This window comes from Grus americana, chromosome 38 (assembly GCF_028858705.1).
Source record: "Grus americana isolate bGruAme1 chromosome 38, bGruAme1.mat, whole genome shotgun sequence".
In the NCBI taxonomy this organism is placed as follows: domain Eukaryota; kingdom Metazoa; phylum Chordata; class Aves; order Gruiformes; family Gruidae; genus Grus; species Grus americana.
In genome coordinates, this window is record NC_072889.1 from 432,497 (window position 1) to 565,897 (window position 133,401).

The 133,401-nt window shown below is 58.5% G+C and overlaps 8 protein-coding genes and 1 long non-coding RNA gene across 16 annotated transcripts in view; 6 read left to right on the forward strand and 3 right to left on the reverse strand.

Moving 5' to 3' along the window:
* The window catches only part of UBA1 (ubiquitin like modifier activating enzyme 1), a 20,988-nt gene extending 18,549 nt beyond the window's left edge, over nucleotides 1–2,439 (reverse strand). Inside the window, exons 1-4 of the mRNA XM_054808570.1 lie at nucleotides 2,308–2,439; nucleotides 1,499–1,609; nucleotides 1,262–1,320; nucleotides 317–485 (exon numbers count right to left, since the gene is read on the reverse strand). Coding sequence (XP_054664545.1) covers nucleotides 317–485; nucleotides 1,262–1,320; nucleotides 1,499–1,609 — 339 coding nt within the window. The 5' untranslated portion in view covers nucleotides 2,308–2,439. The remainder of the gene's footprint in view (nucleotides 1–316; nucleotides 486–1,261; nucleotides 1,321–1,498; nucleotides 1,610–2,307) is intronic.
* A 967-nt stretch (nucleotides 2,440–3,406) lies between these two features.
* NDUFB11 (NADH:ubiquinone oxidoreductase subunit B11) lies at nucleotides 3,407–5,650 on the reverse strand. Its single transcript, XM_054808639.1, has 3 exons — nucleotides 5,463–5,650; nucleotides 4,852–4,982; nucleotides 3,407–3,657 (listed from the first exon to the last, which is right to left on the reverse strand). The coding sequence occupies exons 1-3, from the start codon at nucleotides 5,622–5,624 to the stop codon at nucleotides 3,534–3,536; spliced, it is 417 nt and encodes a 138-aa protein (XP_054664614.1). The 5' UTR covers nucleotides 5,625–5,650; the 3' UTR covers nucleotides 3,407–3,533.
* A 56-nt stretch (nucleotides 5,651–5,706) lies between these two features.
* Nucleotides 5,707–35,427, forward strand: RBM10 (RNA binding motif protein 10). The gene is given in 25 exon segments (XM_054808634.1): nucleotides 5,707–6,044; nucleotides 6,685–6,749; nucleotides 6,966–7,122; nucleotides 7,197–7,382; nucleotides 7,965–8,034; nucleotides 9,931–10,004; nucleotides 12,524–12,610; nucleotides 13,962–14,022; nucleotides 15,541–15,699; nucleotides 15,842–16,002; nucleotides 16,114–16,211; nucleotides 16,781–16,880; nucleotides 17,083–17,284; nucleotides 24,415–24,557; nucleotides 25,804–25,900; nucleotides 26,376–26,467; nucleotides 27,862–28,029; nucleotides 29,101–29,183; nucleotides 29,185–29,248; nucleotides 30,733–30,798; nucleotides 32,220–32,408; nucleotides 33,205–33,273; nucleotides 34,126–34,229; nucleotides 34,471–34,567; nucleotides 35,306–35,427. Coding segments are annotated over 25 exon segments (2,793 nt in total). The 5' UTR covers nucleotides 5,707–5,897; the 3' UTR covers nucleotides 35,360–35,427.
* A 297-nt stretch (nucleotides 35,428–35,724) lies between these two features.
* On the forward strand, nucleotides 35,725–43,545 carry CFP (complement factor properdin). Of its 3 annotated transcripts, XM_054808636.1 has the most exons (10): nucleotides 35,725–35,857; nucleotides 37,584–37,743; nucleotides 38,757–38,908; nucleotides 39,424–39,600; nucleotides 39,682–39,873; nucleotides 39,958–40,131; nucleotides 40,619–40,822; nucleotides 41,306–41,417; nucleotides 42,536–42,687; nucleotides 43,420–43,545. In XM_054808636.1, exons 1-10 carry the CDS (start codon nucleotides 35,800–35,802, stop codon nucleotides 43,425–43,427), a joined length of 1,389 nt encoding a protein of 462 aa, XP_054664611.1. In that variant the 5' UTR covers nucleotides 35,725–35,799; the 3' UTR covers nucleotides 43,428–43,545. The 3 variants fall into 3 exon arrangements, with proteins under 3 accessions (XP_054664611.1, XP_054664612.1, XP_054664613.1); XM_054808637.1 differs by lacking the exon at nucleotides 39,958–40,131; XM_054808638.1 differs by lacking the exon at nucleotides 43,420–43,545 and having other exon boundaries at nucleotides 39,958–40,060; nucleotides 42,536–42,676.
* A 2,418-nt stretch (nucleotides 43,546–45,963) lies between these two features.
* On the forward strand, nucleotides 45,964–53,396 carry SYN1 (synapsin I). Its single transcript, XM_054808560.1, has 11 exons — nucleotides 45,964–46,009; nucleotides 46,848–46,930; nucleotides 49,082–49,171; nucleotides 49,720–49,782; nucleotides 50,085–50,227; nucleotides 50,819–50,887; nucleotides 51,178–51,280; nucleotides 51,371–51,508; nucleotides 51,609–51,672; nucleotides 52,143–52,874; nucleotides 52,972–53,396. Exons 4-11 carry the CDS (start codon nucleotides 49,741–49,743, stop codon nucleotides 53,394–53,396), a joined length of 1,716 nt encoding a protein of 571 aa, XP_054664535.1. The 5' UTR covers nucleotides 45,964–46,009; nucleotides 46,848–46,930; nucleotides 49,082–49,171; nucleotides 49,720–49,740.
* Nucleotides 53,397–55,029: 1,633 nt separating this feature from the next.
* On the forward strand, nucleotides 55,030–57,960 carry UXT (ubiquitously expressed prefoldin like chaperone). Of its 2 annotated transcripts, XM_054808601.1 has the most exons (6): nucleotides 55,030–55,154; nucleotides 55,468–55,549; nucleotides 56,354–56,418; nucleotides 56,885–56,992; nucleotides 57,564–57,627; nucleotides 57,722–57,960. In XM_054808601.1, the coding sequence occupies exons 1-6, from the start codon at nucleotides 55,078–55,080 to the stop codon at nucleotides 57,773–57,775; spliced, it is 450 nt and encodes a 149-aa protein (XP_054664576.1). In that variant the 5' UTR covers nucleotides 55,030–55,077; the 3' UTR covers nucleotides 57,776–57,960. The 2 variants fall into 2 exon arrangements, with proteins under 2 accessions (XP_054664576.1, XP_054664577.1); XM_054808602.1 differs by lacking the exon at nucleotides 57,564–57,627.
* Nucleotides 57,961–59,065: 1,105 nt separating this feature from the next.
* Nucleotides 59,066–80,548, forward strand: CDK16 (cyclin dependent kinase 16). 4 transcript variants are annotated; one of them, XM_054808564.1, is made up of 17 exons: nucleotides 59,066–59,217; nucleotides 59,519–59,636; nucleotides 60,602–60,735; nucleotides 61,282–61,377; nucleotides 61,681–61,737; nucleotides 62,175–62,289; nucleotides 62,573–62,667; nucleotides 63,180–63,242; nucleotides 63,821–63,944; nucleotides 65,830–65,950; nucleotides 67,321–67,418; nucleotides 68,900–69,005; nucleotides 69,101–69,143; nucleotides 69,389–69,479; nucleotides 69,825–69,902; nucleotides 69,998–70,045; nucleotides 70,342–71,287. In XM_054808564.1, the coding sequence occupies exons 2-16, from the start codon at nucleotides 59,528–59,530 to the stop codon at nucleotides 70,033–70,035; spliced, it is 1,368 nt and encodes a 455-aa protein (XP_054664539.1). In that variant the 5' UTR covers nucleotides 59,066–59,217; nucleotides 59,519–59,527; the 3' UTR covers nucleotides 70,036–70,045; nucleotides 70,342–71,287. The 4 variants fall into 4 exon arrangements, with proteins under 4 accessions (XP_054664539.1, XP_054664541.1, XP_054664540.1 ...); XM_054808566.1 differs by lacking the exon at nucleotides 59,066–59,217 and having other exon boundaries at nucleotides 59,265–59,636; nucleotides 63,836–63,944; XM_054808565.1 differs by lacking the exons at nucleotides 59,066–59,217; nucleotides 70,342–71,287 and adding an exon at nucleotides 80,462–80,548 and having other exon boundaries at nucleotides 59,266–59,636.
* Nucleotides 73,623–84,848, forward strand: RBM3 (RNA binding motif protein 3). Of its 2 annotated transcripts, none has more exons than XM_054808568.1 (7): nucleotides 73,623–73,650; nucleotides 80,462–80,566; nucleotides 81,673–81,779; nucleotides 82,591–82,696; nucleotides 83,081–83,162; nucleotides 83,563–83,627; nucleotides 84,831–84,848. In XM_054808568.1, the coding sequence occupies exons 2-6, from the start codon at nucleotides 80,464–80,466 to the stop codon at nucleotides 83,624–83,626; spliced, it is 462 nt and encodes a 153-aa protein (XP_054664543.1). In that variant the 5' UTR covers nucleotides 73,623–73,650; nucleotides 80,462–80,463; the 3' UTR covers nucleotide 83,627; nucleotides 84,831–84,848. The 2 variants fall into 2 exon arrangements, with proteins under 2 accessions (XP_054664543.1, XP_054664542.1); XM_054808567.1 differs by lacking the exon at nucleotides 84,831–84,848 and adding an exon at nucleotides 83,901–84,115.
* An 8,760-nt stretch (nucleotides 84,849–93,608) lies between these two features.
* LOC129198924 (uncharacterized) lies at nucleotides 93,609–118,450 on the reverse strand. The gene is made up of 3 exons (XR_008574554.1): nucleotides 118,271–118,450; nucleotides 116,520–116,754; nucleotides 93,609–93,744 (listed from the first exon to the last, which is right to left on the reverse strand). It is a non-coding gene; the product is annotated as an uncharacterized LOC129198924 (long non-coding RNA).
* Between the last annotated feature and the right edge of the window lie 14,951 nt (nucleotides 118,451–133,401).

Genomic DNA, 133,401 nt, shown 5'->3' on the forward strand with positions numbered 1-133,401 from the left:
AGCAGCCCGCAAAACACACGTGGGCGGTATTTACCCTCCCCATAAATTAATTGTTGCCATAGTAGTGGTTACCTGTCCCCGGCACCACAATCACCCCAAAAACAACCCCTCGTGGGGGCTAATTACTTCTCAAGTTAATTAATTACCCTGGGGGGGCAGTTAAATCCCCTAATGAGTGGATTAATTACCCCGGGGGACACATTTAACCCACCCCAAACACCCCCCACCCCCCCCCCCACCAAAGAGATCTAACACCCAGTGAGGGTGTTAATTAACCCCGACAGATTAATTAATCCCGACAGGTTAATTAACTCACCTGGGAAGACAGGTCGGGCCAGGCGGCGGGTTGGGGGTCGTGGAGGGTGACGGATTTGACCCCCCCCAGGACGAGGTTTTTGGCCACCTCCACCCCCAACCCCCGGAGCCCCGACACCAGGACGTTGGACGTTTGCATCCTCTTCATCGCCTCATGGCCCAGCACGTACCTGGGGGGGGAAAGGGGGGGGTCAGGGGGTCCCCCAAATCCTTCCGGGGTCCCCCCAGGGCTGGGGAAATGACTGAGGGACCCAGGTATTTAGGGAGCCCTCCCCAGTCTGTAAGGATCCCCATAAATCCATGGGGATCCCCCTCACCCTGACACCCCCAGGAAGGATCCAGGCATCCGGGGAGCCCCCCAAATCCATAGTGACCCCCCCAGTTTCATGGGGAGCCCCCTCCAATTGCACAGGGACCCCTAAAACCCCCAGGAAGGATCCAGGTGTCCCCCAAATCCATAGTGACCCTCCCAAGTCCATGGGAACCCCCCAAAACCCCAAGGCAGGCATCCATGGAGCCCCCCTTCCTAATCCATAGGGACTCCTCCAAACCCCTATGGAGCCCCCCAAATCCATAGCGATCCACCAAAGCACATATGGAGCCCCCCAAATCCATGGGGATCCCCCCAACAACCCTGGGAAGGACCCAGGCATCCATGGAGCCCCCTCCCCCCAAAATCCATAGGGACCCCCCCAAGTACCTATGGAACTCCCCAAGTCCACAGGGATCCACCCAAGCACCTATAGAGCCCCCCAAGTCCATAGGGACCCCCCCAAATCCATAGGGACCCCCAGGAAGCACCCAGGCATCCACAGAGCGCCCCCTTCCAAATCTATAGGGACCCCCCCAAACCCCCAGGAGGGACCCAGGCACCCATGGAGCCCCCCCCAAAGTCCATAGGGAGCCCCCCAAATAGGAGGGGGGTCCCAGGCACCCCGGTACTCACAGCTGGCGGGAGTAGAGCCCCTCATCGATCTCGGCCTCGCCCCCGTTCTTCGCCATGCCCTAGGGGGACACACACACACGGGGTGACAAGGGTGTCACCAGGGGGGTCAGGGGGGGTGACACCGGGTGCTGCGTCACCCTGAGACGGGGAGAGGTGAAAGGTGAGGGATGGGTGACAGCGGAGGTGATAAAACGGGTGACGCCCCGGCGGGGGGGGGGGGACGACACACACACTCACGTTGGCGGGGGTGACGCTGGGGGACACGGCGGGGGCGGGGGCACGGCTGGAGCCCGTCGGCGGCTCGGACCCGGAGACGCGGCGCTTCTTCGACAGCGGGGAGCTGGACATCTGCGGGGGGGGGGGACACAGAGAGCAGAGGTCAGCTGGGGTGACACTGCGGGGGGGTGGGGTGGGTGATGGCCCCTGTCCTCCCCCCTCCCCCCAAAAAAAGGGGACCCAGGCAGCCAGCAAAGCCCTGCCCCCTGTTACGTCCTTTGGGGGTGGGCGGGGCTTTCCCAGGGGGTCTCATTAATGAAGTTCTTATTAATGAGGGTCGGGGGGGGGGGGGGGTGTCCCATTAACGAGGGACTTGAGGGGGGTGTTCTCACGAATGAAAGGTTCCTATCAATGAGGGTCCCGGGAAGGGACTCATCCCGTTAATGAAAAAAGTTCTTTTTAAGAATAATTCTCATTAGTGAGAAAGCTTTTTATTAATGAAAGTCTCATTAAAGGGTTTCTATTACCGGGAAGGAGTTCTCACTACCGAGGCTGGGTTCATATTACCCGGGCTCGGGTTCCCACTACCGGGGTTCCCCGGAAAGGGGGGGTTTTGCCTCTCCCAGCCCCCCCCCCCCCCCCCCCCCCCCGCTTTCCCCTCCCCACAGGCCCAGACCGGGGGTTCCCACTAACCGAGGCGCGGTTCCCATTAACCGGGGCGGGGTTCCCACTACCCGGGGCGGGGTTCCCCACCCCCCCCCTCAAACTTCCCCCCAGCCCTTCCCCGTGCCCCCCCCCACCCCGGTACCCGGTACCCCCCCTCCCCGCACCAATGATGCTGTCCAGGCCCCGCCGCCGGGTCCCGCCCGCTCCGCTCGGCTCCTCCGCGACAAGATGGCGGCGGCGGCGGTTGCTCCTCGCCGCCCCCTCCCTCCTCACACGAGGCCCCGCCTCCCGACCTTTCCCCATTGGTTCCCGACTCTCGGCGACGCGTTCTCATTGGTTGGCGCCTCCCGCCACCGCCCGCCTCCTCCTCTCTCTCCCCACGCCCTCTTCGCCACAGCCGACGCGCTGATTGGGGGGAAAGAGGAGGGGAGGGGGGTCTGGCCACGCCCCCTTCTCCCGCCGCGGCCCGGATGGGGCGGCCCCGCCCTCTCCGCGCATACGAAATGAGGTGGGCGGGGCCTCGTGACACAGCACCGCGCGCGCGGCCCCGACGGCGGCCGGGAGGGGACACGAAGCCTACGGGGACCTATAGGAGACCTATAGGAAACCTATGGGGGGAAGATATAGGGGTCTATAGAGGCATATGGGGGGCTATGGGGAGCGTATGGGGGGGTTAGGAGGGGAGATAGGGCCCATAGGGGGCTATGGGGAGCCTATGGGGGATATAGGAGCCTATAGCAGGGCTATAATGGGCTATGAGGGGGCCTATAGGGGCCCTGTGGGAGCCTACGGGGGAGTATAGGGAGCTACGGGTGCCTATAGTGGGCTATAGAGGGTTATGGGGGAGCTATAGGGGGGTGCTATAGGGACATATAGGGGATTATGGATAGCCAGGGAGGGTAGGGGGTCTTGAGGGGGGTATAGGGGACATATGGGGGACATATAGGGGCTGGGGGGGGGGCTATAACAGGCTATAGGGGGATATAGAGAGCCTATAGGGCCCATTGGGGAGGTATGGGGGGCCCTATGGGGGCTATAGGGTGCCAAGGGGGATTGGGGGGGGGGGGTGTTGCAGCACCCTATAGGGGCTCGGGGGGAGGGCATAGGAGCCTATGGGGAAGCTATAGGGACCCTATGGGGGGGGGGAGGGAAGGGCTTCAGACCTCGTGGTGTCGCCGCCTAGTGACGTCATACCGCCTCGGGGGCTGCTGGGAGTTGTAGTGACATCACCCCCCCCAATACAAACAGAGGGGGACCCAGGTGTCCGGCCGAGCACCCATCACTTTATTAACGAACAGGGGGTGGGGGGGTTGTGTGCGTGTCCCCCACCCAAAGGGGTCCTGGGTGACCCCCAAGGGCCCCCCCCCCCCCCCCCCAGCACCCCGAGGTGTCACTCCGGGGGGGGCAGGGCGAGGCGGGCGGGGTCGTAGTAGTTGGGGTCCAGCAGCGGCAGCCCCCGACTCTCCCGCTCCCGGATCCGCATCTCGGCCTCGCGCCGGGCCCACTGCCGCAGCCTGCGGGGAAAGGCAAGGCGGTGCCTATAGCCCCCCCTATAGCCCCCCCTATAGCCCCTATACAGGGTCCCTACATCCCCTCGCAGGCTCCTATAGAACTCTTAGGGAGCCCCTATAGCTCTTTGTTTTCCTCTATAAGTTTCTATAGGGTCTAATGGGCTCCCTAGGATCCCCCTATAGATCCCCACAGGTCCCCTATAGGCCCCTAGATCCCCTCATAAATTTATATAGATGCTTAAAAGCTCCCAGAGCTCCCCTATATCCCCTATAGGGACCCCCTAGATCCCCTCATAGGCCCCTATAGACCCCCTAGATCCCCTCAGAGACCCCTATAGACCCTTATAAAGCTCCCAAGGGCCCTCTATATCTCTTCATAGGCCCCTATAGGTCTCCTATAGACATCCTATATCCTCTCATTAGCCTCCACAAGCTCTTCAGAGCACCGCTACATCTTTCTATAAATCCTTATAGAACCCATAGGCACTCTCCACAAATTTCTAAATTCTCTCATAGACTCCTACAGTTCCTTGTAAAACTCCTAAGAATCCCTTATAGGCTCCTATAGACCCCCTCGTAGGCCCCTATAGACCCCCATAGTTCCCTAGGGGCCCCCTAAAGACCCCTATATCCCCCATAGGCCCCTATAGGCCCTCTAGGGACCCTCTATATGCTCTCATAGGCCCATATAGGCCTTCTAGGGCCCCCTAGAATCCCCTCACAGACACCTATAGACCTCTGTAAGGCTCCCAGGGGCCCCCTAGATCCCCTCATAGGCCCCTATAGATCCCCACAGGCCTCCTATATCCCTCGTAGGCCCCTATAGACCCCCTATGGGCCCCCTATAGGCCCCTATATCCCTTTATAGGCCCCTATAGACTCCCTCCAGGCCCCCTATATGCCCTCATAGGCCCCTATAGGCCCCCTATATCCCCTCCGAGGCCCCTACAGACCCCTATATCCCTTCATAGGCCCCTATAGACCCCCTACAGACCCCTATATCCCCTCCGAGGCCCCTATAGACCCCCACAGGCCCCCTATATCCCCTCATAAGCCCCTATCGACCCCCTAGAACCCTCATAGGTCCCTATAGACCCCCTAGGGGCCCCCTATATCCCCTCACAGACCCCTATAGCCTCCCCATGTCCCCTCCGAGGCCCCCATAGGCTCCCTACAGCCCCCCCGGTGCCCCCTCACCCGTAGTCGGGCAGGTAATGGAGGAAGACGGTGCCGAGGACGATGGCGACGGAGATGCCGGCGAAGAAAACCGCCCGCATGTTGATGACGTCGGCGTCCGGCTCCGCCGAGAAGCCGTGGTAATCGGGGTTCTGCTGGCACCGGGGCGCCTGGGTCACCCGAAATCCCCCCCCCCGGGGTGCCTTCCCCTCCCCGCCCCCCCTTACCTGTGGTAGGCCACGCCCCCTCGCCCCAAGGCCACGCCCCCTCGCCCCCAAGGCCACGCCCCCAGGCTTGGCCACACCCACAAAGGCCCCACCCCAGATCCCACTAAGCCCCGCCCCTGATTACCAAGCCCCGCCCCCCGCACAAGCCCCTCCCACCCCCAAGCCCCCTCAAAGCCCCGCCCCCACCCGGCTAAGCCCCGCCCCTCCCGGGCCACGCCCCTTACTCTGCCCCAATGCCCCACCCCTTTCCCTTAAGCCCCGCCCCATTGTCAATGTCTTCAGCTTCCCCAGGCCACGCCCCTTTCCCAAAGCCCCGCCCCCCAGCCATTCCCGCTCGCCCTTGACCTCCCTGCCCCACGGCTCCGCTCCTTCAAGCCCCGCCCCCCCCGCGCAGGCCACGCCCACCTTCCTCTGGGCCACCATCATTGGCTCCTCCTCGTGGGGGTCCGCCCCCAGCGGCGCTCGCGGCAGCACCACGGCCCCGGGCGGCCCCGCCGAGCGGCCCCGGGCCCCGGCCCGTAACGCGCCGGCCTTCAGCGCCCGCAGCGCCCTCCCCAGCGCCGCCATCTTCCCGACGGAAGTCCCGCCCCGCCGCTTCCGTCTTTTTCCTCCCGCCCGTCCGGCCAATCAGAGAAGGCAGCCGCCGCGCTCTAACCAACCACGAGAAAGCGCTTGAGCAGCGTCCCGCCCCCGCCGTTCTCTTCGAGGGTGGCTCCGCCTCTCCGCGCGCCGCGACCAATCAGAAGCCACGGCCGGCGCTCTCGCGGGGCGCCCCGCCCCCTAGCTTCTCCCTCCAAAGAAGGCCCCGCCCCCCGGCGGGGCGCGCGGGGGCGCTGGCCAATGGAGCGTGCAGACGAGCGGACGGACGGGCGGAACGACCAATGGAAGCCTGGCGGGGGCGGGCGTGGGAGCTCGGGGCGGGCCGAGCGCGGAGCGGCGCCGCCATTTTGCTGCTCGGGAGCGGCGGCGGCGGAGCGGCGGGGACAGGTCGGGGCCTACCGGGGAGGGGCGGGGCCTACACGGGAGGGGCGGGGCTTACCGGGCTGGGGCGGGGCTTACCGGGGAGGGGAGGGGGTTGCCGGACACCCCCCCCCCCCCATCCCGGCACCGGCGGGGATTGGCTAGAAGGGGGTGAGGGGGCGGGGCCCGGCGCTGGAGCTCGCTGGAGGGGGCGGGGCTGTGTATGCTAATGAGGGGGCGGGGCCTGGCGGGGGGTCCGCGTTTGACCTTTGCCCTCCCCTGGGGCAGGTCCCAGTGGCCGCCAGTTCATCCCAGTTCCCTCCCAGTGCCACCCCAGTTCCCTCCCAGCCCCTTCCAGCCCCCCCCAGTCCCCCCCCAGTCCCTTCCAGTGGCCCCCCCAGCTCATCCCAGTCCCTCGCAGGTCCACCCAGTGCCTCCCAGTACCCCCCAGTTCATCCCAGTGGTCTGTAGTGCTTGTTATCACCCCATCGCTGCATCTCAGTGTTCCCCACTACCCCACAGTTCACCCCAGTGTTTCCCGGTTCATCCCAGTTGCCCCCACAGGTCATCCCAATCCCTCCCAGTGCTGCCCAGTTGCCCCCCAATACCTCCCAGTCCCCACCTAGTTCCTCCCACTACCCTCCAGTTTCTCTCTACCCCCTCCCAGTTCCTCCCAGTCCTCCCAGTCACGCTGTCCCCCACAGGTACCAGCACCATGGAGTACGAACGCAGGTAAGGGGGACCTGGGGGGGACCCTGAAACTGGAGACCTGGTGGGGGGGTGGTGACATTTGGGGACCCCATGGGGAGGAGAAGACATTTGGGGACCCCCTAAGGGGGGAGGGGACATTTGGGGACCCCTCGGGGGGGGCATTTTGGGGACCCCTCGGGGGGGAGGGGACGCTGGGGATGCCTGGGGACCCCCACTGACACCCACCCCCTCCCCCAGGGGGGGTCGCGGGGACCGGACGGGACGCTACGGGGGCGCCCCAGCCCCCCCCGAAGAAGGCTCCCGTACCCAACGGGATCACGACTATCGCGACATGGACTATCGCGGCTACGGGGGTCCTCCGGAGGGCCCCCCCGCCCCTGGGACCCCCCCTCAGGTGGGTGCCGGTCACTTGGGTCCCCTCCCCACACACCTGGGGTCCCCCCGCACCCACTTTCCCCCCCCCCCCAGGCCTCCTACGAGGGTTCGGAGCCCCCCCGGAAGCGGGATCCCGCCCCGACCCCCCCGACGTTGCCGTTCGGTGCCGACGGTGACTACCGGGACCAGGATTACCGGCCCGAAGCGACCGAGGAGGAGCCGCGGGCCAGCACCATCGTCATGCTCCGCATGCTGCCCCAGGCCGCCACCGAGAACGACGTAAGCCCAACCCCTTCGGCGGGACGCTGGCCCTTTAAATCCCCGCTCTGTTTGCCGGCAGGCTGCCTTATAAGGAATTAGCCACGCCCCCTGTGCTTGGCCACACCCTCTCGGATAAGCCCCGCCTCTCTAGGGGTGGCACCGCCCTTTAAAGATGACCACGCCCCCCCCAGCTGTAGCAGCTCGGTCTCTACCAATCACCTTGGGGACCATTGGCCACGCCCCTTAGCTCGACCACACCCCCTCCCTTAAGCACCGCCCATTGGGCGGGGCCACTGCCCCTTTAAATCCCACCAGAGAGGGCGGGGCCAAGGCTTTCTAGAGCATCCCTATGGGGTGGGCTAGCCACGCCCCCTCCCTCTGACCACGCCCCCTTTTGGCCACGCCCCCTTTGCCTTCGCCCCTTTAACGCCATTGAGCTGCTCCCCTCAGGCCACGCCCCCTCCCCTCAGGCCACGCCCCCTCCAGGGTGCCCTCATTCCAGCTGCCGGGACCCCTGGGTGCCCCCAAACCCCTGGGTGCCCCCCCCAGACCCCAGGGTCCCCCTGACGCCGAGTGTCCCATGTTGCCCCCCCCCCCCAGATCCGGGCGCAGCTGCAGGCGCAGGGGGTGCAGCCCCGCGAGGTGCGACTGATGCGCAACAAGTCCTCAGGTGAGCCCCGACAGATGGGTGCCCTTCAGGGTGAGGGTGGGGGGCACCCGGAGGCCCAGATCCCTTTTTGGGGGTACCCACCCGCCTGGGTCTCTTGGGAAGGGGGGCGGGGGTGGGTGGGCGCAACCCTATTCATGTCGAGGGGCACCCTTGGGTGCTGGTCCCATCCCCAAGGGGCACCCAAGGGTGGTGGTTCCATCTCTAGGGGCACCCAGGGGTGCTTGTGCTAGATTTGGGGGGCACCCAGGGGTGCCTGCTATTCCCAAGGAGCACCCAGGGGTGCTGGGTCAGATTTGGGGGGCACCCAGGGGTGCCAGTCTTGTCCCTAGGGAGCACCCAGGGGTGCTGCGCCGGACTTAGGGGGCACCCAGGGGTGCCTGTCCCATCTCTAGGAGCACCCAGGGGTGCTGGTCCTGCTTCCCCAGGGGCACCCAGGGGTGCCAGTCCCCTCCCCAGGAGCACCCAGGGGTGCTGACCCATCCCCAGGGGCACCCAGGGGTGCCAGTCCCAGCTCTAGGAGCACCCAGGGGTGCTGGTCCTGTTTCTCGGGGGCACCCAGGGGTGCCCGTCCCCTCCCCAGGAGCACCCAGGGGTGCTGGTCCCAGCTCTAGGGGCACCCAGGGGTGCTGGTCCTGTTTCCTGGGGGCACCCAGGGGTGCCCGTCCCCTCCCCAGGAGCACCCAGGGGTGCTGCTCCCACACCTTGGGGGCACCCAGGGGTGCCCGGCGCAGACCCAAGGGGCACCCAGGGGTGCCAGACCCATAGCTGGGGGCACCCAGGGGTGCCCATCTCCTGCCCAAGGGGCACCCAGGGGTGCCAGTCCCTTCCTCAGGAGCACCCAGGGGTGCTGATCCCATCCCCAGGAGCACCCAGGGGTGCTGATCCCATTGTCTGGGGGCACCCAGGGGTGCCTGTCTTCTGCCCAAGGGGCACCCAGGGGTGCCAGTCCCTTCCTCAGGCAGCACCCAGGGGTGCTGGTCCCATCCCCAGGAGCACCCAGGGGTGCTGTTCCCTCCCCAGGGGGCACCCAGGGGTGCCCGTACAGTATCTAGGGGGTCCCGGAAGCACCTATAAGAGCTCGTAGCATATTTAGGGGGTCCCAGAGGGGTCCTAGGAGCACCCATGGGTGCCCACACCCAACCCAGGAGGTCCCAGAGGGGTCCTAAGAGCGCCCGTGGGTGCCCATACCCAAACTACAGAGATCCCAGGAGCACCCATGGGTGCTCATTCCCACTCCCAAGTGTCCCAGGGGGGTCCTAGGAGCACCCATGGGTGCTCATATCCTACCCAGGGGCTCCAACGGGTGCCCATATCCACCCCAAAAGGCCTCAGAGGGGTCCCAGGAGCACCCATGGGTGCCCATACCCAACCTAGGAAGGTCCCAGGAACACCCATGGGTGCCCATCCCCGCAGAGAGGCTCCCAGGGAGCACCCACACCCTACCCGGGGATCCCGGGGAGGGGGGGTGTTCCAGTAGCACCCAAGGGTGCCCATCCCCACTCCAGGTGATTCCTGGGGGGTCCCAGGGGCACCCAAGGGTGCCCATACCTCACCCAAGGGGTCTCAGGGGTGCCCATAGCCAAGACAGGGCATCCCAGGAGCACCCATGGGTGCCCACCCCCACTCCAGGTGATCCCTGGGGCATCCCAGGAGCACCCATGGGTGCCCACCCCCACCCTAGGTGATCCCAGAAGCACCCACGGGTGCCCGCCCCGCCCCCAAAATACCCAACGTGGGGAGGAGCACCCATGGGTGCTTATACCCGACCCGAGAAGGGGGGCGGTGGCGGGGGCGGGGGGTGTCCTTAGCGGGTAACCCAGGCTAGGGCGGGGGCACCCATGGGTGCTCTCCCTGACGGTTTCGCCCCCCCCCCCCCACCCCGTCGGGTCCTTCCAGGTCAGAGCCGCGGCTTCGCCTTCGTGGAGTTTAACCACGTCCAGGACGCGGCGCGGTGGATGGACGCCAACCAGGTCGCTCCCCTCCCCCGAAACGGGTGCTGGGTCCTTCCCCGGGCCCCACCCCCACCCCGCGGTGGGTGCTGGGTGACGCCTGGGCCCCCCCGCCCCCACCCCCACCCCCCCACCCCGCGGTGGGTGCTGGGTGACGCCTGGGCCCCCCCGCCCCCACCCCCACCCCCCCACCCCGCGGTGGGTGCTGGGTGACGCCTGGGCCGCCGCCTTTGCGGCCGTGGGGCGATGGTGTGAGACGCTCGTGCGAGACCCTCGTGCGAAACTCTTGGCGCCCTCGTGCAAGACCCTCGTGCAAAACCCCCCTGTGCAAAACCCTCGGGCACCCTCGCACGAGACCTTTGGGCACCCTCGTGCGAGACCCTCGTGCAAACCCCTTGGGCACCCTCGTGCGAGACCCTTGTGCGAGACCCTCGTGAAACTCTTGTGTGCCCTTGCGCGAGACTCTCGGGCAAAACCCCCGTGCAAACCCCTTGGGCACCCTTGTGCAAGACCCTTGTGCGAGACCCTCGTGTGAGACCTTTGGGCACCCTCGTGCGAGACCCTTGTGTGAGGCCCTCGTGCAAAACCCTTGGGCACCCTCGTGTGAGACTTTTGGGCGCCCTCGTGCGAGACCCTTGTGTAAAACCCTCGTGCAAGCGCCACGCATGGCCCTCATGCGCCCTCGTGCGAGACCCTCGTGCAGGACCCTTGTTTAAAACCCTTGTGCACCCTGTGCCAGACCCTTGTGCAAACTTGCGCGAAAGCCTCGTGCCCCTTGTGCGAGCCCTTGCACGCGCCTGCGCGAGACCCTTGTGCGCCCTCGTGTGAGACCCCTGCGCGAGTCTTGTGTGATCTTTGTGTGCGACTCTCGTGCGCCCTCGTGCAAGACGTTTGCGCGGCTCTTGCGCAAGCCCTCGCGCGCTGTCGCGAAACCCTTGTGCGCCCTCGTGCGAGACTCTTGTGTGACCCCGGTGCGAGCCTTCACGCGCTCCCGTGCAAGATCGTTGCGTGGTCCTTGTGCGAGACCCTTGTGCCAGCCTCGTGCGAGCCCTCGTGCAAGCGCTGTGCGAGACCCTTGTGCTTCCTCGTGCGAGACCTTCGCGTGACCCTCGTGCAAGCCCTTGTGCGCCCTCGCGCAAGTGCCCTGCGAGACGTTGGTGCGCTCTCGTGCGAGACCCTCGTGCACCCTGGTGTGAGCCCCTGCTGCGAGCTACGGGAGGGCCTTGGGAGACCCTTGTGCAAGCCCTTGTGCGCTCTCATGCGAGCCCTGGTGCGAGGCCCTATTGCCCTCCTGTGCGAGCCCTGGTGCGAGCCCTCGTGAGCCCTGGTGCCCGCTGATGCGCTCTTGTGCGAGGGCGGGTGCGAGCCCTCGTGCGAGCCCTGGCGTGAGTCTCTGTGGCCTTGTGCGAGCCCTCGTTCCTGCTGGTGCCAGCCCTCGTGCGAGCCCTTGTGCCCTCTGGTGTGAGCTCTGGTGCGAGCCTTTGTGCCCCCTCGTGCAAGCCTTGGTGCGAGGGTTACGCGAGGGTGGGCGGAAGCCCTGGTGCCCCCTCGTACGAACCCTTGTGTAAGCCCTGGTGTGAGCTCTGGTGCAAGGACCATGCGAGCTCTCGTGCGAGCACTCGTGCCCGTCTGGCGCGAGCCCTGGTGCAAGCCGTCGTGCGAGCCCTTGTGCCCCTTCGTGCGAGCCCTCCTGCGAGTCCTGGTGCCATCTGTTGTGCCACCCTTGTGCAAGCCCTCGTGCAAGGGTGGGTGCCAGGGTGGGTGCGAGCCCCAGTGCGAGTCCTTGTGCCCCCTCGTGCGAGCCCTCGTGCGAGCCCTCGTGCTCCCTGGTATGAACCCTGGCTTAGCCCCTGGTGCGAGCCCTTGTGCGAGCCTTGGTGCGCCACAGTGTGAACCCTGGTGCAAGCCCTTGTGCCTCCTCGTGCAAGCTCTGGTGTAAGCCTTCACGCGCCTTCGTGCGAGCCCTGGTGCCCCCCTCGTGCGAGGCCTCAGGCGAGCCCTTGTACCCCCTGGTACGAACCCTGGTGCGAGCCCTGGTGCCCCCTCATGCAAGCCTTCACACGAGGGCCAAGCGAGCGTATGCGCGAGCCCTCATGCCCCCCGTCGTGCGAGCCCTCGTCCCCTCTGGTTCAAGTTGCGGCGCGAGCCCTTGTGCCCCCTGGTTCAAGCCCTGGTGCCCCCCTCGTGCGAGGCCTCCTACGTGCCACCCGGTATCATCTCTGGTGCGCCCCCTCATGCGAGCCCTCGTGCGAGGCCTCCCGCGAACCCCGGCGCCCCGCTGTCTCGATCTCTCATGCGAGCCCTCGTGCCCCCCCCCCCGGTGCAAACCCCACCGTGACCCTTCCCTCCCCCGTCCCTCGTGCGAGCCCCGGTGCGACCCCTCGTGCGAGCCCCAGCACCATCCCCGATCCCCCTCCCTTCCCCCCAAAACGAACCCTCGCGCCCCCCTCCCGCCGTCCCTCGCGCGAAGGCCGTGGCGGGGGCGGGCACGAGCCCTCGTGCGAGCCCTCGTGCGAGCGCGTGTGTCCCCCCCCTTGCAGCAGGGGCTGAGCCTGCTGGGGCAGCGCGTCTCCCTGCACTACAGCGACCCCAAGCCCAAGATCAACGAGGACTGGCTCTGCGCTAAGGTGGGGGTTTGGGGGGGCCCTGGGGGATTTGGGGGGGCCCTGAGGGGTCCCTGGGGGGTTTTTTGGGGGGTCCTGGGGGGTTTTTTGGGGGGTCCTTAGGGGTTTGGGGGGGGCCCTGAGGGGTCCCTGGGGGGTTTTGGGGGGGCCCTGGGGGGTTTTGGGGGGCCCTGGGGGATTTGGGGGGATCGTGGGGGGTTTTTTTGGGGGGTCCTGGGGGGTTCAGGGGGGTCCTTAGGGGTTTTGGGGGGGTCCTGGGGGGTTTTGGGGGGGGCCCTGAGGGGTCCCCGGGGGGTTTTGGGGGGTCTTGGGGGGGCCCTGAGGGGTCCCTGGGGCAGTTTGGGGGGATCGGGGGGGTTTTTGGGGGGGTCCTGGGGGGTTCAGGGGGGTCCTTAGGGGTTTTGGGGGGGCCCTGAGGGGTCCCTGGGGGGTTCTGAGGGGTCCCTGGGGGGTTTTGGGGGGGTCCTTAGGGGTTTTGGGGGGGCCCTGGGGGGTTTTGGGGGGTCTTGGGGGGGCCCTGAGGGGTCCCTGGGGCAGTTTGGGGGGATCGTGGGGGTTTTTTGGGGGGGTCCTGGGGGGTTCAGGGGGGTCCTTAGGGGTTTTTTGGGGGGTCCTGGGGGGTCCCTGGGGGTTCTGAGGGGTCCCTGGGGGGTTTTGGGGGGGTCCTTAGGGGTTTTGGGGGGGGCCCTGGGGGGTTTTGGGGGGGCCCTGGGGGATTTGGGGGGATCGTGGGGGGTTTTTGGGGGGTCCTGGGGGGTTCAGGGGGGTCCTTAGGGGTTTTGGGGGGTCCCTGGGGGGTTTTGGGGGGGCCCTGAGGGGTCCCTGGGGGGTTTTGGGGGGGTCCTGGGGGGGCCCTGAGGGGTCCCTGGGGGGTCCCTGAGGGGTTTTGGGGGGGTCCTGGGGTGTTTGGGGGGGTTCTGAGGGGTCCTGGGGCATTTTGGGGGGTCCTTAGGGGTTCTGGGGGGGTCCTGGGGGGTTTGGGAGGTTCTGGGGGGGTCCCTGGGGGGGTTCTGAGGGGTCCCTGGGGGGTTTTGGGGGGTCCTTAGGGGTTTTGGGGGGTTCCTGGGGGTTTTGGGGGGGTCCTGGGGGATTTGGGGGGGGGGCTTAAGGTGTTTGGGGGGTTCGTGGGGGATTTTGGGGGGTCCTGAAGGGTTTTGGGGGGGTCCCTGGGGGGGTCCTGGGGGATTTGGGGGGGGGGGGGGCTTAAGGGATTTGGGGGTTCCCTGGGGGATTTTGGGGGGGTCCTGAAGGATCTTGGGGGGGTCCCTGGGGTTTATGGGGGTTTGGGGGGGGTAACGTGTGGTGCGGTGCAGGATTTTGGGGTGCAGCGGGGGGGTTTTGGGGTGCCCGGCAGTGCGGGGTGCAGAACTTCAAGCGGCGGGAGAAGTGCTTCAAGTGCGGCGTCCCCAAAGCCGGTGAGTCACCCCCAAACCCCCTGATTTCACCCCAAAAATATTGGGGTGTCCCCCCCCCAACACCCAAGGCGTCCCCAAAGTTAACGTAGGGGTCCCCCCAAAATTGTCCTGGAGGGTCCTTAAAGCCGCTGGGGGGGAACCCCAAAATGCTGGGGGGGAGGAGGAGGGGAGGAATTTTGGGGTTCAGCCACCAGATTTGGGGTTCAAATACCAGATTTGGGGGTTAAACAGCAAAATTTTGGGGTTCAGCCCCCCAATTTTGGGGTTCAGCCCCCAGATTTTGGGGTCCAACCGCCAGATTTTGGGGTCCAGCCACCAAATTTGGGGTTCAACCCCCAGATTTTGGGGTTCAACCCCAGATTTTGGGGTTCAACCATTAAATTTAGGGTTTAAACACCAAGTTTTAGGGTTCCATCGCCAAATATGGGGTTCATCCTCCAGATCTTGGGGTTCAACCCCCAGATTTGGGGGTTGAGCCACCAGATTTTGGGGTCCAGCCACCAAACTGGGGGTTCAACTACTCAATTTTGGGGTTCCGCCACCAAATTTTGGCATTAAGCCCCCAGATTTTGGGGTCCAACCACCGAATTTTGGGGTTTAGCTGTCAGATTTTGGGGTTCCATCCCCAAATATGGGGCTCAGCCCCCAGATTTTGGGGTTCCATCACCAAATTTTGGCGTCCAACCACCAAATTTTGGGGTTCAGCCGTCAGATTTTGGGGTTCCATCACTTAATATGGGGTTCAGCCCCCCGATTTTGGGGTTCACTCACTAAATTGGGGGTTCCACCACCAAATTATGGGGTCCAGCCCCCAGATTTTGGGGTTCAACCACCAAATTTTGGGGTTCCATCACCCAATGTGGGGTTCAGCCCCCAGATTTTGGGGGATTGGGGGGGGGGGCTTAAGGGTGGGGTTCCACCACCAAATTTTGGGGTTCCATCACCCAATGTGGGGTTCAGCCCCCAGATTTTGGGGTCCAACCACCAAATTTTGGGGTTCAGCCGTCAGATTTTGGGGTTCCACCACCAAATTTTGGGGTTCCATCCCCAAATATGGGGCTCAGCCCCCAGATTTTGGGGTTCCATCACCAAATTTTGGCGTCCAACCACCAAATTTTGGGGTTCAGCCATCAGATTTTGGGGTTCCATCACTTAATATGGGGTTCAGCCCCCAGATTTTGGGGTTCACTCACTGAATTGGGGGTTCCACCACCAAATTTTGGCATTAAACCACCAGATTTTTGGGTCCAGCCCCCAGATTTTGGGGTTCAACCACCAGATTTTGGGGTTCAACCACCAAATATGGGGTTCAGCCCCCAGATTTTGGGGTCCACCCACTAAATTGGGGGTTCAACCACCAAATTTTGGGGTTCAGCCATCAGCTTTTGGGGTTCCATCACCCAATATGGGGCTCAGGCCCCGGATTTTGGCGTCGCCCCCCCCCCCCCCCCCCCCCCCCCCCCCCCGATTCGGGGCCTCTCCCTCTGACCGCGGGCCTCTCTCTGTTTCGGGGCGCAGAAGCGGAGCAGCGAGGGCCTGGGGGACCCCGCCCCGAATTGGTGCCCGGCGGGGGGGCGGGGCTTCTGCCCCTCCCCCAGCCCTACGGCCCCGCCCTGGGGGGGACCCCGGGCGCACCCCAAAGCGGGACGGAGCCGGGAGCCGATAACGCCAACGACAGTGAGTTTGGGGGGGCAGGGGGTGGAGCCTGTTGCCAGGGGGCGGGGCTTGTTGCCAGGGGGCGGGGCTTACGGTGCTTCCAGCTCCCATAAAAGTCCCTTAAATCTCGGGGTTCCCCCCCCCCCCCCCCCCCTTTTTCCAGCCATCATCCTCCGTAACCTGCACCCCCAAAGCAGCCTGGAGTCCATCCTGGCCGCCCTCGCCCCCTTCGCCGCGCTCTCGGCCGCCAACGTCCGCGTCATCAAGGACCGGCAGACCCAGCTCAACCGCGGCTTCGCCTTCGTCCAGCTCGCCACCATCGTGGTGGGTTCTCCCCCCCGTATTTCCGCCCCCCGATTTGGGGTTTTTTGGGGGGGGGGGGGGTGGGGGACACCCCCCGCTCACCCTGGGTGCCCCCTTCCCCCCCCCCCCCAGGAAGCCTCCCAGCTGTTACAGATGTTGCAGGCCCTGCACCCCCCCCTCCACATCGACGGCAAAAGCATCAACGTCGAGTTCGCCAAAGGCTCCAAGCGGTGAGGCCCCGCCCACCGGCCCCAGGCCCCGCCCACCGGCCCCAGGCCCCGCCCACAACCCTCAGACCCCGCCCACCAACCCCCAGGCCCCGCCCACAACCCCCTGCCCCCACCCACTGGCTTCAGGTTCTGCTCATCAACCCCAGGCCCCGCCCACTGGCCCCCAGGCCCCGCCCACCAACCCAGGCCCCACCCACTGGATCTCAGGCCCTACCCACTGGCTTCAGGTTCTGCTCATCAACCCCCAGGCCCCGCCCACCGGCCCCAGACCCCGCCCACCAACCCTCAGGCCCCACCTACCGGCTCTCAGGCCCCGCCCACCAGCCCCAGGCCCCGCCCCAGGTCCCACCCAGCCTATAGGGGTGATGTAGAGCCCTGCCCCCCCACTAAGCCCCGCCCACCCGGCCCAAGCCCCACCCCCACTGTTGAAGCCCCACCCCCTCAGCCCACCCCGAAGCCCTTAAGCCCCACCCAGTATAAGCCCCGCCCACTGCTCATAAGCCACACCCACCTGGTGGCCTGGCCCCGCCCCCGTGGCGAGGCCCCGCCCCCTAACCCCACCCTCCCAGCGAGGTGCAGGGGGCGGGGCCAGGCGAGGGCCCGCCCCGCGCCAGCGCCGCCTCCGTGGCCTCCACCGCCATCGCTGCCGCCCAATGGGCGCTCTCCCAGGTGGGCGGGGCTTCAGGGGTGGGCGGGGCTTCGGGGGTGGGCGGGCGTGGGGGCGGGGCTTAGGCTGAGTGGGTGGGGCTTGGGCCGGGTGGGCGGGGCTTCTGGGAGAGGGTGGGGGCATTGGGAGGGGGCGGGGTTTTGCAGTGGGTGGGCGGGGCTTGCACCCGGGGGGGCGTGTCCTGACTCTGGCCACGCCCCCCAGGCTGCCCCGGGTGGAGAAACCACGTGGGCCGGGGGGGAGGAGCCTCCCAGTGACTTCACCGGCTTCTACCAATCGGAGGAGAGCTTCGCCACGCCCACCCCCGCCCTCTATGGCTCCGCCTACCTCAAGGCCCCCGGGGCCCCGCCCCCTGCTCCCGCCCTCTCTGGCTCCGCCCCTGCCAAGGCCGATGGCCCCGCCCCCGGTGAGTGCCCCGCCCCCCCGGGACACCCTATGGAATGGCCCAGACACCCTATAGAACCCCCCCGGCACCCTATAGAAACCCCCAGACACCCTATAGAAACCCCCCGGCACCCTATAGAATGGCCCAGCCCTCCTATAGAAACCCCTGGCACCCTATGGAAACCCCAGGACACCCTATAGAAACCCCCAGACACCCTATAGAAACCCCCCGGCACCCTATAGAAACCCCCCGGCACCCTATAGAATGGCCCAGCCCTCCTATAGAAACCCCTGGCACCCTATGGAAACCCCCAGACATCCTATAGAAACCCCTGGGCACCCTATAGAAACCCCAGGCACCCTATAGAATGTCCCAGCCCTCCTATAGAAACCCCCCGGCACCCTATAGAAACCCCCAGGCACCCTATAGAATGGCCCAGCCCTCCTATAGAAACCCCAGGCACCCTATAGAAACCCCCAGGCACCCTATAGAATGGCCCAGCCCTCCTATAGAAACCCCAGGCACCCTATAGAAACCCCCAGGCACCCTATAGAATGGCCCAGCCCTCCTATAGAAACCCCAGGCACCCTATGGAAACCCCCAGACATCCTATAGAAACCTCTGGGCACCCTATAGAAACCCCAGGCACCCTATAGAATGGCCCAGCCCTCCTATAGAAACCCCCCGGCACCCTATAGAAACCCCCAGGCACCCTATAGAAACCCCCGGCACCCTATGGAAGTGCTGCACACCTATAGAAGCCCCCAGGCACCTATAGAAGGCGGAGGACAGCCTACAGAAAGCCCCAGAACACCTATAGAATCTCCTGGACAGGCTATAGAATGCTCTGGATGCTCTATAGAAGCCTTAGAATGCTCTATAGGGGCTGCAGGGCACCTGTAGAGAGGCCAGGACACCCTATAGAAACCCCAGGACACCCTATGGAGAGCCCAGGATACCTATAGGAGCCCCAGAACACCCTATAGCAGCTCCCAGACACCTATAGAGAGCTCAGGCTACCCTATAGAGAACCCAGAACACCCTATAGGAGCCCCAGGGCACCCTATAGCTGCTCCCAGACACCTATAGAACCCCCAGGCCACCCTATAGGAGCCCCAGAACACCCTATAGCAGCTCCCAGACACCTATAGAGAGCTCAGGCTACCCTATAGAGAACCCAGAACACCCTATAGGAGCCCCAGGAAACCCTATAGAGAGCCCAGGATATGTATAGAACCCCCAGGGCACCGTATGGAACCCCCAGGGCACCCTATAGCAGCTCCCAGGCACCTATGGATCCCCCAGGCACCTATAGAACCCCCAGGCACCTATGGATCCCCCAGGCACCTATGGATCCCTCCCCAGACACCTATAGATCCCCCAGACACCTATAGATCCCCACACACCTATAGATCCCCCCCAGACACCTATAGATCCCCCAGACACCTATAGATCCCCAGACACCTATGGATCCCCCCCCAGACACCTATAGATCCCCCCCAGACACCTATGGATCCCCCCCCAGACACCTATAGATCCCCCCCAGACACCTATAGATCCCCCAGACACCTATAGATCCCCAGACACCTATGGATCCCCCCCCAGACACCTATGGATCCCCCCCCCAGACACCTATGGATCCCCCAGACACCTATGGATCCCTCCCCAGACACCTATGGATCCCTCCCCAGACACCTATAGATCCCCCCCCCCACACCTATGGATCCCCCCCCGACACCTATAGATCCCCCCCACACCTATAGATCTCCCCCAGACACCTATAGATCCCCCCCACACCTATGGATCCCCCCCCAGACACCTATAGATCCCCCCCACACCTATAGATCCCCCCACACACCTATAGATCCCCCCACACACACCTATGGATCCCCCCCAGACACCTATAGATCCCCCCCAGACACCTATGGATCCCCCCAGACACCTGTAGATCCCCCCACACCTATAGATCCCCACACACACACACCTATAGATCCCCCCCCAGACACCTATAGATCCCCCCCACACCTATAGATCCCCACACACACCTATAGATCCCCCCCCAGACACCTATAGATCCCACACACACCTATAGATCCCCCCCCACACCTATAGATCCCCCCCAGACACCTATAGATCCCCCCACACCTATAGATCCCCCCCCACACCTATAGATCCCCCCCCACACCTATAGATCCCCCCCCACACCTATGGATCCCCCCCACACCTATAGATCCCCCCAGACACCTATAGATCCCCCCAAACCTATAGATCCCCCCCACACCTATAGATCCCCCCACACACCTATAGATCCCCCCCCCACACCTATGGATCCCCCCCCCACCTATAGATCCCCCCCACACCTATGGATCCCCCCCACACACCTATAGATCCCCCCCCAGACACCTATAGATCCCCCACACACACCTATAGATCCCCCCCAGACACCTATAGATCCCCCACACACACCTATAGATCCCCCCCACACACCTATAGATCCCCCCCACACCTATAGAACCCCCCCCACCTATGGATCCCCCCCACACCTATAGATCCCGCCCAGACACCTATAGATCCCCCCCACAGCTATAGATCCCCCCCCAGACACCTATAGATCCCCCCCACCTATAGATCCCCCCCCACACCTATAGATCCCCCCCGACATCTATAGATCCCCCACACACCTATAGATCCCCCCCACCTATAGATCCCCCCCCAGACACCTATAGATCCCCCACACCTATAGATCCTCCACACACTTATAGATCTCCCCCAGACACCTATAGATCCCCCCACACCTATGGATCCCCCCCCACACACCTATAGATCCCCCCCCCCTATAGATCCCCCCCCCACACCTATAGATCCCCCCACACCTATAGATCCCCCCCACACACCTATGGATCCCCCCCCCCACCTATAGATCCCCCCCACACCTATAGATCCCCCCCCACCTATAGATCCCCCCCCACACCTATAGAACCCCCCCCACACCTATAGATCCCCCACACACACCTATAGATCCCCCCCACACCTATAGATCCCCCCACACCTATAGATCCCCCCCCACACCTATAGATCCTCCCCACCTATAGATCCCCCCCACACCTATAGATCCCCCCCCACCTATAGATCCCCCCCCACACCTATAGATCCCCCCCCACTTATAGATCCCACACACACCTATAGATCCCCCACACACCTATAGATCCCCCCACACCTATAGATCCCCCCCACACCTATAGATCCCCCCCCACACCTATAGATCCCCCCCCACACCTATAGATCCCCCCCCACCTATAGATCCCCCCCACACCTATAGATCCCACACACACACCTATGGATCCCCCCCACACCTATAGATCCCCCCCACACACCTATAGAACCCCCCCCACACCTATAGATCCCCCCAGACACCTATAGATCCCCCACACACCTATAGATCCCCCCAGACACCTATAGATCCCCCCCCACACCTATAGATCCCCCCAGACACCTATAGATCCCCCACACACACCTATAGATCCCCCCCAGACACCTATAGATCCCCCCCACACACCTATAGATCCCCCCACACCTATAGATCCCCCCCACACACCTATAGATCCCCCCCACACCTATAGAACCCCCCCCACCTATGGATCCCCCACACACCTATAGATCCCCCCCAGACACCTATAGATCCCCCCACACACCTATAGATCCCCCCCACACACCTATGGATCCCCCCCCCCACCTATAGATCCCCCACACACCTATAAATCCCCCACACACACCTATAGATCCCCCCCAGACACCTATAGATCCCCCCCCACACCTATAGATCCCCCCCACACCTATAGATCCCCCCCCACCTATAGATCCCCCCCGACACCTATAGATCCCACACACACACCTATAGATCCCCCCCCAGACACCTATAGATCCCCCACACACACCTATAGATCCCACACACACACCTATAGATCCCCCCCACACCTATAGAACCCCCCCACCTATGGATCCCCCCCACACCTATAGATCCCGCCCAGACACCTATAGATCCCCCCCACAGCTATAGATCCCCCCCCAGACACCTATAGATCCCCCCCACCTATAGATCCCCCCCCACACCTATAGATCCCCCCCGACACCTATAGATCCCCCACACACCTATAGATCCCCCACACCTATAGATCCTCCACACACTTATAGATCTCCCCCAGACACCTATAGATCCCCCCCCACCTATAGATCCCCCCACACCTATGGATCCCCCCACACACACCTATAGATCCCCCCCCCTATAGATCCCCCCCCCACACCTATAGATCCCCCCACACCTATAGATCCCCCCCCCACACCTATGGATCCCCCCCCCCACCTATAGATCCCCCCCACACCTATAGATCCCCCCCCACCTATAGATCCCCCCCCACACCTATAGAACCCCCCCCACACCTATAGATCCCCCACACACACCTATAGATCCCCCCCACACCTATAGATCCCCCCACACCTATAGATCCCCCCCCACACCTATAGATCCTCCCCACCTATAGATCCCCCCCACACCTATAGATCCCCCCCCACCTATAGATCCCCCCCACACCTATAGATCCCCCCCCACCTATAGATACCACACACACCTATAGATCCCCCCCCACACCTATAGATCCCCCCACACCTATAGATCCCCCACACACCTATAGATCCCCCACACACACCTATGGATCCCCCCCACACCTATAGATCCCCCCCACACCTATAGATCCCCCCCCCACACCTATAGATCCCCCCCCACCTATAGATCCCCCCCACACCTATAGATCCCCCACACACACCTATGGATCCCCCCCACACCTATAGATCCCCCACACACACCTATAGAACCCCCCCCACACCTATAGATCCCCCCAGACACCTATAGATCCCCCCCCACACCTATAGATCCCCCCAGACACCTATAGATCCCCCCCACACACACCTATAGATCCCCCCCAGACACCTATAGATCCCCCCCACACACCTATAGATCCCCCCACACACACCTATAGATCCCCCCCACCTATAGATCCCCCCCACACCTATAGATCCCCCCCACCTATAGATCCCCCCCCACCTATAGATCCCCCCCATAGATCCCCCCAGACACCTATAGATCCCCCCCACACACCTATAGATCCCCCCCCACACCTATAGATCCCCCACACACACCTATAGATCCCCCCCACACCTATAGAACCCCCCCCACCTATGGATCCCCCACACACCTATAGATCCCCCCCAGACACCTATAGATCCCCCCCCACACCTATAGATCCCCCCCACACACCTATGGATCCCCCCCCCCACCTATAGATCCCCCCCACACCTATAAATCCCCCACACACACCTATAGGTCTCCCCCAGACACCTATAGATCCCCCCCCACACCTATAGATCCCCCACACACACCTATAGATCCCCCCCACACCTATAGATCCCCCCAGACACCTATAGATCCCCCCCACAGCTATAGATCCCCCCCCAGACACCTATAGATCCCCCCCACCTATAGATCCCCCCCCACACCTATAGATCCCCCCCACACCTATAGATCCCCCCCACCTATAGATCCCCCCCGACACCTATAGATCCCCCACACACCTATAGATCCCCCCCACAGCTATAGATCCCCCCCAGACACCTATAGATCCCCCCATACCTATAGATCCCCCCCACACCTATAGATCCCCCCAAACACCTATAGATCCCCCCCACACCTATAGATCCCACACACACACCTATAGATCCCCCCCACACCTATAGAACCCCCCCCACCTATGGATCCCCCACACACCTATAGATCCCCCCCAGACACCTATAGATCCCCCCCCACACCTATAGATCCCCCACACACACCTATGGATCCCCCCCCCCCACCTATAGATCCCCCCCACACCTATAGATCCCCCACACACACCTATAGATCCCCCCCAGACACCTATAGATCCCCCCCACACCTATAGATCCCCCCCACACACCTATAGATCCCCCCCACACCTATAGATCCCCACACACACCTATAGATCCCCCCCCAGCTATAGATCCCCCCCCAGACACCTATAGATCCCCCCCCACCTATAGATCCCCCCCCACACCTATAGATCCCCCCCACACCTATAGATCCCCCCCACCTATAGATCCCCACACACTTATAGATCCCCCACACACCTATAGATCCCCCCCACCTATAGATCCCCCCCAGACACCTATAGATCCCCCCATACCTATAGATCCCCCCCACACCTATAGATCCCCCCAGACACCTATAGATCCCCCACACACCTATAGATCCCCCCAGACACCTATAGATCCCCCCACACCTATAGATCCTCCACACACTTATAGATCCCCCCCAGACACCTATAGATCCCCCCACACCTATGGATCCCCCCCACACACCTATAGATCCCCCCCACCTATAGATCCCCCCCACACCTATAGATCCCCCCCCACACCTATAGATCCCCCCCCCACCTATAGATCCCCCCCACACACCTATAGATCCCCCCACACCTATAGATCCCCCCCCCACACCTATGGATCCGCCCCCCACCTATAGATCCCCCCCCACCTATAGATCCCCCCCACCTATAGATCCCCCCCACCTATAGATCCCCCCCCACACCTATAGATCCCCCCCACCTATAGATCCCCCCCCCCACCTATAGATCCCCCCCACACCTATAGATCCCCCCCCACCTATAGATCCCCCCCCACACCTATAGATCCCACACACACAGCTATAGATCCCCCCACACCTATAGATCCCCCCCACACACCTATAGATCCCCCCCACCTATAGATCCCCCCCCACCTATAGATCCCCCCCACACACCTATAGATCCCCCCACACACCTATAGATCCCCCCCTATAGATCCCCCCCACCTATAGATCCCCCCCCACCTATAGATCCCCACACACACCTATAGATCCCCCCCACACCTATAGATCCCCACACACACCTATAGATCCCCCCCCACCTATAGATCCCCACACACACCTATAGATCCCCCCCACACCTATAGATCCCCCCCCCTATAGATCCCCCCCCCCATAGATCCCCCCCACACCTATAGATCCCCCCCCACACCTATAGATCCCCCCCCCCACCTATGGATCCCCCCAGGTGCGGAGGATCCGGCCGTGCCAGGGCTGGACCCCACGGGGGGAGGGGGCGGCTCCTTCCCCCGCGCCCCCCCCGGAGCCCCCCCGTACCCCTCCCCCGCTGCCGAGACCCCCGCCGGGACCCCCCCGGGAGCCCCCACCCAGGTGGGTACCCCGAAAGTGGGGGGGGACCCCAAAAGTGGGTGGGGACCCTGAAAGTGGGGGGGGACCCCGAAAGTGGGGGGGACCCTGAAAGTGGGGGGGGGGACCCTGAAAGTGCAGGGGGGGACCCCAAAAGTGTGTGGGGGGACCCGAAAGTGGGGGGGGACCCCGAAAGTGGGGGGACCCCAAAAGTGCAGGGGGGGGACCCGAAAGTGGGGGGGGACCCCGAAAGTGGGGGGGACCCAAAAGTGCAGGGGGGACCCCAAAAGTGGGTGGGGACCCCGAAAGTGGGGGGGGACCCTGAAAGTGCAGGGGGGACCCCAAAAGTGGGTGGGGGGACCCTGAAAGTGGGGGGGGACCCCAAAAGTGCAGGGGGGACCCCAAAAGTGGGTGGGGGGACCCTGAAAGTGGGGGACCCCAAAAGTGCAGGGGGGGACCCCAAAAGTGGGTGGGGACCCCGAAAGTGGGGGGGGACCCTTAAAGTGCAGGGGGGGACCCCAAAAGTGGGTGGGGGGACCCTGAAAGTGGGGGGACCCCAAAAGTGCAGGGGGGGGACCCGAAAGTGGGGGGGACCCCGAAAGTGTGGGGGAGACCCTGAAAATGGGGGGACCCCAAAAGTGTGTGGGGGGCACCCCGAAAGTGGGGGGGACCCTGAAAGTTCGGGGGGGACCCCAAAAGTGGGTGGGGGGACCCGAAAGTGGGGGGGACCCAAAAGTGCAGGGGGGACCCCAAAAGTGGGTGGGGACCCTGAAAATGGGGGGACCCCAAAAGTGTGGGGGGGGCACCCCGAAAGTGGGGGGGGCCCCGAAAGTGGGGGGGACCCTGAAAGTGCGGGGGGGACCCCAAAAGTGTGTGGGGACCCCAAAAGTGGGGACACCCCAAAAGTGGGTGGAGGGACCCTGAAGGTGGGGGGGGGGGACCTGAAAGTGGGGGGGGACCCCAAAAGTGGGTGGGGGGACCCGAAGAAAGGAGGGAGAGGGAGATTTTGGGGAGATATAATTTGGGGGGGGGGGTCCCCCAAAAGTGGGGGGGGGTAAAAAGGGGAGGGGTTTGTAAATTTGGGGGGGGGGGGCCCAAAAAGTGGGGGAGGGGGCGTGGAGGAAACAGGGGGGGCACCCTAAAAACGGGCAGGCTACGTTGGGGGGCCCCCAAAAGTGGGGGGAGGCAAACGGGGGGGTTGCGGGGGTGGAGGGGGGGGGATTTTGGGGGTGGGGGGGGTCATTTTGGGGTGCTCCCCCCCCCCCTCCAGAGCTACGCGGGGTCCCTCAAGACCGAGACCCCCAGCCCGGCCCCCCCCGGGCCCCCCCCGGCCGCCCCCCCCAATTCCGAGTCCTACGGCCAGTACCGTAAGTGGGGGGGGGGGGGGATTTTGGGGGGGCTGGGGGGGTCCTGAAGGGGTTTGGGGGGGCCTGGGGGGGGGTGTTACATTTTGGGGGGGTCCTGAAGGGGTTTGGGGGGGCCTGGGGGGGGTGTGTTACATTTTGGGGGGGCTGAAGGGTTTGGGGGGGTCCTGAAGGGGTTTGGGGGGGGCTGGGGGGATCCTGGGGGGTTGGGAGGATTTTGGGGGGATCCTGGGGGGGGCAGCGTTACATTTTGGGGGGCTACAGGATTTTGGGGGGGGCTACAGGATTTGGGGGGGGGGGGGCATTGGGGGGGGGGGGGGTTATCCTTTACGTAACCCCGCACGACGATTTTTTGGGGGGGGTCCTGAGTAATTTGGGGAGCTCCCCAGACCTTCGAAGGTGTGTCAAGGTTTTGGGGAGACCCCCAAAATTTTGGGGGGGCACCAGTGACCCCCCCCATTCCCCCCCCCCCCCCCAGCGGTTCCAGATGTTTCCACGTACCAGTACGACGAGACGTCGGGTTACTACTACGACCCCCTCACCGGCCTCTACTACGACCCCCACTCCCAGGTGAGGGGGGATTTTGGGGTGCAGGAGGAGATTTTGGGGTGTCAGGGGATCCCCCCAACCCAGCCGGTAAAATTTGACCCCAAAAAACGGCGATTTTAGAGCCGGAAATGAGGTTTTAAAGCCGGGAACTGGTTTTGGGGTGAAAAATTCAGATTTTGGGAGCGTGGAGGGGGGGGGTTTTAGGTGTTGAAGGGGGTTTTGGGGTGCTGAGGGGGGATTTGGGGGTGTCCCCCCTCACCCATCGGTGGGAATGTGGGGTGAAAAGTTGTGGGTTTGGGGTTAAGGCCGGCAGAGGTTTTTTTGGGGTGAAAAAGGGGGATTTTGGGGGTGCGGGGATCAATTTTTGGGGGCCTGGGAGGTCAGTTTTGGGGTCCCGGAGTCATTTTTGGGGAGTCCAGGGGTCAATTTTGGGGTCCTGGGGGTTATTTTGGGGTCCCTGGGCTCAATTTTGGGGGTGCAGGGGTGAATTTTGGGGGTGCAGGGGTGAATTTTGGGGTCCCTGGGGTCATTTTGGGGGTGCAGGGGTGAATTTTGGGGTCTTTGGGGTCATTTTGGGGGTCCTGGGGGTGATTTTAGGGGTGCAGGGGTCGTTTTTAGGGGTCTCTGGGGTCAATTTTGGGGTCCTGGGGGTCAATTTTGGGGTCCCAGGCCCCTTTTTTTGGGGTGCAGGGGCTCAATTTTGGGGGTTCAGGGGCTACTTTTGGGCTCCCAGGCCCCTTTTTTGGGGTCCCTGGGGTGATTTTTGGGGTCCCAGGCCCCTTTTTTGGGGTGCAGGGGCTCAATTTTGGGGGTTCGGGGGCCATTTTTGGAGTCCCCGCAGCCATTTCTGGGGTGCGGGGGGGTCAATTTTGGGGTCCTGGGCCCCGTTTTTGGGGTCCCTGGGGCGATTTTTGGGGTCCCAGGCCCCTTTTTTGGGGGTGCGGGGGCTCAATTTTGGGGTCCCGGGCCCCATTTTTCAGGTCCTTGGGGCCATTTCCGGGGTCCCAGGCCCCTTTTTTTGGGGTGCAGGGGGTCAATTTTGGGGGTTTGGAGGCCATTTTGGGGGGGGCCCAGGCCTTATTTTGGGGGTCCTGGGGGGTGATTCTGGGGGTGCAGGGGTTATTTTTGGGGTCTCTGGGCTCAATTTTGGGGTCCCAGGCCCCTTTTTTGGGGGTGCGGGGGCTCAATTTTGGGGTGCCGCACCCCTATTTTGGGGTCCTTGGGGCCACTTTTGGGGTCCCAGGCCCCTTTTTTTGGGGGTGCGGGGGCTCAATTTTGGGGGTTCGGGGCTCAATTTCAACCTCCCCGGGTGGGGGACGACACAATTTTGGGTTCCAGCCTCTCCCCCCCCCCGACCCCCCCCCCGACCCCCCCCCCCGACCCCCACCCTGACCCCCACCCTGACCCCCACCCAGTACTACTACGACGCGGGGGCGGGGCAGTACCTGTACTGGGACGGGGAGCGTCGCACCTACCTGGCGGCCCCCCCCGCCGAACCCCCCCCCGGCCCCCCGGGTCCCCCCGGCCCCCCCAAAGAGCCCAAGGACAAGAAGGAGAAGCACAAGACGAAGACGGCTCAACAGGTCAGCACCCATGGGTGCTACCCTCGCCGGCACCCGGCCCTAACGGGACCCCACCCCGGGGGGGGGGGGGGGAAGGGCTCTGTGGGGCACCCCCCTGCGCCCGCTGACCCGTACCAGCACCCTTGGGTGGGGGGGTGGGTGGGGAGGGCACCCGTGGGTGCTCCTGGACGGTAAGGGTGGTTGTAGGGTTTTGTTAGCACCCATGGGTGCTCATAGGCCCCGATGGCGCCCGTGGGTGCTCACGGGCTCTGGTAGTACCCGTGGGGTCTCGATGGCGCCCATGGGTGTTCGTAGACCCCGATAGCACCCGTGGGTGTTCATAGATCTTGTTAGCACCCATGGGTGCTCACGGACCCCGATGGCACCCATGGGTGTTCATAGACCCCGATAGCACCCGTGGGTGCTCAAAGATCTTGTTAGCACCCATGGGTGCTCACGGACCCCAATGGCACCCATGGGTGTTCATAGACCCCAATAGCACCCATGGGTGCTCACAGGCTCTGGTAGTACCCATAGGGTCTCAATGGCACCCGTGGGTGTTCATAGACCCCGATAGCACCCGTGGGTGCTCGTGGGCTCTGGTAGTACCCATAGGGTCTCAATGGCACCCATGGGTGTTCATAGACTCCAGTAGCACCCATGGGTGTTCATGGACCCCAATAGTACCCATAGGTCTCCATAGATCCCGATAGCACCCATGGGTGCTCACAGACCCCCAATAGCACCCATAGGTCTCCATAGACCCCAAGAGCACCCGTGGGTCCTCAATAGCACCCATGGGTCCCTCTCCATCCCAGTAGCACCCATGGGTGCTCACAGACCTCAATAGCACCCACGGGTCCCTCTCCATCCCAATAGCACCCATGGGCGCTCACAGACCCCCAACAGCACCCACAGGTCCCCCTCCATCCCAATAGCACCCACGGGTGCTCACAGACCCCAGCACCCCCCCATCTCCCTCCGCTCCAACCCCACCCCGCGGGTCCCCGTAAACCCCAATACCCCCCCCACGGGTGCTGCGTGTCCCCCCACCCCCCTCCCCCCACCCTAACAGCACCCATGGGTGCCCAGATCGCCAAGGACATGGAGCGGTGGGCGCGCAGCCTGAACAAGCAGCGGGAGAGCGGGCGCAGCGCCGGGCCCCCCCCCACCCCCCCGCGAGGACGAGAGGCGCGAGGCGGCCGCCGCCGACGCCGGTTACGCCATCTTGGAGAAGAAGGTGGCACCCATGGGTGCTGGGGGGTGGGGGTGAGAGGGGGTAGGGGTGCGAAGGGTGTGTGGGGGGGAGGGGTGCTATGGGGTTGCGGGGGGTTATGGGGGGGTGTAGAGGGCTGGGGGTGTTACGGGGGGGCTGTGGGTGCTGTGGGGTGGGGATGGGTGCTATGGGGTGCCGTGGGGGGCTGTGGGTGCTGTGGGGTGGGGATGGGTGCTATGGGGTGGGGATGGGTGCTATGGGGTGCCGTGGGGGGCTGTGGGTGCTGTGGGGTGGGGATGGGTGCTATGGGGTGGGTATGGGGGGTTGTGGGTGCTATGGGGTGGGGATGGGTGCTATGGGGTGCCATGGGGGGCTGTGGGTGTTATGGGGGGTTGTGGGTGGTGTAGGGTGGGTATGGGTGCTATGGGGTGGGTATGGGTGCTATGGGGTGCCATGGGGGGCTGTGGGTGCTATGGGGTGGGTATGGGTGCTCTAGGGGGCTGTGGGTGTTATGGGGGGTTGTGGGTGGTGTAGGGTGGGGATGGGTGCTATGGGGTGGGGAAGGGTGCTATGGGGGGCTGTGGGTGTTATAGAGGGTTGTGGGTGCTATGGGGTGGGTGTGAGTGCTATGGGAGGCTGTGGGTGGTGTGGGGTGGGTATGGGTGCTATGGGGTGGGGATGGGTGCTATGGGGGGTTGTGGGTGCTATGGGGTGGGGATGGGTGCTATGGGGGGTTGTGGGTGCTATGGGGTGGGGATGGGTGCTATAGGGTGCTATGGGGGGCTGTGGGTGCTGTGGGGGGGCTATGGGTGCTATAAGGTGCTGTGGGGGGCTGTGGGTGCTGTGGGGTGGGGATGGGTGCTATAGGGTGCTATAGGGTGCTATAGGGTGTTATGGGGGGCTCTGGGTGCTGTGGGGGGGCTACGGGTGCTATAGGGTGCTGTGGGGGGCTGTGGGTGCTGTGGGGTGGGGATGGGTGCTATAGGGTGCTATAGGGTGCTATAGGGTGCTATGGGGGGCTGTGGGTGCTGTGGGGAGGCTATGGGTGCTATAGGGTGCTGTGGGGGGCTGTGGGTGCTGTGGGGTGGGGATGGGTGCTATAGGGTGCTATAGGGTGCTATAGGGTGTTATGGGGGGCTGTGGGTGCTGTGGGGGGGCTATGGGTGCTATAGGGTGCTGTGGGGGGCTGTGGGTGCTGTGGGGTGGGGATGGGTGCTATAGGGTGCTATAGGGTGTTATAGGGTGCTATGGGGGGCTGTGGGTGCTGTGGGGGGGCTATGGGTGCTATAGGGTGCTGTGGGGGGCTGTGGGTGCTGTGGGGGGGCTATGGGTGCTATAGGGTGCTATAGGGTGCTATAGGGTGCTATAGGGTGCTGTGGGGGGCTGTGGGGGGCTGTGGGTGCTGGCAGCTGAGTACAACACAGCAGCGCTGTGGCCGCTGTGGGGCTGCAACAAGCCCCCCCGCCCCCAGCACCCATGGGTGCCCCCCTGACACCCCCCCCCCCCAGGGTGCTCTGGCCGAGCGGCAGCACCCACCCGTGGAGCTGCCCAAGCTGGTGAGCGACGAGCGGCTGGTGAGCCCGGACCCCTGGGTGCTGTGGGTGCCCCCACCCCTGGGTGCCCCCCTGGACCCCTGGGTGCCCCCCCAGACCCCTGGGTGCCCCCCCCATCCCCTTTCTCCTCTTCCTCCCCCCCCCCCCCCCGCTCCTGGCTCCCCCCTGGCTCCCCCCCGCCCATGGGTGCCCCCCCCAGACCCCCATGCCCCCCCTGTTCCCCTGGGTGTCCCCCCCCACCCCTGGGTGCCCCACCTGGACCCTTGGGTGCCCCCCCCCCCCTGGGTGCCCCCCCATCCCCCTCCTCCTCTTCCTCCTCCCCCCCCAATCCTGCCTAACCCCCCACCCATGGGTGCCCCCCCCAGACCCCCCCACCCCCTCTTTTGCCCCCCCCATCCCTCCTCCCCCTCTCCCTCCCCCCTCCCCCCCAGCTCCCCCCAGCTCCCCCCTCCCCCCACCCATGGGTGCCCCCCCCACCCCCGGGTCCCCCCCACCCCTCTTTACCCCCCCATCCCCCTCCTCCTCTTCCTCCCCCCCAATCCTGGCTAACTCCCGCTTTCCCCCCCACCCATGGGTGCCCCCCCATCCCCCTCCTCCTCTCCCTCCCCCCTCCCCTCCTCCCCTCCCTTTCCCCCCACCCATGGGTGCCCCCCCACCCCTGGCTCCCCCCCACCCCCCCTTTACCTCCCCTTTACCCCCCCACCCCCCTCTCCCCTCCCTTTCCCCCCCACCCATGGGTGCCCCCCCATTCCCCTCCTCCTCTTCCCCCCCCCCCCCCCAATCCCACCTACCCCCCCCACCCCCGGTCCCCCCCTTTACCCCCCCCCTCCTCCTCCCCCTCCCCTCCTCCCCTCCCTTTCCCCCCACCCATGGGTGCCCCCCCACCCCCCCCTTTACCCCCCCACCCCCCTCTCCCGTCCCTTTCCCCCCCACCCATGGGTGCCCCCCCATCCCCCTCCTCCTCTCCCTCCCCCCTCCCCTCCCCCTCTCCCTTCCCCCCCCACCCATGGGTGCCCCCCCATCCCCCTCCTCCTCTCCCTCCCCCCTCCCCTCCTCCCCTCCCTTTCTCCCCACCCATGGGTGCCCCCCCCACCCCCGGCTCCCCCCTTTACCCCCCCTTTACCTCCCCACTCCCCTCTCCCCTCCCTTTCCCCCCCCACCCCTGGGTCCCCCCCTTTACCCCCCCATCCTCCTCCTCCTCCCCCTCCCCCCCCCCTCCCCCTCTCCCTTCCCCCCCCACCCATGGGTGCTCCCCCCCCGGGTCCCCACCCCCCCCTTTACCCCCCTTTACCCCCCCACCCCCCTTCACTCCCCCCTCCCCTCCCCCTCTCCCTTTCCCCCCCACCCATGGGTGCCCCCCCATCCCCCTCCTCCTCTCCCTCCCCCCTCCCCTCCCCCTCTCCCTTCCCCCCCCACCCATGGGTGCTCCCCCCCCACCCCAGAGCCCCCCGCGGGGGCTGGTGGCCGCTTACAGCGGGGAGAGCGAGAGCGAGGAAGAGGGGGAGCGCGGCCCCGAGCGCCCCGGGGAGCCCCTGACCGACTGGCACAAGCTGGCCTGCCTGCTCTGCCGCCGCCAGTTCCCCAGCAAGGAGGCCCTGCTGCGCCACCAGCAGCTCTCGGGGCTCCACAAGGTACCCCCCGAAAATCACCCGCGACGCCTCGAATGTTTGGGGGGACCCCCTCCCCCCCCCGAGATCTTGGGGAACCCCCCCCGTGGGGTGCTGAGGCTGCTTCGGGGGTCATTGGGGGTCTTTAAGGGGGTTTTGGGGGACCCCCCCTGGGATGTTGGGGTGCCCCTGGAGGTTTTGGGGACCCCCTGAAATCTTGGGGACCCCCTGAGATTTTGGGGACCCCCCCTGAGATCTTGGGGAACCCCCCCCATGGGGCGCTCATGTCGCTTCAAGGGCTATTTGGGGTCTTTAAGGGGGTTTCGGGGGACCCCCCTGGGATCTTGGGGACCCCCCTGAGATCTTGGGGACCCCCCTCGAAGTTTGGGGGACCCCCCTAGATGTCGGGGACCCCCCCTGAGATCTTGGGGAACCCCCCCCGTGGGGTGGTGAGGCTGCTTCAGGGGTCATTGGGGGTCTTTAAGGGGGTTTTGGGGGACCCCCCCGGGATGTTGGGGTGCCCCTGGAGGTTTTGGGGACCCCCTGAAATCTTGGGGACCCCCCTTGAAGTTTGGGGGACCCCCCTGAGATCTTGGGGAACCCCCCCCATGGGGTGCTGAGGCTGCTTCAGGGGTCATTGGGGGTCTTTAAGGGGGTTTTGGGGGACCCCCCTGGGATCTTGGGGACCCCCCTGAGATCTTGGGGACCCCCCTCGAATTTTGGGGACCCCCCAGATGTCGGGGACCCCCCCTGGGGTGCTGGGGGCTCTTTGAGGGAGCTTTGGGGTCCCCCTGAGATTTTTGGGGTTCCCCCCCCCCAGCAAAACCTGGAGCTGCAGCGCCGGAGCCACCCGCCCCCCCCCGAGGGGCTGGACCGGGGGGACATGGAGGTGGGTGGGGGCACCCATGGGTGCTGGGGGGGATCTGGGGACTGGGGGGCACCCATGGGTGCTGGGGGGGATCTGGGGACTGGGGGGCACCCATGGGTGCTGGGGACACATGGAGGTGGGTGGGGGTGGAGGGAGCGCGGGGGGTAGGGGGCACCCATGGGTGTTGGGGGGCTCTTGGGGCATGTGTGGGTGCGGGGGGGGGGAGACATGGGGGGGCACCCATGGGTGCTGGAGGGGGGCATTGGGGGTAGGGGCACCCATGGGTGTGGGGAGGGGATCTGGGGACTGGGGGGCACCCATGGGTGCAGGGGGACACACATGGAGGTGGGTGGGGGTGGAGGGAGTGCAGGGGGTAGGGGGCACCCATGGGTGCTGGGGGGGGGATTTGGGGACTGGGGGGCACCCATGGGTGCTGGGTGGTGGTGGGGGCACCCATGGGTGTTGGGGGGGCTCTTGGGGCATGTGTGGGTACGGGGGGGGAACGACATGGGGGGGCACCCGTGGGTGCTGGAGGGGGGCATTGGGGGTAGGGGCACCCATGGGTGTGGGGAGGGGATCTGGGGACTGGGGGGCACCCATGGGTGCTGGGTGGGATTGGGGGACTGGGGGGCACCCATGGGTGTTGGGGGGGCATGGAGGTGGGTGGGGGTGGAGGGGGTGCAGGGGGTAGGGGGCACCCATAGGTGCTGGGGGGCTCTTGGGGCACCCATGGGTGCGGGGGGACATGGGGGACACCCATGGGGGCTGAGGGGAGATTTTGGGGCACCCTGGCGGCTGGGGGGCACCCATGGGTGCTGTGTGATCCCTGGGGGTGCTGAGGGCACCCATGGGTGCTGCCCCCCCCCCCCCCAGATGAAGTACCGGGACCGTGCGGCCGAGCGGCGGGAGAAGCAGGGGGGCCCCGACCCCCCCGAGCCCAAGCGGCGCAAATTTGGGGGGCCCCCCCCCACCCTCGGGTGAGCGCCCGGCACCCAACCCCCACCCAGGGGTGCCCCGGCTGGGGGGGGCCCAAAACTGGGGGCTGGGGGGGGGCAGCGAACCTCAAAAGTGGGGGCTGGGGGGGGGGGGTGACCCCAAAAGTGGGGGCTGGGGGGGGCAGCGAACCCCAAAAGTGGGTGCTGGGGGGGTGCCGGGGGTGTCACGGGTGGGTGCTGGGTGCCGTGGGCGCCCCCGCGTGACGGCGGGTGGGTGCCGCAGGGCAGCGGAGCGGCCCCTCCCCCGTGACCCCCCCCCGGGAAGCCGCGCGCTGCCGGGCCCCGCCGGGACGGAGAGGGGGGGGCGGCGGCGGCACCAGGTCAGGGGGGACACGGGTGGGGGTGGGGAGGGGGACACGGGTGGGGGGGAGGGGGGGGGACACGGGGGGGGGGACACGGAGGGGGGGGAGTGGGGGGGGGGACAGGGATAAGGGGGGGGACACGGGGGGGGGACACGGGGGGGATGGGGGGACAGGGGTGGGGGGAGCGGGGGGGGTGGGGGGATGGAGGGGACACGGGGGGGGGACGACAGGGAGGGGCAGGGGTGGGGGCACCCATGGGTGCTGAGTGGGATTTGGGGACTGGGGGGCACCCATGGGTGCTGGGTGGTGGGGGGGGGCACCCATGGGTGTTGGGGAGGGCATGGAGATGGGTGGGGGTGGAGGGAGCGTGGGGGGTAGGGGGCACCCATGGGTGCTGGGGGGGGGATCTGGGGACTGGGAGGCACCCATGGGTGCTGAGTGGTGGTGGGGGGGCACCCATGGGTGTTGGGGAGGGCATGGAGATGGGTGGGGGTGGAGGGAGTGTGGGGGGTAGGGGGCACCCATGGGTGCTGGGGGGGGGATCTGGGGACTGGGGGGCACCCATGGGTGCTGGGGGGTTCTTGGGGCATGTGTGGGTATGGGGGGGGCATTGGGGGTAGGGGGCACCCATGGGTGTGGGGAGGGGATCTGGGGACTGGGGGGCACCCATGGGTGCTGGGGGGGGGAGACACGGGTGGGGTGGGGGGGCCACGTGGGGGCGGGGGGGCCCAGCCTGACGCCCCGCCCCCTGCCCAGGCCCCGCCCCGGCCCCGCCCCACGACGGTGACGCGTTTCAGCGAAGGCCCCTGAGGACGCCCCGCCCCCTCCCGGCCACGCCCCGCCCCCTCCCGGCCACGCCCCGCCCCCTCCCGGCCACGCCCCTCGCCAGGCCACGCCCCCCCTCGCGGGGCATGCCCAAATAAGGGCATTGCCCGCCCCCCCCTCTCCGTGGCACCCGGGGGGCGGGGCCTCGCCGCGTGGCCCCGCCCCCCTCCCCGCGGGGTTTTTTTTTGGGGTGGGTTTGGGGGGTTTTTGTGGCTTTTTTTTTTTTTTTTTAAATAAATGGGTTAAAAAAAAAAAAAGGAATTTGGGGCTGGAATTGGGGGAGGGGAGGGGGGAGGGGCAGGGTGTCTTCCTGTGGGTGGGGTGTGGCCCCCCCCGCCCCTCCCCCCACTTCCCCTTGGCCTGGAGGGACCCAGAAATCCGGGGGGGGGGGAGGGGCAGGGTGTTCCCCCCTCCCCCCTCCCCCAATGGCGCTCGCGGGGCTGCTCGTGCCGCTGCTCTGCACCGCAGTGGTGGTCCCAGCCGGTACTGGGAGCACTGGGAGGGGACTGGGAAGGGAGTTGGGAGCACTAGGGGGTACTAGGGGGATACTGGGAGGGACTGGAGGGAACTGGGTGGGACTGGGGAGCCACTGGGAGGTCACTGGGGGGCACTGGGAGGTCACTGGGGGCCACTGGGAGGGACTGGGGGGCACTGGGGGGTTGCTAGGAGGGGACTGGGAGGGGACTGGGGAGCACTGGGCGGCACTGGGAAGGGACTGGTGGGCACTGGGGAGGCACTGGGGGAATACTGGGAGGGACTGGAGGGAACTGGGAGGGACTGGGGGGCACTGGGGGGCACTGGGGGGTTACTGGGAGGGGACTGGGAGGGGACTGGGGAGCACTGGGAGGCACTGGGAAGGGACTGGTGGGCACTGGGGAGGCACTGGGGGGATACTAGGAGGGACTGGAGGGAACTGGGAGGGACTGGGGAGCCACTGGGAGGTCACTGGAGGGCACCAGGAGGGACTGGGAGGCACTGGGAGGACACTGGGGGGCACTGGGAAGGGACTGGAGAGGACTGGGAGGGACTGGGGGCCACTGGGAGGTCACTGGGGGCCACTGGGAAGAGACTGGGGGGCACTGGGAGGGACTGGGGGGCACTGGGGGGTTACTAGGAGGGGACTGGGAGGGGACTGGAGAGCACTGGGTGGCACTGGGGAGGCACTGGGGGGATACTGGGAGGGACTGGAGGGAACTGGGAGGGACTGGGGGGCCACTGGAAGGTCACTGGAGGGCACTGGGAAGAGACTGGGGGCCATTGGGAGGGCACTGCAGGGCACTGGGAGGGAGTGGGGGGCACTGGGAAGGGACTGGGGGGCACTGGGAGGGAGTGGGGAGCACCGAGAGGCACTGGGAAGGGACTAGAGGGCACTACGGGGGCACTGGGAGGGACTGGGGGGCACTGGGGGGTTACTGGGAGGGACTGGGGAGCACTGAGCAGCACTGGGAGGGGACTGATGGGCACTGGGGAGGCACTGGGGGGATACTGGGAGGGACTGGAGGGAACTGGGAGGGACTGGGGGGTCACTGGAAGGTCACTGGGGGGCACTGGGAGGAACTGGGAGGGACTGGGAGGGGACTGGGGAGCACTGGGGGGCACTGGGAGAGGACTGGTGGGCACTGGGGAGGCACTGGGGGGATACTGGGAGGGACTGGGAGGCCCTGGGAGGCAGCAGGGTGATACTGGGAGGCACTGGGGCGTACTAGGAGGCACTGGGGGGGCATACTGGGAGCACTGGGATATACTGGGGGGGCACTGGGAGCACTGGGGGGGGGTACTGGGGGGCACTGGGGGGATACTGGGTCATACTGGGAGCACTGGGCTGTACTGGGAGCACTGGGGGGGGATACTGGGGAGCACTGGGGGGCACTGGGGGGATACTGGGAGCACTGGGGGGCACTGGGGCATACTGGGAGCACTGGGATATACTGGGGGGGCACTGGGGAGGGGATACTGGGAGGCACTGGGGGGATACTGGGAGGCACTGGGATTGCTGGGGGGTGGGGGAAGTAGGGGGTTAAGGGGCACTGGGGAAACTGGGGGGACTGGGAGCACTGGGGGTGGCTGGGGACTTGGGGAACTGGGAGCACTGGGAGGGACTGGGAGGAGCTGGGGGATACTGGGAGAACTGGGAGGGGCTGGCTGGGGGCACTGGGGAGCACTGGGGAGGGTGACCCCACGTGACCCCCCCATGGCCCCGCCCCCCCAGCCCCCACGCCCGTGTGGTGCTTCGCCCGATTGGAGGAGGAAGGGGGAGGCGGGGCCTGCACCGAGCAGCTGGGCGATGAGCCCGTCCCATTGGACGACTGCTGCCTCAACCCCGCCTATGGCTACAAGCTCCGCCCCCACAGCCACTGCCACACCTGCCGGTCAGCACCGCCCACCTCAGGCCACGCCCACCCCACGGCCCCGCCCACAGCCCAAGCCCCACCCACCCCCACTAAGCCCCGCCCACTCCCAGCCTCACCAATCCCCTTAAGCCCCGCCTGCCTGGAGGCCACACCCACCCAAAGCCCCGCCCACGGCCCATGCCCCGCCCACTCCAGCCCCACCTGTGCCTTTATGCCGGGTGACGCCGGGTGACGCCGGGTGACACCGGGTGACACTGGGTGCCATTGGGTGCTATGGGTGCCCCAGTGCCATGGGTGTCTGGGTGCCATTGGGTGCCATTGGGTGCCATTGGGTGCCATTGGGTGCCACTGGGTCCCATGGTGCCATGGGTGCCATTGGGTGTCTGGGTGCCACGGGTGCAATTGGGTGCCCCAGGTGCCATGGGTGCCATGGATACCTGGGTGCCATTGGGTGCCTGGGTGCCACTGGGTGCCATTGGGTGCCATTGGGTGCCCCGGGTGCCATGGGTGCCCCAGGTGCCATTGGGTGCCATTGGGTGCCATTGGGTGCCCCGGGTGCCATGGGTGCCATTGGGTGCCTGGGTGCCATTGGGTGCCCATTGGGTGCCCATTGGGTGCCATGGGTGCCCTGGGTGCCCTGGGTGCCCCGGGTGCCATTGGGTGCCATGGATACATGGGTGCCATTGGGTGCCCATTGGGTGCCCGGGTGCCATGGGTGCCATTGGGTTCCATGGATACCTGGGTGCCATGGGTGCCCTGGGTGCCCATTGGGTGCCATTGGGTGCCATGGATACCTGGGTGCCCATTGGGTGCCCATTGGGTGCCATGGGTGCCATGGGTGCCCCAGGTGCCATTGGGTGCCCATTGGGTGCCATGGATACCTGGGTGCCATGGGTGCCCTGGGTGCCCATTGGGTGCCATTGGGTGCCATGGATACCTGGGTGCCCATTGGGTGCCCATTGGGTGCCATTGGGTGCCATGGGTGCCATGGGTGCCATGGGTGCCCGGGTGCCATGGGTGCGTGTCCCCAGACAGGGCGCGTGGGGCCCGTGGGCGCCGTGGAGCAGCTGCTCGGTGACGTGTGGGGAGGGCACCCAGCGGCGGGGCCGGAGCCGGAGCCCCGGGGGGGGCGGGGACAGGAGGGAGTGGGAGCTGCGAGTCTGTCACCTGCCCTGCTGCCCCGGTGGGACACGGGGGGGGACGGGGGGGGACAGGGGGGGACAGGGGGGATGGGGGGATGGGGACATGGGGGGGGACACGGGGGGGATGGGGGGATGGGGGGGACAGGGGACATGGGGGGATGGGGGGACATGGGGGGGGACACGGGGGGATAGGGGGGGGATGGGGGGATGGGGACATGGGGGGGGACACGGGGGGGATGGGGGGATGGGGGGATGGGGGGGACAGGGGACATGGGGACATGGGGGGACATGGGGGGGGACACGGGGGGGATGGGGGGGACAGGGGACATGGGGGGATGGGGGGGACAGGGGACATGGGGGGACATGGGGGGGGACACGGGGGGGATATGGGGGGGATGGGGGGATGGGGACATGGGGACTTGGGGGGACACGGGGGGATGTGGGGGGACACTGGGGACATTGGGGGGATGAGGGGGGTGGGGGGGCCCGTGGGGGGACACGTGGGGACCATGTGGTGACCCCCCCTCCCCCCGGTGCCCCCTGCCCTTTGCCCTAGAGCCGGGGGGGTGGAGCCCCTGGGCCCCCTGGGCCGGCTGCTCGGTGTCGTGCGGGGAGGGGACCGAGGGGCGGAGCCGGAACTGCGCTGACCCCGCCCCCCGCTGCGGCGGTGGGTGTGGCCCGGGCGTGGCCCAAGAAACCCGGAAGTGCCAAGGGAAGACGCCCACGTGTCCCGGTGAGGGGGGGGGAAGGGGGCGGGGCGGGGGGCGGGGCGAAGGCGACGCTGACTCCCTCCCCGTGGCTCCTCCCCCCGCAGTGGGCGGGGCCTGGGGTTCCTGGGGCCCGTGGGGCGCCTGCGCTGGGACGTGCCGAGGGGCGGGGCCAACACCTGGGCGGAGCCGCAGCCGGCGTTGTGATTCGCCGCCTCCTTCGGTGGAACCGCCCGGCCCCGCCTGTCCGGGGGCGGAGACTGAGACCGCGCCCTGCCCGGGGCTGCGCCCCTGTCCCGGTAAGGGGGGTGGGGGGGTGTGGGTGGGGCCTGAGGGGGGGTGGGCGTGGCCACAGGCCCTGACCCCCGCCCCTCCCATTGCAGAAGATGGCGCTTGGGGGGCGTGGTCAGCCGCGTCGCCCTGCCCGGTGACGTGCGGGCTGGGCGTGGTCACGTGGAGGCGCGCCTGCGATCACCCGCCCCCTCGGTACGGGGGGCGCGGTTGCCACGGCAACAGCAGCCGGCGCGCGGTCTGCGGCCCCCACGGGCCCTGCCCGGGTGAGGGGGGGCGTGGTCTGGGGAGGGGGCGTGGTCTGGGAGGGGGCGTGGTCTGGAGGAGGCGTGGTCGGGGGCGTGGTCTGGGGTGGTCTGGGAGCGTGGTCTGGGAGGGGGCGTGGTCTGGGAGGGGGCGTGGTCTGGGAGGGGGCGTGGTCTGGGAGGGGGCGTGGCATAGACATCCTGGGGAGATGGGTGGGGGCGTGGTCTGCAGAGGGGGCGTGGCCTGCAGAGGGCGGGGCACCCATGCGGCTGCTATGGGGCACCTATAGGGCGCCCTGTGACCCTGCCCCCTCGCTATAGGGCGCCCCATGGCCCCTCCCTCCCTATGGGGCACCCACCCCCTACACCCCCCCCTCCCCCTCCTTCCTCTCCCCCCCTCTATGGGGAACCCACCCCATACCCCCACCCCCCAATGGTGCCCCCCAAGTGTGGGTCAGGGGGGAGGGGCCATAGCTCAGGCCCCACCCATGACCCCACCCCCCACCAGGCGTGGAGCACTGGGGGCCGTGGGGCGCCTGGACCAGCTGCGAGCGGCGGCTGTGGGGGCCGGTGAGCTGCGAACCCGCCGTGGGGCAGCAACGACGGACGCGGGAATGTGTGGGGCGCAGGCCGGGGGGACCCCCCTGCCCCATGGAACCGGGGGGCGGCACCATCCAGCTCCGCCCCTGCTACAACGTCAAAAACTGCCTGCGTGAGTGACCCCCTGGCACCTATAGCGCCCTATAGCTGCCCTATAGCGCTTAGAGTCGCCTTATCGCACCCTATAGCGCCCTATAGCTGCCCTATAGAATCCTATGGCTGCCCTATGGAACCTTGCAGAACCTATAGAGCTTATAGTTGCCTTATAAGACCCTGTACTGCCCTATAACACCCTATAGCTACACTATATAGCGCCCTATAGCTACGCTATAGCACTTGTAGCTGCCCTATAGCACCCTATAGGTGCCCTATAGCACCATATAAGGCCCTGTGGAGCCCTATAGCACCCTATAGCTCCCTATAGCTACTCAGTAGTCCTCTCTAACTGCCCTATAGCTGCCCTATAGCCACCCCATAGAGACCCATAGTGACCCATGGCCGCCCCCATAGGGACTCCCCCCCCTCCCATAGGTACCCCATACCCCCCCGCCCTATAGGGTGGGGGCTGTGGGGTGATGCTGCCCTGGGCCCCCAGTGCCGGGGAACTGGTCGGACTGGAGCCCCTGGGGACTCTGCACCCCGCCGTGTGGGGCCAGCCCCACACGTAGCCGCACCCGGGAGTGTCAGCCCATCTACCCCGCCTACCCGTACGTATAGGGGCTGGGGGGGGTGTCTATAGGGTCAATGGGGGTCTATGGGGTCAATGGGGGTCTATAGGGTCAATAGGGGTTCTGTAGGGTCAATGGGGGTCTATGGGGTCAATGGTGGGTCTATAGGGTCAATGGTGGGTCTATGGGGTCAATGGTGGGTCTGTGGGGTCAATGGTGGGTCTATAGGGTCAATGGTGGGTCTATGGGGTCAATGGGGGCTCTGTAGGGTCAATGGAGGTCTATAGGATTAATGGGGGGTCTATAGGGTCCATGGGGGTCTATGGGGTCAATGGGGGGTCTATGGGGTCAATGGGTGTCTATAGGGTCAATGGGGGTCTATGGGGTCAATGGAGGTCTATAGGGTCAATGGGGGTCTATGGGGTCAGTGGGGGTTCTATAGGGTCAGTGGTGGGTCTATAGGGTCAATGAGGGGTCTATAGGGTCAATGAGGGGTCTATGGGGTCAATGGGGTTCTATGGGGTCAATGGGGGGTCTATGGGGTCAATGGGGGCTCTGTAGGGTCAATGGGGGGTCTATAGGTTCAACAGGGGTTCTATAGGGTCAATGGGGGGTCTATGGGGTCAATGGAGGTCTATAGGGTCAATGGGGGTCTATGGGGTCAATGGGGGTTCTATAGGGTCAGTGGTGGGTCTATAGGGTCAATGGTGGGTCTATGGGGTCAGTGGGGGTTCTATGGGGTCAATGGGGGGTCTATGGGGTCAATGGGGGCTCTGTAGGGTCAATGGAAGGTCTATAGGGTCAACAGGGGTTCTATAGGGTCAATGGGGGGTCTATGGGGTCAATGGGGGTCTATGAGGTCAATGGGGGTCTATAGGGTCAATGGGGGGTCTATAGGTTCAATAGGGGTTCTATAGGGTCAATGGTGGGTCTATAGGGTCAATGGGGGTCTATGGGGTCAGTGGGGGTTCTATGGGGTCAATGGTGGGTCTATGGGGTCAATGGAAGGTCTATAGTGTCAAGGGGACATCTATGGGGCAGGCAGGTCTCTACATGACCTATGGGTGCCACGGGGTCTCTATGGGGCAGGGGGACCCCTGGGTGAATCTATGGGGCAGGGGGGGGTCCCCCCCCGGCTCTGACAACGCCCCCTACAGGCCCACGATGACCCCGGTGGGTTCCTCCGTCCCCATCAACGTCACCTTCTGGGGGGTGGCCCGGCCCCGCTGCGCCCCACTGGAGGGGCAGCTGCTGCGGCTGGTGGAGACGCGGCCCTGCCTGCACGTCCTGCCCTGCCCCCACCCCGACGGTCAGCGGGGGGAGGGGCTGGGGCCTGGGGGTGCTGGGGAGGGAGGGGCTGGGGGGGTGGGGGTCCTGTGGGGGGAGGGGCTGGGGACTGGGGGTGCTGGGGAGGGAGGGGCTGGGGGGGTGGGGGTCCTGTAGGGGGAGGGGCTGGGGCCTGGGGGTGCTGGGGAGGGAGGGGCTGGGGGGGTGGGGGTCCTGTGGGGGGAGGGGCTGGGGACTGGGGGTGCTGGGGAGGGAGGGGCTGGGGGGGTGGGGGTCCTGTGGGGGGAGGGGCTGGGGACTGGGGGTGCTGGGGGGGGAGGGGCTGGGGGGGTGGGGGTCCTGTGGGGGGAGGGGCTGGGGACTGGGGGTGCTGGGGGGGGAGGGGCTGGGGGGGTGGGGGTCCGGGGGGGGGAGGGGCAAGGGGAGGCTGGGTCCTGCAGGGGGAGGGGCTGGGGCCTGGGGGTGCTGGGGGGGGAGGGGCTGGGGGTGCTGGATCCTGCGGGGGGGGAGGGGCTGGGGGGTGGGGGTCCGGGGGGGGAGGGGCAAGGGGGGCTGGGTCCTGTGGGGGGAGGGGTTGGGGCCTGGGGGTGCTGGGGGGGAGGGGCTGGGGGGGCTGGGGGTCCAGGGGGGGAGGGGCAAGGGGGGCTGGGTCCCCTATGGGGGGGGAGGGGCAGGGTCACTTGTTGCCCTATGGGGGGAGGGGCAAGATGCCTGGAGCCCCTATTTACCCCTCCCCCCCTCCCTTCCACCCCAGAGGACTGACGCTCCCGGTGACGTCGCAGGACCCCCCCCAACCCCCCCCCCCCCCGACCCCCGACCCCCAAACCCGCCTGAATTTCCCCCAACCCCCCCCTCCCCCCTCCCCAAATAAAGATCCGGCAAACTGATTCGGCCTCTTTGCGATGACGTCACCGTCCCCACCCCCGCCCCTTTCCCTCTGCAGAGCGGCGGGCGGGGCGGCCGATGACGTCACCGCGCGGCCACGCCCCCTCGCGCGGCTTCGCAATGCCGAGGGGGGCGGGGCCGGATGTGAGCGCGCGCGGGCGGGGGCGGGGCGCTGCCGCCGGGGGATGCTATAGGGGCTCCTATAGGGCATCCTATAGGGCTCCCGGCAGGGCCGCCCTTCCCCTATAGGCCCCCGCCCCCTATAGCGGAACCAGCCCTATAGATCCCAGCCCTATAGATCCCCTTCCCCTATAGATCCCCTTCCCCTATAGATCCCATCCCCTATAGATCCCAGCCCTATAGATCCCCTTCCCTATAGATCCCATCCCCTATAGATCCCCTTCCCCTATAGATCCCCTTCCCCTATAGATCCCATCCCCTATAGATCCCAGCCCTATAGATCCCCTTCCCTATAGATCCCATCCCCTATAGATCCCATCCCCTATAGATCCCCTTCCCCTATAGATCCCAGCCCTATAGCTCCCCTTCCCCTATAGATCCCCTTCTCTATAGCTCCCCTTCCCCTATAGCCTCCCTTCCCTATAGATCCCAGCCCTATAGCTCCCCTTCCCCTATAGATCCCCTTCTCTATAGCTCCCCTTCCCCTATAGCCTCCCTTCCCTATAGATCCCCTTCCCTATAGATCCCATCCCCTATAGATCCCCTTCCCTATAGATCCCCTTCCCCATAGATCCCCATCCCTATAGATCCCCTTCCCCTATAGATCCCCTTCCCTATAGACTCCCTTCCCCTATAGCTCCCCATCCCCTATATTCCCCCATCCCCTATAGTCCCCCATCCCCTATAGCCCCCCCATCCCCTATAGCCCCCCCTTTCCCCTATAGGGTTTCCCTCTAGGGCAGCCTTACCCTCCCTCAGCCTTTCTTCCCCTATAGATTCCCTATAGGGTTCTCTGCCTCTACAGCTCCTTCTTCTATACGGCCTCCCCCTATAGACCCTTTCTCCTATAGCTCTCTCCCCCTATAGCCCCAGGGATGCCGTCCCCCCCTATGGGGCCCCTATAGGCACCTTCACCCAGGCACCTTCACCCAGACCCCTATAGGGCCGAACCCCTATAGCCCTGACCCCTATAGCGCAGACCCCCTGCAAGCCCAGACCCCTATAGCGGGCCTCTATAGGGTGACACCCTATAGCCTCAACCCCTACAGAGGGGCACCTATAAACCGCCCACCCTATAGCCTCTGACCCCCTTAGGGGGCACCTATAGGGTGACCCACGGCCCCTATAGCTCTAACCCCTATAGAGCCAATCTATACCCCTCATCCCTATAGCGGGCTCCTATAGACCCCCCTATAGCCCCCTACCCCTATAGACCCCCCTATAGCCCCCTACCCCTACAGAGGCCCTTTAGATCCCTGACCCCTATAGCGGGCTCCTATAGGCTCTTCCTATAGCCCCCAACCCCTATAGACCCCCCCCATAGCCCCGCCCCCTCCTATAGCCCCCAACCCCTATAGCTCTGCCCCCATAGCCCCTATAGCCCCCCATAGCCCCCCATAGCCCCCTATAGCCCCTATAGCCCCCTATAGCCCCCTATAGCCCCTATAGCCCCTATAGCCCCCTATAGCCCCCTATAGCCCCCTATAGCCCCCCATAGCCCCCCATAGCCCCCTATAGCCCCCTATAGCCCCCTATAGCCCCCCATAGCCCCCTATAGCCCCTATAGCCCCCTATAGCCCCCTATAGCCCCTATAGCCCCCCATAGCCCCTATAGCCCCTATGGAATACCTGCGGCGGCGCCTTTCCGATGGGAATTTCCTGGCGGGGGGGGGAGGGGTGGGGGGAGGGGACCCCCCCGGGGTGGGGCAGGGGGGGGGGAGGGGTAGGGAGACCCCCCCGCACCCCTCCCCCCGCCCCGCTCCTGCTCGTCATCGCCCCCCCCGGCACCGACTGGTACGTATGGGGGGGGAGGGGGGGGGGCACCCCAAAACCCCGACACCACCCCCTCCCCCTCCCTCCTCCCCCCCCCCGGTGGGGGCCCCCAACCCCCCCTGGGACGCCCCTCCCCCCCCCGGGGGTCCCCCCCATCCCCCCCTGGCTCCTGGGGGGGGGGGCATTTTAAGCGGCACTTTTTGGGGACACCCCCCCCCCGTTTTTGGCGACCCTTCCATTTTGGGGGACCCTCCCATTTTTTGGGGACCCCTCCCTATTTTTGGGGGACCCCCCGTTTTTGGGGGACCCTCCCTATTTTGGGGGGACCCTCCCATTTTGGGGGGACCCTCCCTATTTTTGGGGGACCCCTCCTTATTTTTGGGGACCCCCTATTTTGGGGACCCCCCCATTTTTGGGGTTCCCCCCCTTGACCCCCCCTTTTCCCCAGGGTGAAGCTCTTCAAGGGGAAATCAGTCCACGGGGACGTGGAGCTGCGGGTGGAGCAGGTGAGTTTTGGGGTGCCCCCCCTTTATTTTGGGGGTCCCCCCCAAAATTGTGGGGTCCCTCGATGGGGGGGGGGCCCTCCGGGATCTGCCTATGGGGCTGCATTTTGGGGTTCAGGCTGGCTTGGGGGGGGGGGTCAGAGAGATTTGGGGGGGGGGGTTGGGTGGTTTTGGGGTCCCCCCCGAGTTTTGGGGTGTCCCTGGATTTCGGGGTGCCCCTAAACCTCCCTTATTTGAGTCAATTTGGGGGTTCAGGGAGGTTCTGGGGGGGTTTTGGGGGGGGTGTCCCTGGGGGGATTTGGGGGTCCCCCCTGGGTTTTGGGGTCCCCCCTGGATTTCGGGGTGCTCCTAAACCTCCCATTCCTCCACCCGATTTGGGGGTTCAGGCAAGTTTAGGAGGGATTTTGGGGGGTCCCAGGTAGTTTTTAGGGGGGGTCCCTGGGGTGGTTTTGAGGGTCCCAGGGTAGATTTTTGGGGTCCCCCCGGGTTTTGGGGTCCCCCCTGGATATTGGGGTGCCCCTAAACCTCCTTTATTTGACCCAATTTGGGGGTTCAAGAAGGTTCTGGACAGGGGTTTTGAGAGGTTTGGGGAGTTTTGGGGGTCCCTGGGTAGATTTTTGGGGTCCCCCCGGGTTTTGGGGTCCCCTCGGGTTTTGGGGTCCCCCTTAGATTTTGGGGTGCCCCTAAACCTCCCTTATTTGACCCAATTTGGGGGTTCAGGGAGGTTCCGGGTGGGTTTTGAGGGTTTTTTGGGGGGGGGGTGTCCCTGGGGGGGGGGGGGGATATTGGGGTCCCTGAGGGGGGTATTGGGGTCCCCCCCTGGATTTCGGGGTGCCCCCAGGCCCAGTTTTCGGAGCTCTCCCTGGTGGCCTCCACCCACGGCGCCCTCAGCGTCACCATCGACACCCCCCGAGGGGGGCCCAGGTGGGTGGTTTTTGGGGGACCCCCCCCCATTTTACCATGGGGCCCCCCCAAATTTCAGAGGGAACCCCGGAAAACATGGGGGGGGGGGTTTGTGTGTGTGACCCCAATCGGGGCCCATTTTTGGGGTGTCCCCCCCTTTATTTTAGGGGGGGTGGGATGGAAGATTTGGGGGTGCAGGGGGGATTTTGGGGTGCAAGGCATGATTATGGGGGGCAGGGGTCGATTTTTGGGGTGTGGGGAGGGGATTTTGGGGTGCGGTGGTCAATTTTGGGGTGCGGGGTGGGTATTTTGGGGTGCGAGGTGTGATTTTGGGGGGGCAGGGGGGCACTTTTGGGGTGCAGGGGGGTATTTTGGGGTGCGGAGGTGGAATTTTGGGGTGCGGGTGGGGGATTTTGGGCTGCAGAGGTGGAGTTTTGGGGGGTGGGGGGCAATTTTGGGGTCCGGGGGGGTATTTTGGGGTGCAGGGGGCAATTTTGGGGTGCAGGGGGTATGTTGGGGTGCGGGGAGGGGATTTTGGGGTGCAGAGGTGGGATTTTGGGGTGCAGGGAGGGGATTTTGGGATGCAGAGGGTCAATTTTGGGGTGCGGGGGGGTATTTTGGGGTGCGGGGGGGTTATTCTGGGGTGCAGAGGGTCAATTTTGGGGTGCGGGGGGTCAGTTTTGGGGTGCAGGGAGGGGATTTCGGGGTGCAGGGGGTCAATTTTGGGGTGCAGGGGGATATTTTGGGGTGCAGGGGGTATGTTGGGGTGCAGGGAGGGGATTTCAGGGTGCAGGGGGTCAATTTTGGGGTGTGGGGGGTTATTTTGGGGTGCGGGGAGGGGATTTTGGGGTGCAGAGGTGGGATTTTGGAGTGCGGGGGGTCAATTCTGGGGTGCAGGGAGGGGATTTTGGGGTGCGGGGGGGTTATTTTGGGGTGCAGAGAGTCAATTTTGGGGTGCAGGGAGGAGATTTTGGGGTGCAGGGGGTCAATTTTGGGGTGCGGGGGTAAATTTTGGGGTGCAGGTGGGTTATTTTGGGGTGCAGGGGGTCAGTTTTGGGGTACAGGGGGGTTATTCTGGGGTGCAGGTGGGTTATTTTGGGGTGCAGGGGGTCAGTTTTGGGGTGCAGGGGGGTTATTCTGGGGTGCAGGGGTTCAGTTTTGGGGTGCAGGGGGTATGTTGGGGTGCAGGGAGGGGATTTCGGGGTGCAGGGGGTCAATTTTGGGGTCCGGGGGGGTATTTTGGGGTGCAGGGGGTCAGTTTTGGGGTGTGGGGGGTTATTTTGGGGTGAGGGAGTCAGTTTTGGGGGTACAGTGGAGCGGGGGGGGGGTTGGGGGTGCCCCTGACCCCCCCCTTTCCCCTCCCCCCCAGGAGGGTGACCCCCGATTTCGTGCTGGTGCGGGAACCCCCCGGGGGGGGGGGCGGGGGGGGCCCCCCGGCGGCTGCTGGTGGGGCTGCACCTGGGGGGGGTCCCCAGCAGCGACCCCCTGCCCGCCCTGTACGCCTGCGCCCACCCCCCCTGCCTGGTGAGGGGCACTGGGAGGGACTGGGGGGCACTGGGGGGCACTGGGAGGGGAGTGGGGGGCACTGGGAGGGACTGGGAGGGAACTGGGAGGGACTGGGGGGCACTGGGAGGGACTGGGAGGGGAGTGGAAGGGAACTGGAAGGGACTGGGGGGCACTGGGAGGGACTGGGAGGGGAGTGGAAGGGAACTGGAAGGGACTGGGGGGCACTGGGAGGGACTGGGAGGGAACTGGGAGGGACTGGGGGGCACTGGGGGGCACTGGGAGGGGAGTGGGGGGCACTGGGAGGGACTGGGGGGCATTGGGAGGGAACTGGGAGGAACTGGGAAGGGAGTGGGGGGCACTGGCAGGGACTGGGGGGAACTGGGCGGGAACTGGGAGGGGACTGGGAGGGACTGGGGGTACTGGGGGGCACTGGGAGGGGAGTGGGAAGCACTGGGAGGGACTGGGGGGAACTGGGACGGGAGTGGGGGGGTACTGGGAGGGGACTTGGGGGGACTGGGGGGGGACTGGGAAGCACTGGGAGGGCACTGGGGGGGAACTCAGCATCACTGGGGGGTGACTGGGAGGCACTGGGAGGGATACTGGGGCAGACTGGGAGCGCTGGGCAGGGCTGTTGTGCCCCCCCGCCGACATTCCCAGTTGTCCCAGTTTGCCCAGTTGGCACAGCTGCAGCGGGAACTGGGCCCCGAGGCCTTTCCCCTGGTCCCACAGCGCTTCTGCAACCGCCCGCGCGGACTGGTCAGCACTGGGGGGCACTGGGAGGGACTGGGAGGGACTGGTCAGCACTGGGAGGGACTGGGAGGCACTGGGGGGAGACTGGGGGGAGACTGGGAGGGAGTGGGGGGCACTGGGGGGAGACTGGGAGCACTGGGGGGGCACTGGGAGCACTGAGGGGGGATACTGGGGGGCACTGGGGGGATACTGGGTCATACTGGGAGCACTGGGCTGTACTGGGAGCACTGGGGGGGGGATACTGGGAGGCACTGGGGGGATACTGGGAGCACTGGGAGCACGGGGGGAGCACTGGGGGGTTGCTGGGAGCACTGGGGGGGGATACTGGGGGGCACTGGGGGGGATGCTGGGTCATACTGGGAGCACTGGGGGGCACTGGGGCATACTGGGAGGCACTGGGGGGCATACTGGGAGCACTGGGATATACGGGGGGGGCACTGGGAGCACTGGGCTGTACTGGGAGCACTGGGGGGGGAGCACTGGGGGGAGGGGGGGGAATCCCGGGTCATACTGGGAGCACTGGGCTGTACTGGGAGCACTGGTGTCTCCCCCAGCTGACGGCCCCCACCTTCCCCATGACGGTGACGCTCAGCCCCGCCCCCGCCGGGGTGGGCAAGGTGAGGCCCCGCCCCCTCCCAAGCCCCGCCCCAAGCCCCGCCCCCTCCCCAAGCCCCACCTGGTGATGACCCGGGGGGCGTGGCCTCGAGGGGGCGTGGCCTCGAGGGGGCGTGGCATGTGTGGGCGGTGGGGCAGGACCCTGAGGAGGGGGCGTGGCCTATGTGGGCGTGGCTTAGCAGTGTCCCCGCCCCCCCCAGCGTGACGAGAATCCCCATTGGGGGGGCTCATGGGGGGGATTGTGGGGGCGTGGCCGGGTGGGCGTGTCAGGGGGCGTGGTCTAACGTTGTCCCCGCCCTCCCAGGTGCGCGTGGGGACGCCGGAGGCGCTGGGGGTGGTGGCGGGGGCCATGGGGGGGGCCCGGGCGGGGGCCCTGGTCCAGGGGAGCCTGGGGGGGACCCAGCGCCTGCGGGTGCAGCGGATCGGGGAGGAGTACAGGGCCCTGCGGTGAGGGGGGTAGCGGGGGGGCACGGGGGGCATGGGGACATGGGGGGGCACGGGGGGGCATGGGGGGGCATGGGGACATGGGGGGGCACGGGGGGGCATGGGGGGTATGGGGGGCTATGGGGACATGGGGGGACATGGGAGTCATTGGGGACACGGGGGGCACGGGGGGACACGGGGGACATGGGGGGACATGGGGGGACATGGGGGGGTATGGGGGGGTATGGGGGGGTATGGGGGGACACGGGGGGTCATTGGGGACACGGGGGGGCAGGGAGGGTATGGATGTGGAGGGGCACGGGGGGCATTGGGGGGCATTGGGGGGCATGGGGGATACAAGGGGGGTGTGGGGGGACATGGGGGGGTATGGACTTGGGGGGCACGAGGATGTGGGGGGGGATATGGGGGGGCGTGGAGGTGCGGGGTGGAGGGACATGGGGGGACACGGAAACACGGGGGGGCACGGGGGGACATGAGGATATGGGGGGGCATGGGGGATGGGGGGGGACACGGGGGGCACATGGGGGGGTGGGGGGGGTGGGGGGGGGCACCCGAGGTCCCCCCTGACCCCATTTCCCCCCCCCCCCCCCCCAGGTGGCCGCTGGTGGCCGGGGACCCCCCGGGGGAGGGGGCTCAGGTGGAGCCGGTTGCCCTCAGCCCACGGTGAGCGTGAGGGGGCGGGGCTTGTCCGGCGGGGGGCGGGGCTTGTCTCCGAGGGGCGTGGTCATGGGGCAGGGCGTGTCCTTATTGGGGAAGGGGCGGGGCTAAGCGCAAAAGGAGGCGGGGCTTAACTGGGTGGGCGGGGCCATAGGGAAGGGGCGTGGCTATGGAGGAGGGGGCGTGGCTCTGCAGGAAAAGGGGGCGTGGCCCAAGGGCGTGCAAGGGGGAGGGGTCGGTCCCCACGCAGAAGGAGGCGTGGCCAACCGCCCGCCCATCCCCCACCCCCGCCGCAGGCACCGCGGTTGGGTGGACGCCTGCGCCCGCCTCTTCGGGGGCGTCGACATCTGCGGGGTGGAGGCGCTGCGGGGGCCCGACGGGCGGGAACACATCGTCCAGGTCAGCACCCCCCCCTCCCCCCCCCCCCCCCCCAAAATACCAAGGTGTTGCCCCCCCCCCCCCCCCCAAATACCGAGGTCCCGCCCACAGGTTTTTGGTTCCTGGATGCCACTGGTGGGTCCGGGGGCGGCTGAAGATCAAGGTCGGATCGTGGAGTTGGTCTTGGCGCGGATGAGGGCGGAGCTGCCCCGCCCGAGGAGCCCCTCCCCCGCACGGCCGCGCCCACAGGTAACCCCACCCCCCCAGGTGACAGGTTTTTTTTGGGGGGGAGGGGTCACACGGGGTCCTGACATCTCCCCCCGCCCCCCCCCCCTTTTCTGCCGCGCAGGTGTCGGTGACGTCGGGGTCCACCCGGCCGGGGACCCCCCCGCAGCAGCGACCCGCACCCCAGGGTGAGTGACACCCTCCCCCCCCCCCCAAAAAAAACCCCCAGGGGACACCCCAAAAGCCTGGGACCCCCCAAAATGTGGGGACCCCCCCTCTAAAATCAGGGGATTCTCCCCCCTCAGAACTTGACCCCTCCTAATGTGGGGGGGTACCCCCGGGACACCCCCCCCCCAAAGATGTGACCTCCAAAATCACAGGAACCCCTCCAAATTCGGGGACAGCCCCCCCCCCCAAAACCTCACCCCCCTCCCATTATGGGCGGAACCTCCAACCCCGGGACCCCCCCCCCCCCTAAAATTGCCCCCTCCCAAGCCTGCCCCTCCCCCTGGTGCTGGGAAACCCCCAAATTTGGGTGATGACCCTCCCCAGCCCCTGGCCCCGCCCCTCCAAGCCCCGCCCCTTCCAAAGCCCCGCCCCCCCTCAGAGCGTAGCCAATACGAGGGCGTTTCTCTCACTCTCCCCTCCCCCCCCCCAGGAGCTCCGCCGCCGTCTGGCCCCGCCCAGCCCCGCCCCCAGCCGCAGGGGCAGCCACGCCCACCGGGAGGCGGGGCCTCGCCACGCCCCGCCTCTCCCGGCCCCGCCCCACCGCGAGGCCCCGCCCAGCCCCGCCCACCGGGTCTGCAGCCCCGCCCCCAAGCCCCGCCCGCTTCCCTGCAGCCCCGCCCACAAGCTCCACCCACTGGGGCTCAGCCCCGCCCACAAGCCCCGCCCACCTCCCCGCAGCCCCGCCCACAAGCTCCGCCCACCTCCCTGCAGCCCCGCCCCCCATTGGCTCCTTCAGTGGCCCAGCCCCGCCCTCCCGGGCCGCAGCCCCGCCCCCAGACTCCGCCTACTGCCGCACAACCCCGCCCATCGGCCCCGCCCACCGCGCAGCCCCGCCCCCAAGCTCCGCCCACTGGGGTGCAGCACCGGGCTCAAGCCCCGCCCACCTCCCCGCAGCCCCGCCCCCAAGCCCCGCCCACCTCTCCGCAGCCCCGGGCTCAAGCTCCGCCCACCTCCCCGCAGCCCCGCCCCCAAGCCCCACCCACCTCCCCGCAGCCCCGCCCCCAATCCCCTCAACCCCGCCCCCATACCCCCCCCCTGCCGCTCAGCCCCGCCCCCCGGGGCCGCAGACCCCGCCCACCACGCGTCAGCCCCGCCCCCAAGCCCCGCCCCTCGCCCCTAAACCAATCCTGGCACCCAAACCGGGCGGAGCCCAACCCCCCAGGTAAGTTTGGGGTGGGGGTGGGGGTGGGCGGGACATGGGGTGGGGGGGAGGTGTCCTATGGGTGTGGCCCGCCTGACCACGCCCCTTCCCCCTTTAGCCCCGCCCCCGAGCAGGGCGGGGCCGAGAGCATCCGCTCCCTGCGGCAGAGCTTCGCCAGCCTCTTCGCCGACTGAGGCCGCCCGTCACGGAAAAGCCCCGCCCCCTCGTGAAGCCCCGCCCCTCCCGCGCCAAATCCCCGCCCCCTCGCGAAGCTCCGCCTCACTCTTAGCCACGCCCCCTTCCCCAGCGCTTAAGCCACGCCCCCTGCCGCTCCGGGGGGGGAAGGGGCGGGGCAATAAAACCCCAGAGCTGCTGCTGCTGCCGCGTCACTCTCTGGGGGCGGGGCCTATCGAGGGGCGGGGCCTATCGGGGCGGGGCCTATCGGGGGCGGGTCCTATCGAGCCTATAGAGCGGGGAGGGGGGGAGCCTATAGAGCCGGGGGGTTGGAGCCTATGGAATCGGGGCGGGGTATGGAGCCTATAGAGGTGTTTGGGGGGGTATGGAGCCTATGGAGGTGTGGGGGGGATATGGAGCCCATAGAATTGGCAGGGGGGGTATGGAGCCTATAGAGGTGGGGGTTTGGAGCATATAGAGGTGGGGGGTTTGGAGCATATAGAGGTGTTGGGGGGGTATGGAGCCTATAGAGGTGTGGGGGGGTTGGAGCCTATGGAATCGGGGTGGGGTTTGGAGCCTATAGAGGTGGGGGGGGTATGGAGCCTATAGAATTGGCGGGGGGGTTTGGAGCCCATAGAGGTGGGGGGTTGGAGCCTATAGAATCGAGGGGGGGTTTGGAGCATATAGAGGTGGGGGGGTATGGAGCCTATAGAATTGGGGTGGGCTATGGAGCCTATAGAGGTGTGGGGGGGTATGGAGCCTATAGAGGTGTGGGGGGGGTTGGAGCCTATAGAGGTGTGTGGGGGTATGGAGCCTATAGAGGTGTGTGGGGGGTTGGAGCCTATAGAATTGGGGTGGGCTATGGAGCCTATAGAAGTGGGGGGTTGGAGCCTATAGAGATGTGTGTGGGGTATGGAGCCTATAGAATTGGCAGGGGGGGTATGGAGCCTATAGAGGTGGGGGGTATGGAGCCTATAGAGGTGTGTGGGGGTTGGAGCCTATAGAGGTGTGGGGGGGTATGGAGCCTATAGAATTGGGGTGGGCTATGGAGCCTATAGAGGTGGGGGGCATGGAGCCTATAGAGGTGTGTGGGGGTTGGAGCCTATAGAGGTGTGGGGGGGTTGGAGCCTATAGAATTGGGGTGGGCTATGGAGCCTATAGAGGTGGGGGGCGTGGAGCCTATAGAGGTGTGTGGGGGTTGGAGCCTATAGAGGTGTGGGGGGGTTGGAGCCTATAGAATTGGGGTGGGCTATGGAGCCTATAGAGGTGTGGAGGGGTTGGAGCCTATAGAATTGGGGTGGGTTATGGAGCCTATAGAGGTGTGTGGGGGTTGGAGCCTATAGAGGTGTGGGGGGGTTGGAGCCTATAGAGATGTGTGTGGGGTATGGAGCCTATAGAATTGGCAGGGGGGGTATGGAGCCTATAGAGGTGGGGGGTATGGAGCCTATAGAGGTGTGTGGGGGTTGGAGCCTATAGAGGTGTGGGGGGGTATGGAGCCTATAGAATTGGGGTGGGCTATGGAGCCTATAGAGGTGGGGGGCATGGAGCCTATAGAGGTGGGGGGTATGGAGCCTATAGAGGTGTGTGGGGGTTGGAGCCTATAGAGGTGTGGGGGGGTTGGAGCCTATAGAATTGGGGTGGGTTATGGAGCCTATAGAGGTGTGTGGGGGTTGGAGCCTATAGAGGTGTGGGGGGGTTGGAGCCTATAGAGATGTGTGTGGGGTATGGAGCCTATAGAGGTGGGGGGTATGGAGCCTATAGAGGTGTGTGGGGGTTGGAGCCCATAGAGCTGGAGGGGGATGGGGCCGATAGAGGCGGGATGCCGGCCCATGGCACCTATGGGGGCTGGGGGCGTACGGCCCCTATAGGCCTGGGGGCGGGGCCTACCCGGCCCCTATAGACGGAGGCCGCGCGGTTCCCGCCGCTCCTCTCAACGCGTCGCACGGAGATGACGCAATCGCGCCGGGCCGGTCGCGCGGCGCCGAGGCGCTCGCTCCGCGCGGCTCCGCCCTCCGCGCCGCGTCGCGTCGCGATGACGTAAAGGGCGGCGATGGCGGCGGCGGCGGCGGCGGGGAAGGCGCAGCGCTACGAAGCCTTCGTCAGCGACGTGCTGCGCCGCGACCTCCGGTAGGTGACGTCAGGCGGCGCCCCACCCCTCGCCCCGCCCCCTGACCCTGACCACGCCCACCCGGCCCCGGGGGCGCCGCTCTGACCCCGCCCACGCGCTAGGCCCAAGCTCACGCCTTCTGACCACGCCCCCTCCTCCTGACCACGCCTCCCTTCCCTTTTGGCCACGCCCCCGCTCCAACCCCCGGCCACGCCCCCTCCCTGGCCACGCCCCCACCTTCTCCCCCTCTGTTGTTCCCACCGGCTCCGCCCCCCACGGGGCGTGGCCCGGCCCCCCGAGGCCCCGCCCCGAGGCCAACAGCGCCCCCCGCAGGCGGGTGCAGGAGCAGCGGGACGGCGTCTTCGAGCAGCAGGCCCAGGTGCTGCAGCTCCGCACCGCCCTCTGCCGCCTCCAGGTGGGCGGGGCCTAAAGGGGGCGGGGCCTAAAGGGGGTGTGGCCTAAAGGGGGCGGGGCCCGAGGGGAGGGTAGGGGCGGGGCCTAGGAGGGGGGAAAGGGTGGGATTTGGGGGTACGCGGGGGGGGGGGGAGCGGGGAATTGGGGGGGGTCTCAGGGGGTTCCGGGAACAAGGATGGTATTTTGGGGGGTGAGGGGCTATTTGGGAGGGTCCCTGGGGGGGGGATTTGGGGGGATTATGGGGGTATTGGGGGGGTCTGAGGGTATTTGGGGGTCCCTGGGGGGTATTGGGGGTACATGTGGCTGTTTTGGGGTCCCTGTAGGCATATTTGGGGGGATTATGGGGGTATTCGGGGGTCCCTGGGGGGGATTTGGGGGTACATGTGGCTGTTTTGGGGTCCCTGTAGGCATATTCGGGGGTCCCTGGGGGGTATTCGGGGGTCCCTGGGGGGGAATCTGGGGGTACATGTGGCTGTTTTGGGGTCCCTATAGGCATATTTGGGGGGATTATGGGGGTATTTGGGGGTGCCAGGGGGGTATTTGGGGGGATCTGGGGGAATTGGGGGGGGGGGGGTGTCCCTGGAGCGTATTGGGGGGGGTCTGGGGGTATTTGGGGATCCCTGGGGGGGGATTTGGGGGTACATGGGGGAATGGGGGGTCCCTGGAAGGTATTGGGGGGGATTATGGAGGTATTTGGGGGGATCTGGGGGAATTGGGGGGGGGGTCCCTGGAGGGTATTGGGGGGGGCTGGGGGTATTTGCGGGTCCCTGTGGGGGGGATTTGGGGTGCTGAGGGCCCCCCCCAGGAGGCGGCCGCCCCCCTGCGCACCCAGGTCGACCTCGGCTGCAACTTCTTCGTCACGGCAGAAGTGTGAGTTGGGAGGTGGGGTGGGTGGGTACCCCAAACACCCCGTGGGACCCCCAAATACACCCAAACAACCCAAAAAACGCCTGGGACCCCCAACCATCTCCCCGGAACCCCCCTCTAAGGACCCCAAAATCTCTCTGGGACCCCCAAGCCCCCCCCCCAAACACTGCAGGGACCCCCAAAATCCTTCTAACCCCCTGTCAGGGACCCCCAAATCCCCCTTAAAACTGCCCCGGGACCCGTCGTATTCCCCCCCAACCCTCCCTTAACCCCCCCCGGCACCCCAAAACACCCCATAACCCCCCCGGGACCCTCAACCCCCCCCTGAGCTCCCCCCTGTTGACCCCATAACCCTCACAGGGCCACCCTAGGATGCTTGGGGACCCCCAATACCCACCCTGGGACCCCCAAAGTGACCCCATGACCCCCCCCCCCCCCACTGTGTGTCGTGTCCCCCCCCCCTCCCCAGCCCATCCCCACAACGAGTTTTCGTGGCTCTGGGCTACGGGTTCTTCGCGGAGCTGACGCTGCCCGAGGCCCTGCGCCACCTCGACCGCCGCAGCCGCCTCCTCGACCGGTGAGCCACGCGCCCCTCCCCCCCCCCCCGGCCTGGCCACGCCCCCTCACGTTTAGGCCACACCCCCTCCAAAAGGCCCCACCCACTGTGACCCCCCCCCCAGTGTTAAAGCTCTGTAGGGGCGGCTGGAGGAGGGGCCTGGCTCGATAGGCCACGCCCCCAGCAAAAAGGCCACGCCCCATCAAGGCCACACCCCCATAGGCCACACCCATACAACCAGGCCACGCCCCCTCCAAACGGCCCCACCCACAGCAACAGGCCCCACCCCCCTTGCACTGAGCCATGAGTCCCTATAAAGCCACGCCCCCCACCCTCAGACCACGCCCCCACCCTCAGACCACGCCCCCACCCTCAGACCACGCCCCCACCCTCAGACCACGCCCCTTTCCCCTAAGCCACACCCCCTCTGCCAGAGCCTGCCCTGGGCAGTTCTGAGATGACCACGCCCCCTGCTAAAGCCCCGCCCCCTCACCCAGGCCACGCCCCCCACCCCTAGAAGGAAGCTGGGCTCAACTGTGGAGGCTCCTCCCCCCCTCCTGAAGCCACGCCCCTTCCCCCCCCCTCACCGCAGGCTCAGCGAATCCCTGACGAGGGACGGGGCCAAGATCCGGGCCCACATCAGGCTGGTGCTGGAGGTAACCCCTGGGCCACGCCCACTCCCCTGGGCCACGCCCACTCCCCTGGGCCACGCCCACTCATCTGAGGCTCCTCCCCCCCTCCCTCCCCCAGGGCCTCCGGGAGCTCCAGGGTCTCCAGGACCCTCCGACGACCCCTGACCCCTGACGGCCCCGCCCACCCTGGACGCCTGGGAGTACCGCGTGTGTAAGCCCGTAGTAACGGCTGCGCAAACCTGTCGTAGCGCCCGTGTAAACCTGGAGTAACTTGTGTGTAAAGTCGGAGTAAAGTGTGTGTAAACCTGGAGTAACCCGTTTTTAAACACTTTGGAGTAAAGTGCGTGTAAACCTGGAGCTGCATGTGTAAACGTGGGGTAACGCGTAAGCGTGGGGTATAACACGCCAAACCAGCGTGAAGCCTGGGTAAACCTGTAGTGATGTGTGTGTAAAGCTGGTGTAACACGGTCTAGTGTGGAAACCTAGAGCGAGGCACGTGTAAACCCAGAGTACAGCGCGCACGTGTGTGTAAACTCCTAGTAAGATGTGTGCGAATCCAGTGTAAAGTGTGTGTACATGTGGAGGAGCGTGCTTTTAAACCTGACGTAGTGCAGGTGGAAACCTGGAGTAAGATGAGTGCAGATCTAGAGCAAATGTATGTAAACCTGGAGTAAGGCGTGTGCAAATCCAGAGTACAGTGTGTGTGTGCGCGTGTAAATTCCTATTAAGGTGTGTGCAAATCCACGCGTGTTTAAACCTGGCCTAGTGCAGGTGCGAACCCGGAGTAAAGCGAGTGCAAACCTAGAGCAAGCGTGTGTAAATCCAGAGTACAGTGCCCATGTGTGCGTGTGTGTAAACTCTTAGTAAGGTGCATGCAAACCTGGCGTAGTGCAGGGGCAAACCCCGAAGTAAGGCGAGTGCAAACCCAGAGCAAGTGCGCGTAAACCTGGGGTAAGGCGTGTGTAAATCCAGAGTACGGTGCCCGTGTGCATGTGTGCATGTAAACTCCTAGTAAGATGCGCACAAATCCACGTGCGTTTAAACCTGGCGTAGTGCAGGGGCAAACCCCGGAGTAAGGCGAGTGCAAACCCAGAGCAAGTGTGCGTAAACCTGGAGTAAGGTGCGTGTAAGCCCAGAGTAAAGTGGGTGTAAAGCTGGAGTAATGTGCGAGTAACCCCAGGGGGGTGTGCGCGTGTGTGTGACACACATGGGTGCACCCACTGTGGGTGGGGAAACGAGGTGTAAAGGAGGAGTAACGAGCGAGCAGACCCCGAGGAAAGGAGGTGTAAAGCCATAAGCAGCGAGCCCCGCAAGCCCCGCCCCCTTCCCCCAGCGTCGCCCCGCCCCTTTACGCCCTGACGTCACCCGGCCCCGCCTCCTCCTCGTCCACCTCCCTTTCCTCCCCCCCTCCCCTCGCGCGCTCTCTCTCTCTCCCCCCCCCTACCCCCACCCCCCCCCCCCCCCCCCGCCGCCATCTTTCCTCCCGCCGCTTCTTCCCGCCGCTTCCAAACCGGCCCGGCCCCCGGTTCCAAACCCCGCCAGGAGCCACCCGAGGGGTCGGGCCCGGCCCCGCCATGGCCGAGGATTTCTGGGAGGCCCCGCGCCGTTGAGCCGGTAACGGGGAACACCCCCCCCCCCGGGACACCCCCCCCCCCCCCGCCATTACCCCCCCCCGGTCTCCTCACAGACCTGAGGCCACGCCCCCAAGCCACGCCCACCATCACGGCGGGGGGGGCCGCGCGTTTGGGCTGTACCAAGGCGGCTTGGGGGGGGGGGTGGGGGGGGCAGGATTTGGGCGGGCTCAAGCTATTTTGGGGGGACCCCACCCCCCCAGAAGTTTTGGGGGTACAAAGGTATTTGGGGGGGTGTCGTGGTGTGTGTATGTGTGTGTGTGTGTGTGTCCCAAAAATAAAAGGGCTCCGCCATGGACCGGATGAAGAAGATCAAGCGGCAGCTGTCGATGACGCTGAGGGGGGGCCGCACCCCCGAAAAAAACCTGGGAGAACCCCGCGACGGACACGGCAGCGACAGCGGTGAGCGCTGGGCCCTTTAAGGGGGACCCCGCCCACTTTACGGGGAACCCCGCCCTTCCACAGAGGGTGCCTGGCCCTTTAAGGGGGTCGGGGTGGGGATTTGGGGGTGCCTGGCCCTTTAAGGGGATCAGGGTGGGGATTTGGGGGTGCCTGGCCCTTTAAGGGGGTCAGGGCAGGGATTTGGGGGTGCCTGGCCCTTTAAGGGGATCAGGGTGGGGATTTGGGGGCGCCTGGCCCTGTAAGGGGGTCAGGGCAGGGATTTGGGGGTGCCTGGCCCTTTAAGACTCCCCCCCAGATTGGGGACCTGGCCCCTTTAAGATCTCCGCAGGGTCCTAGAGTCCCTCCCCGTGTCCCCCCCCCCGTGCCCCATGTCCCGCTGTGTCCCCCCATCTGTCCCCGTGTCCCCCCCCGACTCCCCGCCTGTGTCCCCATCTGTCCCCCCCGTGTCCCCATCTGTCCCCCCCGTGTCCCCCCCGTGTCCCCATCTGTCCCCCCATGTCCCCCCCTGTGTCCCCCTGTGTCCCCATCTGTCCCCCCATGTTCCCCCCGTGTCCCCCCCGTGTCCCCATCTGTCCCCCCCTGTGTCCCCCTGTGTCCCCATCTGTCCCCCCATGTCCCCCCCGTGTCCCCCCCGTGTCCATGCCCCCCCCAATGTCCCCATCTGTCCCTGTCCCTGTCCCCCGTCCCCCCCCCCCCCGCCATGTCCCTTGAGGGGGGGTGTGTTGGATTTAGGGGGGTCCCTTGAGGTTTGGGGGGGGGTGTCCTGGGGATTTGGGGGGGCCCTGGGGGACATGAGAAGGGTCCTGGGGACTTGGGGGGGGACACACACACACTGAGAGCTTTGTCGGGGGGGGGTGTGTGTCCTGGAAATTTGGGGGGTCCCTGAGTGATTCTGGGGTCCCCTGGGGGATTTTGGGGTGTCCTGACCCCCCCCCTCCCCAAATCTCTTCTCCCCCCCCCCCCAGAGGCAGGGGCGGAGGAGGGGCGGATGGGTTCGGATGGGGAGAGCGACCCCCCCTCGGGGACGTCCTCGGAGGAGGTGGCCTCCCCCGTCCGCCTGCGCCTGCGCCAGCACCCCCCTCGTCCCGGCTCCTCCGAGGTGAGGGGGGGTCCGGGGGGGATTTGGGGGGGTCCTGGGGGTTTTGGGAGGCTCCTGGGGGGTCCTGGGCAGATTTGGGGGGGGGGGGTCCTGGGGGTTTTGGGGGGCTCCTGGGGGGGATGTGGAGGGGCCCTGGGGGGTTTTGGGAGGCTCCTGGGGGGTCCTGGGGGGATTTGGGAGGGTCCTGGGGGGTCCTGGGGAGATTTGGGGGGTCTTGTGGGCTCCTGGGGAGGTTCTAGGGGGTCCTGGGGGGTTCTGGGGTGTCCTGGGGGTCCTTGGGGGGGTCCTGGGTGGGTTTAGGGGATGATGGGGGGTTTGGGGGGGGGTTTGGGGGCACCTAGGGGGGTCCTTGGGGGGGGGGGGTGTCTTGGGGGAATTTGGGGGGTCCTGAGGGTCCTTGGGGGGGAATTTGGGGGGTCCTGAGGGGTCCTCGGGGGGTTCTGGGGGGGTCCTGGGTGGGTTTAGGGGGTGACTGGGGGCTTGGGGGGGTTTGGGGGATTTTGGGGTGTCCCCTGGGGGTCACTTTTGCCGCCCCCCCCCCGCCAGGACATCACCAAGCGCCTGTCGCTGCCGGCCGACACCCGCCTGCCCGAGGGCGGCCTGTCCGGGGCCCTCAGCCGCCGCCTGCGCCGCGTCTCCCTGGTGCGTCCCAGTACAAACCAGTACAAACCAGTATAAACCAGTAGGGACCAGTATAAACCACTGTGGAGGGGTGGGAAGTAATAGGACCCCCCCCCCGCCCAGTCCCCTCTGGGGGCAGCCCCTCAGCTGCTGCCTGTGCTACGTTTCTCTGGTGCATCCCAGTATAAACCAGTATGGACCAGTATAAACCAGTAGGGACTAGTCTGGGGTGGGAGGGCCTGGTACCGCCCCCTCCCGGTGCCTCCCAGTGCCTCCCAGTAACCCCGTGTTGTTCTGTGTGTGTGTGTGTGCCCCCCCCCCCAGTCAGAGATCGGCTTCGGGAAACTGGAGACCTACGTTAAACTGGACAAACTGGGAGAGGTGAGAGGGCGGGGCCAGGAGGGGCAGGGGGCGGGGCCAGGAGGGGCTGTGGGCGGGGCTTGGATGGCTGTGGGTGGGGCCAGGAGGGCTGGGGCCAGGAGGGGCAGGGGGCGGGGCCAGGAGGGCTGGGGGTGGGGCTAGGAGTGGGTGGGGGTGATGGATGTGGGCGGGGCCAGGAGGCCTGTGGGTGGGGCTAGGAGTGGGTGGGGGGTGATGGATGTGGGCGGGGCCAGGAGGCCTGTGGGTGGGGCTAGGAGTGGGTGGGGGGTGATGGATGTGGGCGGGGCCAGGAGGCCTGTGGGCGGGGCCAGGAGGGCTGTGGGCGGGGCTATGGGGCTGTGGGCGGGGCTATGGGGCTGTGGGCGGGGCCAGGAGGGCTGTGGGCGGGGCCACCACGTCCATGTGTCCCTGTGTCCCCCCCCCCCCGCTGTCCCCAGGGCACCTACGCCACCGTGTACAAGGGCCGGAGCAAACTGACGGAGAACCTGGTGGCCCTGAAGGAGATCCGCCTGGAGCACGAGGAGGGGGCCCCTTGCACGGCCATCCGCGAGGGTGAGCCTCGCACCAGGGCCGGGGCGGGGGGGGGGGACTGGCGGGGGGCACTCGTGTGACACCGGGGTGGGGGGTGGTGGCACGGGCGTGGCTCTCGGGAGAGCTCGCACGAGGGTTAGGGGCTTGCACGGGGACTCGTGCGACGCTGGGGGCGGGGGGTTGGCTTGCACGAGGGCTGGGGGCGGGGCAGAGGCCTGGCGGGGTGCAGGCAGGGTGCAGGCAGGGTGCAGGCAGGGTGCAGGCAGGGGGGTGACGTCACTCTGCTCCCCCCCCCCTTCCGCAGTGTCGCTGCTGCGGGACCTGAAACACGCCAACGTGGTGACGCTGCACGACATCGTGCACACGCCCCAGTGCCTCACCCTCGTCTTCGAGTACCTGGTCAGCGCCGCAGCACCCCCCCCCGTACCCTGAAACACCCCCCCCGCACCCCAAAATCTCCTCTCTGTACCCCAAAACACCTCTGCACCCCAACACCTCCCTCCTGCACCCCAACACCCTCCCTGCACCCCAAAACCTCCCCCTGCACCCCAAAACACCCCCCCACCCCAACCCCCTTCTGCACCCCAAAAGGTCCCCCTGCACCCCAAAACAGCCCCCTGCACCTCAACACCCCAAAACCCCCCTGCACCCCAAAACCTCTCTCCTATGCTCCAACCCCCCCGCACCCAACACCCCCCATGCACCCCAAAACCCCTCTGCACCCCAAAACACCCCCCCACCCCAAACCCTCCCCCTCTGCACCCCAAAACCTCCTTTCTGCACCCCAAAAATCCCCCCCTCCCGGGAACCCCCCCAGCTCCCCCAAATCCGCCCCCCCCCCCCGGGACCCCAACACCCCCCCAGCCCCCCCAAACCGTCCCCTTTTTGGGGTCCCCCCCACCCCATTTCAGGACCGGGACCTCAAGCAGTACCTGGACGACTGCGGCAGCGTCATCAGCATGCACAACGTCAAGGTGCGTGCAAGGGGCGTGCGAGGGGGTCGGGGGGGCGTGCGAGGGGGTCGGGGCGTGCGAGGGAGTTGGGGAGCATGTAAGGGGCGTGCGAGGGGAGTCAGAGGCGTGCAAGGGGGGGTCAGGGGCGTGCGAGGGGTTGAAGGGGCTGTTGAGGGCGTGCAAGGGGGGTCGGGGGCGTGCAAGGGACGTGCGAGGGGTGTGCGAGGGGGTCAGGGCGAGTGAGGGGCGTGCGAAGGGGTGAGGGGCGTGCGAGGGGCGCGCGAGGAGATCGAGGGGGTCGAGGGGCGTGCGAGGGGGATCTGGGGCGTGCGAGGAGAGGCTGGGGGGGCGGAAGGGGCCGCTGGGGAGCGTGAGGCACGCTAGCGTCGTGTAAGAAGCGTGCGAGCGTGCACGAGCGTGCGAGGGGTGGCGGGAAAAGATCCCCGAGGGGGACGTCGGGGGGGGATGTAAAAAAAAAAGGGGGGGGGGAGGGCGTTGGGGGGGGGGGGCGTACGCTTGCACGAGGGCGAGGCGTGCGAGAGGGGCGTGCGAGGGGGGCGTGCGAGGGGGGTGTGCGAGGGCGGGCGGGGCGGGGGCAGCTGTTCCTGTTCCAGCTGCTGCGGGGCCTGGCCTTCTGCCACCGGCACAAGGTGCTGCACCGCGACCTCAAGCCCCAAAACCTCCTGCTCAGCCGACGGGGGGACCTCAAACTCGCCGATTTTGGTGAGAAAAAGGGAAAAAAAAAAGGAAAAAAAAAGAAAAAAAAAAAGGGGGGGGCACCCTCGCGCACCCCAAAAATTGGGCTGGGGGGGGACGACACACGCGGGTGCGGAAAGGTGGAAGGAGGCGGGATGGGAAGTGGGGAAAAAAAAAAAGCGAAAGAAAAAGGGTGGGATCTGTGCCGGGAACCCCGAAATCTGCCGTGGGACCCCCCCAAATTCCTAAATCTACGCCGGGAACCCCAAAATGCAGCCTGGGAACCCCCCAAATTCCCAAATCTATGCTGGGAACCCCAAAATCTACTCTGGGAACCCCCCCACATTCCTAAATCTATGCTGGGAACCCCCAAAATCCACCCTGGGAACCCCCCAAATTCCCAAATCTACTCTGGGAACCCCAAAATGCAGCCTGGGAACCCCAAAATCCACCCTGAGAACCCCAAAATGCAGCCTGAGAACCCCCCCAAGTTACCAAATCTATCATGGGAACCCCAAAATGCAGTTTGGGAACCCCCAAAACCCCCAAATCTACCCTGGGAACCCCAAAATCCACCCTGGGAACCCCCCAAATTCCCAAATCTACTCTGGGAACCCCAAAATGCAGCCTGGGAACCCCAAAATCCACCCTGGGAACCCCAAAATGCAGCTGAGACCCCCCCCCAAATTCCCAAATCTATCATGGGAACCCCAAAATGCAGCCTGGGACCCCCCCAAAATCCTCAAGTCTACCTTGGGAACCCCAAAATCCAGCCTGGGAACCCCCCCAAACCCCCTCCAGATCTATCTTGGGAACCCCCAAAACCCCCAAATCTCCCTTGGGAACCCCACAATCTACTTAGGGAACCCCAAAATGCAGCCTGGGAACCCCAAGCATCCCCAGATCTCCTCTGGGAACCCCAAAATCTACTCAGGGAACCCCAAATTCCACCCTGGGACCCCCAAAATTGCCAAAATCTACCCTGGGAACCCCCCCAAAACCCCAAATCTACCCTGGGAACCCCAAAATATCCCTGGGGGGACCCCACAATGCACCCTGGGAACCCCAAAAGTCCCTCAACCCCCCCCAAGCCCCACAAGCCTCCAGCACCCCCCAGGGACCCCAATTCCCCCCCAGGACCCCTTTGGGGACCCCAGTTCCTCCCCAGAGACCCCCATTATGCCCCCCTGGGACCCCGATTCCCCCCCCCATTATGCCCTCAGGGACCCCAATTCCCCTCTGGGACCCCCATTCCCCCCCCAGGGACCCCAGTTCTCCCCCGGGACCCCAATTTCCCCTCCCCAGGGACCCCCATTCCCCCCCCAGGGACCCCAATTTCCTCCTCTGGACCCCTTTGGGGACCCCATTTCCCCCCAGGAACCCCCCCTGGGACCCCAATTCCCCCCCCCCCCCAGAGACCCCAATTACCCCCTAGGGACCCCAATTCCCCCCCCCCGGGACCCCAATTCCCCCCCCCCAGGGACCCCCATTACCCCCCCAGGGACCCCAATTTCCTCCCCTGGACCCCTTTGGGGACCCCAGTTCCCCCCCAGGACCCCCCCCAGAGACTCCAATTCCCCCCCCAGGGACCCCCATTACCCCCCCAGGGACCCCAATCCCCCAGGGACCCCAATCCCCCACGGACCCCCCCGATACCCCAATTCCCCCCCCCCAGGGACCCCAATTTCCTCCCCCGGACCCCTTTGGGGACCCCAATTCCCCCCCAGGACCCCCCGAGACCCCAATTCCCCCCCGCCAGGGACCCCAATTCCCCCCCCAGGGACCCCAATCCCCCCCCCCCCAGACCCCAATTACCCCCCCATACCCCCATTACCCCCCCCGTACCCCAATTCCCCCCCCCGTACCCCCATTCCCCCCCCCGTACCCCATTTGCCCCCCCCTGCCCCCCCAGGCCTGGCCCGGGCTAAATCCATCCCGACGAAGACGTACTCTAACGAGGTGGTGACGCTCTGGTACCGCCCCCCCGACATCCTGCTGGGCTCCACCGAGTACTCCACCCAGATCGACATGTGGTGAGCGCACGAGGGGCTTGCACGAGGGCCCCCGGGGGGGGGTGTGTGTGTGTGTGGGGGTTTCGCACGAGGGCCGGGGGGGATTCGCACGAGGGCCGGGATGCGACGCGGGGGTCTCGCACGGGGACCACGGGTTCCTACCTGGCTCCAGAGCAGGGCTGCGGGGAGTCTCTTACACGAGGGTTTCACACGAGGGCTGGGGGGGTTTTGCACGAGGGCTGGGACATGGTACAGAGGTCTTGCACGGGGACTGTGGGTTCCTACCTGGCTCCAGAGAAGGGTTGCGGAGGGTCTCTTGCACAAGGGCCTCGCACGAGGGCTGGGACGGGGCTCTGAGCCAGCCCAGGGCTCTTGCACGGGGGCTGAGATGGGAGGCGGGGCTCTTGCACGAGGACTGCGGGTTCCTACCTGGCTCTAGAGGGGGATTACAGGCGGTCTCTTACACGAGAAGCTCGCACGAGGGTCTTGCACGAGGGCTGGGGGCCTTCACACGAGGGCTGGGACAGGGTCCAGGGGGTCTTGCACGGGGATGTCAAGTTCCTCCCTGGCTCCAGAGGGGGGGTTGCAGGGGGTCTCTTGCATGAGGATCTCACACAAGGAGCTTGCACGAGGACTGGGAGCCTCGCACAAGGCTGGGGCTACGGCTCTGTGCCAGCCCAGGGGTTTTGCACGGGAACTGCGGGCTCTTGTGCAGGTCTAGAGTGGCTGACGGGGGGGGTCTCTTGCACAGGGGCCTCGCACGAGGGCTGGGACGGGGCCCTGAGTCAGCCCAGGGCTGTTGCACGGGGGCTGGGCTGGGAGCCGGGGCTCTTGCACGGGGACTGTGGGTTCCTACCTGGCTGCAGAGGGGGGGTTGCAGGGGATCTCTTGCACGAGGGTCTTGCACGAGGGCTGGGGGGCTTCACACAAGGACTGGGACGTGGTCCAGGAGTCTTGCACGAGGATCGGCGGGTTCCTCCCTGGGTCCAGAGGGGGTTTGCAGAGGGTGTTTTGCACGAGGGGCTCACACTAGAGGCTCGCACGAGGGTCAGGAGCCTCGCACGAGGGCTGGGACGGGGCCCCAAGGCAGCCCGGGGATCTTGCCCAGGGGTTGGGCTGGGACCCAGGGCTCTTGCACGGGGACGGCGGGCTCTTGCACGTCTCCAGAGGCGATTCTCTTGCACGAGGACCTTGCACGCGACTCGCACGAGGACCACGGGCTTTGCACGAGGGCCAGGGCCGGCTCCCTGAACCAACCCGCGGCTCTTGCACGAGGACCGGGGGCTCTTACCTGGCTGCGGGGGTGGATGGGTGGGTCTCTTGCACGAGGGTCTCGGCCCTCGCACGAGGGTGCGGAGCCTCGCACGAGGACCTGGCACGGGTGCGTGCAGGGGCGTGGGCTGCATCTTCTCGGAGATGGTGACGGGGCGGCCGCTGTTCCCCGGCTCCACCGTGGAGGAGCAGCTGCACTTCATCTTCCGCCTCCTCGGTACGGGGCGAAAAACCGCCATTTTGGGCAAATCTGGGGGGTTTGGGGGCAAATTCGGGGATTTGGGGGAAATTTGGGGGAAATAAAGAGTTTTTGGGGTGAATAAAGGGGTTTTGGGGTAAATTTTTAGGGTTTTTTTTAAGATTGAGGGAATTCGGGGCAAATTTGCGGGATTTGGGGCAAATTTGGGGGGAATTCTGGGGATTTGGGGTCAATTAAGGGGTTTGGGGGGAAATTCAGGGGGTTTTGGGAAAATTTTGGGGGTATTTGGGGGAAATAAAGGGGGTTTTGTAAATTAAGAGGCTTGGGGTGAGGCTTGGGGTAAATTTTGGGGTAATTCAGGTGATTTTTGGTAAAGGATTTTGGGGTGTATTTGTGGTGTTTTGGGCAAATTTGGGGGATTTGAGCTAAATTTGGGGGGATGGGAGCAAACTTGGGGATTTGGGGGGAATTTGGGGGGTTTGGGGAAAATGGGGTTTTTTTGGGCGAATTCGGGGGGGTTGGGGTAAATGAAGGGGTTTTGGGGGAGAATTTGGGGATTTGGGGCAAATTTGGGTTTTTTGGGGGGCAAATTTGGGGGAATTGAGGATTTTGGGTAAATTAAGGGGTTTGGGGGACAATTTCTGGGTAATTTGGGCAAATTTTGGGGAAATCCTGGGGATTTTGGGTACATTAAGTAATTTTGGGGTAAGTTTGGGGGATTTGGGGTAAATTTGGGTGGAATTCTGGGGGTTTTGGATAAATTAGGGGGTTTGGGGGGCAAATTTGGGGGTTTGGGGCAAATTTTGGGGGGAATTCTGGTCAATTTGAGGTAATGGGTTTGGGGGCAAATTTGGGGTTTTTTGGGCAACTTTTGGGGAAATCCTGGGGCTTTGGGGTAAATTAAGGCGTTTTGGGGCAATTTCTGGGTAATTTGGGTGAATTTTTGGGAAATGTTGGGGGTTTTGGGTACGTGAAGTGGTTTTGGGGTAAGTTTGGGGGGTTTTGGGTAAATTTGGGTGGAATTCTGGGGTTTTTGGTTAAATTAAGGGGTTTTGGGGTAAGTTTGGGGGGTTTTGGGTAAATTTGGGTGGAATTCTGGGGTTTTGGGGTAAATTAAAGGGTTTTGGGGTAAGTTTGGGGGGTTTTGGGTAAATTGGGTGGAATTCTGGGGTTTTTGGGTAGATTAAGAGGTTTTGGGGTAAGTTTGGGGGGTTTTGGGTAAATTGGGTGGAATTCTGGGGTTTTTGGGTAAATTAGGGGGTTTTGGGGCAAATTTGGGGGGTTTTGGGCAAATTTGGGGTGAATTCTGGGGCTTTGGGGAGAATTTTGGGGGGGGTGGTTCTGAGGCGAAGCAGAGGGCTTTTGGGCTGAATAAAGGGAGTTTTGGGGCAAATTCAGAGGGTTTGGCGTGACTGGGGGGGGCTGTGGGCACTGGGTGGACTTGGCCGCGGGGGGGGGGGATTTGGGGTCCCCCCCCTCACCCCCTACCCCCCCCCCAGGGACCCCGACGGAGGAGACGTGGCCGGGGATCGGGGCCAACGCCGAATTCCGGGCCCACAAGTACCCGCCGTACCCCCCTGAGGGGCTGCTGCACCACGCCCCACGGTCTGCACCACGGCGGCGAGGGGGGGGTGTGGGGGGGTGTGTGTGGGGCTGCCCCATGGGGGACACACACGGACCTGACCCTCACCCCCCCCCAGGCTGGACCACGATGGCGCCGACCTGCTGGGGCAGCTGCTGCAGGTGAGGGGGCGGGGCCAGCGCTAGCCACGCCCCTACGCGCTGGCCCCTCCCACCCAAACCCCACCCCCTTTCCCCTCCACTGTGGCCACGCCCCCTTCCCCCGAGTGGGCGTGGCTTCACAAAGCCCCCCCCCGGTGGGCGGGGAGGCCACAAAAGGGGGAAGGGGGGGGGGGCACACACACGCACACGCGCGTGTGTGTCCCCCGCCTCTTTGTGGGCGTGGCCTGACGGGGTGGGCGGGGCAGTTCGAGGGGCGGAGACGGCTGCCGGCGGCGGAGGCGATGGCCCACCCCTTCTTCGCCTGCCTGGGGCCCCGCGTCACCACCCTGCCCGACAGTGAGTGGGCGGGGCCTCGGGGAGGGGTGGGGCCTGGGGAAGGGGGGGCGTGGTTTTGTTGAGTGGGCGGGGCTTAGGGCGGGGGGGTGGGTGGGGGCTTCAATGGGTTGGGAGCAGTGGGTGGGGTTCGGGGGGGGCGTGGCTTCACCGGGGAGAGGGAGGAACCCATTGGGTGGTGCTTAAAGGGGTGGGGCTAAGAGTGGGCGGGACCTCTGCGGGAGGGGGCGTGGCTTCGGGCGGTGCTAACAGGGGTGGGTGGGCGTGGCCACGCCTCATTCGGTGAGGCCACGCCCTCCTCCGGCTTGGCCACGCCCCCTTGACGCCAGGCTCCGCCCCCTCCCTCAGCCACCTCCATCTTTGCGCTGAAGGAGATCCAGCTGCAGAAGGAGCCGGGGCTGCGCTCGGCCTCCCTGCCCCCCCCAGGTCAGCACCCCCAAAAACGGCCCCCCCCCCCCCTTTTTTTAAGGGGGGGGTCCCCCCCTTCCTAATCCCCCCCCCCCCCCCTTTTTTTTCTGCAGGTTCTTCCGCTTTTCGGGTGCTCGACACCGAATTCTGATGCTGGGCAGGTAGGTGACACCCCCGCCCCCCCCCCCAAAAAAAAGCGGGGTGACCTCCCCCCAAATTTAAAAAACACACCCCCCCCAAAATGAGGGCCCCCTAAAATTTAGGGGAGCCTCTGAGAATGGAGACACCTCCCCAAAAAATGGGTGGTGTCTCTTTAAAAGGGGAAATTCCCACCCTGAAATCAGGGGCACCCCCAAAATGAGACACAAGAAAAAGGGGTGTGTGTGTGTAAATTTTGGGGGGATCATCCATTTTTGGGGTGTCCCCCCCTCCCTTAAGCCTTTCCTCTCCCCCACAGCTCACGGACTGCTGCTGCGAGCCCCCCCAAGGATGCCCCAAAATTGGGGGGGGAACCCCCAAAACGGGGGGGGGGTCGGAGCCCCACAAAACTGAAGGGGTCACCCCAAAACTACGGGGGGGGCCCCCTCGAACTGTAACTATGAGGCACCCCCCCCCATATCTCCCCCCCCCCCCCGAAGAGCCGCTGCTGGATTTCGGGTGCTCACGTGGGACCCCTCCATAGTGAGGGGGGGCCCCCCCTATTTTTGGGGGGGAGTTCCCTCGATTTTGGGGTGCCCCCCACCCCCAGTTTACTTCGAGTTTTATTTTTTCAAGGCAATACTATAAATAAGAGTCTATATCGGCCCCTCCCCCCCGAGGGGGCGGGGCTTAGCGAGGGGCGGGGCTACCTGGGGGGGCGGTAGGTGCCCTTCTGAGCTTACTCCTAGGTTACTCGCGGTTTTCTCTGGGGTTACTCCGGGGTTACTCGGGGCTTACTTGGGCTTTCTGCAGCTCCCTGGGGTTGCGGGGGGGGGTTCCACCGGGGACAGAGGGAGCTTACTCCGAGGTTACTCCCACTTTACTCCAGATTTCCTCCAGGGTTACTCAGGCCCAACTCCCCCTTTAGTCTAAGGCAGCTCAGGCCCAGCTCTGCAGCTGCTCCTGCCCTACTCCAGCCTTACTTCACAGGTACTTCAGCCCCTACTCGCTTGCTTCTCTAGCTCCTACTCCTTGGTTACTTGGACACTACTCAGCTGGAGGCTGCACTCTCCACCCTAATCCTGGGTTGCTCGTGGAGGTCTTTATTCTGAGTTTACTCAGCCCTTATGTTGAAGATACTTGGTACTTTACTCCTAGTCAGAACTTACCCTAGGGTTACTCATGGGGGGGGGTGTGTCCTTACTCTGGGTTTCCTCAGCTCTTATTTTGGGGTTGTTTGGTACTTTATTGCTACTCACACCTTACTCCAGGGTTACTCCGTGTGGTTCCTTCTCCACCTTTTTCCTGCTTTTTATGGCAGCCCTACTCAGCCCTTCCTCGGAAGTTACGTGCTTGCTCCTCCATCACTGCCCGACTCCTCAGCGCAGCTACTCAGCCCTCACTCAGAGGTTACTCAGCCCCCCATCTGCTACTTAGCTCTCCCTATTTATTGCTTCAACCCCAGGTTATTTCTTCCTGAAGGTCCTACTCCAGCATTACACAAGATCTTGGTCTGCCCCCTGATCTTACTCAGTGGTTACTCAGCCCTTATTAACAGGTTTCTCACATCTTAATGCTGACTTGCTCCACACTCCTAACTGGGCTTGTGTGGTGGGGACTCAGAAGTGACTTAGGCCTTACTCAGCACTTACTCAGAGGTTACTAAGGCCTTAGTGGGCCTGCCCTGTTTAACCCCCATGTGGTAGTTTTTGGGGTTACATGGCAGCGCCTTCTTTGCTACTCAGCCTTTACTCAGATGATACAAAGCCCCTCTCCTGCTTACTCAAACCCATGACCCTGCTTGATCCCTCTCTCCAGTCGCTTCTTCATCCCCCTCCCCCTTGTGCTACTTACTCAGAGGTTACTCAGGTGACCTGTGCCCTGCCTTTACTCAGAGGTTGCTCGGCCTCAGCTCCACTATTTCCTGTTCTCCTTGCTCTTCCAAGCCTTTCCTCCAAGGATACTCAATGGATATCACCCTCCTTGGCTGCTCGCAGTGGCGTTACTTACCCTTTACTCTGAGGTTACTCCACTTCCAGGGCATGCTCAACCAATCTGGGGTCCACAGCTCTTACTCCGAGGTTACTCAACCCTTGCTATAGTTCAGTGTCGAAGTCACTCAAAGTTTGTTATGTTGAAGTTATTCAGCCACTACTACAACCCCCTGAGGTTGCGTAAGTTACCTAGGAGGTGCAGTACTCCTTGTTCCAGAGCTGCTCAGCCCTTAACTCAAGGGTTACTATGTACCCCATGCCACACAGACGTTACTCCAAGGTCAACCCTTGCTCTAGAAGTTAGTCACCCCTTACTCCAAGTCTATTCAATCACCACTTCTTACTCCAGGTTTACCCAACCCCCCAGCCTGCGGCTATTCACACACTACTCTGGGTTACTCACACTTTATGCAGAGGTATCACTTTACTCCAGGGTTACTCACACTTCACCCTGAGCCCTACACACAGGTTTGGACTTGCAAACACTTTACACCGAGGCCATGCTTTACTCCAAAGTTACTCCCACCTTACTCCGGGGTTACTCACACTTTGCCCTGAGGCCGCACACTACTCTGGGGTTACGAGCCCTTTACACCGAAGGTCACGCATCCCTCCGGGCTTACTCACAGGTTACTCGGGGGTTACTCCCACTTTACTCCGAGGTTACTTGCACCTCGCCCCGCCCACTCCCACCCTCCAGCATCGCTCAGGATCGGCCCCTTTGCCCCGCTTCCCCCCCCCGCGGGTCCCTATACGTACCACGCGTGTATATATGTATATAAGGGGGCGGGTCTTTTTTTATATGCAGCATGAAACGCTCGCGGGCTTGGCCCCGCCCCCTATGGCCCCTATAGCACCCATAGGGGGGGTCTAGAGCCTCTATAGTGCCTGGAGGGGGGGGCCGTATGGACCGTATAGGGGGCCACGCATGCTCGCGGGGGACCGTATGGATGAGGAGTGCCTGGGGGGGAACGTATAGCCCCTATACTGTCCGGAGGGGTTCTCCTGTGCTGGGGGGGGGGGGTGGGGGTGCTATGCCCCCGCTCGGGGCCCCCTATAGCGCCTGTGATGTGCTCGGTTGGGGTCCCTATAGGATCTCTATAGGGTGGAGGGGGCCCTATAGCCCCTATAGGCGCTCGGGGAGGGGGGTGTGTGGGGTGTGAGTGGGGGGGGGGTGCGGAGCCCCCTTATGGGAGCCCGGGTGGCCCCTGTAGTGCCCGGGGAGGGGGGAGTGCGGGAGGCGGGGCCATATGGATCCTATAGGTCCCCCCACGTGGAAGATACGGGGGGAGGGGGAGGGGGGAGGGGCAGGGGCGTGGCCGCGGCGTTTCGGCTGTACGGGACTGAGCATTAAAGCCTCCGCGTGACCCCGCTGTGACCCCCCCTCCCCCCGCGTGACCCCGCTGTGACCCCCCCGCCCCCCCTTTCCAGGCGCCCCGCCTGTACCACGTGACACCCCCCCCCCCAGCCCCCGCGCCATATGGGCTCTCCCGCGCGCGCAAGGGGCGGGTCCTCTCCGGTCGGCCAATAGCGCGGCGGGGTGGAAGTGACGTGCAGGGGCGGGGGCGTGGCCCGTAGATAAGAAGGGGCGGGGCCGGGCGCGGCCGCAGTCTCGGCCGTTCGGCGCCGCTCGGGTGAGTGGCCGCAGGCTGTCGCGGCTCCCCTTCCCTCCCCTCTCTCCCCCCCCCCCCCCCCCCGGCTGTCTTTTTGCTCCCCCTGTCGCGATAGTCGCGGGTGGGCTCGCACCACGCATGCGCCGCCGCCGGGGCTCATTTCCCTCCTTCCCCCCCCCCCCCCCCCCTCCGGGCGCGTGGCGGGGGCGGGCGCGGCTCACACGGGGGAGGGCGCATGCGCGGGGGCGAGGAGGCGTGGTCAGGGGAAAGGGGGCGTGGCGGGCGGGGACGCGTGCGCGTGGAGGGGAGAGGGGGGTGTGGCCAGCGGCGCGCGGGGGTTCGGCGCACGCGCGGGATGGGCGGGGGAGGGGGGAGGGGGCGCTTCCGGGAGCGCACGTGGCCGGGGAAGCCGCTTGGGGGGGGGGGGCGTGACGTCATGGGGGAGCCGCGGGGGTCCCTGTGTCATCACTGCGCACAAACACAGGGTCCTCACCGTGGTTGTGACGTTTGGGGGGTCCCACGTGGAGGGTCTCCCCCCCGGGGCAGTGACGTCATGGGAAATCCTCTCAGATGGGGTTCGTGGCGTGGTCATGACGTCACTGGGGGGGGGGACACCCACATAGGGCAGGGGATCCCTATCACAGTGGTGACGTCAGGGGGAACCCTCTAGGATGGGAGTTCCCTGCGCGGTTGTGATGTCATTGGGGGATATGGGGAGGGGGTGCTGCGATTATGACATCAGGGGGGTCCCCACCTCAGCTGTGATGTCATGGGGAACCCAAGCAGAGTGGAGAATCCCCAGCAGGGCGGTGATGTCATAGGGAATCTTCTAGAGCGGGAGTCCCTTGGGGAGTGGGGGGGACGCGGGGGGGGGTAGGGGGCCCACTGCTGTTGTGACATCACGGGGTCCCCACCAGGGTACTGACATCATAGGGAATCCTCCGGCGCGGGGGTGGCTCCCTGTGGGGTTGCGCGTCACTGGGGTGGGGGGTCCCCACTGGGGCGGTTACATCATGCGGAACCCTCCCGCACTGGGAGTACCCTGTGAGGCTGGGGGGGGGTGTGTGTGTCTCCACAGGGGTAGTGACATCACGCAGCGCCCGGGTGGGGCGGGGGGGTGTGGTGCCAGGTTTTGATGTCATAGTCGACCCAGTGGCTTTCCTCAAAAGAGTTATGATGTCACAGAGTACGCACGAGGTTCCCAGCCACGGTCGTGATGTCTTAGAGGATCTGATGGGGTTCCCCGCCAGGGCTGTGATGTCATAGAGGCCAGTTGAGGTTCCTCACCAGGGTTGTGACTTCATAGAGGACCTGATGGGGTTCTCCGCCGGGATTGTGATGTCACAGAGGGTGTAACAGCGCTCCCCACCAGGGTTGCGACATCATAGAGGATGTGGTGGTGTTCCCCGCTAGGTTTGTGACGTCATAGAGGCCGCTTGATGGAGTTCCCCACCAGGGCTCTGACATCATAGAGGACCAGGACCTGCTGGGGTTCCCCACCAGGGTTGTGATGGCATAGAGGCCGCTTCACGGCGTTCCCCACCAGAGTTCTGACATCACAGAGGACCTGATAGCGCTGCTCACCAGGGCTGTGACATCATAGAGCACCTGATGGGATTCCCCACCAGGGCTGTGACATCATAGAGGACCTGATGAGGTTCCCAAACAGGATTGTGACGTCATAGAGAACTTGCTGGTGTTCCCCACCAGGGTTGTGACATCATAGAGGATGCAATAGCACCCCCCACCAGTGTTACGTTATAGAGGCCATTCGATGAGGTTCCCCACCAGGACTGTGACATAACAGAGGACCTGCTGGGGTTCCCCATCACGACTGTGACATCATAGAGGCCACTTGATGGTGTTCCCCACCCGGGTTGTGATGTCGTAGAGAATCTGATGGGATTCCCCACCACGATTGTGAACTTCACAGACAACCTGATGGTGCTCTCCACCAGGGTTCTGATGTCACAAAGGCCAGTTGATGGTGTTCCCCACCAGGTTTGTGATGTCACAGAGGCCACTTGATGAGGTTCCCCACCAGGGTTGTGACTTTATAGAGGACCTGCTGGGATTCCCCCCAGGGCTGTGATTTCATAAAGGCCACTTACAGTTCCTTCACCAGCGTTGTGACATCATAGAAGATGTAATAACACTCCGCACCAGGGCTGTGACATCACAGAGGACTTGATGGGGTTCGCCACCAGGACTGTGACATCGTAGAGGATATAATAGCGCTTCTGACCAGGGTTGTGATTTTATAGATGATCGGATGGTGTTTCCCACCAGGATTGTGACGTCGTAGAGGACACTTGAGGTTCTCCACCAGGATTGTGACGTCATAGAGACCACTTGATGGTGTTCCCCACCAGGGTTGTGATGTCATTGAGAATCTAATGGGATTCCCCACCACGATTGCTGACTTGATAGAGGATCTGATAGGGTTCCCCACCAGGACTGTGATGTCGTAGAAGATGTAATAGCATTCCTCACCAGGGTAGTGACATCATAGAGGGTCTGATGGTGTTCCCCGCTAGGTTTGTGACATCATAGAGGCCACTTGATGGAGTTCCCCACCAGGGCTTTGACATCATAGAGGACCTGCTGGGTTTCTCCACCAGGGTTGTGATGGCATAGAGTCCGCTTGGTGGTGTTCTCCACCAAGGTTGTGACATCATAGAGAATCTGATGGGATTCCCCACCAGGGTTGTGACTTCATAGAGAATCTGATGGGTTCCCCACCGGGATTGTGACATCATAGAGGATGTAATAGCGTTCCCGATCAGGGCTGTGATGTGACAGACGCCACTTGATGGTGTTCCCCACCAGGGTCGTGATGTCATGGAGTCCACTTGGTGGTGTTCCTCACCAGGGCTGTGACATCACAGAGGACCTGATGTGGTTCTCCACCAGGGTTCTGATGTCAGAAAGGCCAGTCGATGGTGTTCCCCGCCAGGGTTGTGATGTCATAGAGTCCACTTGATGGTGTTCCCCACCAGGTTTGTGATATCACAGAGCACTTGATGGGATTCCGCACCAGGGTGGTGATGACATAGAGGACACTTGAGGTTTTCCACCAGGACTGTGTCGTCATAGAGGCCGCTTCATGGTATTCCCCGCCAGGGCTCTGACATAATAGGGGACCTGATGGTGTTCCCCCCCAGGGCTATGATGTCATAAAGGCCACTTACAGTTCCTCACCAGGGTTGTGACATTATAGAGGACCTGATGGGGTTTCCCAGCAGGATTGTGACTTCATAGAGGAACTGATGGGTTCCCCACCAGGGTTGTGATTTCATAGAGGATGAGATGGGGTTTCCCACCGGGATTGTGACATCATAGAGGATGTAATAGCGCTCCCGATCAGGGCTGTGATGTGATAGAGGCCACTTGATGGGGTTCCCCACCAGGGTTGTGATGTCATAGATAGATAATTTGATGGGATTCCTCACCAGGGTTGTGACTTCATAGAGGACCTGATGAGGTTCTGCACTGGGATTTTGAAGTCAGAGAGCACTTGATGGGGTTCCCCACCAGTTTTGTGATGTCACAGAGGCCACTTGATGGTGGTCCCCACCAGGGTTGTGATGTCGTAGAGAATCTGATGGGATTCTCCACCTTGATTGTGACTTGGTAGAGGACCTGATGGGGTTCTGCACCGGGATTGTGACTTCACAGAGGCCACTTGATGAGGTTCCCCACCAGGGCTGTGACATTATAGAGGACCTGATGGGGCTCCCCAGCAGGATTGTGACTTCACAGAGGACCTAATGGGGTTCTCCAGAAGAGTTCTGATGTCACAAAGGCCAGTTGATGGTGTTCCTCACCAGGGTTGTGATGTCATAAAGAATCTGATGGGATTCTTCACCAGGATTGTGACTTCACAGAGGACCTGATGGGATTCCCCCCCAGGGTTGTGATGTCATAAAGGCTACTTACAGTTCCTCACCAGTGTTGTGTCGTTACGGACGACCTCATGGGGTTCCTTACCAGAATTGCGATGTCATAGAGGATATTATGGGGTTTCCCACCGGGATTGTGATGTCATAGAGGACCTGATGGGGTTCCCCACCAGGGTCATGATGTCTTGGAGTCCAGTTGGTGGTGTTCCTCGCCAGGGCCGTGACATCACAGAGGACCTGATGGAGTTCCCCACCAGGATTCCGATGTCGTAGAGGACCTCATGGGGTTCCTTACGAGAATTGTGATGACATAGAGGATATTATGGGGTTTCCCACCAGGATCGTGACATCATAGAGGACCTGATGGGATTCCCCACCAGGGTTGTGATGTCATGGAGTCCACTTGGTGGGGTTTTCCACCAGGGTTCTGATGTCAGAAAGGCCAGTTGATGGTGTTCCCCGCCAGGGTTGTGACGTCATAGAGGCCACTTGATGGTGATCCTTGCCAGAGTTGTCTCAGAGGATGCGATGGGGTTCCCCACCAGGATTGTGACATCGTAGAGGATGTAATAGCACTCCCCACCAGTGTTGCGATGTCATAGAGACCACTTGATGAGGTTCCCCACCAGAGCTGTGACATTATAGAGGACCTGATGGAGTTCCCCACCAGGATTGTGACATCATAGAGGATGTAATGGCATTCCTCACCAGGGTAGTGACATCATAGAGGATCTGATGGTGTTCCCCACCAGGGTTGTGATGTCATAGAGGCCACTTGGTGGTGTTCCCCACCAGGGTTGTGATGTCATAGAGAATCTGATAGGATTCCCCACCATGATTGTGACTTCACAGAGAGCCTGATGTGGTTCTCCACCAGGGTTCTGATGTCAGAAAGGCCAGTTGATGGTGTTCCCCACCAGGGTTGTGACCTCGCAGAGGAACTGATGGGTTCCTTACCGGGGTTGTCATTTCATAGAGGATCAGATGGGGTTTCCCACTGGGATTGTGACATCATAGAGGACCTGATGGGGATACCCACCTGGATTATGACATCAATAGCGCTCCCCACCAGGGTTGTGACATCATAGAGGACCTGGTAGCTCTGCTCACCTGGGTTGTGACATCACAGAAGACCTCTTTGGGTTTCCAACCAGGGTTGTGATGTCATAGAGAACGTAATAGCGCTGCCCACCAGGGTTGTGACATCATAGAGGAACTGACGGGTTCCCCACCGGGGTTATGATTTCATAGAGGATCGGATGTGGTTTCCCACGGGGACTGTGATGTTATAGAGGACCTCATGGGGTTCCCCACCAGCTTTTGACGTCATAGAGGATGTGATGGGGTTTCTCACTGGGATTATGATATCACAGAAGACCTGCTGGGGTTCCCCACCAGGACTGTGACCTCATAGAGAGCGTCACAGTGCTCCCGGCCAGGGCTGTGATATCATGGAAGTTCTGCTGGGGTTCGCCACCAGGGTTGTGACAGCATAGAAGCCACTTGATGGTGTTCCCCACCTGGGCTTTGACATAATAGAGGACCTGATGTGGTTCCCCACCAGGATTGTGATGTCATAAAGGCCACTTACAGTTCCTCACCAGTGTTGTGACGTCATTGGTGATGTAATAGTGCTCCTGACCAGGGTTGTGATTTAATAGAGGATTGGATGGTGTTTCCCACTGGGACTGTGACATCACAGAGGCCACTTTATGGTGTTCCCCATCAGGGTTGTGATGTTATAGAGAATCTGATGGGATTCCCTACCATGTTTGTGACTTCGTGTAGGACCTGATGGGGTTCTCCACCAGGGTTCTGATTTCACCAAGACCACTTGATGGTGTTCCCCACCAGGGTTTTGATGTCATAGAGAACGTGATAGTGCTGCCCACCAGGGTTGTGGCATCATAGAGGAACTGACGGGTTCCCCACCGGGGTTGTGATGTCATAGAGGATCTGATGGGGTTTTCACCAGGATTGTGACATCATAGAGTACGTAATAGCACTCCTGATCGGGGTTGTGACATCATAGAGGACCTGATGAAGTTCCCCACCAGGATTGTGACATCATAGAGGACGTAATAGCGCTCTCAACCTGGGCTGTGACGTCATAGAGGACCTGCTGGGGTTCCCCACCAGGATTTTGATGTCATAGATAGATAATTTGATGGGATTCCTCACCAGGGTTGTGACTTCATAGAGGACCTGATGAGGTTCTGCACTGGGATTTTGACGTCATAGAGCACTTGATGGGGTTCCCCACCAGTTTTGTGATGTCACAGAGGCCACTTGATGGTGGTCCCCACCAGGGTTGTGATGTCATAGAGAATCTGATGGGTTTCCCCACCATGATTGTGACTTCATAGAGGACCTGATGGGGTTCCCTACCAGGATTGTGACATCATAGAGGATGCAGTAGCGCTCCCCACCAGGGTTGCGATGTCACAGAGGCCACTTGATGAGGTTCCCCACCAGGGCTCCGACATAATAGAGGATCTGATTGGATTCCCCATCATGACTGTGACATCATAGAGGATGTAATAGTGCTCCTCATGGCGGTAGTGACATCATAGTTGACCTGAATGGATTCCCTACCAGGGTTGTGACATCATAGAGGACCTAATGGGGTTCCCTAAAAGGCTTGTGATTTCATAGAGCACCTGAACGGGTTCTCCATCAGGATTGTGACATCATAGAGGACATTATGGGGCTCCTCACCACCATTGTGTCACTGTAGAGGACGCTTGCGGTCCGTACCGGGATTATGACGTCATAGCCGATGCACGGGGGGAGCGGTCCCAATGGAGTGACAGTATCCGAAGCTCCTTTGGTTGTGATGGGGATTCCCCCTCCCTGCCCCCCCTGGGTTCTGACATCACTGGGGGGTGTGTCCCATCTTATGACGTCACTGCTGTCCCCGCCCCCCCCAGGTATGGCGGCAGAGGAGGGGAAGCTCTTTGTGGGGGGACTCAACTTTGACACAGATGAGCAGGGGCTGGAGCAGCACTTCAGCTCCTTCGGGCCCATCGCTGAGGGTGAGGCGCCCCCCCCCAACCCCCCCCAACCCCACGGGGGTCCCCAAAACCCCCAGGGACACCCCAAAACACCCTGGGACTCCCCAAAACACCCAGAGACACCCCATGCCTCTGGGACCACCCCAACCTCCAGGGACCCCCCAAAACACCCTGGGGCACCCTCAAACCCTCTGGGATACTCCAGGAGCCCCCCGAGACCCCCAGGGACCCCCCCAAAACCCCAGACACCCCTCCAAACCCTTGGGACATCCCCAAAACCCCCAGGGACACCCCCAGAACCCCGTGGGACCCCCCCAAACCCCAAGGCCCCCCTAGGATACCCCCATCTCCCTGGCAGCCCCCCAAACTCCTGGGACACCCTGGACCCCCCCCAAAACAGCCTAAGACACCCTAAAACATCCCAGGACCCCCCAAACCCCTGAGACCCCCCAAAAGATGCTGGCACAACCCCACCTCCCCCCAGGGGGTCCCCCCAAACCACCTGGGACACCCTGACCCCTCTGGGAGCCCCCAAAATCCTGCTGGGCCCCCCAACACCCCCCCCCAGGGACCCCCAAATCTGCCCTGGGACTCCCCAACCCATGGGTGGGGGTCCCCCTGTCCCTCAGGACCCCACTTGGAGGGGGTGGCACCCATGGGTGGGGGTCCCCCTGTCCCTCAGGACCCCACTTGGAGGGGGTGGCACCCATGGGTGGGGGTCCCCGTGTCCCTTAGAACCCCATTTGGGGGGTGGCACCCATGGGTGGGGGTCCCCCTGTCCCTCAGGACCCCATTTGGGGGGTGGCACCCATGGGTGGGGGTCCATGTGTCCCTTAGAACCCCATTTGGGGGGTGGCACCCATGGGTGGGGGTCCCCCTGTCCCTCAGGACCCCATTTGGGGGGTGGCACCCATGGGTGGGGGTCCATGTGTCCCTTAGAACCCCATTTGGGGGGTGGCACCCATGGGTGGGGGTCCCCGTGTCCCTTAGAACCCCATTTTTTTACTTTAACCCATGGATGGAGTATTAAGGGGGGGGGGGGTCCACCTCTTCCTTGGGGACCCCATTTTGGGGAGTGACACCCATGGGTGGGGGTCCCGCCCCCCCCCCCCATGCCCCCCCCCCAGTGGTGGTGGTGAAGGACCGGGAGACCCAACGTTCCCGCGGCTTCGGCTTCGTCACCTTCACCAACCCCGAGCACGCCACCGACGCCATGAGGGCCATGAACGGCGAGGTGGGATTTGGGGGGGCCCTGAAGGGGTCTGGGGGGGGGGTCCCCGGGGGGGGGTCTTGGGGGGCACTTTGGGGTCCCTAAGGGGGGGTTTGAGGGTCTGTAGAGGGGTCTGGGGGGGATTTGTGGGGGTCTAAGGGGGTTTAGGGGGGCCCTAAAGGGGTCTGGGGGGGTCCCTGTGAGGGTTTTGGGGGTCCCTAGGGGCATCCTGGGGGGCACTTTGGGGTCCCTAAGGGGTTTTGGGGGTCTCTAGAGGGGTCTGGGGGGGATTTGTGGGGGTCTAAGGGGGTTTAGGGGGGCCCTAAAGAGGCTTGGGGGGGTCCCTGGGGTCTGGGGGGCGAGTCTCTAATGGGGTGGTGGGGGGATTGGGGGGTCCCTAGGAGGGTTTGGGGTTCCCCAGGGGGATCTGGGGGGCACCTTGGGGACCCTAAGGGGCTTCAGAGGGTCTCTGAGGGGGTGTGGGGGGGGTCTCTGAGGGTTCGGGGGGACATTTGGGGGGGGCTAAGGAGATTTGGGGGGCCCTAAAATTGTTTGAGGGGGCCCTGGGGGAACCCTAAGAGGGTTTTGGGGGTCCCCAGGGCGATCTAGGGGGCACTTTGGGGTCCCTAAGGGGATTTGGGGGGCCTTGAGGGGTTTGGGGGGGGTCTGAGGGATCTGGGGGGTCCCTCAGAGGGTTTGGGGGATCCCTGGAGGTCTGGGGGGGTCCCTAAGTGGATCTGGGGTAGCACATGGGAGGGTATTGGGGGGGGGGGGCTCTGAGCCTGGTTTTGTGGGGGGCTGGGTGCACCCCAATATTCTCCGTGTCCCCCCCCAGTCCCTGGACGGGCGGCAGATCCGGGTGGATCACGCCGGGAAATCCCCCCGCGGCGCCCGGGGGGGGTACGGGGGGGGCCGGGCCCGGGGCCGGGGCTACGCTCGAGGTATGGGGGGGCGGGGGGATGTTGGGGTGCTTGGGGGGGGGGTCCTGGAGCGGGTTGGGGGGGCTAAGGGGGGGTCTTGGAGGGGGTTATGGGGTGTTTGGGGGCTTTTGGGGGAGACTGGGGGGAGTTGGGGGGGGGTTGGAGTGGTTTGGGGGGGCCGAGGGGGCACTAGGGGGGATTTTGGGGGGGGCTGGAGGGGATTTGGGGGGGCAGGAAGGGTTTTGGGGGGGGTCTGGGGGAGTTTTGGGGGGGGGTCTCATGTGGGACTGGAAGGTTTTGGGGGGACCCAGGTGGGGTTTTGGGAGGGGTTTGGGGGGGGCTCTGGGGTGTTCCCATGTGTGTCCCTCCCCCTCACCTTAATTTTTGGGGTGCCCCCCCCCCCAGGAGGAGGCGACCGGGGGTACGGAGGCCGCTATGAGGGGCGCAGCGGGGGAGGCTACGGGGGCTTCCGTGACTACGGCGGCCGGTGAGGAGACGGGGGGGGGGGGCACCCATGGGTGCGGGGGGGGGGGTGGGGGGGGGATGGGTGCTGAGGGGCACCCTGTGGGTGCTGGGGGGGGGGGGGGGAATGGGTGTTGGGTGGGGGGTATTTTGGGTGCGGGGGGGGGGGGCAGTGCTTGGGAGGGGCCTGTGGGTGCTGGCGGGGGGACCGTGGGTGCTGGGGGTGGGTATTTTGGGTGCTGGGGGGGGTATTTTGGGTTCTGGGAGGGAGTTCATGGGTGGGGGGGGGGAGCTCCGGGGTGTTGAGGGGGAACCAACGGCTTTTGGGGGGTGCTGAGGAACTTGGGGGGGATCTATGGGTATGGGGGGGATGTATGGGTGCTGGGGGGGGGGCACCCATGGGTGCTGACCCCCCCCCCCCCCAGGAATCAAGGAGGCTACAGCGAGCGCTTCCCCTCCTCCTCCTACCGCGACAACTACGACAACTGAGGTAGGGGCACGGCGGGGGGGGGGGGGAACACGACACATGGCCCCCCAAAAATAGGGGGGGAAACACCCTGGGGACCCCTCGTACCCCCCCCCCCCCAGCCAGGGCCCTCCCCACCCCCCCCAAAGAATGGGGGTTGATCCCCCCCAAACCCTATTTTAGGGTCACCTGACCCCCCTCCAAATTATTTTGGGGGGTCCCTGAGCCCCCCGAACCCCCATTTTGGGGGGGTCTCTGAGTGCCCCCCTTCCCCGCTGATCTCCTTCTCATCCCCAGCTTGGACCCTCGGTGCTGGATTTTGGGGGGGGCCCCGGACCTCCCCAGGGGTGGGGGGGTGGGGGGACACTGTCTCCTCCCCCCATCCCCCCCCTCCCCGCCCCCACCCTGGATGGACGCCGAGGGGGGGAGGGGGACATGGTGAAGGTGGGATGGGGGGGGCACCCCCAAATTTGTACCCCCCAGGTCCTATTAAAGGTCACACCCATCCTCGGGGTTGTGTCTCGTGCCTGGTCTTCTTGGAGGGGGGGGTTCTGCTCCATGGTGGCATCTCCAGGGGCTTCAGTCCCCATGGGGCATCTCTGCTCCATGGTGGCATCTCCAGGGGCTTCAGTCCCATGGGGTGGCCCTACTGCAACGTGGCATCTCCAGGGGCTTCAATCCCCATGTGGTGTCTCTACTCCAAGATGGCATCTCCCGAGGCTTCGGCCCTCATGGGGTGGCCCTACTGCAATGTGGCATCTCCAGAGGCTTCAGTCCCCATGGGCTGTCCCTGCTCCACCATGGGATCTCCATGGCTGGGTTGCAGCTCCTCTTGGGCAATCCTGCTCAACCATGGTTCCTCCATGGTGTGCAGATCTTCCGGGGTGTCCCTGCTCTAAGGTGGCATCTCCAAGGGCTTCAATCCCCATGGGGTGTCTCTGCTCCAAGGTGGAATCTCCAGAGGCTTCAGTCCTCTGGGATGGCCCTGCTCCAAGGTGGTCCTCACGCCAGCTGGATGTCATCATGGGGTGGCATGAGGTGCTGGCAGAGGACAGGGACAGGAGCCAGGTGTCACCATGTGGGGTGACAGGGCTGTTCCCCACCCCACGGCATGCTGGGAGCTGTGGTCCCTAATCGTGTCACTCATGTCCCACTGTCCCACCACTGCATGCCACCTATGACACCTGTGTCACCCAGGTGTCACCCCGTGTCTTACACTGTCACCAGCAGGTTCTCCACACCTTCTTCCACACCGTTGATGTCATGGAAGCTGCAAGCCTTGGAGGACCCGTGGTGGAGCAGGTTCCCACCATTAACTGCCCCTTCCTCCATCAAATCTCTGTCCATCTCCATCAAAGGTCCATCAAATTTCCATAAATATCCATCAATCTCCATCAAATGTCCCTAACTGTTGATCAAATGTCCATCAAATGTCCATCAATATCCATCAACTGCCCATCAAATGTCCATGGAGTTCATTCGGTCCATGACTTTGGGCTCCACCTGTGAGGGTGCTCGCTCAGGGCGGGAGATGTCATAGGTTGCGTTAAGAGACGGTGGACACCAAAGTCAACTCTGGTCGGGTCATTGCTGCGCTTACACTGCTTCTCGGGAGGTTCATGGGTTCAGGTGGTTCTTCTTGTGGTACTTCTCAACTGGGGGTACGTCAATTTGAAGGTCTATCCACAAAAGGTGTCACCAGTTGGGTTCCTCAGAACTCCATTTTAGGGTCTTTTAGTGCTTTTTAATGTTTTTTGAGATGATTTGGGCGCAGGAGTCGAACGGCTGTGAAATAAATTTGCCGATGATCATGGAATCATGGAACGGTTTGGGTTGGAAGGAACCTCTAAAGGTCATCTAGTCCAGCCTCCCCCCTACCATTGGCAGGGACATCTTCAACTAGACCAGGTTGCCTAAAGCCCCGTCCAACCTGACCTCGAACCTTGCCAGGGATGGAACATGTACCACCACTCTGGGCAACCTGGTCCAGTGTTTCACTTCCCAAATCCAACGTCACTTGGTTTGTTCAGCTTGGAGAAGAGTATTGGATCCTTCATTTTTGGGGTCCAAACCCTCATTTTAGGGTCCAAACCTTCATTTTTATCGTCCAAACCCTCATTTTAGGCTCCAAACGCTCATTTTTATGGTCCAAACCCTCATTTTAGGCTCCCAAATCCCATTTTTGTGGTCGGAAGCCTCATTTTAGGCTCCAAAGACTTCGTTTTAGTTGGCAAAGTCTCCTTTTTGAGTCCAAAGCCACATTTGTAGGCTCCGAAACCTCATTTTTAGGATCCAGCCAGTCATTTTTTTATGTCCAAGCTGCATCTTGAGTGTCCAAGCCTTCATTTTTATGGGCTAAACCCCTCTTTCAGGCCCAAAGCCTCATTTTTAAGGCCAAAAGCCTTATTTTTAGAGTTCAAAGCTTTGACTTGAGGGTCCAGACCCTCATTTTTAGGGTCCGAGCCCTCATGTGTAAGATTGAAGCCCCGCTTTTAAAATTCAAAACTCATCCAAAGAGCCCAGAGTGTTAAGACTCCGAGTCTGATTTTGAAGGTCCAAAGCCTTATTTACAGGGTCTAAAGGCTCATTTTTGGGCCCCAAACCTCATTTTTAGTTTCTAAAGCCTCTTTTTCAAGCACCAAAGCCTCATTTCTGGGGTTCGGGATGCAATTTTTGAGGCCGAAGCCCTCCTTTTGAGGGTCTGAAGCCTCATTTTTAAGGCCCAAAACCTCCTTTTGATGTTCCAAAACCCCATTTTTAAGGCCCAAACCCTCCTTTTGAGGGTTCAAAGCCCCATTTTTGAGGCCCAAGCCCTCCTTTTGAGGGTCTGAAGCCCCATTTTTAAGGCCCAAAACCTCCTTTTGATGTTCCAAAACCCCATTTTTAAGGCCCAAACCCTCCTTTTGAGGGTTCAAAGCCCCATTTTTAAGGCCCAAACCCTCTTTTTGAGCATCCAAAGCCCCATTTTTAAGGCCCAAAACCTCCTTTGGAGGGTCCAACACTCCATTTTTAAGGCCCTCATTTTTATCGTCCAAAGCCTCATTTGATGGTCCAAACCCACATTTTAGGCTCCAACCCTTTTTTTTTTTCAGATGCCACCCAATGATCCGGAGCATTTTCCAATTTCTCCCCGATAAGTCAAATACCTTATTTTTTCATCGTTTTCTCATAGGAGTATGTCATGATTTAACCCGGCCAGCAGCTAAAACAACCAGTGGGATGGGGGAGAGAATCAAAAAGGGAAAAAACCCAACGGTGTAAGACTTGTGGGCTGAGATAAAGACAGTTTATTAGGACAGAAAAGGAAGATGATGATGATGATATACAAAACAACTGACGCACAGCACAATTGCTCACCAACCGAGGCCAATACTCATCTAGTTCTTGAGCCGAACTGCCCCTTGGCCAACTCCCCAGTTCCATACGAAGCATGATGTCATATGGTATAGAATATCACTTTGGCCACTTTGGGTCAGCTTTCCTGGCTGTGTCACCTCCCAGCTTCTTGGGCACCCAACACCTTCTCGTTGGCAGAGTAGTAGTAGAAGCTGAAAAGTCCTTGACTACTTGGCAACAATTAAAAGCATCCGTGTGTTACCAACCTATTCTCATCCTAAGGACGGTATGCACCCCTTATTTATTCTAGACCATCTACGGCATGTCCAGGTCCCACATTTTTTCCAAGACGTTGCAATTAATCACCATCTGTTTTCTATCTTTTGATATATACACGCAGCCATCCTTCTTTTAGTCAACGGACCACCACTGTAATCTCTGTAAAATGTTCATAAATGTCCACAAAATGTCCATTAAGTTCCTTTAGTCCATGACTTTGGGCTCCATCTGTCCTAACAGTCTTTCAGGGCAGGAGAGGTGGTGTGTGATGGTGGATTGTTGCGTGCTGGAGCGGCCGCGGTGCCTGTCGTGGGGGCTGCATCCGAAGCTCGTAGCTGACGCATCTGGTGCAGTCCATGCGCTCGTTCTGTGGGTTGAGACGTCAATATCTCGAGGAAGTTGCTGGCTGCTCATTGCTGACCCAGGTCTGGTTTCATCACCTCTGCACTTTGTTCCATTTCATCCAAGTTCATTCGTCATCAAACTGGGTAATTCTTACTGTAATACTATTACTGTGGCATATAGCAATCATAATAATGATGACATGCATTATCATGTAGCAATTAACATCATACAATTAAAAATCATTGGCTATTCTCACCCAAAATCAAATCCCCTTGAGGTACGCATTGCACTGTCCCATCTTTCTGCATCACCCACCAGGTGCACCAAGGTCCTTGAGCAAAAGCAACCCCACGGATGGGTTTGTCTTTGCCTGAAGCAGGAGTAACCCAGACTTGTCTTCCCCAACATATTCTTCATGTGCACTACGGGGACTTTAATCCCCTTCTACAGGACGTGGAAGTTGAAGTAGCCGCGGTGCCTGCCACTGGGATTGGAGTGGCTGCAGTGCCTGTCACGGGACGGGTTGAGTGGTCACGGTGCCTGCTGCACGAGTTGATCTCTGGGTGGTATTCTTAAGTAGGTGTTTAACCTTAAGCGAGACCCAAACCACATTCAGAAGACCTAGCGATAGAAACGTGCTGGTCTGAACATCCCAAGGATATTCAAAATTCTCAAGAGCTGTTGTAAGAACTGTTGTAACTAGCCTGAAGGAGAAGGGGAAGGTGAAGGTGTTCCCCTCTGTGTCCCCCCTAGATCGCTTCCCACGTAATTCCCAGTGCTTCCTAGGACATAGCACCCAAGGTACAGAAGAGACAGCAAAGCTGATGGCATGATGACATGATCAGCTGGATGGATGAAGGGAGAGCAGTAGATGTTGACTACCTTGACTTCAGCAAGGATTTTGACACCGTCTCTCATAGCATCCTCATTAGCAAGCTTAGGAGGCGTGGGTTGGATGAGTGGACAGTGAGGTGGGTAGAGAACTGGCTGAATGGCAGAGCCCAGAGGGTTGTGACAAGCGGCTCAGAGTCTAGTTGGAGGCCTGTAGCTAGTGGTGTGCCCCAAGGGTCAGGGCTTGGTCCAGTCCTATCCAACATATTCATCAATGACCCGGGCGAGGGGACAGAGTGTACCCTCAGCAAATTCGCTGACGATACAAAACTGGGAGGAGCAGCCGACACATCAGAAGACTGCGCTGCCATTCAGCAAGATCTGGACAGGCTGGAGAGTTGGGTGGAGAGGAACCAAATAAAGTTCAACAAGGGCAAGAGTAGGGTCCTGCACCTAGGGAAGAACAGCCTCAAACACCAGTACAGGTTAGGGGCTGACCTGCTGGGAAGCAGTGCTGCGGAGAAGGACCTGGGACTCCTGGTGGACAACAAGCTCTCCAGGAGCCAGCAATGTGCCCTTGTGGCCGAGAAGGCCAATGATGTCCTGGGGTGCATTAAGAAAAGCGTGGCCAGCAGGTCGAGGGAGGTTCTCCTCCCCCTCTACTCTGCCCTGGTGAGGCCACATCTGGAGTCCTGTGTCCAGTTCTGGGCTCCCCAGTTCAAGAAAGACAAGGAACTACTGGGGAGAGTCCAGCAGAGGGCTGTGAGGATGATGAGGGGACTGGAGCATCTCTGGTATGAGGAAAGGCTGAGGGAGCTGGGGCTGGTTAGCCTGGAGAAGAGAAGACTGGGAGGGGATCCCATAAATACTGATAAATATCGAAAGGGTGGGTGTCTAGAGGAAGGGGCCAGACTCTTTATGATGCCCAGCGACAGGACAAGGGGCGACGGGCAAAAACTGGAAAACAGGAACTTCCATCTGAACATGAGGAAAACTTCTTCACTCTGAGGGTGACCAAGGACTGGGACAGGCTGCCCAGAGAGGTTGTGGAGTCTCCTCTGCAGAGATTCAAAACCCACCTGGATGTGATCCTGTGCAACCTGCTTGAGGTGATCCTGCTCTAGCAGGAGGGTTGGGCTAGATGATCTCAAGAAGTACCTTCCAACCCCTACCAATCTGTGAATCTGTGAACCTGTGAACACACACCCCTAAATATTCTCATGGCCAAGAATGCTGTCTTATCGTGAGTAGAACACCGTGCAGCAGAAGGAACATCCTCATCCAGCTCCCAGAAAGGATAAACAGCACTGTAGCAAATAGATAATACCACTAAAGAACTCACAAAACACAACCGTGTAAACAAATAATACAATATTGTGTCCAGCAACTATTAATATAATGTATGCTTGCAACTAATTTAACATGCTCTGGTCAAATCTGTCGATATCTCAACTCTTCAAGCCCCACGAGGCAAGAAAAGACTCTGGTGGTTTAGAGAAGACAAGAAGAGGAAGGGGAAAGAGGATGAGGAAGCAGCAGGAGGCAAGAGCAGGAGGAGAGAAGAGGAGGCAAGAGGAGGAGGCAGCAATGGGAGGCAGAAGGAGGAAGAGGAAAGAGGCAAAAGGAGGAGGAGGAGGAGCAGGAGGAGGAGCAGGAGCAAGAGGCCAAAGAAGAGAAGAGGAAGAGGAGAAGGAGGAAGAAAAAAAGAGGTAAGTGGCAGAAGGATTAGTTGGGGAAGAGACCGGAAGAGCAGAGGAACTTGAGCAGGAGGTGGAGGAGGTGTCTACGGGAGGCAAGAAGAAGACAGAGGGGGCAAGAGGAATACACAGGTGTGGAGGAGGAGGAGGAGGAGGAGGGAGAAGGAGGAAAGAAGAGGCCAAAGGCGGCAGAGGAGAAGGAGTCCAGAATGGCCATGAGTAGGGAAGAGGAAGAGGAGGAGGAAAGGAAGGGAAGAGGAGGGAAGAGAAGTCAAGAGGAGGAAGAGGAAAGAGGATGCGGAAGCAGCAGGAAGCAAGAGAAGGAGGAGAGAAGAGGAGGCAAGAGGAGGAAGCAGCAATGGGAGGCAGAAGGAGGAAGAGGAAAGAGGCAAAAGGAGGAGGAGGAGCAGGAGGAGGAAGAGGCCAAAGGAGAAGGAGGAGGCAAGAGGTGAGAAGAGGAAGAGGAGAAGGAGGAAGAAAAAAAGAGGTAAGTGGCAGAGGGGTAACAAGTAGGCAAGAGAAAGCAAGAGGAGGAGGCAGAGGAAGAGGAGGCAGCAGGAGGCAAGGGCAGAACAGTGGAGCAAGTGGAGGAGGAGGAGGAGGAGGCCAGCAAAGGTCAGAGGAGGCCCGAGAGGGAGGAAGATGCTTTTGCCTTTTGCCACTTGTTGCCTGCTGTTGCCTCCAGTCTCCTCCTCCCTCATCAGGCTGTTTGCTCTTTCTGCCCTTGACTGCACCTCCTCCTCCTGCTCCTATTCCAGCTCCTCCTCCTGTGGCCTTCACCTCCTCCTCCTTAGTAGATTTCTGTGTTGGGTTTGCGTGGCAGGGTTTTGGTAGCGGGGGGGGCTACAGGGGTGGCTTCTGTGAGAAGCTGCCAGAAGCTCCCCCTGTGTCTGACAGAGCCAATGCCAGCCGGCTCCAAGACGGACCCGCCGCTGGCCAAGGCCAAGCCAATCAGCGCCTCTGTGATAACATAGTTAAGAAGAAGAAAAACAGTTAGAGAGAGCTTTTGCAGCTGGAGAGAGGAGGGAGAAGACTTAAGAAACTTTTCAGACACCAAGGCCAGTGCAGAAGGAGGAGGGGCAGGAGGTGCTCCAGGCACCGGAGCAGAGATCCCCCTGCCCCCTGCAGCCCATGGAGGAAGGATGAGGGGGTGTAGAGATTCCACCTGCAGCCCATGGAGGACCCCACACCAGAGCAGGGGGAGGCACCTGAAGGAGGCTGTGGCCCCGTGGGAAGCCCACACTGGAGCAAGGTCCTGGCAGGAGCTGTGGACCTGTGGAGAGAGGAGCCCACGCCAGAGCAGGTTTGCTGGCAGGACTTGTGACCCCGTGGGGGACCCACGCTGGAGCAGTCTGCTCCTGAAGGTCCGCACCCCGTGGGAGAGACTCACGTTGGAGAAGTTGGTGAAGGACTGTCTCCCGTGAGAGGGACTCCTCCATGCTGGAGCAGGGGAACGACGAGAGGAGTCCTCCCCCTGAGGAGGAAGAAGCGGCAGAAACAACGTGTGATGAACTGACCCTAACCCCCATTCCCCGTCCCCCTGTGCCGCTGAGGGGGGGCAGAGGTTGAAGCTGGGAGTGAAGTTGAGCCTGGGAAGATGGGAGGGGTGGGGGCAGGTGTTTTCAGATTTGATTTTATTTCTCATTCCTCTACTCTGTTTCGCTTAGTAACAAATGAGGTGAATTTCCTCTCTGAGTTCAGTCTGTTTTGCTCGTGACGATAACTAGCGAGTGATCTCTCCCTGTCCTTATCTCGACCCAGAAGCTTTTTGTTATACTTTTTCTCTCTCCCCTGTCTGGTGAACAAGGGACATGATAGAGCGGCTCTGGTGGGCACCTGGCCCCCAGCCAGGGTCAACCCACCACAAGGGCACATTCAAGCGCAGATACAGGCATAACATATGTACAAGCGTAGATACAGAGTCACAGACACCATCACGCTCACAACTGCAGATACAAGCACAGTCACAGGCACAAGCACACACACTCCATTACGCCTGCAGCTCCAGCTCGTGATAGTACGGCCAGAGGTGCCGTTAAACTTTGCAGATGCCATTGCAGGTGGAGGTGACATTTAGGATGCCGTTGCAGGTGGAGATACCGTTGCAGATACTCGTGCGGATAGCATGGCAGATGCAGATATCAATGCAGATCCCACAGCAGGTGGAGACGCCGTTGCAGATGCAGAGACGACCGCAGATGCAGAGACAATTGCAGATGCAAATACCATTGCAGAGGGAAATGCCTCACAAATGCCATCACAGATACCTACATCGTTACAGGCACAGGCACCCATTAAATATACCGATACAATTCGAGATATCGGCACAAAATACAAACAGTTGGCGATACCGTTACAGACCCTGATACCAGTACTGAGACCGCGATACCAGTACCAACAGGCACACCGATACTGATACCACTAGTAGTACAGAGACCATTAGCGATACCCTTTCAGCCAGCGACAGAATGACTCACGCGGGTACGGAAACCAAACGCGCAGACACCTACAGAAACCACCGCAAGTCCATGTGCGGAGAGAGAGATACCGTTACCTACGCAGGTACGTCACATATAGGCTGCGAGTCTGACGTGTGGCTGCGGGAGGCCCTCCCGTTGAGTCACGAGGTTCAAAAAGGATCCCCTTGCTTTCTAAACTCCTTCTCGGAGAGGAGCCTAGGTGTGGCTAGGTCCAGTCTTAGGCCCAGGCTTGGTCAACGGTTTATGTCTAAAGGATTCTATACAGCCACATATGAGAGGCGATGTTTGCTTGTCGGAGCCCCCTAAAGGACTTTCGCAGAGACAGCAAAGTCGAAACAGATAGAAAGTTTATTAAAGCAACAGATATAGAGAGTTCACAACTGCCGTTAATAAATGCACTCATGCAATAGCACTAATATACGATTATAAATATAACGCTAGCAAAAGCCTATGCCGGTATTCTCGCCAAAAAAGGTGAAGTTGCAATGCTTACCAAGAAGGCGTCCCTATCTTGGGTGGAGGAGAAGGAGCACAGCCCCTTGACTGCCTCTTTGGGGGCTGCAATTTCTTCTCTCCCCCCGCCGGGGGTAACTTCCTCAATATCCTTTATACCCCAACCGTAGCTGTCCCCTCCCTGGGGGAAGTTTAACACGATTTGGGTGGAGAGTTGAGTACTATAGTCACCTGTGTTTAGCGTGTACTCCTTTTAGCTCGTTGCCATATTTAGGGGTGTCAACTGTAATATTCATTTCAGGAACAAGGAAGCAAAAGGTCTCGCTCAGGGCACCGTGGCCTTCAAGATTCTGCGTAGAAACCGTCTACCTGTTTATTCCGCATTCTCTAGCCAAAGCAGGGACATCTTGCCGCCATAGGAATCCCTCCTTTGGCTGCTTCTCATGCCGACCTTGTGGATCTCCATCTACAACGTCTGTAGAAGAGACAAGCGGACACCAGTGGTTTCAACCTCGTATCTGCCATTGCCACGTTATCCACCCCGTGACTCCAGTCACTCGATTCGAGATCCAAATCACGTTTGTATAAAGTCAAGCTTAGGGGTGTTCCTTACGTTTGAAGTTTCTTCCTCTTTACTTGGGCGTAGCTCCAATTCGGTCCAGCCGGGCACCGTACGTACTTGACAAATTAACACCCGGGTTAGCATGGATTTGGTGCAAGCTAATAATACACAGAACACAATACGCACAGCGATTACTATCAATATACATTGCAATAAAGAAGCAAGCCATCCTGAGCATGAGAATCCTAAACCACGTAAAACTTTGTTCAACCATCCTACCTTCGTGCTCCCTCTAAGGTCCCTATTTGCTTTCGCCACGCGCTTCACGTGGTCTAATTGTTCGTTAAGGTTTTGGGTTATGTTTGGTATGTGGATACAGCCGCTGTCGCTGCCTAAGTTCAAGTATCCGCACACTCCGTTCTCATGCACTGACGACAAATCTCATGTCGGTCTGTTCTGTAATGCCGTTTTCGATGTAGCCCGTAGTTGTACATTCAATTCTTCCAACCCGCCGCGAGTCGCATTAGCCAATGCTTCGCTCTGTCTGGTGAGGTTATACAACATCATTCGATTCCTGAACGCTGTTATCTGAGGTGGGAAAATTGATTCCAGAATCCATCCAGCACAGTTCCTGTTGTTGGGCGTTGCCAGGGATCTTTCGATTGTCTTTTGATTCATCCCCACGGAGCCGGAACAAGAGGTTGCTTCCTCCAGAGGGAGCGACGTGTTAACAATCCCAACGTGCGTTGGCGTCGCCGGCCCTCCACGGATAAAGTCTGTGGTCCAAGTTCCATCCCTGCTAACCCTCACAGTGTGTCCCACAGAGGGTATACTGAGTTTGGAACAAATTATGTCAGAACGGGTATCCCTGTTTGTCAAATCAGACCAAGTGTCGTTGATTGAAGTGGTGTAATTACGATGAGTACACCCTAATCAGAGGGCTTGAGCTATCAGGCACAATCTCCCAATTTCAGCTTCTTAACTACTGCAATTATAAACTTTAGTACAATTCCAATTACAGCATTTTGGACTATCTAAGCGAGAAATATTAAAGTTTGCATATTGGACATCGACGTGTATGGGATTGTCCGGTGATCCAATGGTCCCCTTCCAATCAAGGCACCAGTCACTCGTGCATATAATCCCAATCACCGTGTTGGGGTGCTCCCCGCTCCCCGGCTAGATGCATTCCCCATGGCGTGATGGTGCACTGGTCCTCGGAAGGACAATAGATTGTCCCGCTGGACCAGTCTCAAATTCCAGTGGTGGTTTAGCAATATTGCTGGGCTTGGACCTGCCTCCAACACAGACAAAACGCCTTGGCAAGCAACCTTAGAGGAGCCTGGGGCTGCTACCTGCCAATTCAGCCATCTCCAGAGGAGCCCAAAACACTCCAGCAGATTCCTGGAAGAGGTCCCGGGGCGATACAGAGCCCTAACCTGCTTCCGTTATGGACAAAATGCTGACGGTAGACAGAGCACCAGGACCTGCAGAAGCCAGGGGCCTGCTCCTGGCCTATCAGCGCCTCAGCCACCAGTGACATCCCAAGCAAGACGCTCCTGGAGGTGCCTGGGAGGAGACCTGGGGACCTACTGGCACTGCCCCTCAGTCCTACATGGAGAAATCTTTTCACGTAACTACTGAGGAGTCGTCGGCTGCTACCCAGGAAATTCAGCCACCTCCAGGGAAGGTCAAAGCCCTCCAGAGCTGCCTGCCAGGACTACCAGAAGCTGCAGAGCATGGACCTGCCTCCAACACTCATCAAACACCTTGGGTGGATTCCTTGGAGGACTCTGGGGCTGCTACCGGCCAAATTCCGCGCTCTCCAGAAGATGCCTTCACATGCCAGAGCTGCCTGGGAGGCCTCCGAAGGAGCTACTGGGCTTGAACCTGCCTCCTGCATGGACAAAAGTCCTTGGGGAGCAACTTTAGAGGAGTGTTGGGCTGCTACCTGCCAAAGTCAGCTGTCTCCAGGGGGGGCCAAGAAATTCTGGAGCTTTCTGGGAGGAGTCCTGGGGAGCTACTGGGCTTGGACCTGCCTCCAACACGGACAAAACCCCTTGGCAAGCAACCTTAGAGGAGCCTGGGGCTGCTACCTGCCAAAGGGTTAGGTTTAGGGTAGAGTCAGGGTTAAGGTTAGGGTTAGGGTAGGTGTAGGGTTAGAGTGTGGATTAGAGTAAGGGCTAGGGTTAGGGGTAGGGTTTAGGGTTAGGATTAGGGGTAGGGTTTAGGGTTAGGGTTAGAGTTTAGGGTTTAGGGTTACGGTTGGTGTTAGGGGTTGGGGTTAGGGTTTAAGGTTAGAGTGTGGATTCGAGTCAGGGGTAGGGGTAGGGTTTAGGGTTAGGATTAGGGGTAGGGGTTAGGGTTAGAGTTTAGGGTTTAGGGTTATGGTTAGTGTTAGGGGCTAGGGTTTAGGGTTAGAGTGTGGATTAGCGTTAGGGTTTAGAGTAAGGGCTAGGGTTTAGGGTTAGGATTAGGGGTAGGGTTTAGGGTTAGGGTTAGAGTTTAGGGTTACGGTTAGTGTTGGGTTAGGGTTAGAGTTACAGTTAGGGTAAAAGGCTAGGGTTAGGCTTAGGGTTTAGGGTTTAGGGTTAGGGTTTGGGTAGGGTTAGGCTTAGGGTTTAGGGTTAGGGTTAAGGTGTTGGGGTTAGGGTTAAGGTTAGGGTTAGGTATTTTGGTTGACTGTTAGAGTGGTGAGGCACTGGAACAGGTTGCCCAGCAAGGTTGTGGAGGCCCCATCCCTGGAAGTGTTTAAGATGAGGCTTTGGTAACATGGTCTAGTGGAGGGTGTCCCTGCCTGTAGCAGGGGGGTGGAACTAGATGATCTTTGAGGTCCCTTCCAACCCAAACCATTCTATGATTCTATGATTTAGGGTTAGGGTTTAGTGTGAGGATTTTGGTTATGGTTAGGGTTAGAGTTATAATTAGGGTTAGGGGTCAGGGTTTGGGGTAAGGTTGGGGTTAGTGGTTAGGGTTAGGTTCATGGATTAGCGTTAGGGTTAGGGCTGGGTTTAGGGTTAGGTTAGGATTTATGTTTAGGGGTCGTTTTAGGGTTTGGCTTAGGCTAAGTTTTGGGTTCGGTCTCTGTTTAGGAATAGGATTAGGGTTCAGGTTAGGTTTTGGTTAGGGTTACTGGTTACGGTTAGAGTAAGGGTTAGGGTTAGGTTAGGGTTATGGATTAGGGTGAGGGTGAGTGTTAGGGTCAGGTTTAAGGGTTAGTGTTAGCAGTAGACTATGGTTAGGATTGGCTTTGGTTATATATGGTTAGGTTAGCTTTGGTTTAGGGTTAGGTGTTAGGGGTTAGGGTTAGAGGTAGAGTTAGGGTTGGGTTTAGGATGACGTTTGGCCTTTTTGTTACAAAGAGAAGTAGAGGTTAGGGTTTAGGTTCAGGTCATGATTATGGTTAGGGTTTGTGTTAGGGTTACGGCCTTAGGGTTAGGGAGAGTGGTTGGGATTAGGGTTAGGGTTAGTTTAGGGTTAGGGTTAGAGATAGGTTACGGTTAGAGGTAGGGTTAAGGTTAGGTTTAGGTTATGATTAGGGTTAGTTTTAGGGCTAGGGTTAAAGTTAGTGGTAGGGTTAGGGTTAGGGTTTAGGGTGAGGGTTAGATTTAGGGTTTGGGGTTATGTTAAGGTTAGGGTTAGGGGCAGCATTAGGTTTTGGATTAGGATCAGGAGTTAGGTTTATGTTTAGGTTAGAGTTAGGTTAGGTTTAGGATTATGTTTAGCGTTAGGATTTAGGGTTGGGGGGTAGAGTTGCAGTTAGGGTTAAGTTAAGGTTTAGGAGTTAGGGTTAGTTTAGGGCTAGGGTTAGTTTTAGATTAGGTTTACATTTAGGTTAAGGGCTAGGGTTAATCTTAGGGCTAGGGTTAGGCTAAGGATTAGGCTTTAGGTTTAGGGTATGGATTAGGTTAGAGTTAGGGACAGGGTTAGTTTTAGGATTTGCATTAGGGGTTAGGTTTAGGCTTACAGTTAAGGTTAGTGTTAGGCATTAGGGTTTGGATGATGGTTAGGATTAGGCATTACAGTTAGGGTTAGGGGTAGGGTTAGGATTAGGTTTAGATCTTAGGGTTAGTTTAGGTGTAGGGTTGGCGTTGGATTAGGGTTGGTGTTAGGGTTAGCTTTGAGATTATGTTTAGGGTAGAAGTAGGGTCAGGATTAGGGCTGCGGTAGAGGGCTTGGGGTTAGGGGTTAGGGTTAGGGTTAGGGTTAGGGTGAGGTTTCGGGGTAGGGGGAAGGGGATAGGGGTAGGGTAAGGGTTATGGTTAGGGTTACCAGAAACAGTAGCCGCCATGACCAGAAGTCCTCCAATGGACCCAGGAATCCTCCAATTCCACCATTCACAGCTAAAATGCAGCAATTAGTTGGTCAGTGAGGGTTAAATTAAATATGACAGTAACATAATAAGGCTGACACCCATTAAGGTCAAAGATCACCAGGAGAAGGGTCACAAGGTCACCAGGTCCATGTGTATGGGAATCAAAGGTCATGACATCACCAGGTCAAAGGCTATAGGTGTCAGAGGCCATGGGGGTCAGGGGTCCTAAATCGTGGGGTCAAAGTTCAAAAGTCACAGGGCCAAAGGTCACGGGGTCAAAGATCAAGGGTCACGGGTCAGAGTTAATGGGGTTGAAGGTCACAGGATCAAAGGCTGAAGGTCATTGGGTCAACAATCAAGGGTTATGGGGTCAAAGCTCAAAGTTCATGGGAGTCAAAGTACATGGGGTCAAAGGGGCAAAGGTCACGGGTCAAAGGTCGGGGGGGTCAAAGGTCACCAGGTCAAAGGTCAGAGGTCACCTGGTCGAAGGTTACCCGGTCAGTGGTCACAGTTCATGGGGTCAAAGGCCACGGGGGTCAAAGGTCATAGTTCATATGGATCAAAGGCCTTCAGGGTCAAAGGCCAAAGTTCATGGGAGCCAAAGTTCATCAGGTCAAAATCCACAGGGTCAAAGATCAAAGTTTGTGGGAGTCAAAGGTCATCAGTATCAAAGGTCATATTTTCAAAGGTCAATTTTAATGGGGTCAAAGGTCACCGGGCCAAAGATCAAAGGTCAGAGGTCATGAGGCTCAAAGGCCAAAGTTCATGGGAGTCAAATGACATGGGTTATAAGGTCATCGGGGTGAAAGTTCACGGGAGTCAAAGGTCACAGTTCATGTGGATCAAAGGTCATCAGGGTCAAAGTCCATGGGGTCAAAGGTAAAAGCTCATAGGGTAAAAAAGGTCAAAGGTCAACATTTATGGGGTAAAGGTGAAAGGTGATGGGTGAAAGGTCATAGGGTGAAAGGTCACCAGTGAGGTGTTAGTGTTCAGGTTAGGGCTACGTTAGGATTAGTGTTAGGATTAGGGTTAGGGTGAGGCTAAGGGTTAGGGTTAGGGTTAAGGTGAGGGTTTAGGGTTAGGGTTAGCGGTAGGGTTAGGGGTAGGGTAAGGGGTAGGGGTTATGGTTAGGGTTAGGGGTTAGGTTTAGGCTTTGGGTTAGGGTTAGGGGCTAGGTTTAATGTTAGGGTAAGGTTAGGGCTAGGTTTAGGGTTATGGTTTGGATTAGGTTCAGGGGTTATGGTTAGGGTTTAAGGTTAAGGTTAGGTTGGGGTTACGGGTAAGAGTTAGTGTTATGGTTAGGGTATAGAGTTGGGTTAGTTTTAGGGTTGTGATTTGGCTTAGGGTTAGTTTAAGTGTTAGAGTTAGGTTTAGGTAAGGTTTAGGGGGAGGGCCATTAGGGTTAGGGTTAAAGTTAGGTTTAGGGTGAGGGCCATTAGGGTTAGGGTTAAAATTAGGTTTAGGTTAGAGTTAGGTGTTAGTTTTAGGGTTAACATTAGGGTTAGCGGTTAAGTTTAGAGTTAGGGCTAGGGTTAGGTTTAGTATAGTGTTCGGATTAGGGTTAAGGGTTAGGTTTAGGGTTAGATTAAATTTAGGATTAGGGTTAGGGTTAGGTTTAGGGGTTAGGATTAGGATTAGGGTTAGGAGTAGGGTAGGTTAGGTTTAGGGTTATGGGTAGGGGTTAGGGTTTTAGGGTTAAGATTAAGTTTAGGGTTAGGGTTAGGGTAAGGCTAAGGGTTAGGGTTAGGAGTTAGGCTTAAGTTTAGGGGTTAGGGTTAGTGTTAGGGTTAGGTACAGGGATAAGGGTTAGGATTATTAGCATTTGGGAAAGGGATAGTGTTAGGGTAAGGCTAAGGGTTAGGGTTAAGAGTTAGGGTTCAGGTTAGGCTTAGCCTTAGGGTTAGGATTAGGGTTAAGATTAGGGCTAGGATTGGGGTTAGGGTTAGATTAGGGTTACAGATACGGTTAGGGCTAGGGTTAGGATTAGGTTAGGGCTAGGGTTAGGGAAAGGGTTAGAATTAGGGTTAGAGGTATGGTTAGGATTAGGGGTAGGGTTAAGTATAGGGTTAAGGTTAGACTTAGGGTTAGGGTTTGGTTTAGATAAGTCTTAGGGTTAGGAGTTAGGTTTAGGGTTATGGTTAGGTTTAATTTAGGATTAAGGTTACCATTAGGCTTAGGGGTTAGGGTTACGGTTAGGGTTAGGGCTAGGGTTAAGGTTAGGTTTGGATTAGGATGAGGGTTAGTGTTAGGGTTAGGTTAAATTTAGGGCTAGAGTTAGGGTTAGGTTAGGGTTAGGGATTAGCAGTTAGGGTCAGGGCTAGCCGTGCCCCTGACGAACGTGCACACCAGTCTCAACACCAGCTGATATGTGAAGGAGCCCCGTCTCCTGTGGCGGGTAGAGCTAACTGCCTGCTGCTGATCCTCCCGCAGCTCTCCCAGACGCACATCAGTCTGTACAGCCTTAGCACATATGTTGGAGAAAGAACAGAGGGTGCAGAAAATTAGCAGAATGAGCTTTTTTTAACACCTTCATTGTATCATATTACACTGCAGCCTTAAAATCAGGGTTAGCGAGAACGTTTTTCTCCAGCCGCAAGCTTTAAGCAAATACTGGTAACTGATATAAATGAGCAATATCAGGGCAGCAAGTAAGGTCTTTTAAATCTTTTAAATTGTTGTGGGGTTTTTTTCTTTTAATCGCTTTAAGACTTGAGTTACAGTAAGGCAGTTTCTCATCTGCTCTGCCAGTCAGCACAGTAAGCTTATCTGAACATCCCACTATTAGCCCAACTGAGCTACATGAATGTCACATTTGCAGTCGGTGCTTCCATTTCCTTGGACTGTTTTACTGTTTTACAGCATAGCTCTGCTCTGAAAATGTTAGAGACTATAGCTAAAGACTGAGAGAAGCTAATGGATGCTGTGTGCTTTTTTCCAACTTAAAGAGCATGGACAAGTTCAGAAATTTTTGATAGAGGTGATATGAAGATGAATTAAGAACATAAATGAATTCAGGTGGAATTTCTCTGTATCTGCTAAAATGCTGCCTTTCTTCTTCCCCTTGAGGTAGAGTCCATTTAGTGGAAGACTGTTCTCTAAGTACTGGAGACCTTGAGCGTGAACGGTATCTTCTGGATGGGGGTGCCCTTGAACGGTGATAACCATCTGACCTTGACCTGCAACGATTGTTACGACTCTTCCCTTCGCCTCTTCTTGGATACGGTGGCGATCGCGAGTGGGAACGAGAGTGGGAACGACTAAATGAGTGAGAGAAGGAGGCAGTGTGGGAGAAGCACTGCAGGGAGACTTGGACCTTAAAGAAACCCAAACAAACCGACGAAAACAATAGAGGAAGTTAATTCAAACCAGTCCCTGGGCTGGGAAAGAAGGCCTAAATCTTGGGGGACCTCAAGTCTGGTGGCCTCCTGGAGAAGAAACAATTACCGTGAGAGATTTGGTGCTTCTAGAGAGCAGTGCCTGCCTGGAGTCTGGTTGTCAAAAACCTTTGCAGAAAGGTATGTTGTGAAGGAGCAGCAAAAGAGCTTGCTAGTGACTCACACCAAAGGAACTCACTCGGGGGGAAGACTGCTGCCCCTGCCCGGTTTTGGTTGGGAGATGTCTGCAGGAATGGTGGGCTGGCTGGTGTCAGGTGTTTCAAAGGTGCTATGCGGCCACAGCACTGCTTGTCTCACCCCTGCCTCACATCCAGGGCCACCTTGGCCCCAAGTGTCACTGAATGGACAGGCAGCCTTGTGCCGGGTACCGCTGCAAGGCTGGGAAGTGGCAGTAACTCCTGCCCCTAGTCCTGCCCCAAATTCAGCCTCATGGCTATTCCCTGTCTCTCGCAGGTCCTTTGCAATCTACAGCACATGGGCAAGCAGCCTGAAGCACAACGCCCGACGCACAAAGCCTGGCTGTCTTCCTGCCGCCACTGGAGTCCCTTCCTGCGAGTGAGCTGCTCGCCCTCTTCTTTCTCTGCTCTGGATCTGCCACCACGAACTGAAGGGCCACTGGAGCTGGGGGGTCTACAGCCCTGATTTACCATTCCAGAGGTAAGGAGAGAAAGTGACCGTCCGAGGGTTTCATGGGGATGGGAGAGCAGAGCTAAAGGTAAAAATAGATTTCCTCTGATTTCCAATATAACCTACAAGTAATCCACAGAACATCAGATCATCCTTTCACCTCTGGCTAATAAGAAAGCCTTGTCACCTTCTGATCATCTGCTGCCATTTTTTCCCCCTTTTCTCCTGGCAAAACTTGTCAAATTCACTTTCCTCTAACCTGTTCATGGTTTTGGTCAATCTGCTTGCTCTGAGGAATCTATTTCATGGACAAACTCTAACCAGTCCTGCTCAGCATGAACTTCCAGAGTGCAGCCTGGAAACTGGTGACAACCCACTGACTTCAGTGCTAGAAAAGTATTTTCTTGGACTTCACGCTTTTCATATGCAGCAGTAAAGTAAGAAAGTAGAAATTCCTGAGCTGGCCGTAGCATTGTTGTCGCTCAAGCATGTATTGCACATGGTAATGCACCTTTCTTGGATTTTGGTTGTTCAGATGAGGCGCCTCCAGCCTTTCTCTTTCTCCTTGGCACAGCTGAATTTCTCCTGTCAAAAGGAACAGGACTGTATTGAGGGAGGAGGTTGAATTTCTTCTCAAATGCTTCTTCCAACTGTGCTAAGCTAAAGGGCAGGCAAAGCCAATCCAATTAAATGTAACTCCATTTCTGTAGAAAAAAAAAATATCTTGTTTAGGAGAGTGTGTGCCTATATACATTCCTGTCTCCCTAATGTAGAGAGAGAGAGAGAAGCGCGCGCACACATGGTAAACATCATACTGTGAACCCAAGTTTGGGAGGAGGATGTACGCTCCAGCTTCTGCATTTGTAACTCAGTACAAATTGATTAGTTGCGTATATTAAAATTAGAAAAAAATACAGAAATGGGTTTCACGCTGGGGACATTTAGCTCTGTTTGCTGCACAGATTTGTCCAGGAGATGTGTCTGCTGTGTGAGGGGAAGGAAAACAAGACCATAAAACCCATAAATAAAGCAACCAATAGCATGGTTTGTAAAGCCTCACATGAAAGTCCTACCACTGGAATGGAACCATTCAAAAAGAATGGAACAATTCAAAGCAGAGGAATCACAGAGTCACAGAACGGTAGGGGTTAAAAGGGATCTCTGGAGATCATCTGGTCCAGCCTGCCCTGGGAGAGCAGGATCACCTAGAGCAGGTTGCACAGGATAAGAAACATCACTATTGCTCCTGTTTGATATTTTTTGGCATGGCATTACTTGGTAGTAGTGTTTGACCTGGAAGCCTTGAGAAGCCCTAAGATGAGGGAAAAGACCACCAGTGGTTCGGTGGCATCTGCCACATCACAAAAGTCATGCTTATGAGCATGACCTTTCCGATGCCAAAATTATCAGCTTAGCCTTTCCATTTTCCTGCAGGCTATTTGAAATATGGTGAATGATACTTGAAGATGCATTAAGAGTGGTTTTTAATATTGAACCAAATTAATTCAGAATCCTCGTTTTGCTTTGAGACAGATGAGTGAACCTACTCAGGACCCCACTGGAGTTAAGGGATCTCGTGCACTGCACTTTGCAGGAAGAGGGCCGCAACTTGCTCTCTTCCTGCCGTCACACATTCTCAGCTAGTCATGATTTCTTCAGTGCAATGTGATTGGCAGGAAAGAGACAGAAAAACACACTGAAGTACAATCTAAGAACACGCAGGCATATCTGGCCTCCTGCGAGGAAAGAGTAAAGAATTTAGTTCTGACAAGAGAATGGGAGCTCCGAACAAAATGCAAGCGAGATCCATGTAGATCCAATGGAGAGGAAGCCAACATCTCGCTTCAGCAAAAAACATCTCCTTGTAGGCAAAAAACAAAACTGCAAGAGACATAAAGTTATAATTCATTCCCTCAAAGTTGCTGGCCAAATCTCCAAAGGAAGAGGATGGCTCATCAGTCAGCTTTCAGTGAGATTACAGATCTCATTCCCTGTCTTAACAGCATTGTCTAGTTTTCATCGGAATAATCAGAACCTGCTGCACCACAACCACCAATAGTCACTTCAATAGCCCCTTCTAGGCAACCATCAAATCTATTCATCTAGTTTATGTCATGGCTTTCCCTGGGAAGATGACAGCTTTACCTAAGGGAAGCATGGAAGAGAAGATACTGACTAGCTCTCAGACTCCCCATTTCAAGGCATTCTGATCAAAAGTTTTGCATTCAAACCTTCTATTCAGCACAGAAACCAGTGCAAAGGGTTGCCCATAAGCCCGCTCAACGTGAGTATGTGAGAACACAGCAAGACCATTCTCACACATGCATTTCTCTGAAATGCTAATAACCTGTTGGACTAGCAAGGAAAATTCTACCTTGTTTCATGCTGCCTCTGATTATTTTTCTCATTACATCGCTTAGAGAAAAAGCGCAGAAAAGCAGACGAAAGTGAGGAGTTTGGGGTTTTGGCCTTCATTTGGTTTTTAAGATGGTTAAACTAGCAATTTTATGGCTTGCCCTCTCTGGAAGCATTTTCTTTGTTTCATTATGGACGAGAGCTTGGAAAAGCAAATCTAAGAGGTACTCTTGTTTCTTCTCAACAAAGCAGTCATCACCATCTGTTCGCGTTTGCCAAACACCCATCCAGGAAGACCAAGAGAGCAAGGGGTCCCAGCTGAAGGACATTCAACTGATGCCTGTATGAACTCTTTCCCCTCTGCTGAATAGCATCTTGGTGGCCTCAGCTTTCTGCCCTTCAGATAAGTAGCTTGTCACTACAGGACAAGGATAGCACTGTTTGTTCCCCACGCAAGCAAATACTTCAATCATTTATTTACATATCAATATTAAATATTTCACTAGAATCCTGGCAACTCCATGTGGGACACGAAAGCTATTTGCACTACAGCGCAGTCTGCAGTAAAGAAAACTGGCCTTGCGCTTTGATTCCAACACCGCATCCTCAAACAAAACGAGGCTGTTCCCTTTGAGGAACAGGGATGGAAATCTCACCTGCCATCCCAAAGTTATGCTGTGCCATTGCTTCACTTTTGGCCCCTTTCCTCAGGCTTGGTAACTCTTTTGCAGAGCCTGCTTTTTCCTCTTTGTAACAGGCGATGTCTGGGGTTCCACAGGTTGCTTTGTTGTGGGGCACCACCTGCACCCCTGGATTTGCCTCCATAAATGCATCCTTGTACTAGGAAAGAAACGGAAAATTACCAGTCGTGCCGGTGATGACATGATACTATCCACAGGGCAACAGAGCGCGCTGCTTATAAGACGATTTTATACAGTGAATAATCCTTCCACACCTTGATTTTTTCACAGTTTCATCACGTGCTTTGAGTCGGACCAGGATATCCTTCATCGAGGTTGAAAGTTAATCCTGAATCTGCAGCTAAAAAGTTACAAATTGTTTTTCATAGTTCCACGGTTAAGAATGTTCCAGATAGTTTTTCACAGTTCAGGATGTCACAGAGAGTTTTGTAAATAGCGGCTAGGGACTCCTGAGGATGGCCATTGTCCAGTGCTACCATTATGTCAGTTCCTATTTACCCAGACAAGGTGTCAAGGAAGACGTGCTTGTCAAGAGGTAGAAGCATAACCCCGATACATCGTTAGTCTGATCAACAGACCCTGAAGAACCATTGGGGAGTGCCAGAAGTATTGAGAAACTAGGGGAAAGGTAATTTGGGCCAGGGTCTCCGCAACCACCGACCCACGAGCCCCCTACCCAAATTATGCCACCTACCCAAAGATAAAGGCCGAGAAAAGAACCGAGCATGCCTTCTAGTTTGCATACTACCAAAAGAAATATGAACCAATCGTTGTAACTGGGAGTCTCCTAATTTGGAAGGTTTGTAGAGAAATATGAGAGAGAACAGGCATTAGGTGCGCTTGATTTGTGGAAATCCACCCAGCACCCAGGCCTGAATAAAAAGCAATATGTCTCCTACGTGTGTGAGAAGTGGCTTAGTGTACACCGCGTAACGAATCCGCTGTTTGGACAACAAGCGGATGTCTGGGAAGTCGAAATCTGCCATCAGGACAAGGGCTGCTCGTCCAGAGATTTCTCCTCAGGGCCTATCAAATAACTCCGCAGTGCGGGCATCCCGGCTGGGCCATCGGTAGCAGACACCCGCTGCAACAGCTGCTTTGTTTTCCATGCCCCTCAGCCTCACCCAGAGGCTCTCCACCACATCCTTGCTGACTGGAAGGGCTCTACCATCCAACCTCTCCCTTCCACAGAGTGCGACCCCTCCACCTCGCCTGCCCTGCCTACCCCTCCTGAACAGCCTGCAGCCTCCATGCCAGCACTCCAGGCGTGGCACTCGTCCCACCAAGTCCCACCAATCCCAAGGACATGCCAGCTCTGGGAACGCAGCAAGGCCCCCCCTGAACCCTTTCCCTCCCCAGGCAGGAGGGGCTGGGGAGGCTGTTGGGGCGGGGCGGAACACGCGGACACCCCACATTCCCTCCTGGGAGACGCCAGAGAGTCCTTAGCAGCCAACAGCCAGAACGCAACATGGCGCCGCCACCACTGCAGCTCCCACCACGCGGCCCCCGGGACCCCCCGGCACCCCGACTCCTCCAGACTTTTGCCCTTCCCCAAACCTTCTACCTCCAAGGTACAGACCCACCCTGACCCCTGCACCCCAGGGACACTCTTGGGGGCAAGAGCGGAGGTGACCATCGGCCATCGCTCCTGTCTCTCTTCCAGGCGCAGCCAACCTGTGCCCACTGCCCCGCCAGCAGCAGCCCTTCCCCGCAGCCTGGCCACCCTCACTGCACGTGGCACCCCAGGGCCCCCAGGCACTACCACCACCAGGTACGGCACCCCTGGCTGCTCTGCCACCCCGCCGCCTTCGCCATCCCCGGCCCCCGCGCACGCCCAGCATCCCCATCAGCCCTGTCCCCAGGGCACTTTTGGCACAGGGCTTCAGCAAGCCCAGGCAAGCGTCCCTGCTCTCGCCTGGCTGATGCGTGCCCAGGAAATCCAAGTCCCAGAGAATTTCCCCAATGCTTGGGGCCATCTCTCCCGCTTCACCTCCTAGAAGCCAGTCTCCTCCCTGCTTTGCAACCCTGTCCCACCAGCACAGCAGCTCACCCCGCGCGGAGCACCCCGGCCACAAGCTCCCCACGTGCCCAGCACAGAGCTGGGGGATGGCGGCCATCGGGGCCAGCTCGGTGGCTGTCCTTGGAGGGCCCCAACCCCCTGGCCCAGCACGGCTCCCTCTCACCCACACAGGTCTGCAGAAGGCTCCATGCGGCTGCTTCTTCGACCCCCGGGTCTTCCACATCGAGTGGACGGTCACCAACCTGCCTGCCCCGGCCAGCTCCACGCTCAGCCATGGCACCGCTTCTCTGCCGGCTGCTGCCCTGTGGGGGGGCCCCAGGGGCTGCAGGACCCTCCCGGCCTGGGCAGCCCCTCTGACCCCGCAGGGACAGCCGACACACCTCACACCCCAAAACTATCAGGGGAGAGCGGAGGCCCCAGCCCCCCCAGCACTGCCGACGTCCATCCCTGGCTGCCAGCACATCGAGGGGCAGCCTGCCCAGACCAACACCTGCGGCACGGCACCTCCTGTGGGGGCACACCCGGACACCAACATCCCCCCGGGCAGCCATGACTCCCCCAGCCAGGCCCTGGAGGACCTGGCAGGAGACCTTGACGTGTCCGATGAGGAGCTTCTCAAAGAGGCCCTAAGCCTCTTGGGTTGCTCCCTGGACGGGGTGGAGGCCACCCAGGAGGATGCCGGCAGCAGCCCTATGCATGGGGACCATGGTGGCACAGGCGCAGAAGAGAACATGGTGGCCCTTGCCTCCCCTGTGTTACCAACAGCCAGCGCCGCCTACCAGCACGTCGAGGAGCAGCCTGCCCAGCTCACTATCGACGGCACGGCCACCACTGCGGAGGCACAGCTGGGCAGCAACATCCCCCTGGGCAGCTACGACCCCTCCTGCCCTTCTGCTGCACCCAACAACCAAGCCCTTGGGGACCTGGCAGATGACCTCACCGTGTCCGAGGAGGTGCCACTCGAAGAGGCCCTAAGGCTCTTTGGTTGCTCCCTGGACACGGTGGGGGTCAGCCAGGATGCTTTCAGCAGCAGCCCTGGGCCTGGGGAGCTTGGTGGCACCGGCACAGCCACCCCCCACTGCCACTTTGCCTCGCTCTCCCTGCCCGAGGAGCTGCTCACCCCCGACTACAGCGTCCCCGAGATCACCGACGCCATCCTGAGCATGGAAGAGTTCTACACCATGGGGATGGAGCCCCAGGAGTCGTGGGGGGCTGCGGGGATGGCCCTGCCACCGTCCCAGGCTGCCGTCTGCGAGAAGCGGGGCAAGAAGCGGGGGCAGAGCGCCTTGCCAAAGCCGGCCAGCAAGCGCAGGGCTCTGGCAGGCAGCACGGGGGTGGCAGGGGGGGAAGTAGAGCCCGAGCAGGGATGAGGAGGAGGTGGGGGGAGTGGGGGATGGGGGAGGAGGGGTGGTGTATTTGGGGGGGGGGGGGGGGGGGTAGAGTAGCTTTGATGGGACCTTTTCTCTTGTGTTTTGTCAATTAAAAGCTGTTTCTCCAGAACGGCTCCGTGCCTGTGTGGGAGGGGGAGGGAGCACAGGGGGCACCGGGAAAATGGCACCCAAGAGGTGCAAAAGCCCCGCTGAGCCCCAGATCAGGGCCGGCGAGTCTCGAAGGGCACCATGCCACCCCCAGGGTCGAGTCACCGCTGGTGGGGCAGGCAATGGTGGGGGGGAAGCTCCCCCATCTCCTTCCCCAGGGGAAGCAGCCCTTTGGCGGGGGAGCCACGACAGGAGGCCTCCCTGGAGGAGGAAGAGGAAATCTCCCATAAGGAGCCCTTTCCTGCAGAGCCGGACCACCACGATGCTCTCGCTGCCCAGGCAGCTTTGGGGGCTGATGTCCTCAAAGGCCCTGCAGGCACTCTCCAGGCTCCTCATGAGGCAACCACCATGAGGCAACGTTATTAGCGCCTCTGGGACAACATCTTTAAGAAGGGCTAAAATCTGCTGGGTAAGAGCAGCTGGGAGAGATGGGTGAGAGTACGCGAGAGAAACAACTCTGCAGACACCAAGCTGAGTGAAGAAGGAGGGAGAGGAGGGAGAGATTCCCCTGCAGCCCATGGTGCAGAACGTGGTGACACAGGTTTGTCCCCATGGAGGTCCCCAGTGCAGCACAGAGTCACCCTGCAGCCTGTGCAGGACCCCACGCCAGAGCAAGCGGATGTGCCCCAAAGGAGGCTGTGACCCCACGGAGAGCCCAGGCTGGAGCAGGCTCCTAGCACGACCTGTGGCCCCGTGGAGAGTTGCCCACACGGGAGCAGGTCTTCTGGCAGGATCCACACTAGAGCAGTGCGCTCCTGAAGGACTGCACCCTGTGGAAAGGACCCACGCTGGAGCAACTATTTGGATTCATATTCACTGGCATTGGCTTTCCATCCCCAAACAGCCAAAAAGTCACAGGCCAGCTCCAAAATCAGGCTCTTAAATTGTATGTAAACTCTGCTTTTCAACTCTCTGCTTTCCTACCCCTCAAAGCACTTCAGTTAGCACATTTCCCTAACCGTACAGGCAAGAAAGACTTTGCAAGAGAAGCTGTGGTGCCTTCAGAATGATCAAACTCCAGGAATTGGCTTTTTATGGAAAAGAGTCTCCAACATGACAGAAATAGAAGAGAAGCTGACACGGGGGCTTAGAACCAGGCTCCAAGTGATGGGCGCAAGGACACATCTCCTACTCTCAAGCACAATACGGTGACGTCAAAGGAAGGGGAGAGGCTGCCAACTTGTAGGTCCCCTCTTTTGCCAGGACATCATTCCCTACCTCCTCCCAGCACCTGCTTCAGTAGTGTGGCAAAGACGAGGAGCACGGCAGCAGTAACAAGCCTTCTGCTCTCCAGCAATGGGTGCCCCAGTTCCCCACCTTCCCCAGAGCAAACTGGCTGACAGAAGAGTTGCTTCACCAAAGTGTCGGCTGTTTCTTCTGCCCCCAGGGCTGCACCCACAACCTCCTCAGCTCTCCCAGGCCCCACGCAGCTCCTGCATGTCCTCTCCTCACAGCCGCCACCTAATCCACAGAACAACTGGTGCTTAAAAGGATGTCGCTGTCCCCGTTTTTCCCAGTTCAGCCAGCAGGTGCCAAGGAGAGGAAGATCCATGCTCGAGGAAGCGGGGACTTTCCCAGGTTTCATCTCCAAACAAAGAGGCTGGAAGCATTGGCCCAAGCACGGCGGCTGATGCGGTCACTGCAGGAGGGATTGCAGACAATTCCCTGGGCTTCTCCTGCCTCGATTCCAATTTTGTATCATCATAAAATGATTACTTAAAGAATTATTCACACATTTGGCTTTAATACAAACCTCCAAATTAGAGCCAGCATTTTTACGTGAGAAACATTGTCACAGGAGAGCTGCAAATGTTCCTGACCGGCACTCCCACTTCACTGCCACTTCCTCTCTGTGCTCAAGGCCAGAATTTGTGAGGCTTCAGAGAGAACCAGGCTGAGAAAAAGCTTTGGGTGAAAACGTAACCTCTTTTTCTTTTTACTCGGGGTTGATTTGACCCCACGCTGGTTCCTCAGTGCAATTAACTACCTGGCTTCAAAAGCATTTCTGCAGGCTCAATGCAAGCTACGAGAGAAAAGCACAAGTGGGTTGGGACAGGCAAAGGTGTTATTTCTTCTCTCTACAGAAACGCAGCTCAAGTTGATCAAACTGCCGCGTTGCCGAAAACGCCTCCCTTGAGCTCCAAACGTCCAACTGCCACACCATAGCTGCAAAGATCTGGAATCACGTCATCAAGTCCTTACTGGCCTCCGCCAAAGGAACCAGTACAATAAAAACCACCAAGCGAAACAAAACACAAAAGTAAGCCTAAATATTTCCTGTAGACAGCCCAAAGCACTTTCTGGCTGTACATAGGCAACGAACTTGCAGGGACCCTCAGCGTGGCATCCCATAAAACACTCTGTGCCTGTGTTTCTCCCATAGTTCCCTTAGGGGGGAGTAGCAAGCTTAGAAAACTTCCCCTTACTCATCTCAGGCCTGAAAAAGTAGTGTACGGGAACATTCCAGCTGCCGTTTACTCTCTGCAGAGAAATTGGCTATGAATGAAGATCTGAGGATTCCCTGAGAGATCTTTCGTTCAGCACAACTGCTTCCAAAGCCTTGACAAATCACCACAACTTGGATATGTGGCAACCCAGCTGCTACTGAGCGGACGTTAGATCGCTCCATCTGCTGCCAGCAGCGGTCACAAACCAAACTCTTGCACACTAGTTCTGTGTGCAGTGCTCTGCAGAAAGAGAAGTCCCATGGCTGTAACTACCTTGGAAGAAAATGCGAAAGCTCAGAAGTCTGCCTAGATGGCCACAGCCATACCGTCCTCAGCTGCATTGACTAAACTCTCATTGCCCATAATCACCATTCACGAGTAGAAATAAGTGCTTTGCAGTTTGGTTTTTGTGTATCAGGCCACCTATGCAGAATGTTATAGAAGCTGGGTTAGGGTTAGGGTTGGGTTAGGGGTAAGGGTTAGGGTTAGGTTAGGTTTAGGGTTAGGTTAGGATGATGGTTAGGGTTACGGTTAGGGTACGGCTTGGTTATGGTTAGGGTTACGGTTAGGGCCATTAGGGTTAAGGTTAGCGTTAGGGTTGTGTTAGAGTTATAGTTATGGGTAGGGTTAGAGGTTACGGTTAGGATTAGGGGTTAGGTTTAAGGGTTAGGGGTTTGGGTTAGAGTTAGGGTTAGTGGTTTGGGTTAGGGTTAGGGGTTAGTGTTAAGGTTAGAGTTAAGGTTAGGGTTAGAGTTAGAGTTAGGGTTAAGATTCGGGGTTAGAGTTAGTGATGCGGTTTGGGTTAGGGTTGGGGTTAGGGTTAGGGTTACGGTTAGCGTTAGTGTTTTGGGTTAGGGTTTTAAGGTTAGGGTTAGGATTAGGATTAGCCTTATGATAGGATTCGGGTAAGGGTAAGGGTTAGGGTTAGGGATAGGGTTAGAGTTAGTGTTAGGTTTATATTTAGGGTTCAGGTTTGGTTTATGGTTAGGGTTAGGGTGGTTGAAGTGTTAGCGTTAGAGGTTAATGTTTGGGTCAGAGGTTAGAGTGAGGTTCAGGGTTAAGGTAAGTTTTTAGTGTTATGGTTAGGGTTAGGTTAAGGGTTATGGTTTGGGGTTAGGGTTAGTGTTCAGTTTTGGATTAGGGTTAGATTTTTTGTTAGGATTAGGGTTAGGTTTAAGGTCAGAGTTAGGGTTTGGAGTAGTATTATATTGGGGTTAGAGTAAGAGTTATGGTTAGGGATCAGGGTTAGCGTTAGCAGTTAGGACTTAATGTTAGGGGTTAGAGTTAGCATTAGGAGTTAGGGGTTAACGTTGGGGGTTAGAGTTAGGGTTAGGGTTCAGCTCAGGGTTAGGGTTGGGTTTATGGTTAGGATCAGGCTTATGGTTATTGTTAGGGTTAATGTTAGGTTCACGGTCAGGGTTAGGATTAGCATTACATTAGGGTTCAGGTAAGGGTTAGCTTTGGGATAGGGATAGGGTTAGGGATAGGGTTATGGTTAGGGTTAGGGTTCAGGTCTGTCTTATCGTTAGGGTTAGGGTTAGGGGTTTGGGGTTAGACTTAGGGTTAGGTTTAGGGTTATTGTTATCTTTAGGGTGAGGATTAGGGGTAGGATTAGCATTATGATAGGGTTAGGGATTAGGTAATGTAATACTCCAAATGCAGACCGGGAATCAGTCCATACATTCCTTCACTTTGTTCCAAGACTCTTGTTAGTGCAATCAATGCTGCTTTCTGGGCTGATGGTTTTGGTAGCAGAGCTTTTGCTTCTACAACAGTATCCACTGTGGTCACAGCATACACTGACATCCGGATCCCTTGTTTCACAAAGCTGCTCCCATCTGTATATAACTCCCAGTCGGGACCCACGCTGGAGCAGTCTGCTCCTCAAGGTCTGCACCCCGTGGGAGAGACTCACGTTGGAGCAGTTGGTGAAGGACTGTCTCCCGTGAGAGGGACTCCTCCATGCTGGAGCAGGGGAACAATGAGAGGAGTCCTCCCCCTGAGGAGGAAGAAGCAGCAGAAACAACGTGTGATGAACTGACTGTAACCCCCATTCCCCGTCCCCCTGTGCCGCTGAGGGGGGGCAGAGGTTGAAGCCGGGAGTGAAGTTGAGCCTGGGAAGATGGGAGGGCTGGGGGCAGGTGTTTTAAGGTTTGATTTTATTTCTCATTCCTCTACTCTGTTTCGCTTAGTAACAAATGAGGTGACTTTCCTCTCTAAGTTCAGTCTGTTTTGCTCGTGACGATAACTAGGGAGTTATCTCTCCCTGTCCTTATCTCGACCCAGAAGCTTCTTGTTAGACTTTTTCTCCCCTGCCTGGTGAACGAGGGGAGTGATAGAGCGGCTCTGGTGGGCACCTGGCCCCCAGCCAGGGTCAACCCACCACACACAGAAAACAAAGGAACAGCAAATGGAGACTTAGTTCAAACTTTAGGGCCACATGAAAGACCTATAGCCTATTATTCTTGCACATTAGATTCAGCAGCAAGAGGAACTCCGTTTTGCATAAGAGCTGTGGCTACCGCTGCTGAGGTAGTAGGAAAAAGCCGGAACATAGTCTTGGGACATCTCCTAGCACTCTGTGTGCCACATGAAGTGGAAAGATTATTGTAACAATATGCCGAGAAAGCACTTTCTCCACAAAGAGCACATAAATATGAACTACTACTTTTGCTTGCTGACAATTTCAGATTGGAAAGATCTTGAAATACCTTGAATCCTGCCACCTTAATGCCACTGCCCACGGATGGAGAAGAAGATGAACACGCCTGTGAACAGGTAATCCAAATGACAAGCAAACCGCGAGACGACTTGCGAGATGAACCTTTAGATAACCCAGATATGAACTTATTTACCGACGGCTCCTCCTATTGTGAAGAAGGATGGAAATGTACTGGGTTTGCTGTTACCGCAGAAACTAAGGTATCGTTAGCAGCACCTTTGCCTCCCACTTTAGGTGCTCGAGGCGCAGAGACCGTCGCCCTCACGAAAGCTGCACAATATGCGATCGGAATACGGGTTAATTCGTATACTGACTCTAAGCATGCGTTTGGAGTTTGCCATGCTACAGGTATGCTGTGGAAAGAAAGGGGATTTCTCACATCAGCAGGTAAAACGATCGCCCAGGGACAACAGATTAAAGAACTCCTGGAAGCGCTTCAGTTACCATCCCAACTAGCAGCGATAGATATTAAAGCACACACCAACCAAGAGAATCAATTGGCAAAAGGGAATGCGCTCGCGCACCAGGCTGCAAAAGCAGCAGCCCGACAAGTCACCTTTGCAATGACACTGACCCATCACGGAGAACTCGACCTGGAATTACCAGACATGCAGAAACCGTACGAGGAACTTCCCGAGGAAGACAGCCAGCTCTGGGAGAAGCTGGGAGCCGAACGGCAGAATGGACAAGGGACTCTAGGGGGGAAACCATTACTCCCAAAAAGGTACTTAATACCGATGGCGCGATGGCACCATGAGAAAACCCATGGTGGACCTGAAACTGTAGCCTCGAGAGTACAGAGACTGTGGGCAGCACCGGGGATTTACACTGCTATTAGGAGAGTTTGCGAAGGCTGTCGACTGTGCAAAGAGTATGCCTCTTTGAAAATTAAGGCACCAGCAGGGAAGCGACCTCCAGCAACACGTCCTTACCAAAAACTACAAATTGACTACACGGAGATGCCTAGGGCTATGGGATATGCTTATTTACTTGTGATTGTCGATCAGCTTTCGGGCTGGGTGGAGGCTTTCCCAACTCGAAAGAACCACTCAAAAGCGGTGGTTAAAGCTCTGTTGAAAGAGAGAATACCTACGTACGGAGTTCCTGAAATAATTGACTCGGACAGAGGAGCACATTTCTCTGCCGCAATTTTAGTGCAAATTTAGCATTCATGAAACATCAAGATGCAATTGCACACACCTTATCACCCACAATCATCAGAGCAAGTAGAAAGGATGACTAGGACCATCAAAGCCAAATTAGCTAAAAACCTGTAAACAAACTGGCTTGAAGTGGCCAGAAGCACTAAATTTACTACTTTGGGACATTAGAAACACACCGAGGCAACCAGTGGGTGCATCTCCAGCAGAAGTTTTATTTGGGAGAGTTTTAGCGGTACCTGGAACTTATATTCCAGTGAAAACGAGCCTTCTGGATGGAGATGAACAGGGAACTCAGTATTCGTTGTGCCTGCAGAAATTTATTTTTTTTTTTTTATGCAATTGCAAAATCATGCTTGTTGGTATCAAGGGATCGTATGTATAACAGTGATTTTTCAATGTTGTATACCCTGTCTTTCTAGTATAATAGCAAAATTGCAAGGAGCTTGGAGACATAAATAATTGCAGGGATGCAAAAAAAAAAAAAAACAAAAGGAGGGAACTGTAGAAAATATAGAAGCTTAGCTCAAAGAAAACTTATGCTAACCAGAAAGCTACTCAAGGCCTGGAAGGAAACTTCCAAAAAGGGGAAAATGTAATGGTGGCATAGAGGCCGTGAGACAGAAACTACAGAATGATTAGCTTGGAATAATTAGTTTGTAATCAAGGTAACAGGTAATGAAGCTAACTGACCATGGCAATGTACAATGCTCCTACGTTCCACGTACAGTCCCTACCCAACCGCACACTAGGCCCGGGAATATTAATCTTATGAAGTAAGTTGTTACGGACAGGTGCATCCACGGCGAGGATACTGCGCGTGCCTGCAAGAAGAGGGTCATCCAGCAAACACGGCTGCGCGACCACTGACGACCACCAGAGACCCCTTGAGGGCCACCGACTCAAATCACTGAGCATGCATGACGGGGAGGAGACTACGTAAATGAATTCCAAGAAATGATTCTCATAGGGCTGCCTTTTTTTGAGAAAAATGGTGAATATGTATGTTTTGAGTCTATATAACCTGTGCGTTGGTAATCACCTGCGTGCACGTTGGGCGGAGCTGATTCCCCCGTGCATCCAGCGCTGCAAGAAAGCAAACCTAGGGCAACTCACGTCTGGTACATTTCTTTTACAGATGGAATCGCTCCCATGATCAAAGAGCTGCAGGAACAGGGAGTAATTATTCAAACTCACTCCCCTGATAACTCTCCAGTGTGGCCAGTTTGCAAACCAAACGGGAAGTGGCGGCTAACCATCGATTATTGGCCCTTAAACGCAGGCACTGGTCCCCTGATTGCGGCCGTGCCTAATACAGCCCAACTGATTGTCACCATACAGGAACAGTCCCACAACATTTTAGCCCCCACTGATGTAACAGAGATGTTTTTCATGGTTCCTCCACAGGAAGGTGACCGAGATAGATTTGCATTCGCACAGGAAGGTATACAATAGACCTTTACTCCTTTGCCACAAGGATATGGGCATTCGCCTACCTTGGCACATCACGCCCTGGCCCCAGCACTATCAGAAATCATCCCCGAGGGGAGAGTTAAAACGTACCAAGACATTGATGATATAGTGGGGCGGGGGCGGGGGTGTGTGTCCGATGGCCCTGCAGTGGGACAAACCCAAAAGAAAAGAATTACTCACCTGGAAAGTTGAGAATTTCAGGTTCCGGCAGAAAAGGTACAACTCCCCTCCGCTGAGGTGAAGTTCTCAGGCAGATGGTGGAAAGGAGGAGCCGTGTGTATTCCCCCAAATCCTTGCATGAAGAAATCATGAGAATGTGTGACGGCAGGAAGAGAGCAAGTTGCGGCCCTCTTCCTGCAAAGTGCAGTGCACGAGATCCCTTAACTCCAGTGGGGTCCTGAGTAGGTTCACTCATCTGTCTCAAAGCAAAACGAGGATTCTGAATTAATTTGGTTCAATATTAAAAACCACTGTTAATGCATCTTCAAGTATCATTCACCATATTTCAAATAGCCTGCAGGAAAATGGAAAGGCTAAGCTGATAATTTTGGCATCGGAAAGGTCATGCTCATAAGCATGACTTTTGTGATGTGGCAGATGCCACCGAACCACTGGTGGTCTTTTCCCTCATCTTAGGGCTTCTCAAGGCTTCCAGGTCAAACACTACTACCAAGTAATGCCATGCCAAAAAATATCAAACAGGAGCAATAGTGATGTTTCTTATCCTGTGCAACCTGCTCTAGGGGATCCTGCTCTCCCAGGGCAGGCTGGGCCAGATGATCTCCAGAGATCCCTTTTAACCCCTACCGTTCTGTGACTCTGTGATTCCTCTGCTTTGAATTGTTCCATTCTTTTTGAATGGTTCCATTCCAGTGGTAGGACTTTCATGTGAGGCTTTACAAACCATGTTATTGGTTGCTTTATTTATGGGTTTTACGGTCTTGTTTTCCTTCCCCTCACACAGCAGACACATCTCCTCTACCAATCTGTGCAGCAAACAGAGCTAAATGTCCCCAGCGTGAAACCCATTTCTGTATTTTTTTCTAATTTTAATATACGCAACTAATCAATTTGTACTGAGTTACAAATGCAGAAGCTGGAGCGTACATCCTCCTCCCAAACTTGGGTTCACAGTATGATGTTTACCGTGTGTGCGCGCTTATCTCTTTCCCTCTCTCTCTACATTAGGGAGACAGGAATGTATATAGGCACACACTCTCCTAAACAAGATATTATTTTTTTTTCTACAGAAATGGAGTTACATTTAATTGGATTGGCTTTGCCTGCCCTTTAGCTTAGCACAGTTGGAAGAAGCATTTGAGAAGAAATTCAACCTCCTCCCTCAATACAGCCCTGTTCCTTTTGACAGGAGAAATTCAGCTGTGCCAAGGAGAAAGAGAAAGGCTGGAGGCGCCTCATCTGAACAACCAAAATCCAAGAAAGGTGCATTACCATGTGCAGTACATGCTTGAGCGACAACAATGCTACGGCCGGCTCAGCAATTTCTACTTTCTTCCTTTACTGCTGCATATGAAAAGCGTGAAGTCCAAGAAAATAGTTTTCTAGCACTGAAGTCAGTGGGTTGTCACCAGTTTTCAGGCTGCACTCTTGACTCCCGAGTTTCCTGCTGAGCAGAACTGGTTAGAGTTTGTCCATGAAATAGATTCCTCAGAGCAAGCAGATTGACCAAAACCATGAACACTTTAGAGGAAAGCGAATTTGACAAGTTTTGCCAGGAGAAAAGGGGGAAAAAATGGCAGCAGATGATCAGAAGGTGACAAGGCTTTCTTATTAGCCAGAGGTGAAAGGATGATCTGATGTTCTGTGGATTACTTGTAGGTTATATTGGAAATCAGAGGAAATCTATTTTTACCTTTAGCTCTGCTCTCCCATCCCCATGAAACCCTCGGACGGTCACTTTCTCTCCTTACCTCTGGAATGGTAAATCAGGGCTGTAGACCCCCCAGCTCCAGTGGCCCTTCAGTTCGTGGTGGCAGATCCAGAGCAGAGAAAGAAGAGGGCGAGCAGCTCACTCGCAGGAAGGGACTCCAGTGGCGGCAGGAAGACAGCCAGGCTTTGTGCGTCGGGCGTTGTGCTTCAGGCTGCTTGCCCATGTGCTGTGGATTGCAAAGGACCTGCGAGAGACAGGGAATAGCCATGAGGCTGAATTTGGGGCAGGACTAGGGGCAGGAGTTACTGCCACTTCCCAGCCTTGCAGCGGTACCCGGCACAAGGCTGCCTGTCCATTCAGTGACACTTGGGGCCAAGGTGGCCCTGGATGCTCAGGCAGGGGTGAGACAAGCGGTGCTGTGGCCGCATAGCACCTTTGAAACACCTGACACCAGCCAGCCCACCATTCCTGCAGACACCTCCCAACCAAAACCGGGCAGGGGCAGCAGTCTTCCCCCCGAGTGAGTTCCTTTGGTGTGAGTCACTAGCAAGCTCTTTTGCTGCTCCTTCACAACATACCTTTCTGCAAAGGTTTTTGACAACCAGACTCCAGGCAGGCACTGCTCTCTAGAAGCACCAAATCTCTCACGGTAATTGTTTCTTCTCCAGGAGGCCACCAGACTTGAGGTCCCCCAAGATTTAAGCCTTCTTTCCCAGACCAGTGACTGGTTTGAATTAACTTCCTCTATTGTTTTCGTCGGTTTGTTTGGGTTTCTTTAAGGTCCAAGTCTCCCTGCAGTGCTTCTCCCGCACTGCCTCCTGCTCTCACTCATTTAGTCGTTCCCACTCTCGTTCCCACTCGCGATCGCCACCGTATCCAAGAAGAGGCGAAGGGAAGAGTCGTAACAATCGTTGCAGGTCAAGGTCAGATGGTTATCACCGTTCAAGGGCAAGGGCAGCCCCATCCAGAAGATACCGTTCACGCTCAAGGTCGCCAGTACTTAGAGAACAGTCTTCCACTAAATGGACTCTACCTCAAGGGGAAGAAGAAAGGCAGCATTTTAGCAGATACAGAGAAATTCCACCTGAATTCATTTATGTTCTTAATTCATCTTCATATCATCTCTATCAAAAATTTCTGAACTTGTCCATGCTCTTCAAGTTGGAAAAAAGCACACAGCATCCATTAGCTTCTCTCAGTGTTTAGCTATAGTCTCTAACATTTTCAGAGCAGAGCTATGCTGTAAAACAGTAAAACAGTCCAATGAAATGGAAGCACCGACTGCAAATGTGACATTCATGTAACTCAGTTGGGCTAATAGTGGGATGTTCAGATAAGCTTACTGTGCTGACTGGCAGAGCAGATGAGAAACTGCCTTACTGTAACTCAAGTCTTAAAGCGATTAAAAGAAAAAAACCCCACAACAATTTAAAAGATTTAAAAGACCTTACTTGCTGCCCTGATATTGCTCATTTATATCAGTGATCAGTATTTGCTTAAAGCTTGCAGCTGGAGAAAAATGTTCTCGCTAACCCTGATTTTAAGGCTGCAGTGCAATATTATACAATTAAGGTGTTAAAAAAGCTCATTCTGCTAATTTTCTGCACCCTCTGTTCTTTCTCCAACATATGTGCTAAGGCTGTACAGACTGATGTGCGTCTGGGAGAGCTGAGGGAGGATCAGCAGCAGGCAGTTAGCCCTAAATGCAATGGAACAATACAGGCTCTCTCACTATTGCCATGGACAAACTACTTGAAATCTCACACCTACACCCCCTCAACTCCCAAATGTCCCCTATACAATTTGTTCCTCCATTTTCCTCGGATGGGCCTGAAGGAGAGGGAAAATAAAAAGTTAATTCAATCTCAGTAACTGAGATGATTTTCTTTTACTTGAGCGTGCAAAATCATTTGGAAGGCAGTAAAAAAGTCTTCCAAATCTTTCTTCTCATGTCACAGGCTTGTTTTGCACAGAACTGCATAAGCAGCGGTGGTTCCCATGGCCGTCTCCTCCTGGAGATAACAGGAATGGAAACCAAAGCTCTCACCCTGCCTGAGCAACAGTGATATGCAAAAGAAGAGCTGTAACACGGTCCTCAAACTGCCACGTTCCTGCAGCACTGACTTGGGAGATCCTCTCAGCTTTGCATCACCCGGAAGCTACGCTGACGCTGCTACAGAGGGGCGTCCTTCCCAGCACCAAGCAGTTGCCCTTGGGAAAGACATGCTTGCTTCTTCTCTCCCTCTCCAAGCCCCCAAGCTGAATTCCCAGTGCTAGTGTCTTTTGAAAACAAATGGCAACCAAGCAGCCACCTGGAGCAAAACCAGATGGAAGAGGCTTGCTTTGAAGCCGACATCAGGAGCTTCCCTATCTCGCAGCTCAGTCCACAGGCCACGTGCTCAGTAGGGACGTACCCTCCAGATGACTGGGTTCTCTGTGGGTCACTTGGAGATTTCTCAAATCAACAAGGAATTCTTTCCTTGCCAATTACCAATCTCTCTTACACCAAGGTATGTGTGAGCAGAACCGCAGGGACGGAACGCTTTGTCCTAAGTTTCTGAAATTCTTGCTGCACAGGGTAGAAACTCCTGATGTGGCTCAGGCCAAGCTGGGTTGAGCACTGGAAACCCCCGAGCTTGGGCAGCACCGTGTCTACTAGGAAGCAGGTGAAGTTATGCACAGGAGAACCCCACAACTATGCTGAGGTGGCTTCTTGGTACCAAGGCACTCGTGTGACTTTTTTACTCCACGGCAATGGAAACACAGCCTCTGATTTTCAAAAAGGAATGAATTAGGGAAACTAATTAGCCTAGACCAATTTTAAAACACAACGTATAACTTGGCAACACTTGAGTCAGGCCCCACAAACTCAGGCTTCGCCTCTCTCATGCTCCAGTACGAAAGAAAACAATTAGTAAAAGAGTTGGAATGTAGAAACGGGATAAGAGAAGCCATAAATAGGGGAACAGTCCTTGGGTATGAACTAGAAAAAAGACACAAAGTTTGAGGAAACCTGATAAAGGGGGCCCAATATTGTGGGTAATTAGCTTAGATTAATAGTAGCATTGCCGTGTAAGTTTGGATGTCCTTTATTGCCGTGTTAAAAGACTAACTAAAAATCTGAATGGTGCAGCCCCTGAAGTAGAATTGTTGGTAAATGTGGGAACCAGAATATTGCCTTTTACAACCTGAAAAATAGTGTAAACCAATAATTATTTTTGACCGTTTATGGTATAAACAGAGATTGTGAATGCAATCTGGGACAGCCGTAGAGTGTGCTAAGTAAGTGTAAAGTGTGGACCCCTTGGGAAAAGAAGGAGCGTGCTACCGAAATAGTAAAGATTGTTCGTGGTTGGCAAGATAGACATTTAAACGAGTAAAATGAGAAGCGATCAGAGCGGATGAATCTTGAAGAAGAGTCCATTAGGATGCATACTGAGACACTGGCAAGAAACAGAAGGTTCACCGGGAGGTGTAACAGATAAGAGAACTCTGATAAAATATTATCATCACTGGTGACCGATGGATAAATTGGATGATCAGGAAAAATGGCCCAAGAATAAAAATTTGGAATAAAAGGACAATGTTACAATTGATGTTGTTTTGTAGAAGGGAGAAGAAATGGCATGAGGTACCTTATGTTGATGTGTATTTCACCCTGTGAAATCATCCTGAGTGGCTGAAGGACTGTGGGTTTACCCTGCAAGACCCCCTGGCATCAGCATTAGAAAAGCAGGAAAAGGCAGCAGGAGGCTGTGAAGGTGTTGCTCTGCTTGTAGTACGGGGCAACGGGGTTTGAAGTGCGGGCGTGAGGAGGAGGAGGATTTGGAATTACTGAGAGATGTCGGAGGTTGCATAGCTGGGCTTTGATAACAGGGAGCAAGAGCAGAAAGTTAGAGAAGAGCAAGGAGAAAACAAAGGAGAGCGGAGACAGGCACGGAGAGACAGGGAAAGAGAGGGAAACCTGAGAGCTGCACTGCAGGGAGCGTCAGCAAACAGCAACTTCAGGGGAGGACGGCAATACTATGGGGGGAGAGGCGAGGCCCCTCCAGCACAAAAAACCAGGGATACCTTAGGAGATCATCAGTGTGCCTATTGGAAAGAACTGGGACATTGGAAAGAGTAAGGACCGTTTTAGGGGTCCTATTCCTGTCAGTGCAGAGGTTCTGGAGGAGGCACCATACGATCAAGAAGCAGCTCCCTTTCCACGTCAGTTCCCCTGAACTAAGTCCTGAAGGGGACCGGGGGAAACCTCCCCAGCAGAACCCCTGGCTACAGTAGAGCTGGGGAAATGGAAAATAGATTTTCTTGTAGATACTGGGGTGACTTATTCTGTTAAATACTTATCAAAGACAATTGAGCGATGATACAGAAAACGTTGTGAGTGCCACAGGGAAAGCGGAACAGCGTGCCTTTTCCCATCCTTTAAATGTTAAGCTCGGAAAACAATGGGTAACTCCCCAATTTTTATATATGCCTGAATGTCCTATACCACTCTTGGGACAGCACCTATGGAGTAAATTCGAAATGCAGATCACCTTTAAAGATGGGGAAGTTCAATTATTAATCCCTGAATCTCAAGCCATTGAGGCAAGAGTTTTGATGTTGCAGGAATAACCGAAGACTAACAAAGGAATTCCCGAGGAGGTGAAGAATGCAGCGACACCTTTGGTATGGGCTAATGAGGTCCCGGGTAGATCCAGAAGAGCGGAACCCGTAAGAATTATCCTTAGACCTGGAACAAATCCGGTAAGACAAAAACAATACCCATTGAAAATAGAGGCCAAAAAGGATTAAAAAGGTTAATACTCAACTTTAGAGAATATGGGTTGCTCGTATAATGCGAATCAGAATTTAACACCCCAATCTTACTCGTTAAAAAGCCAGGGGGTGAGGAATATAGTGGTGTTGGTTACAGAGCTCGTTGATTTGCCTATTTTGTGACTCAGTGCACATCTCCATAACGTTAGCTCACCCACTTCCTTCCCCAGCCTCCAAGGAATTGCTTGTTATTTGTATTCGCGGCTAATTAAAACCTCTTCAAGCTCAACCCCCTGATTACGGAGTGAGGGCTGAGACCACAAGCAGAGCACAGTGGAGAATGCCACAGCCCATAGGCTGACCCCACACCACCCTGCAGACCCCACGTTTGCAGTTAGGGCATTATTTACTCTGCTACTAGCAATGTTCTCTTAAAATATATTGAAGGAGAGATTGGGAAAATGAAGTGTATGAGATTTAGCTCGCACTAGAGGATTTCAGCATCCAAGAAAGCCAGAGCGTCCAGTCCCTCAGACTTAATAGAAACCTCCTGCTTTATTAATGTTGCCTTATTTTTTATTTTTTTTTACCCCCTTGTCCACAGGTCCTGGGCAGAAAGTCAAAGCTGTATTTGAGGAGCTTTCCTGGAGGTTTTCATTAATAACAGGGCCAGGGAATCCACTGCAAATGTAAAAATAATAGATTTGAGAGCCCTAAAAGGATGGAGATTTACTCACTGTGGAAATATTAGGGAGAAAGTAGGAGCGGGGCGTTCCCATGGCTCGGCGTTGCCTGCCTGTGAGCTTTGAAAGCTGCCCGAAGGCCAAGGAGATGCTGGGGAATGGGAGCAGGAAGGAAGGTTGCCTCTGAGCGGCACGGCAAGGCAGCTGCGGCGGCTCTGCTCAGCACTGATCTTCCACTGCTGGTGGACATGCCTAAACATAGGATCGTTTCAGGTCCTTCCCAGGCTAAAGAGAAAAAGGTTAGGTGGACAGAGAAGATCTGCTCCTTGTTCCCACCTTGGAGATGAAGGTGCAGGGTGGTGCTGATCCTCAGCAGGTCAGGAGGGACACGCAGAGATGTGGGCAGGAGAGAGGGATGCTGCTTGGTGCGAGAGAAGGACAACAGCATCCAGTTCTTGTGGGGCTGCTGAGACCATGTCCCTTGCTTCCAGCTGACTCTTGCCAACAGGACTGTAACCGTGGGATAGGGGCCGTGAAACAGAAACTATAGGATCAGGTTGAGATAATTAGTTTGTAACCAAGGTAATAGGTAATGAAGCTAACTGACCATGGCAAGGTACAATGCTGCTATGTCCCATGTACAGTCCCTACCAAACTGAACAATAGGTTTGGAGATATTAATCTTATGAAGTAAGTCGTTATGGACAGGTGCATCCACAGCAAGGACACTGCGCATGCCTGCAAGAAGAGGGTCATCCAGCGGACACAGGTGCAAGACCACTGACGACCACCAGAGACCCCTTGAGGACCACCGACTCAAATCACTGAGCATGTGTGACGGGGAGGAGAATATGGAAATGGATTCCAAGAAATGATTATCATAGGACTGCCCTTTCTGAGAAAAACGATGAATATGTATGTTTTGATGCTATATAACCTGTGTGTTGGTGATTACCTGGCATGCCCGTTGGGTGGAGCTATCCCCCGTGCATCCAGCGCTGCAATAAAGAATGCCTGCCTTTTAACACTACATTGGTGTTACGAGGTTTATTCCCGGATTTCGGTGACAGTTTTGGCGACCCAGGTGGGACACTGCTTTTGAACCTCGACGGATCCGTGGGATCGCAGGACCTCCAGCCGGCACCGGGGAATTCTCGGGGAGAACCTCCGATCCCCGGACCGAAGAGCTTTGAGCAAGACCCCTGGGAGAGGTAAAGGCATTCTCATTTAATTGAAGTATGTGAAGGTACCTTATGTAAGGACCCCGTGGCTCCGGGACAGGCCCGCATTGGGACAGGCCCATATCGGGACAGGCCCGTATCGGGACAGGCCCACGTTGGGACAGGCCCACGCGAAGAGCACGGGAGGCCTGCTCGTAAGGCGCGGTGAAAGCTGCACAGAGTTGGGCTGGAGAGACGTCTCAGGGAAAAGTCTCTGCTAGGCGAAAGCCTGTGGAGCAGGGCCCAGAGGGGAGGGGAAGCCTCCAAGGTTGGGATTTCTGGTGGCAGGAGAAATCCCTGGGATTTCCGGTGGCAGGGGAAATCCCTGAGGGAGCTCTAACACGGGTTGGGGTCCCTCTGACTGAGTGCTTGTGATAGTGCACAATCACAACCACTAAGTCCCTGGGAGATGGGCACTTTTCCGAGTAAGAAACCAAGCCCACGAAAAACACCACTGGGATGCATTTTGGAGCACTGGAAAGATCTGGGAAATGTTGATCCTTTGACTCGGAAACAGTTGATTGAATATTGTCATCATTGGTGGCCACTAGACACTTTAGAAAATGGGGAAAAGTGGCCGGAAAATGGGACATTGCAATATAACACCATTTTGCAATTAATGTTATTTTGTAAAAGGGAAGGTAAATGGAACGAAATGGCATATGTAGATCTGGTTTTCACATTGCGAAATCATCCGGAATGGCAAAGGCAATGTGAATTGTTTTCACCTGGTTCCGCGATAATGGCATTAAAGGGGCAGGAACCTGATAAAATTTGGAAAAAGATTGCTCAGCTTGTGATAATGGTAAACGGTGTCTTAAACGTGAATTTGAAGATGATGATGTTGAATTATTGGTTGAATATTGGATATTTTGTTGGAAGATACTGCAAAGAAAATGGTATTAAATACGGCCAGAAAACAAGTAGAAGGAGCTCATGCTAATGGGATTATACAAGGGACAGCGGACCAGAATTTTCCATCCACAAATCCTGAGTGGGACCCTAATCAAGCGGGACCCAGAGGGATGCTGACTAGATCTCAGAAGTGGATTTTGTTTGGTGATAGATATGCAATGCCAAAAGCAATTGATCGGTCTAAACTTTATGAAGTGAGACAAGAATTAAATGAGTCCCCTTCAGCCTTTATGGAAAGACTGAAGGTGACTGCTAGAAAATACACTAATTTGGACCCCCCAAAAAAAAAAAAACAAACCCAAAACCAACACCAAACAAAAAAAAAACAACCCACAAACAAAACCACAAACAAAAAACACCACGGAAGAAGCTACACAATTGGCCTCTATATTTATGGGACAATCAGCCCTAGAAAAAAAACTCCAGAAACTGGAAGAGGCTGAGTCCAGAGACTTAGGTAAAATGCTTGAAGTAGCCTGGACTGTGTATAACAACAGAGAAAAAGAAAAAGAAGTCAGACAAATGCAAAGGGATGGAAAAATTCTGGCAATCTTGACTGAGAATAATAAATGTGTAAAGTGAAACTCAGCCATAAATCAGCAGAGGGTGTTGGTGCGACGGGGCGAAAAGAGAACTGGCCTTTCTTGAAACCGTTAAAATTTAAGCTGGGAAAATAGTAGGTAAAACACATCAATTTTTGTACATGCCCAAATGTCCGTTGCCCTTATTGGGACAAGATTTATTAAGCAAATTAGATGCACAAATAATTTTTAAAGATGGAGAAATCAGATTACTAATACCAGAATCAAAAGCCATAGAGGCGAGAGTATTTATGTTACAGAATTCCTCCAAAGAAGAACAAATTCCAGAAGCGGTGGACAATGCAGTCACTCCCTTGGTATGGGCAAGTGAAGTTCCAGGATGATCCAAACTGGCAGAACCGGTAAAGGTGCCTTTAAAACCTGGAGCCAAGCCGGTAAGACAAAAACACTGTTTGTTCACGAGAGGCAACATCTGGCCCTTGGAGTGCTGGCGCAACGGCTGGGATCCTGGAAGCGACCAGTGGGATACTTCTCTAAACAACTTGACAACGTGAGTAAAGGATGGCCGGGATGTTTGCGTGCCGTGGCAGCGACAGTGCTGCTGATTCAGGAAGCCCGAAAATTAACCATGGGCCAAAAGATAGTGGTATATGTACCACACATGGTTATAACTGTCTTGGAACAAAAGGGGGGTCACTGGCTATCCCCTAGCAGAATGTTGAAATACCAGGTTGTCCTATTGGAACAAGATGATGTGGAATTAAAAGCCACAGCAATTGTAAATCCAGCAATGTTCCTGACAACAGAAAATCCTACTGAGAAATTGGAACACGATTGCTTGGTAACTATTGAACAAGTTTATTCCAGCAGACCGGACCTGAAGGACGAACCTTTGAAGGATCCTGATCTGGAACTGTTTACGGATGGAAGCAGCTTTGTGCAAGAGGGAAGGCGAATAGCCGGATATGCTGTTGTTACCACCGACAAGGTATTGGAGTCAGGGACACTACCTGCAAATCCATCAGCGCAGAAAGCAGAATTGGTGGCGCTGAAGCAGGCTTTACGGATGGCAGAAGGGAAAAGGGTAAACATTTGGACGGATTCTAAATAGGCATTTGGTGTGATCCACGCTCATGGAGCCATCTGGAAAGAAAGAGGACTGTTGTCAGCCCAGGGCTCACCTATAAAATATAAGGAGGAAGTTCTTCAACTTTTGCAAGATGTACAGAAACCAAAGGAAGTGGCTGTAATGCATTGCAAGGCTCATCAGTTTGGTCAAACTGCTATAAATATAGGCAATCGATTGGCGGATAAAGCTGCAAAGGAGGCTGCAGAACGAGGTATCCTTGCATGAGTACCAGTAAAACAGATAAAAATTCCAAATTTAAAAGCAAGATACAGTAAGCTAGACGAACAACTGGCAGAGAACTTAAAGGCATCCCGAAATGCAGAAGGATGGTGCGTAACACCAGAGAATCAGGTAATAGTGACCCCACAAGTTATGACAGAACTTGCAAAGGAAGAACATGAGCAGACACATTGGGGTGTGGACGCTACGGTTACAAATTTGAGAACATCTGTAGTATGTGTAGGAATGACAGGAATAATTAAATCAATAATAGCTAAGCGTCCAATTTGTCTTAAAAATAATCCCTTAAACCAGAGGAAAGCACCTTTAGGAGTAACAAAGCAGGGTAATTCCCCAGGAGATTATTGGCAAGTCGATTTCTCTGAGTTACCTAGACAGAATGGGTATAGATATTTGTTGGTATTGATTGATACGTTTTCTGGATGGCCGGAGGCTTTTCCTTGCCGCACCAACAAAGCAAGAGAAGTGGTCAAAATATTACTAAAAGAAATAATACCGAGATTTGGGGTACCATTGGGCGTATCTTCTGACAGAGGACCACATTTTGTAGCGGAAATAGTCCAACAAGTAAGTAAAATCCTAGGGATAAATTGGGATTTGCATACTCCCTGGAGACCGCAATCAAGCGGGAAAATGGAAAGGATGAACCAGACCTTGAAAAGACAAATGAGTAAAATTTGCCAAGAAACATCTCTGAAAAGGCCACAGGCTTTGCCATTAGCTCTGTTAAGAATAAGAATCCAACCAAGGTCTAAAGACGGTGTAAGTCCATATGAAATATTATATGGCAAACCCTACCCAACTCCCTTAATCCCAGGGGACATGAGGGTAACAGGGGAAATAGATTTAAAAACATATCTGATTTCTTTAGGAAAGACCCTCGAAGCGCTTAGAAGATATATTGTGCTGACCAGGCCGCTTGCTCTTGATACGCCTGTACATCCATAGCAGCCGGCTGACTTTGTGTATATAAGGACATGGGGTTCTGAACCACTCCAGGAAAAGTGGAAGGGACCTTTCCAGGTACTGTTAACAACTTATACCGCGATCAAGGTAGAAGGAGTGGAGCCTTGGATTCACTACACTCGAGTAAAGAAGGCACCGCCAGATCAGTGGACATCTACGCAAGAGGGACCTTTGAAACTTAGACTGTGTAAAAATTCTAAGGACCAGTTTCTTTAGCCTGTTATCTATTGAATTATGAATATTATGAATTGTTTGATTAGACTGATAACACTTTTTTGTATTTCATCACTAATTTGTAGCCAAAGAAATACAGAATGGCCATGGTCCCAAGCTATTGTCCAATATACCTGGAGTGTGGGACCATATCCCAAAGACCGTTCCCCACATTTAGCCACTGTAGTAATGCATGAATCTGAAGTTTACCACCCACCTGAGTGGGAACGGGACAGAAAGGACTGGGTCCGTGTCTTAACTGGAACAATTGGAGAAAGAATTCAAGTAGGATGCAGAAAGATGGAAGGATCTCTTCATGAGAAAGCTTCCTCAATTACCATCTCCGGAAATCTATTAGACCCTACTTCTAATATTACAATGAGACTCTGTCCCACCACTGAATGGAAATGTAACAAACAAGATTCTCTCATTGCGTGTTGCCGCCAACAGAATGTTGGTAACTACTCCTTAGGCCCTAGTACCAATAATGTTGAAATCACCAAATCCTGTATTAAGGAACAAGGAGATTGTTGGCATAATTTTCCTTTAACTAAACCAGTTGATGTGGTGTGCGATTGGCGACCTAATCCATTGACAGGAGGACTATTAGGCCTTACATTTAAATTCCAAATAAATGCTGTAACTAAACCCCTAGTGATGCTTGTTGCAGTAGTCACGCACGCTGATACAGATACTCTCTTTACGTTAACTAGTAAAGGTGAAGTCACCCCCTCTTTTATGGTACCACAAGGAAATGACATCACAATAAGAGGCAGATTAATCACTGAATCTCGCATCGAACCTATAAACAGTTATGAAATTGGACCACATGGCCCGATTTTGTGTAAAAATCAAAATTTAGACTCTTGGTTAAATTTGACTGCTGTACAATACTCCCATAGAGTGATATGTGGTAAAAATAACACCAAATACTGGGGAGAACTTAAAATAGACGTCATAATACCTACTACCCAACCAATTGTTGCGCTTAATTCGAAAATCTTTGAAATTGGACCGTATGTGATTAGAAATACAGGCTTGCAACAAATGTTGTTTAACCCGGCATGGTCTCTCAAACAAGTGGAATTGTCAATGCAAAACAATGTTTCAGATATTCAACCAGCTTGTTCACCTTTCTTAAAAATTTCATATGAGGGATGGACCACCTGGCTGCAGAAACGAACTCTTACTATGAAAAGGACACGGAGAGACTTGACCGGTGTTTTGGGAACAGGATTGGGAGTTTTAAATAGCATTGATTCAGAAGTAATAATGAACAAATTGGCTGCCTCAATTAGTGATTTGGCTAAATTACAACAACCTTTACGATCTTCTTTATTGGCTTTAGGAACTAACCAGTGGCTGTTGTCAAATATATTACCAACATGGGAAAGAGTAAATGTAAGGGACCACGAATTAATTACAGACGCGCTTGGGGTGATCCAAAATAACCTCTCTTTGGCTCTTAGTTGTATCCAGGCTCAATTATGGATGCAGTCGGTAGCCGCCTCAATTATAAGAGAAGGTGAAGGCGGCACTCTCCCCACTGAAATTAGGAAAATAGTTTGGGACAGTGCTACTGATTTTGAGAAAGAACTCCAGTCCTGGTGGAGCCTGGTAAACTTTACTTAGGATCCCGTTACAAACACGGCTACAACTTTTGTGCTCACTATATCTAATGCTACTATATACTCAATTTATCCCATTGGGGCATTAGGGTTGAACCACAACGGAACTATACTCTAGCCTTCCGAGCATAGAGTATGGGCCCAAAAGATGAATGAAAAATGGCAAACTGTTAATTTGGAATCTTGCATCGTGCGAGAACAACAAGGATTTGTCTGTGAAGGTAATGCAATTGAGGCACAAGATATTTGTCTGGATACTGAACAAAATATTTACCATTTTGAGGTTCATCCTAACGAGAACCCTAAAACAGTTATTATATATATTGGTAAGGGCTGTGTATGTTTGAGGACTGTTTGTGATTTTTTATATGTAGATAAGGTAGTCGTAGAGATTAAAAATCATTCAAATTTTTGTGTTTGTAATTTTACTACGATTGATGGATGTGACTTTTCTTATTCGACCCCAGTCACATCTCACCAACTTTTGCAGTCTAACTACATGTTGATTCATGAATTGTTACCTATACCCATTGGAATGAATCTCGCTTTAGTGAAACAGTTATTACAACGCAAGGATTTGATTGCAATTCTGGAAAAAAAATAAGGAAAATGGACAAAAAACCCCTAATAACTGTTCATCACAATGTGAAAGAAATACACCGAGTTTTTGAAAGAGCGCAGAGAGATGCAGAACTTAGATGGTGGGACACACTTTTTGGATGGTCACCTACTGCTACAGGCATCCTAAACAAGTTGTGTCACCCCATCGTGATTCTCTTAATATTGGTTTTGATCAGTTTGACCTTGTCAGCAATATTGTATGTCATAGCCTGGAAAATGATGAATCGGTTAACATATCTGAAAAAGCAAATTACTCGTGAAGCTTCTTTCACTCATATGATCGTCCAAGCTGTTGCAGAACAGCAAAAGAGACAAGCAATCCCAGAGTTTCCTCCAACATAGAAAATGATTAGTATAGTGAAAGTATTGAAATAATTTTCAAAACTTTCAAAGGGGGGAAATGTTACATCTATTTTGATAAAGCAATCAAAAGTTGATTATATAAAAGTTAGGATGATTTGATTCTATTTGTAAGATTTTAACTTAATGTAGCTATAGAATCAGATTGGGAAAATTAGTTTGTAACCAAGGCAATAAGTAATGAAGCTAACTGACCATGGCAAGGTACAATGCTGCTATGTTCCTTGTACAGTCCCTACCAAACTGAACAATAGGTTTGGAGATATTAATCTTATGAAGTAAGTCGTTATGGCCGGGTGCATCCACAGCAAGGACACTGCGCATGCCTGCAAGAAGAGGGTCATCCAGCGGACACAGGTGCAAGACCACTGACGACCACCAGAGACCCTTGAGGACCACCGACTCAAATCACTGAGCATGCGTGACGGGGAGGAGAATATGGAAATGGATTCCAAGAAATGATTATCATAGGACTGCCCTTTCTGAGAAAAACGATGAATATGTATGTTTTGATGCTACATAACCTGTGTGTTGGTGATTACCTGGCATGCACATTGGGTGGAGCTGTCCCCTGTGCATCCAGCGCCGCAATAAAGAATGCCTGCCTTTTAACACTACATTGGTGTTACGAGGTTTATTCCCGGATTTCGGTGACAATGCTAACCAGAAAGCTACTCAAGGCCTGGAAGGAAACTTCCAAAAAGGGGAAAATGTAATGGTGGCATAGAGGCCGTGAGACAGAAACTACAGAATGATTAGCTTGGAATAATTAGTTTGTAATCAAGGTAACAGGTAATGAAGCTAACTGACCATGGCAATGTACAATGCTCCTACGTTCCACGTACAGTCCCTACCCAACCGGACACTAGGCCCGGGAATATTAATCTTATGAAGTAAGCTGTTACGGACAGGTGCATCCACGGCGAGGATACTGCGCGTGCCTGCAAGAAGAGGGTCATCCAGCAAACACGGCTGCGCGACCACTGACGACCACCAGAGACCCCTTGAGGGCCACCGACTCAAATCACTGAGCATGCGTGACGGGGAGGAGACTACGTAAATGAATTCCAAGAAATGATTCTCATAGGGCTGCCTTTTTTTGAGAAAAATGGTGAATATGTATGTTTTGAGTCTATATAACCTGTGCGTTGGTAATCACCTGCGTGCACGTTGGGCGGAGCTGATTCCCCCGTGCATCCAGCGCTGCAAGAAAGCAAACCTAGGGCAACTCACATCTGGTCCATTTCTCATACCCTCTAACAGATGGCGACCCAGGTGGGACCCTAGGACGCAAGAGGAAGGAGCACCAGCTAATTCTCTGGACAAACCCGTGACCAACGCTCATTGCTGGCATAACAAAAATAGGTGCGTTCACCTAAGAGACTTGGACACGGGTGATTCCAGACAATACTGGGAGTACTCTTGTGTTTAAACTTGCTAAAGATTTGGTAAGAGGAAAAGAAATTTAAGAAACGAGAACTACACCCAGCATTGAAAGGGGGACGCCCCTTGCTGAGGTTTTAGAAAATTGGAGTAAGATTTATGGGGCACAGACTTTACAAAAGACAAGACTGATTGGGTTGTGTCAGGAGGAATGGCCGTTCCTAACTCGAACTCGAGGGGGAGGACCTATGGATATTTGCCCCCCCGCAAAGGAACTTTTAAGCCCCATAAGTTAACATTTCGAAGGATCATTTTCGAAGATACTGCAAGTCCAAGTATTGATTATTGGTATATTTGGTAGGATTGGTCTTATCAAAGACGTAAGCCATCTAAACTACGGCTAAGCTCGCTTCCCTCTGCCCCTGAGGCCGAGGAAACTGACCTTCCCCAAGCAGGTCATGATGTTTGCCATGAAACTGCATTACATCCCAAATCCCAGAGCACGACCAG

What these genes read in the sequence shown, in the direction of transcription:
- NDUFB11 (XM_054808639.1), bottom strand. Translation starts at nt 5,624, where the DNA reads ATGGCGGCGCTGGGGAGGGCGCTGCGGGCGCTGAAGGCCGGCGCGTTA. An exon ending in TGATGGTGGCCCAGAGGAAG is followed by an intron (nt 4,983 to 5,462) that starts GTGGGCGTGGCC and finishes CGGTGCCAGCAG; the next exon opens with AACCCCGATTACCACGGCTT. An exon ending in CATTACCTGCCCGACTACGG is followed by an intron (nt 3,658 to 4,851) that starts GTGAGGGGGCAC and finishes CTTTCCCCGCAG; the next exon opens with GCTGCGGCAGTGGGCCCGGC.
- CFP (XM_054808636.1), top strand. Translation starts at nt 35,800, where the DNA reads ATGGCGCTCGCGGGGCTGCTCGTGCCGCTGCTCTGCACCGCAGTGGTG. An exon ending in TCACCTGCCCTGCTGCCCCG is followed by an intron (nt 38,909 to 39,423) that starts GTGGGACACGGG and finishes CCTTTGCCCTAG; the next exon opens with AGCCGGGGGGGTGGAGCCCC. An exon ending in CCCATCTACCCCGCCTACCC is followed by an intron (nt 41,418 to 42,535) that starts GTACGTATAGGG and finishes CGCCCCCTACAG; the next exon opens with GCCCACGATGACCCCGGTGG.
- SYN1 (XM_054808560.1), top strand. Translation starts at nt 49,741, where the DNA reads ATGACGGTGACGCTCAGCCCCGCCCCCGCCGGGGTGGGCAAG. An exon ending in GAGGAGTACAGGGCCCTGCG is followed by an intron (nt 50,228 to 50,818) that starts GTGAGGGGGGTA and finishes CCCCCCCCCCAG; the next exon opens with GTGGCCGCTGGTGGCCGGGG. An exon ending in CCGGTTGCCCTCAGCCCACG is followed by an intron (nt 50,888 to 51,177) that starts GTGAGCGTGAGG and finishes CCCCCGCCGCAG; the next exon opens with GCACCGCGGTTGGGTGGACG.
- UXT (XM_054808601.1), top strand. Translation starts at nt 55,078, where the DNA reads ATGGCGGCGGCGGCGGCGGCGGGGAAGGCGCAGCGCTACGAAGCCTTC. An exon ending in TTCTTCGTCACGGCAGAAGT is followed by an intron (nt 56,419 to 56,884) that starts GTGAGTTGGGAG and finishes CCCCCTCCCCAG; the next exon opens with CCCATCCCCACAACGAGTTT. An exon ending in CGCAGCCGCCTCCTCGACCG is followed by an intron (nt 56,993 to 57,563) that starts GTGAGCCACGCG and finishes CCCTCACCGCAG; the next exon opens with GCTCAGCGAATCCCTGACGA.
- CDK16 (XM_054808564.1), top strand. Translation starts at nt 59,528, where the DNA reads ATGGACCGGATGAAGAAGATCAAGCGGCAGCTGTCGATGACGCTGAGG. An exon ending in TCCACCCAGATCGACATGTG is followed by an intron (nt 65,951 to 67,320) that starts GTGAGCGCACGA and finishes GGGTGCGTGCAG; the next exon opens with GGGCGTGGGCTGCATCTTCT. An exon ending in CGTCACCACCCTGCCCGACA is followed by an intron (nt 69,480 to 69,824) that starts GTGAGTGGGCGG and finishes CCCCTCCCTCAG; the next exon opens with CCACCTCCATCTTTGCGCTG.
- RBM3 (XM_054808568.1), top strand. Translation starts at nt 80,464, where the DNA reads ATGGCGGCAGAGGAGGGGAAGCTCTTTGTGGGGGGACTCAACTTTGAC. An exon ending in TGAGGGCCATGAACGGCGAG is followed by an intron (nt 81,780 to 82,590) that starts GTGGGATTTGGG and finishes GTCCCCCCCCAG; the next exon opens with TCCCTGGACGGGCGGCAGAT. An exon ending in TTCCGTGACTACGGCGGCCG is followed by an intron (nt 83,163 to 83,562) that starts GTGAGGAGACGG and finishes CCCCCCCCCCAG; the next exon opens with GAATCAAGGAGGCTACAGCG.